Source organism: Symphalangus syndactylus, chromosome 10, assembly GCF_028878055.3.
Source record: "Symphalangus syndactylus isolate Jambi chromosome 10, NHGRI_mSymSyn1-v2.1_pri, whole genome shotgun sequence".
Lineage (NCBI taxonomy): Eukaryota > Metazoa > Chordata > Mammalia > Primates > Hylobatidae > Symphalangus > Symphalangus syndactylus.
The window spans coordinates 93,932,019-94,076,197 of record NC_072432.2 but is presented as its reverse complement, the minus strand read 5'-3'; the positions used below and the strand labels follow the sequence as shown (position 1 = coordinate 94,076,197).

At 35.1% G+C, this 144,179-nt stretch overlaps 1 long non-coding RNA gene across 1 annotated transcript; it reads left to right on the top strand.

Annotated features, from left to right (window-relative positions):
* The first annotated feature begins 70,730 nt into the window (after positions 1-70,730).
* LOC134731594 (uncharacterized) lies at positions 70,731-121,575 on the top strand. Its single transcript, XR_010114009.1, has 3 exons — positions 70,731-70,802; positions 79,899-79,962; positions 121,447-121,575. It is a non-coding gene; the product is annotated as an uncharacterized lncRNA (long non-coding RNA).
* Positions 121,576-144,179: the final 22,604 nt, after the last annotated feature.

Sequence of the window (144,179 nt, the reverse complement as noted above, 5' to 3'; positions counted from 1 at the left end):
CGGCTCACTGCAAGCTCCGCCTCCCGGGTTCACGCCATTCTCCTGCCTCAGCCTCCCGAGTAGCTGGGACTACAGGCGCCTGCCAACACACCAGGCTAATTTTTTTGTATTTTTAGTAGAGACAGGGTTTCATCGTGTTAGCCAGCATGGTCTTGATCTCCTGATCTCATGATCCGCCCGCCTCGGCCTCCCAAAGTGTTGGGATTACAGGCTTGAGCCACCGCGCCCAGCCTCTATTTTGAGTTCTGTGAGAAATTACCAAACTGCTTTCTACAATGGCTGAACTAATTTACATACCTATCAGCAGTGTATAAGCATTCCCTTTTCCCTACAGTCTCACCAGTATCTTATTTTTTGACTTTTTAATAATAGCCATTCTGACTGATGTGAGACGGTATCTCATTGTGGTTTTAATCTGCATTTCTCTAATGATTAGTCCCCTACACTATGGTCCTCCATGCTTTTCTCTTTTGGTTCCCATTTAAAGCAATTACTTTTTATTTATCCACAACCGTTTTCTGCATCTCAACCTCAACCCTGATTCATAATTTGTTTGCTTTTGACTTTTGGATTATTTCTCCTTTTTGGTTTCTGAAATTAAGCATCTTTAATTACTGCTGCAGTCTCATAGCCTCCATCTAATTAATGTTGCAAAATTCTACTCTGTATTCTGAGCAATTTCCCAGGTAAACATTAATAGGTGTATGTTTTACATATTAATCAGGAGAAGTAGAATAAGAAACCTGGTCTAATGTTAAGATAGTTAAGTTTTTCTAGTTCTACTAATTGCTATCTGACCTTATACATGCAGTATTTCTTTTGGCATGCATACTCTCTAAAGTAACTTTTAAGAACTATCCTTCTATAATACTTTATATTGTAGGTCAGTGGTAGACAACTATGATATAAAATACAGTTAATTTGGGGAGAAAAAATGAATAGATTAATATGTAAATTATCCAATTTTTTTTTTTACTAGTTCATGGGAATATTTGGTTCAGATTAAGTCAAGTCAAGTTTACAGATATTTATCTCCAAATTGATAAAAAAAATCCATCTTGACCTGTGGCCTCAAATCATATTTCAGATTCCTGGACTGTGTCACAAACTAGTGACAAATACAAATGGCCAACCCTTACAACTATGTGTGTAAATTAGTGTAAAAATTGACTATTGGAAAATAAATTCTACTAATAAGTCAGTTGCCAAATATTTTTGCAGAAATGCAATAATGTTTGATTTTTTAGATTGATAATCAGATTTTTGAGTGAATGAAATCTGTTGTGTATCTCCTTTATTCTGGGCCTGTGCTGTGCACTATAGGAGGCAGATGCAGGGCATGAGGGAGAAAGATAAGCAGTCCAAAGTCACTGTTTTTAGGGGAAGACTTTGAGGAGATCTCTCTAAAATTTCAAATGCATCTCCCACGCATTTAAAAACTGTTGGAACAAGAGATATGATGTTTCCTATAGATTATTGGCTTGAAAAATGAAAAAATAGGGAAAAGAATGTGGTTTTCTTAAATTCTGTCCAGTAAAATTTTCAGGTGAAGTGAGTATAACTAAGCCAAAAAAAATCAGGAGCAGTATCGTGAGATGCTCAGGGGCAAGTGGCCACCAGTAGTAGACATACATTAAGTTAGAACGACGGAGTAGCAGGAGAGAGGAATTCAGCAGGAATCTCTTGGAAGTTTTCAGAAGTTGCTTAAAGAGAAAAAGAATCAGTTTTGTCTTCTGCTTCAGAGTAAAAAGCTAGCTTCTATCAGTACAATATTACTCATAACTTCTATATTCCCTTATCTCTCCTCTCTCCTGCTTAGAGTCTAATAGTGTCAATACAGCAACTAGCAAAAGTTGAGAAAGAAGAGAAGCCACCATTTCCTCTCCTTCTCACTGGCTACCACCTTGTATTAGAACCTAGTTAGCTGAGGGGAAATTATTTACTGCAAAGAAGAATTCCAATAATTATTACAATGAGACTGTAATTAATAAATCACAACTATGCAGCTTTACATACAGTAAGAATATGTTACCCAGAGAAGCAAAGAAGTTATGGGCCTTCCACAGTTTTTACCTTGGGATGGGACAGATTGCTTCTACTGAAAAAAGTTTAAAAAGTTGGTGGAAATAAAATTAATTTGTTTGTTGTCACAAACCATGCCATGCTTGTTCAACATAATGGACACATATGTTATCTTAATTGTACACATAGAACTTCTAATTTTTAAATTAAATTTCTTGTTGAATGGACTTGACTTTCTTTCTAAAGATTTCCTTCAGGAAATCCTCTGGTTTCTGTACTGATATGGATCAATTGCTTTCTGCTCAGGTAATTTTCTGAGCTCTTTGAAATGAACCACTGGGTTAGGTCCACCATTTCTTTCTTATCTCTGTATTTCTCTTCTGCTTTGTGAAGAAGTCACGTGGGGACACAAAATTTTCCAAGACCTTACCAATTTTTCAATGATTGTTTACCTATTCACATAAGTGACTGTCCAGCTGAATGTAGAATTTAAACTCAAAATTACCTTCTTTCAGAATTTTAAATTATTTTATCTGATGATGCTGTAACAGGGTATACACATGGGTATATATATATATGGGTGTACACATTTGTGTATATACATGCACATGTATACACCAACATATATACATATATTCACGTGTATACTCCCACATACAAATACATATATGTGCGTATGTATGCCTGTGGGTATATGTATATGCTTACATATACATGTGTACACATATATACACACATATATGCATACATATATACACATATATACCCATATATACACACACATATATATGTACAGCTATGTACAACATAATGACATTTTGTTCAACGTTTGACTGCATTTATGATGGGAGCCTCTAAGATTACAACATTATATTTTTACTGTCCCATTTTTATGTTTAAATATGTTCGCATAGACAAATACCATTTGTGTTACTGTTGCCTACATTATTTTGTACAATCACATGCTGTATTAACAGAAGCAATAGGCTATGCCATGTAACTTAGGTGTGTCATAGGATATATTATCTAGGTTTGTGTGAGTACACTCTAAGTGATGTTCACACAGCAATGAAATTGCCTAAGAACAATTTCTCAGAATGTATCCCCATCATAAGGCAAGGGATAAATATAGGTATCTAGTTCCCTTTGAAAGCGGACTTTGAAAGCTCTTTTAACATTTTCCCATGTGAAATTTCAGAAGGATGCTTTCCACATGGGTATTCATTCATTCATCATGCATGGTACTCTAACTACTATTTCACACATTGGTCTTGTTTTCATATCTACGCATATCAAACCTCAGGTATGTCTGGGGTTCTGTGAGCAAGAAGGTTTCCCACATAGAATTCTTCTTTGACTAGGTTTTGTACTGCAACTTTCTTCATTTTAATAGATGCGTCAGTTTAAACACATTTACTTTTCATCTTCAGACATTTGTCTAAACTTTTTGTCACTAATGGCACATCCTCAATTTGCGTCTATGTCTTAGGTTTAGTTCCATCTTTATTTCCTTAATTCGTTTCACTTAGTTCAGGGAAAAATAAGAGAAAAAGTCGTGTACTCATACTCAGTTTGTCATTTTGGTCCAAAAGTCTCAGAGCAGTTTTTTTTATTATTTTTAACTTTTCTCTGAACTTTTTCACAATTTGGACTGAAGAGATCAATATCGCAGTGTATAGAAGATATGCCATGACAATACGTTTTTTTTAAATTGCTGGATCAGTGTGGATCAGTGTTTTTTAATTTTTTTTTAAATAGAAGGATATGTAGTTTTGAAATAGTATTTTTATTCCTTTGTTTCTTGCAGCTTAGTGGTCTTGTGATTTATAATAAAGCTAGACCCTGAAATTTTGGCCTGGTGGAAGTTAACCAAAGGGATGATTACTACCAGCCTGAAAAAATTATTGAAAAGCTTATTTAGTCCAGTTATGAAGAAAGATGAAAAAAAAATAGTTCAAATTTGCCCTCTCTGTTATAAACTAATGGCATGTAATTAAATTTCAGCTCCACTTGAAACTTAACAGTGTCTATTCTTTAGAGTACCATGCCTAAATTGCACATATTGGAAATTTTCTATCAGCCAATCTGCTTCCTAGGATCACATGCAGATAATAATTTTTAAGATATTGAAGCAAATAAAGAAGTGATGCCACTGCTTTCAAAGATTGTGGACATCCAAACAATGATCTATCCTTTTTATAATTTCCAAATAGTTTTCACTGGAGGTTATGATGTTTAAAAACTCCATATATCTTCTTAATGATCAAATCACATTGGGCCAAGTCCCATTCTCTCCCTTGAACTCTACAATTTGATTTTTCCGTTTCATGTTGGACAACACATTTAACAAATCTAAAATTGTGCTTCTGATATTTCATCCCTGTAAATCCTCTTCCTGTGGCCTTCCCTGTTGCAGTAAATGGTAATCCCATTCTTTCTTTTATTTTGCCCCCAAATCTTAGAATGCTTCTTGCCTTATTTTGCCTTACATCTCATGCCCCATTCAGTAACAAATCTCTTTAGTTTCACCTTTAGGTTATACACAGAGTTCAAACATCTTACCACATTCATTGCCAGCTCCCTTATCCAAACCATGGTTTTCTTCTCCCCGGACTATTCCAATAGTTTTCCCAATGGTCTCCCCACTCTGTTTTTTGGCCCATCTCATTCCCTCCTCAACAAGCAGTGAGGGTGATCCTGCTAAACTATAAAAGTCAGGTCATATCACTTCGTGGCTCACAACCCTCCAATGGTGACTATTTCGCTTTACAAAAGGAAAGAGGAAATGACTACAGTGACTTATAAGCCAACATGATCTGGTTGTTCTCACTTATTTCTCTGACTTTATCTCTTATACCTCTGACTTGTTTATTTTGCTCTAGTCATCTGACCTCCGCACTTTGCATTAAGAAAGCCTGGTATGTTCATAGCTTTGGGACTTCACCACTTACTGTTGCACCTCCCCATATACATCTTTTTCAAATACATCTCATTTACTCTCATTCTTCAGGTTCTTACATAAACATTACCTACTGAATAAGACCTTCCATGGGCACTCAGTTAGAAATTCAATTCGCATCTAATGCTTTCTATTTATCTTCTTTGTCCCTCATTTTTTTCCTATTTTACTTATCTTGTTTTTTTTTTTTGTTTGTTTGTTTGTTTCCTCTAGAAGGATTTAATCTTTATCAAGGTAGGAATTTTGTTATGTTTTGGTGATTTTCGAATCTCCAGCATCTAGAAGAATAATTGGGACATAGTGGTACTCAATAAACATTTATAGAAAAAGAAAGAAGTGAAAGGAGGAAAGCAGGGGGAAAAATGTAAGAACTTTATATTGGATTTCATCCTAAACTGAGTATGAAGGGAGGCAATTTAATCTATTTCTTAAAAGCCACCTTTAGTTTACTTCCAAAAGAGAATATCTTTTGTGGGAAATCACAGGTTTTTTAACAGTCTTTATTTTGGATTGGACACAGTAAGAATAGCATATTCTACAATTGTTACATGTGAGTAAAATCTAGAAATCATGTCTACTTGCCTGTACCTAAATTGAATATTGGCAAATCTATGAAAGGAATTTAGCATCTACCAGGCTACTCAGCGTAAGTTGTGAAAAAAAATTATATTTTCAAAGGAAAGAAAAAAAAGTTAAGAATCACTGTGGAACTTTTCAGGACCATAAAAAGGAAAATATATTTGATTTTGAATGCGGCCATGTTTTGATATTGATATATACATTCTCTAAAAATGCCTTCAAAATTTTCCAGTTCCTTCTCAATCCTGTTTTCCTCAGCTCTAACTCTCCTAATTACTTCCAACACATGGTTTATTCCTGACAATGGGCATGAATATCTTTGTTGAGGATAAGGACATTATAGAGAGAAATATTATTTAGACTGCCGCCAACATGTCTTATAACATCAAGTAAATGCCCAGGCTGCAACCCTTGAACAGACTCAGCATATTCTGAGAGGATTTGCCAACCAGATTTGCTAGGTTTCTTATTACTTAATAAGAAAAGGCTGTTCTTGGGAACCTGGCATGCCCACCTGATTACTACCATTGAACAAAACAGCACCATCAGAAGTCATATGTATACTTTGGTTTTAAATGAGAGGCTATACTATCTTAATCTTTATGAAATTAAAAGTAATGAAAATGACGACCAATCTCACACATGCCTATATTCGAACATGAGCAAAGCTTTATCATTTTTCCACCTGATTTATATATATGTATCAGTATATCTCTTAAAAATTTTGTTAGGCATTTTTTTCTTCTTTTCTTAAGTACTGAAAACTAAACAGACTTTGCTTCTTCCACAGTTTCCGTTTGAATCAAAGTCATGGCTGGCATTTCATCACTTGCCTTAGATGCCTCATACCCTCCTCACAGGCATTTGATTGCAAGAGTGCTCAAACCGACGTAAACATTCAGACTTCAGGGAGAAAAGCCTGAGAACTGAGAACAGAAGATTAGATTATTAGTGCTTTCTTTCAACCTTGACAGTGCCACTTTTGATGAAGGTTGGAAAATTCCTGGCTAAACTTCGTGACTCATTTTGATTAAGCCAGAGCATTTTCATAGTGAAATGTTTATACATCAACTAGAGACAGAAAAACTGCTCTTTAAACTGTAAACTTAAATAGAAAATGATAGTAACAAGAATGTTCACTCGCAATTCTAGGAGATAAAGCAAATATTTGAGGGTGTGATTTTCTTGCTCTTACAGTCACCTAAAAAATAAAGAAACTCAAATTCTCGTTGAAATAATAGCAACTCATGTGAGGTTTTTTGCCCTGATGTAGAAAGCTAGAATTAGAGGCAAATGTACTTGTCTCGTAGAAATTTGGAAACCAGAACTGCTTCTGGATTTAATTAGGATATTTCTACTAATTTGAGCCAGAATTATGACAAGTGCTTTTTAATTTAAGTTACTCAGCAGGACTGCTGTATCATACTGACGATGTGAAGGGCTTATGTTCCAGTCATAAAAATTGGCCAAAATCTTTAAGTTGCCAAATAACTCAGCCTCAGAGGGACCATGCTGCTTTGAAGGATAGCAGTGTGGGGATTTTGAAGTGTCAAAAATGAATGAGAAGTAACTTAAAGAAGCTAGCTGGTTTTGTATATGTACCATTTTACCCTTATTTTTATCTAGTTACTAGACAATTTGATTGGCATTCCTAAAGTGCAAAATGCTTTCAATAATGAGATTTTAAAATTAGCTGCTGAGTGTGTTTACAGCCTTTTGATAGTGTCAGCGTATGACAAAGGTGAGTTCTGAGAGGATGAGCCAAGTTTTGAAGCCCAGGGGACTCAGAGCCTGGGCTATTACCCTTTGGCTTTCCTGTTATTTTTCTGCGCGTGAATCCCCCGTTGACCTTGAATGAGACACACCTGAAATGTACTGGGGAGAAAGAGATGAGAACTGGTCAGCTGAATACTAATTTGCTCTCTGCCACTTACTACCTCCGGCTTTTTGGCTATTACCACCAGCGCTCAATTGTGATGCTCTCTTTCTTGAATCAGTGCTCTCCATGTGGAGGCCCTATGAATGAATTCCTTAATTTTTCAACATCAGTGCAAAAGAGATGAAGAGAGGCAGATAATTATTTGAAGCTTCTACAGGGCAATGCACTATGCAGTATGTCTATTAACTAGAGATTGCAATCAGAAGAGTAAATGATACCCATGCTTATATACATAGTTATCATTATTTATGAATATAGACGGGCTGCAGTAGCGGTTTAATGGATTCAGAGACATTTATTAAATTGGTTTCATGTATCTTTCTGGCCATGAGCTTAAATAATTATATTTTTTATAGGATTTTCACAAACTGAAAATGGTTTGCAGTTGCATTTATGGAAAGAAGTAAATTGAAAACATCCAGATGAAGATTTTAGCTTAAGAAAGTGCTTGATGTTTACACTCTAAGAGTTTAGGGTGCAATTGAGTGCACCCTAATGAGTTAAGAGTTAAGTTCTTCGTGTGCTTTTTGTTTGATTTGGCTTCTTACAATTGATTTTTAAATTTTTAAAGGAAATACTACTATGGTAATGTTTTTGTGTTCTTTGCTGATTATTTTAGTAAATACTTTAGTAAAAAACTAAAGTGTACAAATATTCATGCAAGTTAATATCAGACAGCCACGTTAAATAATTGGAAAATTTTGGTTTTATATTTTCACTGCTTTTAAACACTAATGTTTAAGCATGATTATGATGTTTAATTACATCATGATATCAATCACTATTGTACCTATTACTTAAATTATTATACCATTAATGCAGACACCCTCACTTAAATAACTGTAACAGTGTCTAATAAATAGATTGTCTCAAATGGATGTCAGATGATCTGAAAAGACAGAACATGGCTATATAAATCTTAGGTGAAGTAGCATGTGCATTTGTGTGTGTGTGTGTGTGTGTGTGTGTGTATTTATGGGTATCTGTTGGTTTGTGTGTTTTTAAGAAGTAGGAAATTTTGTAAGTTTTGCAAGAAGTTGGAACACTCTATTTTGTCAATTCACTTCGGTAATCCCACAATATCAAGGTGGAAGTCAATAAATCTTATCTCTGAGAGAAGAAATAATAATGGTATTTTACAGCTAGGACACTGGAGCATTCTGGGATGAGCAAAACAAGGAAAGACTGCAGAAAAAGATATTGCAAGGATCTGTCTGTCCCAAGAAATCAAGAAGCTCATCTTGGGGAAGAGAGAATAAAATGCTTGGTGAAGAGGAACATTTTTGAATGCAATCTACATGGAACCATTCAAAGATCCATTATATCTTCGGCTGAAAGAAAGAATGGGATTTATGTCTTTTTTATCATCCCTCTAATCAATAAAATGAGATTTATGTTATTTAATGCAGAAGCTTTCACAATCTGAGAGAGCTAGTCTTTTTCTATGTGGGCAAGAACACAGAGAGAAAAGCAACAAGATTGGTGTGGTGCAAGCTACACAGATGATAGAAGGGATGGAATTGGGAGAATAATAAACGTAGAGTGGACCCGGACTCTTTCAGGAGAAACGAGGATACCTGAGAGCTTTGAAGTTCGGGTGCTGTCACTGGATAGAGTCAATGTGAAATGAATTAATATCTCTAATTTTAATGATCTTTCTCTCTGATGCTTCCTGTTCCTTACCTCCTTAACGAAACATAATTTTAGTTGTAACTTGAGGAGTCAAAGGTTAAAATTATTATTGCTGCTTTTCCAAATTTTCAGTGAACATCTCAAAATTTCCAAGTGAGTATGTAAATATCAATTGACAAAAAGCATTTTTTGCTGCTGAAATGATACAAATATACATATAATTTTAAATTTTTCTTGCTTCATTGCACTGACTTAGAACCTTCACTAAAATGGTTAAAAATAATGAGAATGGGAAACCATGTTTTATTTCATATTTAAGTGAAATTACTTTAACATTTCATTATTATGTATGTTTGCTAATTTTTAAAAATATGCCTTTTATTAAAGTCAAGAAAATTCTCACCTATTCTTAATTTTAGTGGATGTTGGACTTTTTTGCATCTAATATTTCTGCATCGAATGAAATGATGTTACGATTTTTCTCAGTTTTTGTGTTCACGTAGATAAATTCATTGATAGAGTTTTCTAATATTAAGCAATTTCAAATTCCCATAATTCTATTTCTCAGAATTAAATATAAATAAGTACATTGTTTAGGTAATAAATTATACGAAGTTTTTACATTTGTATTCACAAGTAGAGTTGGCTTATAATTTTCCATTCACATGGAAAGCTGTTTTCATACAGTTTGAATCTTTCATACTAGCCATATAAACTGGATTGGGTAGAATTCTTTATTTTTTTCTATATTTGAGAAATATTATATCTAAGCAATGTTTATTTAAAGCATTTAGCTGGATTTTTTTTTAATTTTGAAGATCTTTTTCTTTTAACTGAAATGGTTAAATGTAGGCAATTATCAGAATTAATATTAAATATTTATAACAATTTATTTCTTCTATAGTTTGTGAAAATTTTAAAAATTATCATTCTTTTTGGCTTTATTCTTCCTTTTTTTGTTTTGTATTTTTAATTGATATATCATGGTTATAAATATTTTTGGCATATCTGTGATTATTTTGATGCAAGTATACAATGTGTTACAATGTGTAATGATCAATTCGTGATAATTAGGATATCTATAATTTCAAATATGTATCTTTTCTTTGTATGGGGAACATTGCAATTCTTCTAGCTATTTTCAAATATACAACAAATTATTGTTAACTGTCATTTTCTTTTTTTTTCTTTTTTTAAATTATTATTATTATACTTTGAGTTTTAGGGTACATGTGCACAATGTGCAGGTTTGTTACATATGTATCCATGTGCCATGTTGGTGTGCTGCACCCATTAACTCGTCATTTAGCGTTAGGTATATCTTCCTAAAGCTGTCCCTCCCCTCTCTCCCCACCCCACAACAGTCCCCGGAGTGTGATGTTCCCCTTCCTGTGTCCATGTGTTCTCATTGTTCAATTCCCACCTATGAGTGAGAACATGCGGTGTTTGGTTTTATGTCCTTGCAATAGTTTACTGAGAATGATGGTTTACTGTACTATTGAATACTACAACTTATTCCTTCTAACTGTATTTCCCTGTTTCTTGGCTTCTATTAAATAAATTGGATGTCCTATACTATCTTGTAAATATTCTATCCATTAGGTTGAAAGTTACATATTTTAATCAGTATATTTAATTGTAGATTTTGATTAAAACACAAAAATTAAATACGTAATATAATTGCAAAGAAAGGTGCTAGTATAATAATGCAGACGTTTAAAAGAATTGTCTAAAATATTGTTTCAGAACTTAAAAAAGCAAGCCTATGCTGAGGATTTTCAAGGAAAATGAGAAGAAGATTTATGAAGAAAATGTATTTGGCTAGGGTGCTGTGACTTCCAGAGAGAAGGGATAGGGATGTAGCTCTTAGCTTACACCCAGTGAAAGGGCTTCACCAAGACCATTATATCTTGATCTCTTCCCTCTGCTTTACTAGGCAGAGGTAGGCCTCTGCCTTCTGTTTGGGAAGAGTAGAGCATGAGACAGGTTGGAGAGTCAGAGATCCAGTAGAAGAGGGAAGTCAAGTCCTTGTGGCAGTGAGTTAGGTCTGTGCTTTCAGTGCATTGGGGGAGGAGACATGAGCTTCCTTTGAACGAGATATAGGCTATGTGTGAGTGGACCTGGTGCAAGTGTTGTCGTCAATGCTATCAGGTCTGATGGGAAGCATTAAGTCTCTCAAAAAGTGATTAAAATCAAGTCACTGGGTTCCTAGGGGCTGCCACGTCAAGGGCACTAGAAGTCAACCGTCCCCGAGGACTGGCGTCTCTATGGAAGCCACAGTTTCTTTATTCTCTTATGTTGTTGCTTTTGTACCACATTATTTTTATATTTGACAGTCCCTATTCTCTATTACTTTCCATATTTCTTTGGGAATCTTGGCAGATTCCTTCTCCCACATATAATTCAAAATAATATTAGCAAGCTCAAAAAATCTCACTGAAATGTTGATTGAAGTTTTCTTAGATTGTATATTAGCTTTTGATGTATTTACATTTTTACTTAGTGTTAGCACACAGGCTATCTTTCCATTCATTTAGGTCTTGTTTTATGTGCTTCATACACATTTTTTTTTCTTATGGCTGCCTCACTTTTTTCATTTGTTGCAATTGAATTTATTTCCACATTGTGTTTAGCTACTGTTGTTCTTGCAATAGGATTTTCCACATGCAGCAGTTTGGTAATGCATGCCCCAGGGAGGCAAGTTTTAGAAAAAGTCTCTCAGGAAACTTAAGTTCAGATGTTCTTGGGGCACAGCCAAGAACAGGTGTGAGCCTCCTTTGAACAATAGAATGAGGCATGTGCTAAGCCATTGTAAGACCACAGGGCAACCTGCCATTTATTTCCTTCTCAAAGATTTACTGAATACTTGTTATTATGTGCCAGGGACTTCTCTAGAAACTGAGATATTGTAAGTACCCATGTTATATCTAGATATTGGAATACAGACAACAAGAACTACTAGAAAGAAAATCATGGGTTTATTTAGCCTATATTTTAGCAAAAGAGACCAATAATAGATGGTTTAAGTAAATTATCTACTGTGTCATACGGTGTTGAAGACTAAGGAGATAAAGAAAGCAGGGGAAGGAAATAGGAAGTAGTGGGATGGGCTGAAGTTCCAGGTAGAATGCATCATCTACTGAACAGAAGAGCATCAAGAGGCGGGTAAGAAAGAGAGGTGATAGAGAGTGAGACAGGTCATACAATGAGTTTTAGATCCTGGCAATAATTTTTACTTTAAGTCCAAATAAGATGGAAAGCCACAGGAGAGTTTTCAGCAGAGTAGTGAAATTATATGACCTGGGTTTAACTGCATTCTTTTGGTTCTGGGTTGAGGACAGATAAAAGAATAAGTAGCACTGACTCAGGTAAAATATGAGGGTGGTGGAAAGTGGTAAGTTCTGGATCTTCTTTGAAGGTAGAGTGGGAAAGATTGGCTGACTGGATTAGTGTGGGGTGTAAAAGAAACATAGAAGTCAAGAATGACATCAATGCTTTCAATCTAAACATCTAGAAACACGGAGTTGCCATTAACTTAGGTGGTGAATACTGTGGAAGAAGCCAATTTGGGTCAGGAGCTCAGTTTTGGACATCCTATTTAAGGAATATGGTGTTAGAAATCAAGTAGAGATAGTGCGTTGGTGGTTGTTGAGTGTGAAAGGTAGGGACCACAAAAGACGTCACAAATGTGGGTGCTGTCAGAACACCGATGGTATTCAAAGCCATGAAATTGGAAAAGATCACCTAGCAAGTGAGCACCGATAGCACAGAGAAGAGAATCAAAGACTGAGCCTTGGAGCATTCTAACATTTAGCAGTGAAGAGGAAGAGGATGACTCAGTGAGAAGAGTCAGGTGCAGGGACCAGAAAGGTAGAAAAAAAAAAAAAAGCAAGCCAAATACGTTGTGATTTAAGCTAAGTGAGGTAACTGCATCAAAAGGGGAGTTTTGCTGTAAATAATAAGAGAGAAATGGGACAGTAACTGGAGGAGGAAGAGGATAATGAAAGTCTTTTTGGAGATAGGTGAAATTACAACATGCTTTTGTCTGCTTAAAATAGTGAACCACAGGAGATGAAAAGAATAAGTGGAGTGATGTATTGGAATGACTGAGTAAGAATGAGATGTAATTTACACGTGAAAGGATTGGCCTTTACTAGGAGTGAAGATACACACAAAGAATATGGACATAGTCGCAGGCAGGTGGGCAGATATTACAATAGGAGCTTGTAGAATTATTCTTCCGATTGCTTCAATTTTTTATTGAGAAAATAACCAAGATCATTAACTGAAACCAAAAATGGTGAAAGGTGTGCTGGAGGTTTGCAGATAGAGAAAAATGAATGCAACAGTGACTTAGGAGTAGGACTGTTTCAGCTCCAATCTGTGAATACTGTATGAAATATCACTGATTGTCCACCCTCGAAATTATCCTCTCCTTCTTCCTGTATTATGGTTTTGCAAATTTTAGCTTAACACATTATCTTCTGGAACATCTAGGCCTTCTTTGTAGCTAGGTATGTCTCTTTTTCCAAGTGTAGCCAATGAGAATTAGGAAGAAGTGTTGTTTATAATTTCTGGGAAATTGTCTGACTAAGGAGAAGCTGTATGCTCTCTCTTTTCCTGCTTACTGTTGTACTATTGCTTGGATTACAGATGTAATCCTTGGTTGCCTGATATTTGAGTATACTAATTGGACCATGAACTAAGAGATCTAGGTTTCTTAGAAAGCAGAGGCCTAGACAAACTTAGGTGCTAATTTATTATTCAGGGGAGTGAGAGTAAAAGGGAAAGTGAGGAGGAAAAGCAAATATAAATTTGTTTCTGATTCATCCACAGCTTAAGAAGAAAACACAGCTGGATCTACAATCAGGGGAAAATCCATAACAGGCAAGACAAGAGCAATTTCTCTGCCAGCTTCTTGCTACCTGCTGTCTCTAATTGGCCAAACTTCTCACGGTGGGGTGCTCTCTCCTCCCCAAGTCTAAGTTGTCTTGTCTGGCCCCTCCAGGCAGGCACTGGGAAGCCATAGCCTCAGTATGACAGGTTGAGTCACACATGGGCAGTACAGCTGATGAGTGCCTACTTCTCTGGGTATGATGGACACTCTGCCAATGTGTGGCCCTTATCCCAAGGCAGGCAGAGACAAGCAATAGTGGGAGAAGATAAGAAGATGGTGATGACCAGGGCTCTGCAATTGTGGGGACTTTGTGACTTGTTGCTGAGACCACTCTGTCCAGGAGCTAGGGCACAGAGCTATGGGCTCTTGGTCTTATTCTGGAGCTATCTTCTAGGGAGATCACGAGGAAATTGTGTGTCTCCATTCCTTCATCTGTTTCAAGACAACATTTTACGAGGTTAGTAAAAATGACTGGAAATAATGTTCTGTCATTCTATTAATTCAAAGAAATTTGAGCACCTTCTGTGTTTACTTCCTCTCAGTTATATATTTATCTAATAGTGTATTGCTAAGAAATACTTTGGAACATATTCATGTAATAGATGGATTCTAGATTCTAGATTCTAATTTCTAGATTCTAATTATCATCTAGATTCTAGATTCTAAACATGGAATATTCTTACTGCAATGGCAGTGAGTTGGGCAAATAATAAATGCTGCAAGTTCTTAAAACAAAGTGCTGCAGCACTGACAGAGAGACCATGATAGTCTGTTGATTAAATTGACTTCAGCTTGGTCATCAAATAGGGCAAGAAACTTTTAAAATATTGTTTCGTAATTAGTCAAAAAACATGACATGAAAAGCCTTCCTTTCTTGATCTTTATTCATGTGCTATAGTATTTTGAAAACTAAAAATAAATAGCCAAACCAGTGGATTCTACATGGCTGAAGGTAGAAAAGGAAAGGAGGCAGTCTCACTTCTCCCTATAAAAAATGGTATGTGCCAAATGAGCAGCAAAGAGAATAAGAGGAATGGCTCAGGTCACCCAGGGCTGGGCTGCGAAAAAGAGGAGTAGAGCTTGAATGGGTCTTTCAGAAAGGACACATGTCAGATAAGGTGGTGGGTTGATAGTGTCATTACAGAACTATTTAAGATCCTTTCAGTAGGGGGAAGAAGAAATTAATTAATCTGAGTCATGTGGTTTGGATGTTAAATCCTGATATCCTATCAGTGTTGCTATAGGCTCCCTGGAGAGATATTTTGGCTCTTGGCAAAGCGCTATTGTTGACCTTACTGCCTGTAATATTCAAAGGCTTAGAACAAAAACTGACCAGAAAAAAAGTGAAAGGCTAACCAAGAGATGTGTAGATCAGAACATAGCAAGTGTCTGTTATTCATGTTAATGGAATGGAAATATGACATAGATAATAAATAGTCATTGCTTTAGTTAGGACTAAGTTTGGTCACAAATGACAATAAACTCAAAATAAAAGGTGGTTAGTCACAATAGAAGTCTATTTTCCTCTCACATATATGTCCAGAGGGGAAGCCCAGGGGTGATATGAATATGATGGTCCATGACGTTATGGGAGCAGGCTTCATCTGTCTTGCTGCTTGCCATGTGTGGTCTCCATACCCAAGGATCACATGGTCTCACATGGCTGTTTCAACTCTAGCCATAAAAATTATTTCTGACAATAAGAAAGGGAGCAAGAAAGGGATGGGCCATATCCCTGACCTTTAAAGATATTTCCAAGAAGATGTGACCTATTTATGTGTACATACCATTTTCAGAACTTCATTATCTACAGACACTTAGCTGAATGGTCAGACAGAAAGTGTAATTTTTGCGTGATGCTGCCAGATGGCCAGCTAAGATTTGGGGTTCCTATTACCGAGAAAGAAGGGAACACAACCTTGAAAGGACAACCAGTAGCCTCTGTCCCAATCAGCTGAGCCACTGGCATTTGGTTTTCCAAACAATTTTATAATTTCGAACAATATATTTGCATTGTAATTTTTAAAACAATATCAAATTTTTTTTATTTTGTTGTTCATTTAACCCATTTACTGAGCAGTACAGAATTAAAATTATAATTTCATGTATATATTGACATTTCATTTCTTCTGTGAGCCTAAAAATCATGGATTTTCCATTCTTTCAGCAGTAGTCTCTCATTGTAGTGATGTCTAAGTTATGATTTTGAATGCACAAAAGAAATAAAATTTAGTTACCACTAGAGTCCTGAGTATTTCTAAATTACTGTCTTCCATTTTCTTAAGCATTTGTTTGCTCACTCAGTGAACATCTGTATATGTATGGCAATATAGGCTAGAGAAAGAAGGTAAGTAAGACATACTCCCTGCCTCAAGAATTCCATTTTCTTCAACAAGCATGAGATGCCTACAGTGTGCCAGGCTCTGTGTTCCCAGAGTACACAAGACCCTAATCTTTGAGGAGCTCTCCAGTGATGAGGAAGGCAGCTGCAAACAAATCCATAGAATTCCACAGGATAATCTTGGGTGCAATGGGGTATATATGTATAGGGAGTCAAGAGTAAAATAGAGGAAATAATCTATTATGCAAATAAGCACAGCTTATTAAATACCTTAATAAAGTTATATGCTAAAGAAGAAGTATCCAATATTTTTAAAACATGACTTTTCATTTTAAAAAATGTAGAGTTAGCTTTTACTTTTACTTCTACCTCAGCTAGTTTTACAATTTTGATCTGTGACCATTTTTTTTTCTTGTTGACAATCCTTCATCCCTACTTTCATAAGTACAGCTGAGACCTCATTGCATTTTGAGGAATTGTCCTCCCACTTTCAGACCATGGGGAGGGGTGAGCTTGACCTGCTCCCCGTGCTAATTCTGAATTGGGCATGTGCTGCAGACTTTGATGAATAAAGCCCATCCTCTTGACAAACGAGCCTGGTATGGGAATAGGCCCATCACCAGAGCCAAGCCAATGAGACTTAATTAGGGAACTTCATTGCACAATGTGGAAGGAGCAGCCATCGTTCTGCTAAACTAAGAGGCTCAGAAGAATTAAATCTGACTTTGCTGGGTGGTCACCTTCTGAAAAGAAGCTGACTAAGAGGGATGTGAGCCAGCCCAGGCCGAGGAGAGTCTGAGACTGAATAGAAGCATGATTGAATTCCTGGACCTAGCCATGCTCAAAGCCAGCTCTAGCCCTACATTTTCACTTTTATTTCACAGGAAACTATTTTGGAGGCTTAAGCCAATATAAATTGGGTTTCTGCATTTGCATATAAAAGAGTTCTGAAAAATACATTGAGTTGAAGACAACATAATGAATGAAGTGGCCAATACCTGATATAGTGTTTAAGTGTTTATAATCATTCCTACTTCCACCCTCTACGTAAGGGCTTCCCCAGCAATGTTCCTTGTAAATAGGCTTTCCTACAACACTAATGATTTCATGAGAAATAGCTTGTTGAAGAGCATTGCTAATTATATCAATCTCTTGGGGCTACATTTTATTAAAATCACTGAGAAATCTTTCAGTAAGGAGCCTGGTAATGGTGTTTAAAAACAGTGTCCCTCAATTTTATTTATTCATGGATACCACATTTCCTAATATGCTCCCATTTTGAGGAATATATTAATAGTTTCTAAAATCTTGCTATTCAATATCACCTGGAGGAAGATTCTAGGTCACAGGTTAGTGATAATATTTAAATGCTTTGTGGTCTTTGAGTTTGGTTCCCAGATTGAGAAAATGGAAAAGAAATCCCTCATCATCACCTAGACAACCTCTTTCTTCATAAAGCCTAAGCCTTGTTAATATATTTTGCTGAACTTTTGGAATGAATGTCATAGCTGTTCAGATTTTTGACATATTAAAGATGACTACTATGCTGGATAATGAACATGGGGCTACATAAAGTCAGCTGGAAAGGTGTAGTTCATCACAGAATTGTCAAAGACTCCAGTCAGATTTTGGCTTAATTGTAATATCAGAGTGCCAAGCCACATTTGGAAAAGTAGCATCATTTCTTTTATTATTATTAGAGCAATTCCTATATTTAAAAATAATTTAACTTTTAATTTATTTCAGACAAAGACTGACATAAGGCAGATAGAAAGGTATTTCGGAATTAAAACATTTATTCTCATTTATATTCTTTTTAGCAATTTCCTAAATATATGTAGCATTGAAAAAAGAAAGAAAACATAATACTTGTAATTAACTGTATCAGAAATCATATGATATGTGTTCTTTCATTTGACAGTGAATTATATAGGAGATTTCAAATATGGTACAATATGAGATTTGCAATAAAAATCATCATGATAAAAAGATTCCAATTGATATAGTATTTCCTTATAGCTCAATCATTACCAAATTCCTGGTCAAAGTCCTTTCGAATCAGAGGAGTAACAAGTTATCAATTTTTAACTTCTTTTGGAAGCCATAGGAGCTCTATTATCAGTTTTTGAAATCTGAGTGTGGTACTCATATCCTTTCATTACTTTTCCTCATTATTGATGTCTACCCTGAGCTCTCTAAATAAACCTGAAATATCTTCCACCTGCTACATACTCTGAGCCCTCTATTTCAGCTCTATATTATTCCAGTGGCACTCTCATCATTGTATAATATGCTAAATAGCTTGTTTATTTTTACTTTTATAATTTTTTCCTAGAATACAAGTAATACAATGGCTTGGACATTTGTTTGTTTTGTTCACAGCTATGTTTCCACTGTCTAGAACAGTTCCTGACCCACAAGTGTTAAGGAACACTTGAGGCATGAATGAATGAATGAACAGAAAGCATTATATACATCTCTGTTCAACATTTCTTGTTCTCGCAATTTCTAGAATAATCTGACACAACCATTATCTTGTGCTTCAATGAAATTATGCTTGTGGAATAATTTGAGAGGCCCATGAAGAGCTCCACCTGAAATTTCTTCTTCAGCAATGCTTAAAATTAAACTATTAGTGATCGCCCCCTTCTTCTTTTCTTCTGTCTCTTTCTCCTCCTCCTTCTTCTCTTTGTTTTTAATTAAACAATCATTTTTTCAGGGAGGTGAGGCATTGTCTGGTAAAATTAAAATACACTTTGGAAAGGTAACAAACTCTTGCCTCCCTGGATTACTGGTATAGTGTTCTAAATGGCCTTCCTGCTTCTACTTTTTTCCGTCTATAATCTTAGCCCAAAACCAAAACAATCCTTTTAATATTACAATAGATTGTGGATCTCCTGTGCTCATGAATCTCCCACAGCTCCTCACTTCCCTCATTTTAAAAGTCTGAGTCTGTGCCATGCTCTATGCAGCCCTGTGTGATCTGGCACCTGTTACCTCTGACTTCATCTCCTGCTACATTTCTCCTTGTTCGTTGTGGGCCTCTTGCTGTCATTCAGACACTTTTTAGTATGTTCGTTTTGTCTGTTCTCCCCCTGCTCTTATCCAGGTAGCTTCATGGCTAATTCCTTGCTTTTTCAAGATTTTATTTACATGCTTCATTTTCACTGAGATCTATCCATGCTACTGTTTTTAAACCCCCATATGCTACGATGTAAGGCCCTTACTTTGGTCTACTTTTAAAATATTTTCTAAAGCATATGTCAACTTTGAACATAATATATAATTTACTTGTTTCTGATATTTATCATTTGTTTTTGGTCTCCCCCTACCAAGGTGTGGATTCTGTGAGGGTGGAGATCTTTGTTAGTTGGGGTACAAATGTACTCTAAGTACCTAGAACAGCACTGAATACATAATACCTATTCAAATCACATTTGTAGAATGAAGAGATACATAAAATTTCATCTACAAAGGACAGGAAAATATTAACAAAGCACAGAAGCCTCAGATGCTTTACAAAGATAGGCAAAGGATTAAAAAAAAAAATGTGTAAAGGATCTATATTGTATCTAACCTGTCAGCAGACTCTGAGGCCAATCTGGCTAGAAATTAATTTAGATCCTGAGCTTGTGATATGATCATCTGATCATTTACCAACTTTATTTTACCAAATTCTGAGCTTGTGATATGATCATTTGACCATTTACCAACTTGATTTTACCAAATTCTCTATCAACTAGAAAGACAATACGCTGTAGCAGGCTTTGTCTCAGTCAAACTGCCATACCAAGGCATGTTTAGGATTGTGCCAGAATGAAATATGCTTGTTCCTAATGGGAACTCATTTAACTCCACTGTCTTGAAAACTCTCAAATGTCATTCAGCTACTACTGTGTGCAGATGACCTTCCTTTTAAAGTGCACCCGTTAAGACAATTTAAAGAGTTTATCAGAAGCTTTGCTGTATCAGCACAATGCTATTGACTGCTGATAAGCCTGACAATAATTTGGGTCATGGACAGAGCTGCACCAGGGACTTAGAGAGAAAGGTGAAAGACTTTAATTGACATAATTGAGCCCCACATTCTCACAGAAACTTCTATAGTAGGCAGTATTTTGCTCAGGGTTTTACTGATTAGAGATAACAAAATTAAATTGAAAACATATTTTCTAGAGAAACTTTTGGGAGCTACTAGTGGCAAATGTACTTGGGCCTCTCTAAAAGACCCTCCTGAAACCATTAGAGATATTAATATTTGTTTTGAAGTTATTAAAGGAGTCCCCTGGAAAAGAAACTATTAGCAGTGTTTATTTCTGGAAATAGGGAGGTTTGCAGTTAGAGAAAGACTTTTTATTTTACACCCATATTGTACTGTTGGAATTTTTGGTAGGAAATTGGATTTTTAAAAAGTTGTCAACCTATTTTATAGTGAAGTCAGTATCTGTATGTGCATCTTGAAATCCATGAAAACATTATTAAAATGGTAAAAAAAAAAAAAAAAACAAACAAAAAACCCCACTAGACCAGAAGCTTTTGTATTATGCAATCTTGGGTTATGATCCCTAAGAGGTGGGTTATAATATATCCTGTACTTTGTAGATACAGACAATTCTCATCCTAAAAGTGGCCTTTGTCCCAAAGGTAATTTACCCTTCAGTGGCTTGGAACATGAAATGGGTTTTTCCCCTGTAGAATCAATTTTGCACAGGTGGTCTAATTCCTTTACAAATCTCTATGTAACTCAAGAAAAAACATTCACATGTCTATGAAGAAAAATGCTAATAAATCTGAAGGTCTGAGCACATATTAGCCATGTTTCAGTGGAAGAAAAGTATTTCTAGGTTCTAGTATGGAATGCTAGGACAACACCTCCCTCTCTATATTGCCATCATCAAGATGGGCGAGGGAGGTCATCTCTTTTCTCTTGCTCTCACTGACGGCAATAGGAAGGTTTCCAAGACCTCCAGCTTCCCTGAGGTGATGCTTTCTGACCGGAGCAGATAGCTCAAGAATCAGGGTGGAGAATCCGGAACAGTATGAGAGAATAAGAGGTAGGACTCATTCCTGAGATTTTAAGAGGAAGGAGACCAGAGAGGTAGGCCAGGGACTCAGCATGGAACAATGGCGGGGTGGAGCTAACCTTCCTTGAATCTTCATTTCCTTGATACTCACTACTGCTCAGTGAGCCTTGTGTGTGGCTGGGAGCACCTCTAGAAGTAGGTAGAGAGGGAGAAGCAGCAGTCCTAGCAGCCCTCTGACAAGGAAAACAGGTTTTTCTTGCCCTTTCCTCCCACCTTTCTTACTAAGATGAGATTGATACCAGGATGTTAGGGAAAAGCAAGGATGATAGGAATAAGGGGACTGAGAATAGGAAGCGTGTGGGAGGAAATAGCTGAACAGGTTTCCTTTTTCTTTTTTCTCATTTAATTCTGCCAGTTTCAGCTGCCAGCTTAAAATTTATAAAGAGCTTAACCCAATGCTGGAAAGTGAGAGAAAGGAAGAGAGTGAAAAGCAAGGGCTTGGGACGCTGGTGAAGAGGAGAAACAAGGAAGAGACCCAGCTCCCACTGCTTGAACAAGCGTGGGAGAAAGTCATTTTCTCTTCTTTCATCAGCCATGTCCTCTGCCATAAGACCCCAATGCTAACACCTTTACAGTCTTCCCAGATTTATAAGACAAAAAGCTAGAGAAAAAAACAAAGAAGGATATTAATACTTTTATAATTATTGTAATTCACGTTTATTTAGCACTATTTAGCAGATATTTTTCTAAGCCCTTTATGTGTGTTAACTGATCTAAACATCATAATGACCACGTAGTAGTATAAGTATTTATTATTACTTTCTTTAATGGTTGAGGAAACTGAGGCACAGAGAGATTGCACAATTTGCCCAGAGTTATACAGGTGACTTAGCAGATACAGATGCTCATTTGTATTCACTAATTCAAGAGGGTTAGAGGAAAATCAAGGACTGCTTCTATTCCATGTCAGTGTGTGTGAGTGGTGTTGTCAGAGGTCTAAGACATAAACAAGACAGTTCTATTGTAGAACTTTTTACATGCAAGAAGAATTTTGCCAGAACAGAAGTACCTAATTCTAAGTTGATATGCCGTAACTTTTCTTAGGTATTTTTAAAGGCAGAAAACATCATGAAAAAAACTGAATTGTTCAAAAAATTGTAAGTAGAGTGAACAAATGAGCCTGGGAAAATAGACTCTGGCAAATGTTCCAACAGGCTTTTATCCTTAGCATAGAGCAATAATCTTGGTGGAAATGACGGAAGCCCCATTGCTTGAATGATGTACAACTTGAGAATGATCAGGAGAGATAATGGCTTTTCTCTGTTTCATATTGTTTGAGACTTGGATGAAGCACATTCCCTACATTATAAGAATTGAGTTGTATTGATTCACATTTTACTCGTTTATTTTAGATCATGTTACTCTTAAGTCACTGAGAGAACACCAAATTCTGCTTAAATATTTTCTAATGTATTTTCTATCTTAAGTCACTTAAAAAAATCAGCATTAAAAACTAGAAGAGCAATTTTAACCTTCAGATTACCTCTGCAGTTCACAATTTTAGACTTGGATTGAAATTTACTAGAATAATAGAAAACAGAATTGCGGTTTAATGAGTTTATGTAAATTACATGTGAATGTGAGTTATCACATTAAAAAAAATTACCATCACTTGCTTGATGGAATAAATTAAAAATAAAAACAAAATATTTACAAAGCAAACCACTATACTGGGAATTAGATGATGCCCACTGTGGTATATCTTTCTGGAGCATCTGTTTTCATTGCGAAAATGTTAATACTAACAATAATGATTTTGATAATACCATTTATTGAGCATAAACCTCCCAGGGCAAAACTGTGTGAAATACTGCCATTGTTTTCTTTTCTGCTTTGTCTCAAAGAGAGCTGTGGACAAAACCATCTACTAATTTATCTGCTACTTACTCAAATAGCTGTTATTTCACATTCTAAGATATTAGTTAATATCAGGGAAACAATTTAAGGAAAGTTAGTATTAATAATTATTGTTTATGCTTTTGCTCTATGCAAATTATATTTGAAATATTCACAAAAAGAGGTGAAAATAGTACTGACTCTGTAAATTTCTGACCACAATAGGAATCTGAGCGTGGAGTTGATAATTAGACAATGTAAATTACCTACTAAGCAAAAATGATTCACACCAAACCTATGGGAGTTCTTGGTTCAATCCTTACAACACCCCTAAAAGTTTCCTGTCACCATTTGGTAGAGGCAAAAGAAAAACATATATAGATAGGCAAAAGTAGGAAATTTAAAAATGTAACTACATTGTATCATTGACAGTTTAATTCAGTGCTGGTTACTGGGCATGAGGGAGGCAGCCTTAACTACCTTTCTGGCTCAGAAGAGTATTTGAGTGAAAATAATTCTGAACATAATTGCCCAAAAGCATAGACAAAAAATCTGGGAACATGAAGTCTCAGGACATATCATCAAGGTGAGGCTAAAAACTAAGAAAATCCGAAAAATAAAATTACCTGTTGTTTATGGCCGTCCAAATGAAGTTATTTCAGAGGCACTGGGAAAATTGCCAGATCTACCTTCCCAACCCCTCTGCAAAAGAACTTGCTTGCTCATTGACACCTGAAGCTCTTAGTAAAGCATGAAATCTGTCTTTCATCCAATGCATAGTTATTGATCATCTACGAAGCGACCGGCACATTTTTATTTTCATTTAATCTTTGTACTCATGTGAGAAATTATGATAAAGCAGAATCTCTTTGTTGCTTCCCAGGAAGTAGACTCTGAGAAGATTAGTGTACAAAAAATATATTAGGCTGTATTCTGGAAATAAACACCTAAGGACGGGAAGAACCCTGAACAGACTGAAAAACTGGATATAATTTAATATTAACAAAGGCCTCTCAGAACCCTACATAAAGCTCTCAAACTGGAATGAATGTTGAAAGTTGTTCCTAGTTGTGGCAAAGGAGCTGTGCGTTTATAACCTTGTGTTGACTACTAATTAGAAACAAGCCACCTTGGGAAGGGGCTGAGATATCGGACAACGTGATGCTTTTCAGATAACACAATTTCTGAAGAGGGCTGAAAGCTGAAGCAGCAGGGCATGTGAATTAGTCCATTTTCATGCTATAAAGAAATACCTGAGACTGGGTAATTTATAAAGGAAAGGGGTTTAATTGATCCCCAGTTCCGCATGGCTGGAAGGCCTCAAGGAACTTACAATCATAGCGCAAGGGGAAGCAAACACGTTTTTCTTCACTAGGCGGCAGGAGAGAGAAGTGTGAACGGTGAAGGGAGAAGAGTTTTTACTAGATAATGCTCACTGTGGTGTATCTTTGTGGAGCATCTGTTTTCATTGGGAAAATGTTAATACTATATGTTAATACTTATAAAATCATCAGATCTCCTTAGAACTCATTCACTATCACAAGAACAGCATAGGGGAAACCACCCCATGTTCTAATCACCTCCCACTGGATTCCTCCCTCAACACGTGGGGATTATAGGGATTACAATTTGAGATAAGTTTTGTGTAGGGTCACAGAGCAAACCATATCAGTATATAAGTTTTCACCTGTGAAAGAAGAATCAAGACAGCACTGAGCCTTGTCAGACACATTCACTATTGGAGGTTGTGCCTAAGTTGCCAAAGTCTTGGGAAAGTTTACCTGTGAACTCAAATTGGTATCAAATATAAACAAGTGGTGTCAGACACAATTAACAGGTTTATTTGGAGAAGAAAGAAAGAGCAAAATGACTCTGTCAGTAGAAGGAGGGAACATTGGCTAATGTGTGAGTGAAAGAAGGAAAGCAGAAAAGAAAGGAAGAAAGAAACCTAAAATGGGTTATTTTGTTATTCACCATGAGAATGGTCTTTTTTATGTTAGATGAAAGCATTTTCCCCTGGTCCAGGAAAATTTTAGGTGGTTCCAAACTTCCTGAAGATTGGCCTTGTAGTATTGAGAACACCAAATATGGAATGCCATAGAACCACGTTCGCTCTTTCTGATGAGTTACAGGACACCCTACAAGTTGTCCAGGCTTCTGACTTATAACTTGGATGCACAGATTGGGGTATACCTTAAGGCCAAGTGGATTTCCGCCAGGGTTCTACCCTTCCAAAGGGTGAAAAGAAGTTTTTTGAGAAAGCACTCTTTGTGAAGACTTTTAAAGTCTCGTATTTCTTAAAATTAGAGTTTGACATGAGAAGTATATAACCCAAAGATAAGTGTGATGTTATCACACTTCTCCATATTTGTGACTGGCAAACCTTCTGGAGACTGGCAGTATTTAACAACTCTATTTTTATTAATTCTCATAGTTCCAGAAAAATCTTCATTACAAGCTCTCTCCAAGTAATATTGAAATTTCATGTTAATTACCTATTTGTAGATTATAAAAATTGGAGAGTATTTAAATTCAGAACATCAAGAAATGCCTTTATAGTCTTGAATAAAGACATGTTATTTACAGATGTAAACCATGACATTAATTCTCTTAATTGAAAAAAAAAAAACATTCCCAAGACTATTTTTTTCAGGCTGAAAAAGGAATTGCAAATTTGCAAAACCAATGTTCCTGCCTGTAAAGATAAAACCTCAAAATAATGATATGGTGATAACTTTCTCATCATTTGGTGAGTTCAGTTGGAGTCAGAAGCAGAATGTTTATACCTTCAGAATTTACAAAGAAGCTGTAAGTGCTAACTCATGCTCACATACAACTACTTAACAAATTCTTCTGTGATAAACCCAGTAAGGGCAAAAAAAGAAAAAAAGAATGTGGAGACAACACTAAATGTCTTTGTTTCACGCTTAGCAAATTTAACTGTCCTTTCCAAATTAGCACCAGATTTTTCCTCGGCAACACCAAAGAAGGTATTCTGCCCTACATTTTAGCACATACAGTAGGAAGGAAAAAATGACAAATACTTCAAAAATGCTAAAATGATTCCATTTTATTTATGGCATTTCTTGTCCTTTGAAAAGGAGATATATACATATATATATATATATATACACACACACACATATATATATGAATTCCTTATATATTCTTCTAATTTATTTAATTTTTTTCTGATAGAGGATAAAATAATGAGCTTACTCCCAGTGTTAACAAAAGTGGCATTGGATTATTGTTTGTACGTGATACTGAATAGTGTATACAGGGCATTCTTCATGTTGACAGTTCCTCTGCTCATTGGTTGGAATCATGTTAACTCTCTTGGTTTATTGGTAGTCCAAATACCAGCAGTTTAAATCCATTTTATATGTAGACTAGTTTACAGTGGTTTAAATTAATCGAGGCTGAAAATTCTTAAAACTGTGGCTAAAATTCCATTTTGATTCCATTTGACCCAGAAATCTGTCTCATCAAAAAACTAGGCAATGACCTCTGGTGCCTCAGCCCATTCCACCCATAGCAAATAGGCTGGGTCACCTCCTCATGGGAACCAGTGTTAAACCAGATCATGTAGTAAAAATAGACCATGACTGTTTCTTTCCAGTGTTCTTCTAGCCACAATAAGCTGCTACTATTTCATATGAAAACAGAAAAATCCCTTGCTCAATTGGATAGGACTTACAAACATAGTCAAAGGACCACAGCTCATTGCTCTGAGAGACACTCCTCTACCCACCAAAAAAATGACTGCACTTGCAGGTCAGCTGAGTCCACTCAAGCATCCTTAGTTCCTTGATCACTGACAAGTTGCAGGACTCATGTACCTTCTCTTCTACACCTATCCTTATATTTTTGGGCTTATTATTTTGCATTTCAATATTCATAATAATCCTGGGTGCATTGTAACCTGTAAAATGAACCATATAAAACTCTGTATTCTTAGTTCTCCTGCAACCACATTGATCTGCACCTTTATGCCATTTCTCCAATCTGCTCTAATAGTTAGATCTTGCACTTGGCCATCACCTACACATAACATCCTGCCTTTCACCTTTCTCACTCAGTTTTTCCAACTCTCTTGTTCTTCATTATTTTGGGACCCCCTGGTTCCTTTCCCTTATATAATTTCTTTCTCTCCCTTAAACCCTTCCAATATTGACATCACTCCTTGTACTTCACTATGTGCCAGTATAATCAACTAACAGCTGATAGGATTCCCTCAGTCTCTTGCCACTAAAGCCTCATGTTTACCTACTCCTGTACTCGTTCATTTCACCTCTATCTTATTACAGCTGAAGAGTCCTAAGCTAGTCCCTTCATCTGATCTATGGCTTCTGTTCCATTCTGCTTTTGGAGGAACACTGATCTATTGTTTATGTCCCCTCTCTCGGGACAAATTTTCCATCTCTGTTGCTCATTTTCTATCAGATTTAAACAACCTCAGGTGACTTCTATCTGAAAAAGATAGCCTTTCTAGCTCATATTCTTTTTAATCTACACTTGATTTTTATCTCCTATCTTCACAGGATAATTTAATAAAAGAGATGCTACACTTACTGGCTTATTTTATTATCCTGCACCTTTTCCCTGAAACTTTTCCCATCCTAGTCACTGACACATCCCTTCAGTAAATATAATGTGCTGTTTTCATAGCTTGGACCCACTAATGACATTTAACAGACCTCATCACTTCCTTTTATAACATTCCTCTTTTGCGGCACTTAGGGCAATATACTTGCCTTTTTGGTCTGTTGTTCTGGCTCTTCCTTCTCAGTCTCTGCGCAGGTGCCAACAATGTTACTTGTATCTTAAATGTGCTAGGCCCTCTTGTCATCTCATTTTTCCTTAAAAAGTGAGCTTTGTGACTGTCATGGCTTCAAAAGCAAAATGAGTTGTGATATCTCCCAAATCTATACATGTGTTGGAGATTTACCTCCTTAGCTCCAGACCTGTGTAGTCATCTACTTTTTGGGCATTTCTAATTGCGTATAATATTGGTAGTTTCAAATTAATTCATTCAAAACTGAACTCACTTTGTACTGTGCAAAACCTGATCTTCTGGCATATGTATTTATGACAGAGGATTGCCATCCACCCAGATGCCCAAGCCAGAAATTTGAGAATTGTCCAAGTCTCTTAGCACTCCTTGACCATCCTTCTCAGAACAAATCAGTTAGGAAGATATGCTGATTCTACTTCCCAAATATCTATCAAGCCTGTTCACTAGCCCTAATTCAATATGAAATTGCTGTCTCATGAGAACATAACAGGGATCGTTTGTGCCTTCAGTCAATTTCCCACACTATAAATGTATCTTTCCAAAATCTAAATGTGTGATTGTGTCACTACCTTGCTTAAAACATTGAGAGTGTTCAAACTCTTGTTCATGGTGTCCTATGCCTTGTTCCACTCACATCGCACCTATCTCCCCAGCCCCATCCTCCATACTTCAACCATATTGAACCGTTTCCTTTACCTAAATTTGTTTATTCTCTCTAAGATGCAGTTCTTTGCCTGCTGTTCTCACTTTCTCTTCCTTTACTTCTTCTCCAACTTCTTCACCTAGCTAACTTCTATTTGATGATTCAAATCTAACTTTCTCTAGGACGGCTTTCCTGGTCCTGTTAACGTCTTCCCCCCACCTCCTGTTTGATTCTCTTTCCCACTATTTTTGTGAGAGTTGAAAGCTGTACTTTCCCACGTACACCACACTACATTATAATTTCACCTCATCTTCAACTTCTTTATATTGAAAATCACTCAAAACCATACAATTATATGGAAATTAAAGTACCTGCACCTGAATGACTTCTGGGTAAATAATGAAATTAAGACAGATATCAAGAAATGTTTTGAAACTAATGAGAACAAATATACCACATACTAGATTCTCTAGGACAAACCAACAGCAGTGTTAAAACAAAAGTTGATAGCACTCAATGCCCACATTAAAAAATTAGAAAGATCTCAAATTCACAACCTAACATCACAATTAGTGGAGCTAGAAAAACAAGAGAAAATCAACCCCAAGGGTAGCAGAAGACAATAAATAACCAAAATAAGAGCTTTACTGAAGGAAATTGAGACTTGAAAAATCATACAAAAGATCAATGAATCTAGGAGCTGTTTCTCTGAAAGAATTAATAAGGCAGATATACTGCCAGCTAGGCTAATAAAGAGAAAAGAGACGAGATCCAAATAAACACAATCAAAAATGACAAAGGGGACATTATCAATGACCCACAGAAATACGAAAATGCCCCAGAAACTATTATGAACACCTCTATGCACACACATCAGAAAACTCAGAAGAAATTCATAAATTCCTGGAAATATACACCATCCCAAGATTGAACCAGAAAGAGACTGAATCCCTGAATGAATCAATAATGAGTCCCAAAATTGAGTCAGTAATAAGTAGTCTACCAACCAGAAAGGGCCCCAAACCAGAAAGATTCACAGTCAAATTCTACCATATGTATAAGAAAGAGCTAGTACCATTTTTACTGAAACTATTCTGAAAAATCAGGGAGGAGAGACTCCTCCATAACTCATTCTATGAGGCCAACATCATCCTGATACCAAAATCTGGCAGAAATACAACAAAAAAAGAAAACCTCAGGCCAATATCCTTGATGAACATAGATGCAAAAATTCTCAACAAAATATGAGCAAACTGAATCCAGTGGCACAACAAAAAGCAAATCCACCACAATCAAGTAGACTATCCCTAGGATATAAGGTTGGTTCAAAATGTCCAAACCAATACAGTGATTCACTATACACACAGAACTAAAAACAAAAGCCACATGCTCATCTCAATAGATGCAGAAAAGGCTTTTGATAACATTCAGCATCGCTTCATGTTAAAAACCTTCAACAAACTAGGCATTGAAGGAAGACACCTCAAAATAATAAGAACCATCTATGTAAAGCCTACAACCAACATCATACTAAATGGGCACAAGCTAGAAGCATTCTCCTTGAAAACCAGAACAAGACAAGGATGACTTCACTAACCAATCATATTCAACATAGTAGTGAAAGTCCTAGCCAGGGCAACAAGTCAAAAGAGGGAAATAAAATATATCAAAATAGGAAGAGAGGATGTCAAACCATCCCTGTTTACAGGTAATATAATTCTATATCTAAAAATACCCCATAACCTCTGCCCCAAAGCTCCTTGACCTGATACAGAACTTCTGCAATGTTTCAGCATACAAAATCAATGTACAAAAATTAGTAGCATTTTTATACAACAATAACATTCAATTTGAGAGTTAATTCAATCTCATTCACAATATCCACAAAAAGAATAAAATACCCAGGAATACAGCTAACCATGGAGGTGAAGTATATTTACAATGAGAATTACAAAGCACTGCTCAAAGAAATCAGAGATGCCACAAACAAATGGAAAAACAGTCCATGCTGATGGACAGGAAGAATAAATATTATTAAAATGGCCATAATGCTCAAAGCAATTTAAAGTTTCAATGCTATTTATATCAAACAACCAATGACATTTTTGACAGAATTTTTAAAAGCTATCTTAAAATGCATATAAAACCAAAAAAGAGCCCTAATAACCAAGGCAGTCTTAAGTAAAAGGAACAAGTCTAGATTATAACACTACCTGATTTCAAACTATACTATAAGGCTACAGTAATCAAAACAGCATGGTACTGATGTTTGTACTGGTACTGGTACAAAAACAGACAACTAGACCAATGGAACAGAATGAAGAGCTCAGAAGTAATGCCACACATCTACACCCATCTTACCTTTAACAAAATTGACAAAATAAGCAATGGGGAAAGGACTCGTTTAATAAATGGTGCTGGGATAACTGGCTAATTATATGCAGAAGATTGAAATCAAACTCCTTCTTTACATCATATACAAAAACCAACTGCAGATAGAGTAAAGATTTAAATGTAAAACCTAAAATTATAAAAACCCTGGAAGATAACCTAGGAAATGCCTTTCTAGACATAGGACCTGGCAAAGATTTTATGAGAGAGATGCCAAAAGGAATTGCAACAAAAATGAAAACTGACTATTGGGATCTAATTAAACTACAGTGGTGGCTCATGACTGTAATCCAAGCACTTTGGGAGGCAGAGATGGGCAGATCACCTGAGGTCAGGAGTTCAAGACCAGCCTGGCCAACATGGTGAAACTCCATCTCTACTAAAAATACAGACATCAGCCCAGTGAGGTAGCACATGCCTGTAATTCCAGCTACCTGGAAGTCTGAGGCTGGAGAATTGCTTGAACCTGTGAGGTGAAGATTACAGTTAGCCAAGATCACACCACTTCACTCCAGCCTGGGCAACAGAGTGAGAATCTATCTCAAAAAAAAAAAAAAAAAAAAAGAATAAAATAAAGTGTTTCTGCAGAGCAAAATAAACTATCAACAGAATAAAGAGACAACCTACAGATTGGGAGAAAAGATTTGCAAACTATGCATCCAACAAAGGTCTAATATCCAGAATCTATAAGGAACTCACACAAATTAAGAAGCAAAATAAACCAACCCCATTAAAAAGTGGACAAAGGACATGAACAGACACTTTTCAAAAGAAGACATACACAAGGCCAACAAACATGAAAAAATGCTCGACCTCACTAATCATTAGAGAATTGCAAATCAAAACCACAGTGAGATGCCATCTCACACCAGTAGTCAGAATGGCTATTATTAAAAAGTCAAAATATAACACACTGGTAAGGTTGCAGAGAAAAGGGAATGTTATACACTGCTGGTGGAAATGTAAGTTGGTTTAGCCATTGTAGAAAGTAGTTTGATGATTTCACAAAGAACTTAAAACAGAATTATCATTCAATCCAGCAATACCATTATTGAGTATACACCCAAAGGAATATAAATAATTTTACCATAAAGACACATGCATGTGTATGTTCATCACAGCACTATTCACAATACCAAAGACATGGAGTCAATCTAAATGCCCATTAATGCTAGACTGGATTTAAAAAAAGTATTACATATACATAATGGAATACTATGTAGCCATAAAAAAGAATGAGATCATGTCCTTTGAAGCAGCATGGATGGAGCTGGAGGCCATTATCCTAAAAAAACTAACACAGGAACAGAAAACCAAATACTGCATGTTCTCACTTACTAGTGCATGCTAAACTTTGAGTACCTATGGACACAAAGAAGGAAATAGCCACTAGGGTCTACTTGAGAGTGAAGGGTTGGAGGAGGATGAGGATCAAAAACTATCTATTGGGTACTATGCTTATTACCTGGGTGACAAAATAATGTGTTCCTCAAATCTCTACAACACATAATTTGTTTATATAACAAACCTGCCAGTATTCAAACGAGGGGTACTTACATAACATATACCCCTGAACCTAAAATAAACGTTAAAAAAAAAGACAACTCCACTAGGGCAGTGATTTTTGCCCAACTTGATCACCATTATTTTTCTAATCATAGCATCAGACTATGTAATAAAATTTCTGTTGCATAAGTACATAATTGAATATGTAAAAATTACTGAATAGTATATTTTAGGTTATAATATAGAAATCTTTAAAGCTAAGTGCATGTAGCAGCTCTCTAGGATCTTACAGTTGAAATGGGGAGAGGAAACCATACTCTCCACCTATCCCAATAAGAAAAATTTGAGGAAAGTTCAAGAATGGAGGGGATTTGAAATCAAGACTTATTTAAGGCTTTGAAGCCAAGTTAATGAGGTTGAGTTTGAAGTAGCAGGGTATTCTTCAGGAAACTCTAGATATGTAATGAATCAACTTGAAAAAAGAGTAACTAAATCAAATGAACTTGTTTTGGAAAAATTATAGGCCAGCATCATTCCTTTTCCATCTCTCAAAATTATTTATTTTATTTTTCTTTCATTTATAGTATCCACTTTTGTTGACAATCAACTATAAATCTTAGGATATATAATTACATCTCTATGGAGGAATCAACATATTGGGTAGGTTATGGTCACTCTGATTTCAATAATACGAAGGACTTAATGGGACGTTAAATAAGTCAACAACTCTAACCCTTTGAAAATGGTGGTCATATAATATTTATATTACTCAGCTTAACAAATATTGGTGAAGGCTTAACTGTCTCTGTGCTTTAAAAATGTTTTGATATTGATATAATATATCTATTTTTAAAGGTAATTCATGTGATAATTTTATTTTACCTTCTTTCAAAATGCTATCATGTAAGTTATCTTTCCAAAGTACATCACTTAACCCTATATTAATACATTCTTCAGTTTCAAGCTGTATGTTTATAAAATGCAATACTAATAATACCTACCTGGTAAGGATATTATAATAATTAAATGAATTAAGCAGTGCTTTTCATCCTTATTTTACTTCCTTTTATTGTATGAAGAACACCCTTCACAATTCCTATACCCTACTAAGGTAAAATGATGAGGTAACTCATGATAGTTCTAGTCTAAGGGTTTCAGCCTGGGGTCTCTGATTGTCCCAGGACACTCCTGGCTATCATGAGGTAGTACTGGAATTATTCACTTTAGAACCTGAAACCCACTGGAGATACACATTTGGGAAGGTTTGAGATACTGCATGTAAAACTTTTAAAATTAAGTAATGAGTGTTCAAGTTATTATGAGGACTTTACAATAACCTTGTGAATGCAAAGCAGGGCACATACTATCACCATTTTGCATATGAGGGTCGCAAGGCTTTGGCAGATGTGTGACACAGAAAGAAGGTTCTTTTCAGGACATGGACTATTTTAAGCAGGACTAAGTCTCCGAACTTCCCCTCCCCAGCCTTTACCCAAAGCAAGCCAAGAGAGACATATAAGAATTACGTGGGAGGAGCAAATGAAAGTTTATACATGAAATTTCAATATACATTCCCAGTTGAGAGTTACTTCTGCCATTTAGAATGTCTCCTGTCCCTTCTGATGGTTGTAGACACTGTGTTACAAAATGTAGAGATGCAAAGGACCTTGATTCTATAGGAATGTTTGTCAATGACATTTATTCTTGGTATAGTGATATACTGGAAACTGTGAATAATGTTAAATGTGTTAAACGCATAGACTGAAATTGTTAGTGATAAAATATGATCATATGATTTCCAGAAGCATTTACTTATAATTTGGTCATGTTGTTTTATTCTCTTTCTCCTCTGGAGAAAAATATTTTAAAGTTGATCCAGCATTTTTCTTCAGAAGGTGATACGAATTGTATCACATCAATTTCTTAGGTTTCTTGAACTAAAGCATAACAAAGTACACAAAATCCAACATGATTTGCTCCAAGGACAATAATTCACCTGTGTTCATATACACATATCCCAAAAGAAAACACAAAAGAAAACAGCATGGTAAACATTCAGTAAATTATAAATTACTAAGACATTTAGCAAAAATTGAGAAGACTTACAAAAATTAGTTGAATTATGACTTAGCTACCATACACTCAGGTTTAAAAATTGTACAGGTTTTTAAAAAAATACTCCCAGGCCTTCATTTTTAAAAATATTTCATGGTATTACATAAAACATGATCATTTTATGAAGGTATTAGTCGAATAGTTCTTTCTGTTGACTGTGTATTTTTCATATTTCCATTAAGGTAATCAGAATTACATAAATAATAAATCATTATTTTGCTAAATAAAATTAGATACTGCCAAACAGTCAATGAAAGACTGAAAAACAACAAACAAAACAAGAATAAAATGGATAAATAAATTAATAAGATATATTAAGGTGACATACATTTATGGAAATGAAATAAAATGCCTTTCTCAAATAGTAATTTACCAAAATATTCCTTCTGCTTATTTTAAAAACTGTAACATTAGAAGAAAGTTGTAATATGATTTGCTTTTAATAAAAGACTTTAAATGTATAAAATGCTCAAATAGATATTTCTGATTTATACAGAAGAGGGAATAAACGTGGGGTTTGGCGCTTGGTGTATTTCTGGATTCCTTCATTGCCTTTACATTTAAGCAGCTAAACAGTTGTTTGGTGATAAAGAACAAGTCTTGATAGTGAATATGAATGCTTACTAAAATGAAATGCACAGTGATTACAATAAAATTAGGCTCCCCAAAGAGATAATCACATAAAGCTCAGATGCAGAAAACCTTTAACACTATTTATAACGGAAACAGCTAGCGGTCCCCAGATGTTCCACAACTTCCCTCTAGAAGAGAATACCAGGCATAACTCAGTGGACCATTATTAGGAAACACGATTTGATTATTTTTCTCCTTGAATGGCTATTGATTGGAATAAGGCAGAAATATATTCTACAGAGTTTAACTCAATTAAAAACTCTCTTGTGTACCAAATATGTGCACAATTCTGTGTTTTATAATGGGGGAAATGTAAAAATGAATAAGACATTATGTTGAAACTGATTTTTTTGTTGTTGAATTTGCAAAGTACTCAAGCAGGCTGTGTATAAGTAGTAGAGAAAAAAGAAAGACCAATTATTGTCTGTTTTTGAGAAGTTTAAATAAAACCACATGCCCTGGTTGATTATCTCATCATAACCAATGGCTGATTTAGTTTAGATTCCTGATATAAAATGAAATATATGTAAATATTAAACACCCCAGGAATATTTAATATTTTATTTACTTCCAAGCAAAAATTACCTTTTATGGTTTTGTCCTTTAAATAAACTACTTTCATTCATATAGTACCTCAAACTTGGTTATATTGATAAGAAATATTAATAACATGATAGTTTTAAAAGTATTGATTTATTTTCTGAATAATTCTAAGTACTTTGCAGTAGAATTGAATAAATATATTATAATTTTTTTAAATATTCTAATTCAAGATCATTTTCTAAGTTTTAGTCTTCATCTGTTAGTCATGTATAGTGCCAGTAGTGTGCATGTTAGCTAATACTTACACATTATTAGGCCTGAAAAGATGAAAAAGATGGATAATCCTCAACATTTTTCTACTAGTTTTCAGGTAGGGACTTCTTATCAAAATATCTGTGTAGGTATTGATCACGATTAAGGGAAGTTTTTCCATGAAAATACTTATTGTCAGAGCTCCCACTCATTAAGTTTCTATAATAAAACTGTAATTACTCACCGGTGGATTATGAATTATATAATGTGACATTTATTTAAGAATAAACTTTGGTCAGTATATTTACAAGTATATATCTGTCTATATCTGCATCTGATTCTAAGTCTATAATAATAACCTCTCCAACTGCCTAAGATGATGTCAAAGGAGAGGGAGAACTGAAAATATTATGTGTGAGGTGGAACTTAGAGAATGCTCAAAGGCAAATTACTCTACTACTGTGCAAACTCATTTTCAAGGCAGTGGCCCAAAATACTTAAAAGCTGGAAGTCATCTGTATCAGCAAATGAGGAGAATATAAACTCTATCTGGGGTGGAGAGTTTGATTGCTGGTTCTGAGAGCTCTAGTTAAAAAAAAACAAAAAAACAAAATAAAACAAGCCACTCCAAGATGAAGCAGTTCCATCATGAACGCTAAGTCTAAGACATGCACCTACAACTTCTTTATCTGCTTACCTGTCCACGAATCTAGCTTCCAGACTGTCCTCACCATCTGTGGAAGTTTCCTAATTTCACCAACGCTAAGCAAGTCAATGGACACGGAAGGGATCAAGCCCCTTTTATAAAAAGGAAGGTAATAAACCCCTTGTAAGATGTTGCAGTCTCCAGCTCTTATTTCTCCCAACTAATTTTTCTTTTGTTTGGGTAAAACAACCTGCAAGCCAGAATGTGGAGAAACCTAAATTTGGGTTTCAAAAGTCAAATTCGAGACATGGTTAAAGATAGAAAAGATTAGAGATAGAAAAGTGTACAGCTTCTTCTGCCCTGACACAGCTGTCCAGAAAGTTCCTGAAAGCTCCTCATTCTTTCATTCTACATATTTGAGAACTCTAAGCCATCAGGGGACAGAAAGGAGATGAGGCATGGCCAGTGAGCTTTAGGACTTCCCAGTCTAGCTTAGAACTGAGAGCTGGAGGAAAAAGCTACAGATATTTATCCCAAAGGAGAAGATTCACAGTCCCTGTCTATAGTCTCAGATTGACAATAGCATGCACATATAAAAACATGTCTCTTTTTTATATTATATATATTATACATAACATAATAATATATATTATGTATGTAAATATATATCTTTGTGGTCATAGGTCTGTCTATTAGCACTTTCCTAAGAAACTTGAGTACACACATACACACAATCATATTGAATTTTCTCTTTATCTGATTTCTGATTAATATTTATAGTACACAGAGACTCGAGGTGTATACTTTTGTACTCATATCTTCTTGCTTCTGAAAACTTAAAGACAGGAGTATTCAGAGAACTGATGTCACTGTGGGCTCTACAGAAAAATGTTTTCTATTTCAAGAGGTAAAAGTATCTTACTTAACTACAAATAAGCTGAGAAAAGCATTTCATAAGCTGTTTTTTTCTATATATACTTCCTAAAGTTTGTTTTAGTGAATCAAATTCATTGCTTCAGACTTGCAGTAATGTGGGGACACTGTTTCTTTTGTAAATACTAACTAGCCTAACTTCATGTGTTTTATAAGGAAAGCTAATTCTTATTTTAAAATTAAAGTGATGATACAATGAACCCAAAAGAAAACAAAAGAAAGGTTTCACAAAACCTCAGATGTACCATATACACAGAAAATTTTAGTGTTACATTACCATGATCTGCATTTAAAGCCTCATAGACCCTATCTTTATTCGTAGACTCATTGCCAATTCATAAAGGTACATCGGAAAGTACATAGAAAAAGATGTTTGAGAAGAAAAAAATCACTCATAGGTGAATTGTAATTACTATTCTGACTTTTGGGCAGTGAAGTCTTTTTCCAGGCACTGGAGCAGATCACCAGTGTGAACTCACTGTCCTTGTGAATTGGAGAGGACGGTGTTATTTGGGTGAGTTACTGAAGGGAAGTTTGTGAGAGGACAGATACCTGGTGCCTGGGTCGTGCTGGCTGGGTAAGCTCACATTTTGTTTATAAAGCAGCCTACCCGAAAAAAAAAACTTCCTTTTTCAGTTGTCTGGCAGAGGCTAAAGTCATACTTCTCTTTAAGTAGTACATGATTTATGTATTAACCTAAGTAATTTCCCTCTTTTCTATTTATTGCAAAAGTGATTCCAATAGGCACTTCATGGACTAGCTCTCCTTTCTTCAGTTTTGTTTACTTACTTCAAATAAAGTGTGTAACAATGCGAATTCTTTTTTTTTTTTTTTTTTTTTTGAGATAAGGTCTCACTCTGTTGCCCAGACTGGAGTGCAGTGGTGCGATCTCGGGTCAACGCAACCTCCTCCTCCCAGGCTCAAGCGATTCTCCTGCCTCAGCCTCCCGAGTAGCTGGGAACACTGTGGATTCTTTAAAGGCAAGTTCTCAGCAAGATGAGGAGAGTTTAGATCCTAAATACATTTGCAGTATCTGAGACATTTGTTCTCCCTTTTATTGCTGAAATTCAGACTAGACCCGAGGCCTTGTTTCTATGGATGCAGCAGTTGTTGTCAGAGTTATTTCAACTGCAAACAGACTTTTCAATTCTCATGCCTTTGTGCAAGCTTCATAGTTTTACGCCTTATCTTGGGCTTTTCTTCTTTTTTCTTTGATCGTATGCCAGGAAAATCTTAAAAGGCAAAGTGAGTTTGTGGCGTTTGCTCATTTTTAACTTTGCAATTCCAAGACAGAAATATCAGAAGCCTCAAAAACCTTTACCCTGGCTAAAGTGGCAGTCACCAACTGCAGAAGCACATGCAATATGAACTTACTTTCCACATGATTGCATATGTGTGTGTGCATTTCTGATTTCATGTCTATATTTCTACTGGTGGAAACTTTAAAACTGGAAGATAACGTGGAGGAAGAGAAGGAAATATTATACAAGTTAGAAACTACTTTTAAAAGACAAGAGTTGCAAATTTTAGCTCGTGCAAATTTTTGAAGGAGGCAAGTGCTGATGATGCCTTTTTTGGTGTGAAGTTTCTATAGAAGTGGACAAAATATATTTTATATAAAGGAAACCCTTCTGCAACTTCTTTTGATAATGTTTTAAAATTATTACTGAGGGTGTTAAGAATAACAAAGGATATCAGTTGGATGTATCATACCCAATTTAACGTGACAAGTGTAGCTGGGAATGAGGTAAGTTGGAAGTAGCACTGTTTTTTTGTTTGTTTATTTTTGTTTTGTTTTTGTACATGCCATTTGGATTTTTCTCCTTTTCTGCCTTTCAGAGATGGTAAAGGGGTTAGGTAGTATACTTAGTCATAAAAAGATTTTGTAAGTTGAAAAATAAATTTAGTGCTTTCAGTCTTTTTGAAGAATAAGTCAAACCTGAGTTCTGAGTTGGCCAAAGAAAAAGAGCAGGATCCTGTCAGGCATGGTATCAGATTTCACATTCTTAATTTGTGGCTTGCCCGGCCTGAGACCAGGCAGACACCTGCTTCTGTGAGAATCTGTAGGAGTCTAAGAAACTTCTCATTGGCCTCATACTTGTCAATTCTCACTGGGGAATAGTCCAATTCTGGCCTTCACTTCTTTAGCGATCTTATTCAGAGAAGAAAAATAAAATAAGGATTATAAAATGCAGTCTCTTAAGGAAGAAGAAAAATAAGAGGATGTTTTAGTTTCAAGAAAAGTAATTTGAATAGAGACTTGATTGAGTTATTTCTACAGAGCTCAGTAAGCAGATATTCTTAGGTACAAGACAACAGGAACTGGTTTTAAAGTGCAGCACAGGAGCTTTGAATGAGAATGATCTAAAAGCAAGGATAACACACAGGCAGAAACCAAGCTTTGGAATAATTGCCCCAGTAGAGGAGATAATGTGATATTCATTTATTTAAAAAGGTCACTTGCTGACTCTTTTAGATCTTTTGAACCTGTCTCTCTATTAGAGCTTGGGGCTATCTCTGGACATTTTTCGTTTGTTGATTTTCTTCTGTAGAATACAGAAGTTCAGTTAGCCACTTGCGCTATAATCCAAGTCATGATGTTAAAGGCTAAAAAGGCTAAATTAACTATATTTTAGTGTATTTCCTTACACTTAAAACAAGAAACTAGCAACCTCAATTCTATCTGTAAGCTTAATTCTCCCTTGCCATGTAATCATATATGATATCTGGTCGTGGATTTGAATATGGACATTTTTGGAGGCCATTATTCATTCTGTCTACCACAGATAGCTTCCTGGGCAGTGTATCTGGAAGCTACCATTGCATCAAGACAATTTTTTCACCTTATTACTGGTCTTATTAATTTAACAATCTTTCATTCATTTAATATTGAATTGCTACCATGTGCGTTGCTGGACTAACGAATCCACTTCTCAAGGCCATCCTTCCTTAGCTTCCACACAAAACCAGAATGCTTATAGCCTTATTGTGGCCTTTTCACTCATACTCCAGGTGATCACAGAGGTATAGGTGGAAAATTAAACTCCCATATTAATTGGAGTTATTTACTCAAAACACAAATGATTAACTGTCCTGGTTTGCCTGTGACTGAGAGGTTTCTCATAATGACCTTCAGTTACTAAAACCAAGACAGTCCTGAGTAAACTGGGGCATCAAATCTCTCTTTACCCTTCCTGACCATCCATCCAGTGGCTGCTATCAGCTCCTGGAATTAGAGACAATTTTACTCTTGTTGTCAGTGTTGGTCAATAAATCAGAAAAACACAGCTCAGAGGCTTAAATATTTATGGGCCTGTGAGCATATCATGTAGTCTTTAGCTGTTCCCATATTTGCTAAGAAGAAAAATGTGTTTGAACAGATTACTACAAAATTTTCATGTCATTCTAAAACAATATGATGTTTTTATTTTTGGTGAAATTATTACTAAGCACTGAAGTAAGTTACAAAGTTTAATGTTAGGACTGTTGTTCTCCTGTTAACATATTTCTGACTAGCCATGGACAGAGTAGCCATATAAGGGCCCCCTTTGGGTTTTGACTATTTACACAGAAAGTACTTTGGCTTTTTATGGAGTCTTTCCAGATCCAAGCAAATATTTAAAATTTGGTGCATGTAAAGCTTTTAAAAAGAGTGAGCAAGCATATAATTAGGCTTGAGTTTTTTTCATGGCCCAAGGCAAGGCTTATTCCAAGATGTTCCAAAGTTCTGTAAGTAATTATAATGTGTTTGCATGTGCATTTATGGCAACATGGCTGTTTTCTAAACACTTCTTTTTTTGCTATATCACAAATGGAAATACAAATCCCTGATTCAACAGAATATTCTAGAAAGCAGATATATTTAGATATAACAAAAAGATAGTAAACCTACATTCTTTAGCTGTACATGGATAAAGAAGGGGTTTGAACAAAACAATTGATCATTAATGTTTGCACAGTGTGAAATCATACTATGTAGAGTTTGAGATGGAGGTGAAAAAGAGTATTTAAATACAGCTGAGGGGAGTCCTATTACATCCTTTGGGAATGCACATCCTTCAGTAAGGGAGTTCGAGAAATTAAGTAAAACTTTGTGGCTACTTATAGTTGTTAGGAAGAATAGCCCTTTGTTTGTGTTACCTGTTTAACTCCTGCCTACTGTGTACATCCTAATTTCTGGGTCTCCCCACCCCCAGCCCCCCAGCCAAAACCATGTATCCCAAACAGCTCCCAGAGGAGACACAGAAGTCTGCTTTCTTTTAGGATATCCCATTATCAGCTAACTTAAATTCCTGTGGCAAGGAATTCACAAAGGTGGCTTATCACTAAACAATGTATATGTACTCCTTAAGCTTGCCTACCAGGCTGTGTATGTGTGAGAGTCCCTGACCATCCCTGTAAACAGAGGCAGGAAGTCTGGGCTAAGAGCCAAAAGGTTATTTGTTTTCTTCACCTATTCCCCACATAATACCAATAGGAGAACAGGCAAAAATGAATATGGAAAGACCCACGAAGCACTCGAGTTTGGTTTGTAAGAAGGGATTCACTATTCTAGCCCTGTTGCCTAGGGCTCATCTCTCTTGCCTATAGTGGGGAGAGTTGGAAAATATAAATGGAACTTTCTGCCGTTTGTTCCCCTGTTGCTTATTCATTTCTTCTGAACTTCAGTAATTATGAGCTGGCCTTCACAGTGACTTGCTTTATATTTACTTACTTATTTTAAACCTTGTTCTTTGTTTTTGATAGTCTCCTCCTTATGGTGTGGCAACATGTGGGAAAATGGGCCTTTAGAAGTCTGACAAAATTGCCATATCAAAAAAGGAAATGGATAGATGTTTCCAGATAAGACTGGGACCTTCACAACACACAGCATAATCAAATAGATGCAGGAACAAGCACACTTGATCCACAGATAAAAATTGCCAATAGGCCGGGCGCGGTGGCTCACACCTGTAATCCCAGCACTTTGGGAGGCCAAGGCGGGTGGATCACGAGGTCAGGAGATCGAGACCATCCTGGCTAACACTGTGAAACCCCATCTCTACTAAAAATACAAAAAATTAGCCAGGCGTGGTGGCGGGCACCTGTAGTCCCAGCTACTCGGGAGGCTGAGGCAGGAGAAAGGCATGAACCCAGGAGGCGGAGGTTGCAGTGAGCAGAGATCACACCACTGCACTCCAGCTTGGGCGACAGAGCGAGACTCCGTCTCAAAAAAAAAAAAAAAAAAAATTGCCAATAAGCCTGGGGTTTTGACATGTGTGGTCAGAATGAGTTTCACCAACGGGTGTAAAATTTAAGACCCCTTGAGGACTGAGCGCCTCATATGTCTGCTGTATACTTACTTCGTCCCCACGTTGGGCCCTCTATCTTTAGCACTCAGATATTCTGCTTTACTTTATCTATGTTGGCCTTGTCCTATCATCTTATTTTGTTTTTGCTTAAGACATGTTTGAGATTTATCCATTCCATTTGTTTTGTGTTATATAGAATTGAATATTTGCAACTAATATAGCAAATGCACATTATGCTTCACTAGAAAATATGTATGAAGTACATCATCATTTTTTTCTATAATGTAAATGTGTGGAGGATACTTCCATGTCTTTATTAATGATCTTATTTTACAAGTTTTCTCTGATTTTGTTAAAGTAGTAGTTGGATTATATAAATATTTATAGTATTGTTAAACAAAAAGTTTTAAAATTATGAAAAGAACATGTATTTTACTATCTTTTTTTTTAATGTTTAGATGAGTAATGGCAGTCCATTCTCATTCCTTCAACACATATTTTTTGAGGGCCTAAAATCACAAACTACTGATAAAGACAGTAAATGGTAACAAAGACATGTATAACCACAAAATGTAGTACACATTGTAACACAAGTGGGAAGATTCCAATTTTAGAAAAATGTGCTGGTTATGGTGAAGGGGTCGAGAGGTACACTGCGGAAGGCCTTCTAAGAAGGTAGCATTTGGCTTGAAAAGAAGAGTCAGCCACACAAAGAGATGGGAAAAGAACATTTTAATTTTAAATTCAAACAGCTGGAAGCATAAATATTTAAGTCTATGTGGTCTAATAACTGTCATGGCTAAATAAGATGTGGAATATTTGCATCTAATGTTCTCTGTATCCTTCACTAACCCAAACATCATTTGGAGTTTGTCTAGACAGAGTTTAGATTTAGTCTTGTTGTCAGATGAGACTTAGCAAGTTGCCTTCTAAATCAGATGACTACCTTCAAATCTGGATCCTGCCTATTGATTGTCTCTTGAACAGGTAAATCATGTGAGAACATTTCACTGGTAGTGTTGCCAAGGAAACAAGCCTATCTTCACTTTTAAGAAATGTGTTTGTAACAGGGACAATTGTCCAACCCACATGACTGTGGTGCTCATTTATGGTGACGGAGTGAGGGTAAGAAAAGTGGGATGAGAGAATGGTATGGGGAGGAAGAAACAATCACCTCTTTTCATACAGAATATGAAGTCTATTATATTTTATTTAGAGATTCAAAAAGGAAATCCATCATCAAAATCTAGTGCCAAAATATGCCTGATTATGTGGCCATCCCCAGGCAAAATTTAAAATAGAAATGAGGGAGTTTAGTTCAGAAGGCTTAATTGATTAATTAATTAATTTTCAACGAACTATAGATTTCTCATTGTGAGCAAATAACGGTGTCATATTTTGTTCATATTTGATTGACAAACCATATTAAAATTTGCCTGAGTAAAAATCTTAATACACCAGGCTTTATACCATTAAAGTCTGGAAGGCTAAAGATGACACTTTTGGCCTTTATTTCAATTACTCTAACTTTAATTTCATCAAATAGAACTATATATAGCTTAGAATGGCAAATGCAATTACTTCTATTTGAACATAGGTTTCTGACACTCTATATGCTTACAGAGGGTGGCCAGCCTTGACAACACTGACCCTGTAGTCAGTGGTCTTGTGGTCTCATGTTGTTTCCTTGGCAACCAGGAATAATTGAACTTTGTGTTTTGCAGAGAAGTTTGCAAAGGAATCTGAATCTGATATCTGGAGATTAAATTCTATTACAAGGCTCTGTCAATAAAATTTTTATCTGCTGAGAACTGGTATAGAACTAACACTGTTATGGGTACAATGGGAGAACCAAAGAATTACAAATGGGAGATCCAAAGAATTACACAAAGTCTTTCTGGGCTGGAAAGAACAGATACAAAAATCAGAAATTTATTTTTAAGAGTATGTGTCTAAAGCCTAAAGATCTCAAAATCTCACATTCTCAGTCTCAAATAACCAAATGTTTACTTACCTTATTTTTTCTTTCAAATTCCATAATTTCTCCACTAATATAGGAACAGGGGTAATAAATGATAGCCATTTTAAGGTTACGTATGAGGAAAACGTGTGTAGGGAGCATCTAGCTTTAAAAGTGGACTTTAGAACTCTGAAATCACATAGAAGGAAAATTCATGGAGGCTACTGTAACCAGGCTGTATGAACTGAGGGCATTTTGAGATCTACTGAGTAATCCCATGTTATGAAGTACTTATGGTTCTCCCACAGAACTACCACTAACGTTAAAAATAAAGCAAGCATTGGTGTCACCACAATGAGAAAGCTAGGGTGACTCATTTCTAACATAGCTATCTAAAGACTGGGTTCTTGTTGATGTCCGACTAAGGGAAGTCATTTAAATATGGGCAGCAGCAAATCCCAGCCACAGAATTTTGCAATAGTTCTGAGCTATGAAACTTACAATTTGGTTTGGGGTCTGGGAGGAGAAACTCATGGAACTGTTACAGAGTAATACAATTTAAGGAGCGGGGAGGGATAGCATTAGGAGATACATCTAATGCTAAATGACGAGTTAATGGGTGCAGCACACCAACACGGCACATGGATACATATGTAACAAACCTGCACATTGTGCACATGTACCCTAAAACTTAGAGTACAATAATAAAAAAAAGAAAAAAAAACCATCAACTTTAATATAATTGCGTCAAAATGTATTTTCCAGAATAAAGATTTTAGAAGCATATTTCAAATACCTTGCTTTTCAAATTAATATCTGGTTGCATTGAATATCTACTGAAATATGCATGTACTTGCTAAAGGTTATTTTTTACATAGAAATTTATATTTATCCAGTTAGTTCTGTAACCCAAATATCTGTGGATTAGATAGCCACTATCAACTAAATGATGAGATCTCACTTTCTTTTCTTAGCCCCTACCTGACCCTTCCTTGACAAAGGCTGCTTTCCTGTAGAATATTTGGTTTAAATGGAGTCTGTCTCCCTCCTGATCTGGAGCAGGGTGTGCTGCAATCTGTTCTCCCCTGACACCAGGTTCCTCCTGATCACTCCATGGTTTCTGCCTAGAACCACAGAATTAGCGTTGTCCCTTCAACAATACTTTTGCCATTACATAAACTTCTAATACTGGGTTTTAATGCATAATATGATTAATGGAAGTTTTAAGCATAACCACAGGGAATTACAACAATGTGGGGAGAATAGACCTGGAAATGAGATGTTAAGATGATATATTTGGATTCTAAGAATAGAAGATGAAAGAAGCTCAAACCCCATCTTTTGTTTCCCTCTAGGGAATACCCCAGTTCCTGAATTTGATTTCTTTTCTTGTAGTCATCCTAAGAGAGCCCACTTTCTTCTATTCACAGTGAAAATGTGTGCCTCTTTAGGAAAATCCCACCGGCTATACACTTCCCCAGGACATTCCTGCCAGGGCATTGTCCTTCCACCGGGATAATACTTCATGGCTGTCTATTTGCAATATCTGAGTTATGTAACGGGAATAATAGCATGCAGGTTTTAGTAATAGTTTGAGGAAAAGAGGGGGAGTTGGATGAGTTGCTTCACAGCAAACAGGCGTTTAAATGGGTGTCAGGGCCAGGCGTGGTGGCTCATGCCTGTAATCCCAGCAATTTGGGTGGCCTAGGCAGGCCCCTACTTGAATTCAGGAGTTCGAGACCAACCCAGGCAACATGCCTAAACCCCGCCTCTAGAAAAAATACAGAAAATTAGATGGGAGTGGCGGTCAGTGGCTGTAGTCCTAGCTAAGCAGGAGGCTGAAGTGGTAGAATTGCCTGAGCCCAGGGAGATCGAGGTTCCAGTGAGCAGTGATGGCACCACTGTACTCCAGCCTAGGCAAGAGAAAGATACCCTGTTTCAAAAAAACAAAATTAAATTAAATGGGTTTCAGGGCCCCTGGATTCCTCTCCCACTCCCATCCACGTTTGGTATTCGGTTATTCTCTCCTGCTAGTAAATTACTCTTAGACAAAAAAAACACACTTATATGTACACAAACACTCAAACACACGCATTCTTAAAAAATATGTATCTCAAGGAAAAAATGGTACTAGTTTAAGATCAAATCAGTTTAAGATCAGTTATAACTTTCACTCTGGGAGCAGACAGTGTTAAAAGTTGTATTGCCTTAGGTCGATGGCCCTTAGCACTGTTGGTTCTTTGTCCTCTTTTCTCTCATTTTTAGCTTCCAGACTCTGTCCGTGGAGAAAATTTCTTATAAGGCACAAGCAAATTCGTAATTTAAGAAACAAAATAGCAACCTTTCTCTCTTTATCATAAATTTAATGTGGAGACCCTTCCTTATGTTCCCAATGCTGATTATGGGAAACATTGTTTATTCCTGACGAGGTAGTTTGATGTTATTTAATCCCATCAGAGAGACAGCAGGCACCTTTCAGAGCCCTAGGGTCTGGATTTGCAGGACATGGGAAAATTTTATCTGACTGATATTGACTTTGCTCCCTCCCTCTCTGAGACTATCTCAGGAATTTATGAACAAGTATTGACTTATTTTACGATCCCAGTTTGGTGTTTGAAACCAGATGGTTCCTGGCTATCTTCCTCGGAGTACCTGGTATTTTCCATATGAAGTCATTTGCAGGACTTCAAATTGATCTAAACCATAAAGAAACTCCCCAAAGGGAAAATTCTCCAGAGCCATAAATAAAATATACACAATATTTGGAGCACTTTTGGCTTCTCTTTGAAATATATACATATATATATTTTTTAATTTAATTAAATTAATTAATTAATTTTTTTTAGATGGAGTCTCACTCTGTCTCTCAGGCTGGAGTGCAGTGGTGCGATCTTGGCTCACTGCAACCTCTGTCTCCTGGGTTCAGGCAATTCTCCTGCCTCAGCATCCTGAGTAGCTGGGACTACAGGCACATGCCACCATGCCTGGCTAATTTTGTAGCCTGTGGCTACAAATAGGACGTATATAAATTTATACCACATTACAATGGCTCCATACTCAACATTCCTCAGGCAAGATATTTCGTCCTTCAGAATAAACCCTACTTACATCAGGAAATTCCCCTGCCCCAGCAAAAAAAAAAAAAAAAAAAAAAAAAAAAAAAGTGTCCCTTATGCCAGTGAGTCAGATGTAATTATCACACAAATACCTACCAAGTCTATCTTTTCTTATCTGGCTGCTCCTTCTAAGTAAGCTCAGTTACCTGCAAAGCTGTTAGAAGGAAACTTATTGCACTCCCTATTGAAGGTGACCCACCATACACATCTTTGTTTCTGCCATGGGCTGCCATCTCCAGTTCTTCGTGTAGAAAGGAGGTGTTGAGATCAGTGCAATGGAGGGAGAATGTCTTATTTCGCCACATCGCGGCAGTGACTCACAATGACCCTCCTGGAAACAATTTCTTAAAATTTTGTCAGTGTCCTAGAATTTCATGATATTTTATAAATATATCCCTATTAGGGCCAGACGCGGTGGCTCACACCTGTAATCCGAGCACTTTGGAGGCTGAGGCGGGCGGATCACGACGTCAGGAGATAGAGACCATGCTGGCTAACACTGTGAAACCCTATCACTACTAAAAACACAAAAAATTAGCCAGGAGTGGTGACGGGCGCCTGTAGTCCCAGATGCTGGGGAGGCTGAGGCAGGAGAATAGCGTGAACCTGGGAGGCGGAGCTTGCAGTGAGCCAAGATCGCGCCACTGCACTCCAGACTGGGAGACAGAGCAAGACTCCGTCTCTAAATCAATCTATCTATCTATCTATCTTCTATCATCTATCTATCTATCTATCTATCTATCTATCTATCTATCTATCTATCATCTATCTATCTATCATCTATCTATCTATCTATCATCTATCTATCATCTATCTATCATCTATCTATCATCTATCTATCTATCATCTATCTATCTATCTATCATCTATCTATCATCTATCTATCTATCATCTATCTATCATCTATCTATCTATCTATCATCTATCATCTATCTATCTATCTATCATCTATCTATTATCTATCTATCTATCTATCTATCATCTATCTATCATCTATCTATCTATCTATCTATCTATCTATCTATCTATCTATCTTCTGTCTATCTAACTATCTATCTATAGTTTCTGGATTTAACCTCTCTAACCTAATGGTTCACAGGAATAAACACTGTCATCAGTTTAATCACTGTTCTTCTCTTCTCTGCTTTTGTTTCCACTTTGTTTCTCCTGAATGTGAAAAAGAAAAGTGACCACACACTTCACAAGCCAGTGGCGTGGGGTGCTGTGTGCATATTTATGTGTGCGTCTGCACTCCTGAGCCAGAACAGCCACACTAGCAGCATCTAAGCACCTCAGCTCAACCAACGGAACTTACTATGCACAGTTTAACCATTATCCTGGGAATTTGCGAGAAGCAGTACTGTGTCTAATAAATACTGGCCATAAACCGAAGTAAGATTGATGGTTCTAATCTGCCTCTTCGCTTGCCTTTTCTTGGCTATGTTTGGTAATTTTGATCTTATCCACTTCTCTCTACTCTTTTCCTTCAGCTTCTTGGTTGTGGGCATTGGAGAACTCTGCCTTTCTTCCTTCCCATAACCTGCTCTAATTTACACTTGCTGAGGTCCCTCACTATTATCCTATCTGTCCTCCTTTCCACAGATTTTAAGATGGCTCAGGTTGGATCATTCTATTTGATCTTTGGATATTTGCTCTATTTCTCTTTAGTCGTCCTGAAATTGTGAAATGTTGCTAACCATGCTCCCAGGATTATGGTCCAGAATGGCTGTCATGTTGCCTCCATAAGGCAACTATATTGAAAGCCACCTCTGGGTTTTTATACTTTCAAGTTCTAGCAAGGGTAAACACTTGCCAATTTTAGCTTTGTGGGTTCATTATCTAGGCATAGGCATGATGAGGACCCTGACTATTGAATTCTACCTGTGAGAGTTGCAGGTACCAGGATGAAATCACTTTTTTCCAGATCCAAACAACCCAGAGCTGGGTGAGCACAAAAGAGGAGGGTTCATGCTTGCATATCTGGAATAAAGACTGCTTCAAGGACTTTCTAAAATAAGCCACAAGAATTTCTTTCTTTAGGACTGCAGCAATTCAGATAAGATGCTCTTGAAAGAACACCTGCCCACTAATGGCATCTCTGCCAATGAACTGATGCCAATTATTGCTTTCAGTCTCTAAAACCAAGAACTCTGTTTCCAAGCAGCTTATGAGAACTTCTCTTTTGCCAATAAATTTTCCCTTTATTCTCCCCTTTTCAGATGTATTTGTGGCTTGCCATAGCTGTGCATATGGGGTTATAATCCACTTTTCTAATTCCTGAATAAATTAAACATATTTGGAGATATTTCTCTCTGATTTTTTTTGATTGGCATACCCTAGAACAAAAATAAGCTATTTCTATATTAGATAAGTAGATTACTGCTTCTGTATTTTTACAACTATGAGCTTGTATTTGCAAAAAAGGTATAATAGTTATGTTTATATAAGATGGATCAAAGATTAAATGAAGCTAAGATGCACTTGAGAGACTGTAGAATCCACTGAGTAGAGAAAAGTCTATTTATATTTTTCTTCTTTAGATAACTCGGAACTACAAAAGGTTTATGCCTCTTTGCTCAAACCCAGTAGTCAGTATCATATGAAAGGATTTTGTTGATGTAATTCATATCCCTGAATTATGACATTAATCCTTTAAGTGCATATAGATTAAGTATAAAATCAAGGGATTAAAAGATCAGCTATACGAGTTTTACACATAAATATAATACAAACTCATAAAGTGTATAAAATCAAAATATTAATTATGTAAACCAAATCTATTTGATACCCAAGAGAATGGAGTAAATAAAAAGATACCTAAAACCACATGATGGTACATAAATTTTATCCCAGATATTTTATTGGGAATGAAAAAGAAAGATATATAGCCTAAAATGTAGATTTTGGTAGCATGATTTGAACAAGTAGAAAGGAAAGAAAAAGATAATTAAAAGCCAGAGCAGATGACCATGCTACTGGGGCAACATTGAAGCCGAGTACCATGCTCGAGCCCTTGAGACAGGCAGAGATGTGGGTGCAGTAAATGGTGAATGCTGAAGGTCTAAGGAATGGTGACTCAGGAAGTGAAAGTCAAGAGGAGAATTGTAGGGTCAAGAAGGTATTTACATAGGACCAGATGTAGATGAAAATACCTTTGTAAGTTGACTCTCAACAACAACAAACTAAAGTATATAAATCTTAATGTATACAATATGCAAGAAAAAAAATCAGATAAATGTTTAAAGATAAAGAATGTTTATTAAGGTTCTTATAATCACAAATGCTATAAATAGATAAATCCTCCATCAGTCTATTGTTTGGTTAAGTAAGTCATGGCACCGTTAAACACTGAAATAACTAGTAGCAATTAAAATGGTATAGGTTCTATCTTCACTAACATGGACACATGTTCACAATATTTATATGCGATGAAGGCAGACACAAAAGGCACAGAAAGCACAACCTAGCAAATATGGTAGAACTAAATTACACATACACACATAGGCACACATGCACACACACACGTAGAAAAACCTGGAGAAATAGATTTTCATAATGGGTCTCTGAGATAGCGGGATGAAAGGTAATTACTTTTTTCTTTTCATTATGTTTTGTAAGTTACTACTTACATTGACGAAGTATTGATTTTATCACCAGAAAATAATTCAACTAAGAGAAAAGGAAGGATGTGTCAATATAAAGCCACTGGTTAGAATGAAAGATGTGAATGTAAGCATATGGTCAGAGCTTTTGAAATTTTCAAAGATACTGCATCATGGGGAGCAAATAATCTGTTCATTTGCTATAATTTTCCCTCCCTTGGGAGCATTAGAGCTATTAAAATAGTTGAGAAGAATGTAAGCCTGAATTGTTAAAAAAAAAAAAAAAAAAAAAAGAAAAGAAAAGAAAAAAGAAGCGCAGGGGCACTTCATGAAACACCATTAAATAGAAGTAATTACAGGTTTCATAGAATTTGTGCTGAAAATGACCTTAGAGGTTCGTTCCTCATTTTACACACAACGAAGCTGAGACCCAAAGAAGGTACTTAATATACTAACAATAATGCAAGTAATAGAATCAGAGACAAGACCAAAACTTGGAATTTATTTATTTTTAAAACTTTCAAATATGAAATCTTCACACAATGTCATGATTATTAAAAGTGGCAAGATGCAGAAATGAAACAAGACAAAAAATTCTAAAAAAATCCAAAAGCCTAGAAAATAATATTTTATATGTATAATGTATAGTTAATAAATCAAATGATGTATTCTGAGTTGGAGGCAGAAATATCTCTATCAATCATAGTCTCTGCTCCATAATAAGACAGCAAACAGGAGGGCTCAAGCCATGCTTCTTGAGAATGCCACGACTGTTGATGTACTATGAAGGACCTTGCTTCCTTTAAAATTATGTGAGAGATTAGTGTCAATTCTAGGCTTTTGGATTAATGCAGCTGGACTATGTCTTTTCTCCAGCTGTGTGACTCTCATTACAGCCTTCTCCAATTCTCCATACATAGAGAGGACATGTGATGGGAAATGACTCCTTTCTAGATCATGTTACTTTTGGATATGATATAAAAATATGAGATCACTGTCAAACAAATAGTTCAAAATAAATAGTTCTCTGTTGTTGCAGAACTGTGTACAGCTTCCTTCTTGCCTTGTGAGTGGAGAATTAAGACTCACAAATCTGACTTCAAAATCTCACTACCTTTGGCTCCCATACACACATACATACATGTACATGTACTTCCCTTCACATAATTAATTTGTTTCAAATATCCGTTTTCCAAACTCCTTGCTAAAGCTATGAAATATTTATTTCACTTTGTTTTTATCAGCTTCCAAAATTATGTCTACATAATCATTGTATGAATGCTATCTCAGCCTTTTGTATGAATCATTGTATGAATGCTATCTCAGCCTCTGGAATATAGGATCCTTTCCCTTCTATCCTTTCTAAAAAATAACCTAAAGCACCAGTGAATTAAAATAAGGGAAAATAAATGAAGACAGACTGTCTTGCTCTGTTTTGGGGGGAAAAACAGAAATGAAGTCTGTAATGTCTTGTTTACCTCTTAATTGTCATCACATTGATCAAATTGAACCCTTTGAGTTTTTTGGAGTTATTATTATATATAATTCCCCAGAAATTCCCATGTAATTTGCACTGATGAAAAACTGGCTTGTTCCAGGAGTAGTATAGACAGTTGCTGAGTAACTTTCTTTACCTTTCAATGCAACTTCTATATCTGAAGCCCTCAGCAGATGCTGTAGATTCCTTAGGCTTCCAACTGTGCCTAGAGAGAATGGTTTTGAGTGTCCACTCAGAGTCCAAACATCAATTGGTTTGTGCACAAATCATTTTCACCTTTTAGATATCATTCCAATCCAAGGAAACCTCAAGTCTGCTGTCTAAGGTGTACAGGAAATATAGTCTTATTTATAATGTCTTAAGCAATTAATAACCAGATAAAATTTTATTTTTACCCTGAATAAGATTTGAGGATGGTGGAATAGTTAAAGTAGATTCAAAAAATCTAATCCTTGTTGCAATTATGGTCTTTAGAATCTCTAATGTTACCTGTTTAGATTTGGTTAAAACACCACTAATTAGTGTGCTTCTTCCTTCAATTAATTTATATAACATTTAAACTAAAATCCCACTTGTATTTATAGCCTGCACTATTCTTTTGAACAGAAATATGTAAGTATGAAGGGCTTACACCTGTATGAAGAAAGTCAAAATACAGTGAAAGTCCCCTGATTATTATGTTACTATTCCTGTTCCATTTTAAGTAATCTCTAAAAATTGGTTAAATTAAGACTGTATTTTATAGTTTATTTTTAGGGATACAGTTAGATTATTTTTAAGACCAGTTTGAAATAAGATATGAGTTTATTAAAATGTATTTTTCTATGTAAAAGCCTGATTATGTAAATGTATATGCATATTCTCAACAGTCGTGTTATGTTGGATAAGATACTCAAGTTACTTATCTTACTTAACTCCTCCCTATTAAAAAATAGGATGATCTTAAACCTATCTTAAAGAGGTTAATGGAATTACATGAGTAGAATACTGTCTGCATATAGTAAGCATTCAACAAATGTTAATTACTATTATTATATTTCCACATGTGGTCATCTGGGTTTTAATCTTTGGAAAATTAATATTATTTATTTATTTCAATAGTTTTGGAGAACAAGTGGTTTTTGGTTACATGGATAAGTTCTCTAGGGGTAATTACTGAGATTGTGATGTATCCATCAAACAGAGCAGTGTACACTGTACCCAGTGTGTAGTCGTTTGTCCCTTGCCCCCATGCCCCCATGCCTCCCACCTTTCCAAAGTCCATTATATTATTCTATGCCTTTCTGTCCTCATACTTTAGCTCCCACTTATAAATGGGAATATGGGATGTTTGGTTTTCCATTCCTAAGTTACTTCACTTAGAATAATGAATCATCCTATGAAGAGAGTATCACCCTAATTCCAAAACCAGTAAGGGACATAGCCAAAAAAAGAAAACTACAGACCAATATCCCTGATGAACACAAATGCAAAATCCTCAACAAAATACTACCTAACTGAATCCAACAGCATAACAAAAAAGATAATACACCATGATCAAGTGGGTTTTATACCAAGGATGCAGGGATGGCTTAACATATTCAAGTCGATAAATGTGATACATCACACAAACAGAATTAAAAGCAAAAATAATGTGGTCATCTCAATAGGTTCAGAAAAAGCTTTTGACAAAATCCAGCATCACTTTATGATTAGAACCTTCAGCAAAATTGGCATAAAAGGGACATGACTCAAGGTAATAAATGGCATGTATGACACACCCACAGCCAACATTATACTGAATAGGGAAAAATTGAAAGCATTCCCCCTGAGAAATGGAACAAGATATGATTGCCCAGTTTCACCTCTTCTATTCAACATAGTACTGGAAGTCCTAGCTGAGCAATCAGACGAGATAAAAAAAAGTCAAGGGTATCTAAATTGGTAAAGAGGAAGTCCAGCTGTCACTGTTTGCTGATGATATGATCGTATACCTAGAAAACTGTAAAGACTCATCCAAAAAGCTCCTAGATCTGTTAAATGAGTTCAGTAAAGTTTCAGGATGCAAAATTAATACATACAAATCACTAGCACTGCTATACATCAACAACGACCAACCTGAGAATCAAATCAAGAACTCAATCACTTTTACAACAGCTGCAAAAAAAAAAAAAACATAAAAATATAGCAAACCAAGGAGATAAAAGATCTCTACGAGAAAAACTACAAAGCACTGCTGAAAGAAATCATAGATGACACAAACCAATGAAAACACATCCCATGCTCATGGATGGGTAGAATGAATATAGCAAAAGTGACAATACTGCCAAAAACAATCTACAGATTGAATGCAATTCCATCAAAGTACCATCATCATTCCTCATAGAAGTAGAAAAAAAATCCTAAAATTCATGCCAAACCCAAAAAGACCCTGCATAGCCAAAGCAAGGCTAGGCAAAAAGAACAAATCTGGAGGCATCACATTACCTGACTTCAAACTATACTACAAGGCGGCTATGGTTACCAAAACAACATGGCACTGGTATAAAAATAAGCCTATAGAACAATGGAACAGAATAGGGAACAAAGAACTAAAGACAATTGCTTATAGCCAATTCATCTTCAACAAAGTAAACAAAAACAGAAAGCAGGGAAAGGGCACCCTATTCAAAAATAATGCTGGGATAACTGGGAAGACACAGGTAGAAGGATGAAACTGGAACTTCATATCTCACCTTATGCAAAAAACAATTCAATATGGATCAAAGACTTAAACCTAAGATCTGAAACCATAAAAATTCTAGAAGATAACATTAGTAAAACTCTTCTAGATGTTGCCTTGGGAAAAGAATTCATGACCAAGAACCCAAAAGCAAATTAAAGAACCCAAAAGCAGTGAAAACAAAAATAAATACATGGGACCTAATTAAACTGAAAAGCTTCCGCACAACAAAATAAATAATCAGTAGAGTAAACAGACAACCCAGAGAATGGGAGAAAATATTCATAAACTATTCATCTGACAAGTAACTAATATCCAGAATCTGCAAGGAACTCAAATCAGCAAGAAAAAAACAAAAAATTCTCATCAAAAAGTGGGTAAAGGACATGAACAGACAATTATCTAAAGAAGACATTCAAATGGCCAACAAACATGAAAAAATGCTCAACATTACTGATTATCAGGGAAATACAAATCAAAACCACAATGAGATACCACCCATATCAATCTGTTCTAACACTGCCATAAATATACTACCTGAGGCCAGGTGAGGTGCAGTGGCTCATGCCTGTAATCCCAACACTTTGGGAGGTGGAGGGGGGTGAATCACTTGGGCTCAGGAGCTCAAGACCAGCCTGACCAACAGGGTGAAACCCCATCCCTACTAAAAAAAAAATACAACAACAACAAAACATAGCCAAGCATGGTGCCACATGCCTCTGTATAGCCAGCTACTTGGGAGGCTGAAGCAGGAGAATTGCTTGAACGAGGAGGTAGAGGTTGCAGTGGGCCAACATCATGCCACTGCACTCCAGCCTGTGCAACAGAGTGAGACTCCCTCTCAAAATTAAAAAAAAAAAAAAAAGATACTACCTGAGACGGGGTGATTCATAAAGAAAAGATGTTTAACTGACTCACAGTTCCACATGGCTGAGGAGGCCTCAGGAAATGTAAGATCACGGTGGAAGGTGAAGAGGAAGCAAGGCATGTCTTCATAAGGTGACAGGACAAAGAGAGGGCACGCAGTAGAAACTGCCACTTTTAAAACCATCAGAGGCCGGGCGCGGTGGCTCATGCCTGTAATCCCAGCACTTTGGGAGGCCGAGGTGGGCGGATCACGAGGTCAGGAGATCGAGACCATCCTAGCTAACACGGTGAAATCCCGTCTCTACTAAAAACACAAAAGAATTAGCCAGGCGTGGTGGCGGGCAACTGTAGTCCCAGCTACTCGGGAGGCTGAGGCAGAAGAATGGCCTGAACCTGGGAAGCGGAGCTTGCAGTGAGCAGAGATCGCGCCACTGCACTCCAGCCTGGGCGACAGAGTGAGACTCTGTCTCAAAAAAAAAAAAAAAATCAGAATTCTCCCTCACTATTATGAGAACTGCATGGAGGACACCGCCCCCACGATTCAACAACCTCCCACTAGGTCTCTGCCTCGACAATTGAGGATTACAGTTTGAGATGAGATTTGGGTGGGGAAACAGAGCCAAACTATATCATCACCTTACTCCTGCAAAATGGCCATAATTAGAAAATCAAAAATTAACAGATGTTGGCATGATGTGATGACAAAGGAATACTTTTATACTGCTGGTGCTAATGTAAACTACTACAACTACTATGGGAAACAGTATGAAGATTCTATAAAGAACTAAATGTGGGACTACCATTTTATCCAGCAATCCCACCACTGGGCATCTACCCAGAAGAAAAGAAGTCATTATATGGAAAAGACACTTGCACATGCATGTTTACAGCAACACAATTCACAATTGTAAAACTATGAAACCACCCTAAATGCCCATTGACTGAGTGGATAAAGAAAATGTGGTATATATGCACCATGGAATACTACTCAGCCAAAAAGAGGAACGAAATAATGTCGTTAGCAGCAGGCTGGTGGAATTGGAGAATGTAATTCTAAGGTAAATTAATATTTTTAAAGTAAAATATATGCACTGTTTATCTTAGAAATGTGCCCAAATATACATATGTAAAAGTTATTGAAAGACAGTACTTCATTTTTAACATCTGAAGAAAGAGTATGCATACAAATTCATTGGTGTAGAAACTCATTTAGTAGAACAGTGACACACAGAGGGCCATTATTACTGAATACAAAATTATAGTTATGTGGACAAAATGTCCATTTAACTCAATTGTAATATATTTTTATAATTTTGAGAAATCAGCAAAATCATGAAGATGACAAAAAAGATGAACTTTATGTGAACTGTGTTAACAGGTTGTTTTCTAAATCCTTGATGAAAAGCCTCTGATTCCATATTTATCCCACTGAGTTTACAGAAAAGGAAGATCATTTAGAAATAATGTGCGGCTTAAATGACAGTTCTGTGATAATAGGAGAGCAACACTTAGGATTAAAAAAAAGAGAAAAATGTTTCTAGATCATTATGTGTTATTTGACCCATGTTGTGAAATCTATTTTAAAATTCCATTTCCTGAGATACTAACATAACATAATCCTTACATAGCAAAGAATGTTTGTGTGTGCAAAAGAAGAAGCTGGTTTTACATTAAACTTTGCCTTAAAAAGGTACCTCTATCCTTGAATTAAGCTGGATTAAGGTCTGATTAAAGATTCTAATTTAGTAAGGTAGAGCTACAGGCAGGTTTTCCTCACCAATATGATTAAGCCTTAACACAGAGAAACTCAAAGGTAAAGATGAAGTATCAACAAACATTATTCCCACTACCTTTCCTTCATAGACCACGTGGGTATAAAAGAAACTGGAGTGTCCTGAGCCAAAGCCAAGAGTAATTATTTCTCACTAATCCAACCAGGGTCCTATACATTCTAATGGCAGAAAGTTGGGGACAGTCATCAGGCCCCTATGTGAACTTTGTTCTTCCTTTTGCAGGCAAAGGAGAAGTGGAAAACAGTATCTTAAACAGGGAGGGTCATCCTGGGGCACGAGGCTGGCTCTGAGAGTTGAAGACAAGGCCTTTGTTGTTACTATGTCAATTGAATTTAATCCTAACATCTATGGAGACCATCCAGGAATCTTGAGGGTGGGCTCCCCAAACAAACCAGCTAAACAAATCTTCTAAAACATAGTTCCAAAAGCCAATTACACCCTTGCATTTAAACCAAAACATTGGCTTCTAACTGAATCTGTTGTACTGCAACCAAGTTGTCACTATTTTTTTAATTATTAAAATGTACAAGTTTCAAATAATTTCCAGAAAAATCTGATGACCAAAGGGAAAAAGTTTTATTTAAAAATGGCATTTGCTCTAATGACCCCAAGTCTCTGGGAATCAACTATCTAGGGAGAACCCTTGACTAGACACTACCCTATAGGCTGATGTGAAGATTGAATAAAACAAAAATTCAGAGTAATGTATACATTACAAAATGATATGAATTTATAATTAATCTTATTATTTATAAAGTTAACATTACTTCATCACCTATTTAGGGCCTTATAATGATTTATTTATTTACTCAGTATAAATAAATATAAAGTATACATATTATGTATTACATTCATTGTATATATAATACAAATAAATAACATAAATGTTTTATTTATTTAAGATATCACATGTATATTCAAGCTCTGGCAGTTGAACAGTGTTTTCTCTATCTCAGATTTTATAAAACTGTAATTGTAAAAGATCAGGTAATTTAAGACATTAACACATTGGATTCCTACTAAAGTGGCTTGTATTTTCTTAAAAATTTGCCTCACGGTATAATCTTTAAATAAGCAATCAATATGCTTAGCATTCTTGTAGGTTCTGTTGTACAAATGAGAATGACATGATGCCTGACTTGAAGGAAAGAGGAGACGAAAACTTCCATTTCCTTACCAACAAGCATTTCCCAAGTACCTGTAATGTATGAAGTCTCTGTATTAGGGTTTTTGAGGTGATAATAAATAATATATTTTTTCACTCTCCAGAGAGAGATTGGATATGATCATGAGGAGGAAAATAATAACTAATTCTTATTTTAGTGGAGGAAAATAATAACTAATTCTCAGAAGAAAGCCTGAAAGGTCCAGTCAAAGTGGAAGGGAAGGAGGATCTGTAAACAGGGAAATCTGAAGACACTTCTTTAGGAGGTGGCATCTGATCTGAGCCTTGAAGCAGGATAAAAATTGTTAAAGAGTAATGTGGAGGAACAAGTCTAGAGACTCAGGTAAGGTTTAAACTATGTAATATGTTATAAGACAGGTGAGAATTTTAAGTTTTATTTCTCTTTCTTTAAGCTAGGGGTAGGGGCATATGGGGTGGGAATACAATATTTTAAAATACAGACAAGACATAACCCAATTTTTGTTTCTAGAAGAGATATCCAGCTTGTAGCATGAATTAAAAGGTATTATGGAGGCTAGAAGAAATAAATAAATTCATGGTATTATGCAGGAAAAGGTAAGAGCTACACTGGAAAAACAAGACAATCAGGCATTTAGATAAGAAAAAGATCCACATGGGTGAAAGTAATAGAGGAAGTCTTCTGGGAAAGGCAGAATTTGCAATGATTCTGGAAGGACTCATTTATTTATTCAAGAAATATTATAATGGTAACATCTTAGAAGCCTTCGAGTAGATTACATTCTTGTAGATGGAAACAGGCAACTAGATAACATGGAATTTAATATAACAAAGACTTTAGTGTTAGAACTAAAGTGTATTGGAGTAATGGGGACATTTATGAGATGCACACAGACCATTCTTAAGAGAAAGGGGTATCTTCTTGGAAGATTAACCTGGAAGATCAATGTGTTATTTAAAGTGGAGAAGAGAGGGGCGAATACTTGCACAGGTGAAGTTTGCGAAAAAGTCTGAGATGAGGATGTTCATGTCTCCCAGAGAATTAGAATAGTTTTCTAGGACTGAAACTTAGAGCAAGCCTAGGACAAAAGGTATTGTGTGGGGAGATAAGTTTGAATAAATAAGGCCCTCACAATTTATGTTAAGGAAAGATGGGTTTTAAGCAGCAAACTAAAAGTAAACATTTAGGTAAATGTAAAAAGTAAACATTTTTGAAAGTTTACTTGAGCAGTGGTGTAGAGAATGGATTGGCTAGAATAAGACCAGACTCAGGAAAACCAGGCATGAGGCTGTTCCCTTATCTCATGGGAGATTGTTCTGGTGTCAAAAAGGACAATTGTACAGGGAATGGAGAAAAGTAAATGGATGTTGAGGATGTGGCTTCAACTGGACTTGGTAATTGCTTGGCTGGAAGAAGCAAGAGGGGGAACAATGCAGGAGTCAGGAATGCCAGCTGAGTTGCTAGCTTGGGCAGATGAGCAGATAGTGCTACTATTTAGTGACACAGAAAACTACAGGGAAGCAATAGGTATTGAGAGAATATTTAGGCATAAAGAATATGTGGGCATATTAAATCTGAAATGTGAGAATATCTAAGCTGACATTAAGCTGTTCAAAAGGAAAATTGAAAATGCAAAGTTTAAATTCAGAAGACAAATGAGATTAAAGAGACAATTCTGAAAATTATCAGTAAACACATACAGCTATCCATAGCCAGAGAGTTTAAAAATTCTCTGAAACATTTTACGCAAAACTTTATATCTGTGATTCCATTCATATATATCTATGGAGAAAATCCACAGCTTTCTCTAGATTCTTGAAAAATGTGGCCAAGAAAAATGTTAATCATAGATTATTTAGAGTAAAGCTGTGACACTGGATCATATGACCCAAAGTTAGCACGCAAATTTAGAGAAAGACCTAATATACTATTTGAAGGAACACAAGCATTTAGGAAGTGAACAAAAGTAAAGGAGTCCCCAAGAGAAAACAAATTGTACTGGAGCAAAGAACAGTGTCTAGAGTTCTAATGATAGATGTGGGACCCCATGAAGACCTTGACCATAAACAGTACATAGGATTAAGTAGGTCGGGGCAGCCGAGTGCACTTTGTGCATCAAGTGTCTTAAACAAATTTCAGGTTGGACGTTTGCCCTGAGACCTCAGTGTTCCAGTGCATAAAAGAAAAGTAACTGATTTTCAGTTTTTAGCTTTTTCTTATGAAGAGAGGAGTGATGATTTTCAAGCTCTACATATCAGACCTAAAACAAGAAGTCCCTGTCAATCTTTTTTTTTTTTTGACAAAGGTACAAAGCAACTCATTACAGAAAGAAAAGCATTTTCAACAAAGTATGTTAAAACAATTGGACATCCTGCAAAAAATAATAAGTAAATAAACCTCTTACTTTACTTTATACCTTATAACAACATTAAATCAAAATATATATTAGAGCTAAATATAAAATATAATGTTAATCTTTTTGAAGAATACACAGGAAAAAATCTTGCAGATATTGATGAGCAGAGTTAGTTATCACACCAAGAGCATGATTCATAAATAAAGAGTAAGAGTAGAACTTGTTAAATTGGACTTCATAAAAATTAAAACTTTTACTCTGGGAAAGACATTATTAAGAGGATGTACAGATGGCCATGGTGTGGTGGCTCACGCTTGTAGTCCCAGCACTTTGGTAGGCTGAGTCATGTGGATTGCTTGGGTTCAGGAGTTTGAGAGCAGCCTGGACAATATGGCAAAACCCCACCTCTACCAAAAATACAAAAATTAGCCGGGAGTGGTGGCGCACCGCACCTGTAGTCCCAGCTACTCAGGCGGCTGAGATGAGAGGATCGTTTGATCCCAGGAGGTGGAGGTTGCAGTGAGTCAAGATCGTGCCACTGAACTCCAGCCTGGGTGACAGAGTGACACACTGCCTCAAAAATAAATAAATAAATAAATATGTACAAAGAAAACTTTCTCCTTTTTTTTTGCAAATCACTTTTATTTATTTGACAAATTTCTTTGGCTGAGAATTAGGAAGATTGGAAGAAGTGATTTTTCTGAGCTACTCCTGAGTTGCACCTTTTGGACAGAAGCTGAGCAATAACCCAGGGGTAGGTAGTAACTTTTTAGGGTTAGAGGTTTCTCTCAGACCCAGAATAAAAGCTCTAAGCATATTTTTATTTTCAATCTATAACTACAAAGCAAGCTATGGCAAACAGAATTTACTTACAATTAAAGCAAACACATATAACAAATATCAAATTCACCATGCGCTAAAGAATGAGCAAATTCTTTATAAATGCCAACAACATGAAAGAGAATTATTGAATTTTAATAAGTAGAATAACCAACACCTTATAGCACTATGCCAATAAAACAAACCAAAGGAAATTTAAAATAAATATATATTTCAGTGAGAATAAAGGAAGTATTACATTTAGAAAATGAGAATAAATTATTTTTAAAAATAAATGTCACTTAAAAGAAAATATAATTGTAGTGAAATAGCATTAATACATGGACTACATAAGAGAATGGTCACAGTTAAAGTAAAAATTTATCAACTGGAAGATTCAGCAAAGGCAAAAAATGATGCAAATTAAAAGCAGAAAATATAAGAGAGTTGGAAGTGATATAAAAAAGTTTTAATGTGAATTAACAGAAGTTATCAATAAAAAAGAGAGAATGGAGCAGAAAAGTAAGAAAAAATAATTGAAGAAACTTTGCTAGGTAAAATGGTAGCCGTGTTTTTGTTCTTTCTGAAGTCTCCAAACTGCTTTCCACAGTGATTGGACTTATTTACATTCCCACCAACAGTGTGCAAGTTGCCCTTTCTCTACAGCCTTGCCAGCATCTGTCATTTTTTGACTTTTTAATAATAGCCATTCTCACTGGTGTGAGATGTGATCTCACTGGGTTTTAACTGGCATTTCTCTGGTGGTTAGTGATGATGAGTATTTTTTCCTATGTTTGCTGGCCACTTGCATGTCTTCTTTTGAGAAGTGTCTATTCATGTCCTTTGCCCATTGTTTAATGGGCTTATTTGCTTTTTGCTTGCTGATTTGTTTAAATTTCTTACAGATTCTGGATATTAGACCTTTGTCAGATGCAGAGTTTGTGAATATTTTCTCCCATTTTGTTGTCTGTTTACTCTGTCGTTACAGTTTCTTTTGCTGTGTAGAAGTTCTTTAGTTTAATCAGATACCACTTATCAATTTTTGTTTTCGTTGCAATTGCTTTTGGGGACTTAGCTAGCCATCCCATTACTGGGAATCCCAAAAGAAAATAAATAATTCTACCCAAAAGACACGCATATGTTCAGTGCAGCACTATTCACAATAGCAAACACATGGAATCAACTTAGATGCCCATCAATGGTGGATTGGATAAAGAAAACATGGTACATACATACTATGAAATACTACATAGCTGTAAAATAGAACAAAATCATGCCTTTTTCAACAGCAAGGATGTAGCTGAAGGCCATTATTCTAAGTGAATTAATGCAGGAAAAGAAAACCAAATATCACATAATATTACTTACTGGGAGCTAAACATTGAGTACACAAAGATGGAAACAAGGACACTGGGAACTACTAAAGGGGGAAGGGGCCGGGTTGGAAAACTGCCTATTAGGTCCTATGCTTACTACCTAGGAGATGAGAGCCATACTCCACACCTTAGCATCATGCAATATACCCATGTAACAAAAACCTACACATGTCCCTCCAAAACCTAAAATAAAAGTGGAAAAGTAAACATTGCCAGAAAAAAAAATTAGTAATCAGATTTAAAGTTCCCATAGACCTAGCACCAAAGACAATTAACAAAAGAATACCAATTTTGTCTGAAATTTCAGGACACCAAATTTCTGGAGAGAAAAACAAAGTTAATTCGTAGAAAAAAAACCACAATTATGTTAGATCAGTTCTTATCAGCCAGTTTTATTTTTTACATTGAATATACTAATACAGTAGTATATTCAAAATTTTGTGACGCTAGTTTGAAACTGACTTAATCTTTAAAATATTTGAGAAAATAGCATTTTATACTTAAGAAATCAGAATCACTGTATTATTTTATCAGATACTTTTATAACATTTTCATATTATTTCTGAAATCGTTTTTTCTCTTTTTATAATCTAATATTTCTAGAAGTTATTGTATACCAAGTATTGTGCCAGTATCTTTATACGTGTGATAACATATAATCCTCAACATTTAAAAAAGAAAGAAAGCAAAACTCAGAAGTATGTCCATTATCATCTCAACTTTAAGGCTAATGTATTATCCATACTTAAAGGATGATATGCAGAGAAGTTAGATATAGTGTTCAGAGGGAGTGGTAGAGGCGGGATTTAAATATAAGTTGTTTGAGCCCAAAACATGCACTCTTACTCATTATGTCAAACTTGAAAAGTTAAAAAAGAATCCTGGCTGGGTGTGATGGCTCACGGCTATAATCCCAGCATTTTGGGAGGCTGAGGCTGAGGTCAGGAGTTCAAGTCCAGCCTGGCCAACGTGGTGAAACCCCGTCTCTACTAAAAATACAAAAATTAGCCAGATGTCGCAGTGCGGGCCTGTAATCCCAGCTACTTGGAAGACTGAGACACGAGAATCACTTAAACCTGGGAGGCGGAGGTTGCAGTGAGCCGAGATCGCACCACTGCACTCCAGCCTGGGTAATAGAGTGAGACTCTGTCTGAAAATAAAAATGAATAAATAAATAAATAAATAAATAAATAAATAAATAAATAAATCATGATGATGCCAGAAAAACTGGATATCCATATGGGTAGAAATAAACTTTAATCTTCATTTCACACCATACACAAAATTTAATTTGAGCTGGATTCAGACCAAAACTATAAAGCTTCTAGCAAAAAGCACAAAATATATTTGTGACTTTGAGTAGGCAAGATTTTTTTGAGACGGCACAACAAACACTATGCTTGAAAGAAAATACATGTTAGAAAAATGTTAAATTGAATTTCATTAAGTTAAGACCTCTGTCCTTCCAAAGTTACCATTCAGACAATGAAAGGGCAAGTTATATTAGATTGGGAGAAATATTTGCATACATGTATGTGGCAAAAAGTTGTTATTTTAAAAATATGTAAGTGACTTTTATAAAGCAGTTAGAAAAAAGACAAACTGCCCAATTAAAAGTGGGCAAAAGACTTGACTGGGCGTTAACAATATGAAAAATATGAATGGCCAAAATTACTCCGAGGTTTCTCACCATCGTCATTAAAATGGCAAACACAAATGAAACTACAGTGTGATAATATTTCATACTCACTTGAGTTTCTAAAATGGAAAAGACTAAAAAAATCAGTGAAGATGCACAGCAGTTGGTATTCTGAAGCATTGCTCAGAGTATAAAATTGTAAGTTATTTTTTAAAAACTAGTTAACAGCCTTTCTTTTTTTACACAATTAAACACATACCCATCCCATAATATGTCAGTATTCTTTCTAAGTATTTATTTAAGAGAAATAAAGACATATACCCTTAGAAAGTTACACATGTATTCTTATAGCAGCTTGATTTATAATAGCCAATAACTGGAAACAACCCAAACGTCCATCAACAGGAAAGTAGATGAAAATATCATGATATATCTATACAATGGAATACTTCTTAGCACAGAAAAAACAAACTACTGATATAAGGAATAATATAGATTAATCTCAGAAATATATGTTGACTTAAATGATGACCAAATAGTAAACACTATAATTTAATTCATATGAAGTTCAACAACAGACAAAACTAATCTACGATGACAGAAACTAAAATAGCGATTGCTTATGCATTGTGTGGGGACTGGAATAGGGTATAAGAAAACTTTCAGCAGTGATAAAAATGCTCTACATTTTGTTTGAGGTGGTGGTGACATAGATGTTTGCATTTCTTAAAACATTAAATGGTAGGTCTAAGATCTTATTTATCTGTTTGTAAATTTTACTTCAACATAAAAAATACCCTTCTACCTCCCTCAAAATAAATCAATTTCACACTAAGATGATTTCACTGTGGAGATAATGGGTAGGGAAAATAGTAGATTAAGTGGTTCATCTTTTATGGAAAAATATAATTCGTTCTGATTAATTCTGGGCGTTGTAAGAAAAAAAATCAAGCGTATATCTGTATAATAAGACCTAAGGGTTTTACAAGATTAGACATCATATATCTAATATACAATTAAAATTTAAAAATTGAAGCAAGAGAATATTTTCAAAACTACTATAAGCAAGAAAGGATCAGATAGAGTTAAGAAAACAAGGTAAGTTAAATACTGTAAATAAACAAGGAAAAAATAAGTTCAAATATATTATAATTTCAATAATATCAATGGGTAATATTTTTCTATTTAAAGATGTAGAATAATAACTCTTTAAGTAATAAAAATTAAAACAGCTGTAAGACATTGTTTTTTAAGCTTATTATTTTAGCAAGAATATATAAATATGGTAGTATTTACTATTGTGTTGGTGGGAAGAAATGCGTTCTCATGCACTCTTAAAGGAAGTGTAAATTGGAACAATCTATTTGAAGCATCAACTTGGCAGGATATATCAAAATAAGAATTATCTGTAGCATTTCACTCACCTTATTATGTTATTAATCTTACACAGAAGCATGCAGACACACACGTGCACAAAGGTTTATCTACAGGGATATTTATTACAAATTTTAAAAATAGTTGTAAATTTGAAATCACTTCAAGCCAAAAAAAACGGATAGGGCAAATGATAAGCCATATACGCTATGGTATACATTTAGCTATTACAGTAAAAAAGGAAATCTATACTTGCATAGAAAGTCATAAACACGTATGTGTGATATCATTGAAGTAAATAGATGTGAATGCACACACACACACACACACTCATATGAAAAAGACAATAAAGATACACACTAAACTATTAACAGTGGCTTCTTCTTCAGAGAGAATGTTTGGAGTTTTGGCTACAAATATTTTCATATTTTACTCTATATGTATCTAGATTTTTTCACTAAAGTGAGAATATATTTACATTCCTTATATAATTATGTTCATGTATTATTTAAAAAAAATTTTTTTTTTTTTTGAGACGGAGTCTTTCTCTGTCCCCCAGGCTGGAGTGCAGTGGCGCAATCTCGGCTCACTGCAAGCTCTGCCTCCCGGGTTCACACCATTCTCCTGCCTCAGCCTCCCGAGCAGCTGGGACTACAGGCGCCTGCCAACACGCCCGGCTAATTTTTCGTATTTTTTGTAGAGACGGGGTTTCACCGTGTTAGCCAGGATGGTCTCGATCCCCTGACCTCGTGATCCGCCCGCCTCAGCCTCCCAAAGTGCTGGGATTACAGGTATTTAAATTAAAAAAAAAAAAATACCAAGATGGGAATGAATGTTTAGCAAGTAGATCACATCTTAGTAGAATATAGCATCAAACTGTGAGATGGGTGTACCCACCTCAGTCTCTAACAAACTTCAGGGATTCCACCTCTATCTTGTGAAATGTTAAAAATAAAACTTACGTAGACTCGTGTGTAAAAGCAATATCTTGGGAAGGAGAAAGCTTTATTTTTTACATGATGACGCCACTTCACTTTGATCAAAGCTGAAATTTAAAGGAAATAGTTTTTTTTTTTTTTTCAGTTGTGGCAGAATGGTCTTGAAGAGTTAGGAAGGATTAGATAAATGGGGAACATTTAAAAGTGGTTCTTAATATTTTCTATACATCCTCAGGATTTGTGCAGGGAATGCTTTGTGCTAGATTTCCAGGACTCATTTTCTAAAATTATACTCCAGGACCTAGTATTTAAAATATATTAGCTGTTTACAAGCATGCTTATTACAAGTAAAAGAACCATCTACTCATATTCTGAATAAAAAAGAGATGGCAAGACCGAGAGATTTTCAAAGGTAAAGAATATGTTTCTAGTTTCTGTGTAAGAAATTACAATGTGTTTTCATCAAATACTACATATATTTAAGTCCTCATTCTCAGATACTAATTCTTGTAATTCATTTAAGTGTGAATAATCATTATGTTTCTAAAATTAACTATGAAACACATGATAAATTAAATTCAATAAATAAGAAAAAATAAAAAGGGATTAGAGAGTAGAGAATTGAAATGCATTTTGGCATTTTTTATTTTTTTTTTACAGTGATATTAATAACAATACACAAAGATGGGTGATAGGCTGCTATAATTGCTACAAAAGAATATTGAACAGTAAAGAGGATCAGAGCATGAAGTGACTGAGAAGGACGATGGATGTATCTTATACAGGCTAGCAGAAACATGAATGAAATTAGTGAGACAGGGCTGTACTGGGGGCATATTATTTTGGGCAGGCAGAAAAAGCAGCAAATACAAGATCCTGAGTTGAGAATGTGCCTGGGGTACTGAAGAAACGTCACAGATTTCAGTGTGGTTGCAGCTCAGTGAGTGAATGGGGGAGTAGTTGAAATTCAGGTCAGAGAAGTTGGTAGATGGCAAATCATATAGAGCGTTTTAGGGACTGATAAAGAGTTTGGATTTTATTCTACTGTGATGTAAAGCCATTGGAGATTTTTTCAGCAGTTGGTGGCATAACCTAACTTGCACTTTTGCTGCTCTGCCAAGAACAGGTCTAGGTCAAGATTGAAGTGGATAGTATAATAGATGGGACCAAGATTAGGTATCCTACATCTGTTTGTGCTGGAAAAGATCCTTGTTTTTCTGTCTGTTGTTACTATAAAATTATTAGTAGTATCCCCATTCACTCTCAGAGAGAGTGCAGTACATTTTATGGTCCTCTATCTAAGAGGGTAATAATGAAGGTTTTGTGAAGTGGTCAGTGGGGAAATTTTAAAGACAGAGTCAGCAGCACTACCAGTAGATGAGATGTAAGATGAAGAGAAAAAAGGAATCAAGAATGATGACAATGTTTGAGGACTGAGAAACATGATGTAATGGTGGTACTATTGAGGAAGAAGTGCCAGAGGAGGAGCCGTTGGGAGATTTAAAAAAGCTTTTTTAAAGTCCAGAACCAATTCCTGAAACTAGAATTTGTTTGCAAATAATTTAATAAGAAAATATTTCCAGGAGAGACTAAGGGAGTGGGGAAGTATAAAAAGGAGGGGAAGAAAGCTGAGCAAGAATGCCGTGATAGATAAAGTCCCAGATTGCACGTGATTCATAAGGAATTCTAGAGCGTAAATTCATCTCAGAGCTTTTCCTCCCTTAAGTCAATTTGGGTATGAGCTAACAATCAGGGAAGCCAATTTAAATTCCTAAGCACTTCAGTTCCTTGTGACTTCTAAGCAGCTCCAGTAGGCCAAGGGCTATCTTCTTTAGAAGATGCCGTGGACTCAATTGTGTTCCTTTCAAAATTCGTATGTTGAACCCCTAACTCCAAGTTTAATGGCATTTGGAGATGGTATTTGGAAAATAATTAGGGTCAGATTAAATAAGGGTTAGAAAATAATTAGGTTAGATCTCATGAGGGTGAGATTTGGGGCCTCATAAGATTAGTGGCCTTACAAGAAGAGGAAGAAAAAATTTTGTCTGTTCACCAGGTGAGGACACAGGAAGAAGCTGGCCATCTACAAGGATGGAGGAAGACCTTTACCATGAACTGAATCAACTGGCCTCTTCATTACAGACTTCTTAGCTTCCACAACTATGAGAAAATAAATATTTGTTGTTTAAACCACTTAGTCTATGGTATTTGTTAACAGCATTCCTAGCTAAGACAGACTATTACAGGTACAAGCTCAAAGAATGTTGAAGCTGAGGAATGGGAATAGGAAACAGTTTGAGGAATCCCAGGGGCTTTGGGTTGGATCACCAACTATAGTGGCCAGAAAACTACAGAAGTAGAAATTAAAGTCAATAATTCACTTGAGCATACACTGAGGCATATTAGATAATCAAACTAAATGAATAGGAAGCTAGATATATAAGATTTAGGAGATAGGAGAGGAATAAAGATAGAAACATTTTAATCAAACTGATGGCATTTACAGATTGGACTGACTGTGTGAATGCAAGTAAAGAAGAGAAGCATAGTACTGTGTGAGGCACCGTGTGAGGCACATGTAAGTATGACATGAGTCTGTACCCTTAATCAATCATAATCTTATTTGAAAAAATCATAGGCAGAGACAATATGGCTTTCAAGAGTTGACATCTGTGGTAGATCTTCTTAGGGCTGTTAATTTAATTTCTTTATATATTATAGATAATGTCTTTACCTATTTCTAGACCTCTGCCCTCCACCCCTTTGTGTGACAAAAGTCAGCATCTTTTCTTCTCAAATGAAGAAGCATCATAAATATCATACCAATTTTCAGGATACATAGTTTTAGGCCAAAGATCTGCAGATATATGATGCTGTGAGATCTCTGAATATCCCATGGGTTTTCAAGTTACTTCAAATTAGTTATAAAATTCTCATAGATAATGAATTTGAAAAATTATGAATAAAACAAAACTCAAACAAGATCTTATGCCTTTGAAGACAGGGTAACATTTACTAAGTCAAACAAATAGTCATAGGCTGTTAATAGTCCAGAAGAGTTGAGATTTGCTGTTAAAAGGATTAACTTTTAAATGGTTCACAATACCCCTCCATTTTTTAAATAGAAATTTTATAACAATTATAACCCTTCGGTTTGAAGGAGACAAAAACTCTTTAGGCCAATCTCCAATGCTCCCATCACCCCTATAAGGAGTCAAGCAATTTTTGGCTGAATCATAATTGTAGGAAACTCAAAATTTCCTGCAGTCACACTTTCCATATCAAAGTGATAGAAAATTCTTTCTTTCAGAGGGATGGTGTGTCCTTTCCTTTCCCTGGCAGATGAGTCTGCACTTCAGAGCCCTTTTCTGCTTTCTATTTTTTCTATTTGCCTTTACTTTCTTTTCATCACAGTCAGTCGGATAGGAATTAAACATGTAGAAGAATAACGGCTGGTAATATAGCTCACTATAACCCTGTCCTAAGCACTTTACATGTATTTACTATATTAATCCTCACCACAACTCTATTAGATTGATATTCATTTACAAATAAAAAATGAGGCACAGATATGCTAAGAAATTTTCCCAAGGTCATTGAGTTAGTAGGTAGTGGATGCAGAATTTAAACCTTAGCAAACTGGCCCTAGAATTCAAGCATACAACACTATGATACACTCCTTTTTTTTTTTTTTTTTGGAGACAGAGTCTCACTCTGTCACCCAGGCTGGAATGCAGTGGCACAATCTGTAAGCTCTGCCTCCCAGGTTCATGTGATTCTCCTGCCTCAGCCTCCCATGTAGCTGGGACTATAGGCGCCCGCCACGACGCCTGGCTAATTTTTTTTTGTATTTTTATTATAGATGGGGGTTCACAGGGTGGATCACGAGGTCAGGAGATCGATGCCATGCTTCTTAAGGTAGAGTACTAGTGCTGTCTTTGAAACTCACTCCCCTACACTAAACTATCTAAAGCCCTGCCTCACAATAGCTAAGGCTACTTGTGGCAGTCATTTATGGGCTAGGCTTCAAAAGCCCTGGAGCGATTGCCTTTCAGGACACAGAAAATATATGATGTGGCTTATAGTCTCCATCCTAGAAACTGATGAAATTCTATTAATCTCCCCTCCACTAATTTGATTTGGTGTGTTCCTTTCATGGAAGACACCAGCTCATCATAAATCTGACAGGCCTTGTGCTCATGCTGCATTCCTTTTATTATTATTGTATTACAGGATTTCAGTAACTCGGATTTAAGATTACAGAGATAACTGCCAGAAAAATTTACAGCAAGCTGCGATCTCCACATTTTTATGGCTTGGCTTCTCGCACAGTTTCTTTTAAAAATCTTAACATTTATCCCTTGACTTCAGTTAAAAATACAATGTGTACTCTTTTTATCTGTAAGAACTGCTTGTTTTCTAGGATAACTAAAGCAATTCTTGTTTTTATTTTTTTTCTTTGTTTTTATACCTTCAGCATGGAATTGGGAAATATTCTTAATAGAAACATTTCCTAGGTTAGTCAATAACAATTAAACATGACTCTTAATTTGTTGGTATTTCAATATGCATCATTAAAAATACACTTTGAGGATATGCAATGTCACCTCAAATAAAATTCAAGTATAATCTGGATCCTTGTAATGTAACTCCTAATTAGTTTTGAGAAAAGGCAAAGCTTGTTCATTATTATGCTAGGAGAACATCTAGTTTTTTAAAAGGACAAAGATAATTATTAATTATATGCTTAGAATTTTATTTTTAGGCAAGAAGTACGAGGTGCAAGGTAATTATCTAAATTAATTAATTTCAAATTATAAATGATAAGAAAAACTAGGCTTTTTTCATATGCCACTCAGAGTATTAAGTGGCTTATTTGTATTACCTCATTAAAATGTCCCAACAGGCTTGTAAGATAATTAAATGTTCTAAAGCAGTACAAAATACAATACATTGTCTTATATTTCTGGAATACAAACAGTTTACACTGTATCATGTGTTAAATTCTTACCTACCATACACTTTGCTTTGAATTTATCTATTTTGATCCTGAACCTATCTTTTCTGCTCATGTAAATGCTTTTACATTTAATTTGCCCAAAGTTTATCTTTTAACAAAGCAGAGATCATCTGTTTTAAGCTTACTATATAGTATAATGCTATTTATTACTGAATTTGTTATATATGTTTATTATACTGTTAGACAGTACCAGATATTTACTTAATTTCTATTATTTCATTTTTAAAAACTCATATAATCCTAATTTTAGATGGCATGGTAATATGTCCAGTTAAAAATTAACATTCCAAAAGCTACTGGTGGCTAAATTGTTATAAAAGCAAATGGGCTCCCTGCCCTCCATACATAGAAGTCAACAGTATGGCACCAGTTTTTGAGAAAAGAACGACTTTGTTGCAAGGCCAACCAGCAAAGATATAGGAAGGATATAAGGTTTTTGCTGCAACCATAAAAGTGTTTAACCTCTATTGGGCCAAATGTTGTTACACAGGCCAAAAATACAGACACACACAGAAAAAAACAAGACCAGACTAGATTGAGCACTCCAGGGGTTACAGCTTTTAAGTATCGATCTTGCCCTTAGTCTTTGGGACACTAACCCAAGGCTGGGACTCGAGTCTGTCCCGGATCTCCCTAGGGTAGGATTTGAACTTGTGGCCCTAGACAAAAATGGGAATCCAACCCACAATCCTAAACGAAAGACAATTTAAGGTGTAAGCACATATTAACAAAGTACTCACCCAAAAGACATCTGATCCAGAAGCAATTCTTTCCTCAAAAGACTAAGTAGTGCTGGAGGAGGACCCCAGTGGAGAAACAGGGACAGCCAACTGAGGCTCTAGACAGACAAACCAATCTTGGTGATGCCACTTGGATGCAAAGAGTCTCAGGACTCCACTGAGGCGCTATAGTGCTTTGGGCAGGCTTTTGTCCCACCTTTGGCACCAGAATTGTTATTCAGCAAATGGGCTCACTTCCCAGTGCACAGAGAAGCCAGTAAAATGGCACTGGCTCTTGACAAAAGAAAGGCTTTATTGCAAAGGCTGCAAGCAAGGCAATAGAAGACGCAGCTCAAATCTGTCTCCCCTATTTGGGATCTAGGTCAAGTTTTAAGAGATCAGCAGAGGGCCAGGGAAAGAATTTAGGAATATTGACTTGAAGGGATCTGATTGGAGGGCTGCAAATTTGACCATTTATTGCAAGGTATGTTGAGGCGGATTTTAACCCTGGATCTTCCTGGCCAATAGACTTCTCACTTCTGAAAGTGTCCCAGTGGTCCGGTTCGGGTTATGTCCCAGTCTTCTTGGTTTTGCAGGGAGAATTGTTGGTTCTGGACGTTGTTGGAGGTCAAAGCTTTTTCTATTGTTCATGCCTGGGCTACATGTCTTGCAGTTTTGGCTCTTTTCTGCCTTCAAGAGAACTTAACATTCTGTTATAAATAAGGAAGGCCCAGTTTGGACTGCTCCTTCAGTTACAATATGACGTTATTTCAACAAGTGAGGTGCAGGAGGTTCTCTTCCGCGTGAGTTTCTGGGAAATTTATTATTTTTCTGGGTGAACAAATGGCTTCTTGTTTGGAGTGTGGATGTCATACCTGGAATTGAAACAACCATTTTGTAACCACGAGGAAGGAAATTGCAAAGTAAAGTGGTGGAGGATAGAATTAGAGGAAACCGATTACCTCACTACTGAATTCCTCCAAACCCAGTGTCAGCCCTGAACTGCCTACCTGCAGAATTCTTGCTATGTGAAAAATAAACCCTAATTAATACAGTATTTTGAGTTTCCATGTATGTTTGAGTTTCTGTAGGCAGAAAAGAGCCAAAACTGCAAGTCATGTAGTCCAGGCTTGCACAATAGAAAAAGCTTTGACCTCTGACAACACCCAGAACCAACAATTCTCCCTGCAAAACCAAAAACACTAGGACAAAATTGTACACTGAATATATAGCAGAAACACATTTATGACACAATTACATTATACAGAGAATGTTGACTAAAAGAAAGACCATTTAAAAATTTGAAGAGTGAAATGCATTTTAATTAATTCAGTAAAAGTACCAGATGTAGAAAATGAACAAATTTATATTAAAATGAATAAAGAAAACATTGTCCTTAAATATAGTAACCAAAAATAGGTGCCATTAAGGTTGTGGTAGCCATAATTTTATACATATTTCACACACACACACACACACACACACACTCTACATGTGTTTATAGGTTGTTATAGAGGTGATCATATTATACACGCTCTTTTAAAAATTTTTGAATACTTTTTTGTTCTCTTCTTCATCACCTCTAAGAAACTAGTGTTAATCATCTTATGTATTCTTCTGATTGTTTCTTTATCCTCATACAGTCACTTATATATTTGTACACATAAATCATTGTTTTGTGAATATGAAATTGTTATATCTATTACTTTATATTTAAAATTTTACACTTGGCAATGGATTATGAAATCTCATCAAATCAGTTTGAAAAATAACAACTCATTCTTTTTACTTCCAGCATAATAATCCGTGGTATAGATAGACATCAATTTATACTATTTCCATCTTTGGAGGACATTCAACTTTTTTTCCCTTAATGATGTTTTTAATAGAAATTTGTATTAAGACAAATATAGATTCATCTGTGGTTATAAAAACTAGTACATAGAAATATCATATCCTCTTTATACAGTTTTCCCAATGAAAATACTTTATAAAACTATAGTCTAGTATTATAGTCAGGATATTAACAAAAAATAACTCATTCAAATTTCCTTTGTTTTACTTGTCCCCATTTATGTGTATACACATGCATGTATGTAGTTATTTCAATAAAATTTTATCGTATATGTAGTTTTGTGCATCCACCACCACCACGATCAAGATACGGAACTGTTCCATCATGACAGGGATCCCTCTTGTCCTTTTATAACCTCATCTACCTCCTCTCATACCTATTCTAGTCTTAAAGCCTTTGAAACTGTGAACCTGTTTCTAGTCTTTTCTAAAATTGTATCTTTTAAAAACTGGTATATAAATGGAATCATATGATGATTCATATGAAACCCTTTAGGATTAGTTGTTTTCATTCAGCATAATTCTCTGGAGATTCATCCAAGTGGTTCCATGTATCAATACTCTGTTTCCTTTAATTGCTGAATAGTATTCAATAGTATTTATGCTCCAGAATTTGTTTAGCCAGTCCCCTGTTTAAAGATATCTTGGCTGAGTCTAGTATTTGGCTATTGAAAGCTTCTATGAATATTCATGTACATGTTTTTGTGTTAACATGAATTTTGGTTTACTTGGAATAAGTGCCCAGGAATGCAATTGCTGGTTCATATGGTAATAACTTGGTTAGTTTTATAAAAGACTGCCAAAATATCTTACAGAGTGGCTGTACCATTTTACACTCTTACCATATTGTAGGCGTGTTCCACTTTTTTGCATAGTCAACAGCATTTGGTATCATCACTAATTTTTATTTTAACCATACTGATAAGTGTGGTTAAGTGATATCTCACTGTGATTTTAATATGCATTTCCCCAATATTGTTGAACATCTTTTCATGTGCTTATTTGCCATCTATGTATCCTCCTCCATGAAATGATCAATGTCTTTGTCCATTTTCTAATTGCATTGTGTTTGTGTTGATCTTTGAAAGTTCCTTAGTTATTCTAGGTACTAGTTCTTTGTCACATATGTGGTATATTAGTCAGTTTGGGTTGTCTTAACAAAATACTACACACTGGGTGGTTTTAATTACAGAAGCTAATTTTATCACAGTTCCTGAGGCTGAGAAATCCAATAGCAAGGTGCAAGCAGCATTAGTGTCTGGCTAGAGCTCTGTCCATGGGCTGTAGACAACCATCTTCTTGTGTTCTCATATAGCACAGATAGAAAAAGCTCTTTTGTGTTTCTTCTTAGGACACTGAACCTACAGGATGAGAACTCATTTAAAAGAGCTTTATGACCTCATTTAATTTTAATTACTTTATTAGAGACCCCCATCTCCAAACACCAAAACCTGATAGTGGGGTTACCATATTCAGTCCGTAACATGTGACTTGTAAATAATTTCCCCCTGTATGAAGGTTGTCTTTATATCCACTTAAAAAAGGCTTTCAGCTGGGCATGGTGCCTCACTCAGGTCATCCCAGGCAGGAGAATCATTTCAACCAGGGAGTCAGAGGTTGCAGTGAGCCAAGATCATGCCAATGTACTACAGCCTGGTGACAGAGTGAGACTCTGTCTCAAAAAAAAAAAAAAAAAAAAAAAAGGCTTTTATAGACCAATTTTTTTTTAACATTTTAATGAGGTATAGTTTATCACATTTTAATGAACTGTGCTTTCTTTGGTTATGTCTAAGAACATTTTGCTTACCTGTAGATTCTGAAAAATTTCCCCTATGTTTTTTTAACAGTTCTATACTTTAAACTTTATGTATGTGTATCATTTTTAATTAAATATTATGTAAGGTATAAGACTTAGATCAAAGTTTATTTTATTTCCCTATGGATAATTGCTTTAACACCATTTATTGAAAATCCTTTTTATATTTTTTTCATATTTGTTAAAAACCAGTTAAGCATATTTTTGTGGGTCTATTTTTGTGTTCTTTTTTTTTTTTCCATAAATGTATGTGTCTATACTTCCACACAATCTTGATTTCTGTATTTATATTATAAGTCTTGAAATTAGGTAAACTGATTCCCCTTTTTTTAATTTTTCTTTTTCAAAATTATTTTGCTATTATAGATCCTTTTTCATTTCATATAAATTTTAGAATAATCTTGTCCATAGCTACAAAAAATTTCTCTTATATTTTGATAGAGTTGTGTTGAAATTATAAATAAATTTGGGAGAACTGATATTTATGTTGCTTTCCAATACATGCCCATGGCATGTCTACTTATTTATATCATTGTTGATTTATTTCATCAGCATTTTGCAATTTTCAGCATAGAGCTCCTGTATGTACCTGATTAACTGTATAACACAGTATCTCATTTCCTTTGGAGCCATTATAAATGGTATTGTGTTTTAATTTTGTTTTCTGTATGAGCATTGTTAGTATTTAGAAACATAATTGATTTTGTGTGTCTTCTGATGATACATTTACTAAAAATAAACCTGGCAGTTTTTTGAGATGATTACTATTTTTAATATAACCTCTGAAAAGTATACACTTTTATTTTTAACAACTTGTTTACAATTAATCTTTTTGAAAGAAGCTTGTCTATATTTAAGGATTAGGAATAAACCTCAGAGTGGTCATGTTGCTTTGGACAAGGTATTTGCAAACCCCAGTCACCTAATAGATGATATTTAGTTAATAAATTTTGCTTTTATTATCATTGCCATTTTAGGTTCATTGATACGTACATGCATTGGGAGGTTCAATTTTCTATAATGTTTTTAAGCAGAAATTTGGTCCTGAATAAAACAAGTCTTTTGAAGAGAAATAGTCACCTTTGTCTACAGACAGTTAAACAAATATCTGGATTTAATTAGCAAAATAGGATTTTGATAAAAACGCATTTTAGCCTTGGTTTTCTAAACTGTATTCTGGATTAGTTAATACTTAATTATTTTTATAATTTTCTGGATCGATATAACCAAAATCTATAAAAGGAAATTAAACATGTCCAACAGATATGTCAACTTGTGATTGGTGGGGTGTTTTGATGCATTGTTCCACTCATTAAAATTTGTTTAGTTGATCAAGTGAGCATCATTTAAAGCTGCTTTTAAATGTGCTTAAATACCTGCACATTTATAGAAAGAAAAACCACAAGACTTAAATATAGAAGCAATTTTACATGAGGTAATTTACAAATGATTAGCAATCTCCCAAAAGGAAATGCATAAAAGTGAGTGCAAACCAACACATGCTAACAAATGAAAATTATCATTTTGGTGATTTTTCTTGGGAGTTAAATTCCAAGCTGTTTTGTGAGTTTTTCCTTTTCTTCCTGAACTAGAAAGATGAAATGAGGGATTGGATTATGTATAGCAGATTTGCAAGAACATTTGTTTTTGGAAATCAAGTTAGGATTTTTCAGAGAGTGTAGAATTGTCATCGAGCAAGGACTCGTAAACTTTGCTTATATTGCTTTCATGGTGTAGCTTTTTTCTGCATCTGAATTTTGCATGTATATGGCATGACTAAGCAAATGTTGGAAATGTTTGAGAATATAGTGAATGTAGGAAATGGAATTGAGTCTCAAAGAATGTGAGCTTCTAGGTCCCTATGACTCACTGAATTTTGTTAAGCAGTTTTCATAAACTGTAAAGTAGCACTTCCATTTTTCTTTCGATTCCAGGCTGACCTCCTTATACTCCATTATTAGTTTCCCTCCAAGGGTGCACGAGTTATTTCCTTCTGCCAGAGGAAAGATTGGCAATGTAAATTTCAACTAAATCTGATAGCCTGCTGTGTAGGTATTATACAAATGCCATAATCATGACATTCCCGAAATTTCTTTCTTATCCTTCTTTTTTATTGAAATACATCAGTTTGCCAGGAACTTCTGCTCACTGGTCTTAAAACATGTTTATTCTTTCTTACCTGTGATAGCATTGCATAGAGATTTACATTGACCTAATAGTCATTCTCAAAACACAGTAATACTTTTATTAATTTTTCCATTACAGAAATAAAAACAACAAAATCAACATGACATTCAGAAGTCTAGGTGGAGACAAAGAAGAAGCAGAGGTTTGCAAAATCATTCTATGTTTCAGTCCATACAATGAAATATGTACATAACTTCTTCTTAGGTGTTAGTCATTTTTTCTAAATTACTTCAGAATTTAGTGATCTTTTAAAATAGGTTCTGCTTGAATGATTCTAGTGACAGGGCTTGCTGCTTAATACCAACCTATTCCACACTATTAGATAAACACCATTACCAGAATTATCCAATTATCTTCTGTTCTTTAGTCCTAGTTCTAACCTTTTTCTGAGAAACAGAACAAGTTTAGTCTTTCTTACATATTAAAGGAATTTACTGTTATGGATATAATTAGTGATTTCTTATCTAGCTTGAACTTCCTCCTTGAAACCTTTTCCATACAGTGTCATCTCTCTTTATTATAGCCATTGTATTACATTTATGCTTGATTTTGCTAGGAGTACCTCTTTTTCATTCAATAATCATTCATTTATCCAATACCTACTATGTGTCAGATACTGGGTTAAACCTTTGGGAAAATTTTTGTTTTACTTTAACAAATATTTATATATTATTTTCTGTGTTCTAGAATTTTTTCAAAGCGACTTACAAATATTAACGCATTTAGATCTCTTATCAAACTCTGTGATTTCAGCATATTATTATACTCATTTTATATATGAGAAAACTAAAATACAAGGAGATTAATTAACCTGCCCTATGGTCACACTATTAGGAAGTGGTGGAAACAGGTTTTTAATACAGAGAGTTTACATTCATAGTTCACCAATGTATGCTATCTTTCATATACTGAGCTTCCTCTCACACAAAGGTCCTTCATGAATGTAGAAGCATATTAGGATCCATAGGAGGCAGCTTACTTGGGAGAAGGCCGAATGAGAGAAGGAAAACCAGTGGGTCCTTGGAAAATTCAGTGATCTCCTAATCAAGCTTCACCTGAAGCACCTGCTCTAGATAAGCCAGTCTGTTACTTTCACCTAAGTTCAATCTTACTAATATAATAAAACTGCAATAATGAAGAACGTATATATATATCACTTTGTTTAGAAATGACTTTAGGAGAACTCCTCATGGTTACAATTCTATACTCCCTGGAATTCTACTTAAGATTGCATTGCCATTTTATCATGCTTAATAGTGTTAATTTTAGCATTTATTAAAGTGCTCAGATTTTTGTGAGGGATGCATTGACAAATGAGACTTTTCCCTTATTCTGTTGCCATATGATTAATTTTTAAAAATCTAGATAATAGTACAAGATTATTTTTGTTAAATTATATATTGGTGTTGGCTATTTAGGATAATGAGTTTATTATATTAGTTATATCTTACAGCTGTGTACCATAAGGTTTTTCACTACCAAATGTTACTTACATGAAATGCTATAATCATGAATATACTTTATTCCAAATATTCATTACTATGAATAAATTTCTTTCTGCATAAACATATATGCAATAGTTTTAAAAATCAAGAGAAAACAATCTCGGCAAAAAATACTTTGGTCAGTCCATTTCATCCGTTTGGAAATATTCTGAATTCTAGACAACTACAGTTGGAGTTACCAGATATAGCAATAGCTTTATAGGTTCGAGAAAGTTGAAGTAGTTCATCAAAATTATGTGAACTTCTTCTGTAATGATATGTGATAATGAGGCTTTGTGCAGATCAATTTTTGATGTGTAAAACACAAATGCCTACCAAGCTTACTTCACAGGATTGAAGTATAATAGAAATCACAGAATGGAGAAGTATTATGTGATTGTACTTTGCAAACAATAAAGTGCTGATTCATGAAAGACAGCATTCTCAAGTTTTAAGTCTTCTACTTCAAAATTAAAGGCACCCTATACAAAATGGATTACTGTTTAATAATATACAATTTAGAAAATTTCAACATAGAAAATTTGATATTAGATTCATACATGTGTATATTTGTAACATGATTATAAAATATTTATCATATATATCTCATATATGTATAAAATAGATGTCTCATACACAAATATAAACTTAAAATATTAATTACGGATACTTTCATTGAATGTTCATGTGCTGTCCCCTGTAGTAAACTCTTTTCATGATGATCTTATTACTTCTCAGGTAAACTCTGAAGGTGATTTTTTTTATCTATCTTCTTTTAATAGATGGAGAATCTAAGAGCCTCAAGAGAATAAGTCAGTTGTTCAAAATCTTAACATTATTAGTTAGTTGACAAACTGAAATCAAGCTCAGGTCTGTTTGACTTCAGCAGCCATTCCTCAACCACTTTGTGCCTCTTCCCTGTTGAAATAAATGCTCTATTATGTAGGAAGCCAGACAGCACTCTGTCTGCTCAGCCATTACTGGAAATCCTGGTAGAGAAAGTCAGTGAGGCCCAGTTTATGATTTATAGAGTAGGGTGGTCTTTTTAATGTCACCTATATAACTGTCTTGAGTAAGAGTTTCCTGAATCAGATATTGAGAGGAGGACTTTAATAGGGCAAAGCCTGCAGCAAAAAGTGGTCAGAAAGTGGAAGAAGTAGAAATAGGAAAACGGAAGTATCTATTACCTAAGCATGGATGCGAATTCAGACAGTACTAGCATTAGCTTAATCTTGCAGAGTGGCCCTGGAATGTGAAACACACATTCAAGTGCATTTCAATTTGAGGCAAGGAAGTAGGATTTTCATATTTGTGCACAAGTAATTTACCATCTAAAGGCTGCCTAGAGACGTAGAGTCAAAGTCACAGGCAAGTGCCAAGCTCAGAAGCAAATCATATAAAAGGGGAGAGGATGGGCTCAAGGAAATATTAAAATTGATTGAAGAGGCAGATCTGGCAAGTAATAAATATCTGCAGTTCTCCAGATGAGCTCATTAGGATGAAGTCTTGTTTTGTAGAGATGAGGCTAGTTTTGAACTTCTGGACTAAAGCAATCCTCCTGCCTCACTGAGGCATAAGCCACCGCCCCTAGCCTATGTCCTCTTAAAATGGACTTGGCTATATTGGTGTCAAAAGTAAAGACATTATATAATCTGCAAATTAAAAAATTGAAAATTTTAGATTTTCTAAACTCTTCCAAACATAATTGAAACTTGAGTTATAAGATTCTCAGAGCTCAAGGAATATTGTTAAACAGATTAAACAGACCATAGCAGAAAAGCATGACATCCCACAACATCACCAGTATCTGGCTTAATGTTTAGACATCAGTACAGTTAAACTTAATATATTACTCAAGGACAGACTTTTCAAAGACTTATATTGGATCTAAAATCGTAGAATAACAGCCAATACCTTTAGACATTTGCCTGTCTCTGGACTGGGTCACATATTTCATTATCTGTCAGGGGAAAAAGTAATCTAAACTTTAAAGCTTTTCTGAGGGTAAAATTCAGACAAATTTCAACTCTTCATGTAATACAGTCACTCATGCATCATCAGTGGATGATGAGATCATTCGGAGAAAGGTTATTGTCAAACAATATTCATGCAGTGCCAAATATAATTTTAAAAAAACATACATGTGTTAAAAGAATTAAATCAAACATGACAAAATATAAACAACTGGTGAATTAAGCTGAAGACAAATAGGTATGTATTGAATTATTCTTTCTGCTGGTTTGATAACTTTTAAAATTAAAAGTTGAGGCAAAAAGCCCTTTCTCTTATACCAGGTAAATTAATTATAAATTTTAAATCTTTGATTTCTTTTAGGTAAAATATTTGCATGACCTGTGACCCTTCATGGACTAAAGGTTATTCAAGTGGTGGCTACAATTTTTTATTATAATAAATTTGCCATAAGCTATTGTCATTTTGACTAGAAAGTATAAATATTTTCATTAGGTAGAAGTTTTTTGTTTGCTTGATTTTTTTTTTTTTTTTTTTTTTTTTTTTTTTTTTTTTTTTTTTTTGAGACGGAGTCTCGCTGTCGCCCAGGCTGGAGTGCAGTGGCGCAATCTGGGCTCACTGCAAGCTCCGCCTCCCGGGTTCACGCCATTCTCCTGCCTCAGCCTCTCCGAGTAGCTGGGACTACAGGCGCCCGCCAACACGCCCGGCTAATTTTTTTTTTTTGTAGTTTTAGTAGAGACGGGGTTTCACCGTGGTCTCGATCTCCGCCCGCCTCGGCCTCCCAAAGTGCTGGGATTACAAGCGTGAGCCACCGCGCCCGGCCGTTTGCTTGATTTTTTAAAGGAAATATTAATCACAATGAAGAATTGGTGCACTGCTTTATACTGTACATTCCTTCTCATTGTTTCTCTTCAGGAAGTTTATGTATTATTAAATTCTGGTATTCTGAGTGACATTCTCCAACTATGCCCCATAGGACTAAAATGCTATGTACGTGATCCTTACACCACTAACCAAGATGTGTTATAACAGGGAAAGTTCTGATACTATGAAAAATTAAATAATAAAATGATTCTACAGCTTTGAACAAATGAAAACACTGTGATTAAGTAAGAATACTGTGTTTTCTGAAAGAAGCATTCTTAGATGTGGCTGATCTTTCAGATACTGCTGTACATTCTTTTTTCTGTGAACTATTTCAAATACAAAATAGCATATAAAAATGAGACAAAATATGCATATCTATTATCTAGCCAATATTTCCATTTGGCATGTTCTTTGCAGATTTAAGGAATAAACTATACAACACAGATACAGTTGAAGCCCCTGTATGAAACTTTTTAGTTCCCCTCCCATTCCTGGTGAATCAGTCCCAAACTATGCAATTACCATTTCTATGTAAATGTTATAATATTTCTGTAATGTTGATAAACAATCTATAGTATTGTTTCATGTATATTTAAATTGTGTTATCAACATGATGTCATAGATATTCTTCCTTTTTCTTTCTCATTATGATATATATTATATGTTAGGTAAATATGTAGAATTGACATATGGCATATGTTATATAAGTGTGTGTATGTATAGATACACATATATATACACACACTTTTCATTGAATCGGCCATACTGTATCGCATCGTGTGATTAGATCAGAAATCATTTATCTATTTTTATTGAAGAATGGTTAGCTAGTTTCTATTTTCTTTATTACAAATCATGTCGCATGTCCATTATTATAGATGTTACCATTTCCACAAATACCTATTTCTTTACAGTATATAGAAAGAAGTCTTGGAATTGCTAGATCAAATGGAATGCAGAGTTTATTTTTATTAAATACCTTAAACTGTTGTCCAAAAGATTGCAATTATTATCTTTCACTATCCAGTCATGAGGTTTTTCCATTTCTTCACCTTACCATTGGTAGAGATGGTCAGATATTTCATTATTTCCACACTGATGAGCACAAAAATGTATCTTATGGAATTTTTTTTGCCTTTCTCTGATTACTATGGAGACTGTTCATTGTTTCTTGGTCACTTGGGCTTTCAATTTAATTAGTTGCCAATGTATAGTCTTTGCCCACATTCTAATGCGTTGCACTATTTTAAACTGATATGTTGGTGTTCTTATAAATTATGCATGCTAATCCTTTGTCACCTTTATGATTTGAATATATATTTACCATCAGCAGTTTGCCATTCTTGTTTTAGTAACTTTTAATTATAGGAATTTATCATTTATGGCATATATATTTATAACAGTTTTAAGAAACCCTTCCTACAATGACATCAAAAAAGGTTTCACATTTCCTTCTAAAATTTAAATATAAGACAAGCATTACCTTTGTTCTTATTCAAATGATCTTAGCCATTCTTAGCCTTTGTATTTTTTATAAGTTATCAAATCAGCTTTTGAGTTTCAATAATAAGACATTTGAGATTTTGATGACTTTTTTAATGTATAAAATAATTTGAGGCAAATGACCTTTAAAAAAACTGTTTTCTGATTCATGAATATATCTTTCTCTTTATTAATTTTTTAATTTTGGCCTTCACTGATGTTTTTAAAATTTCTCAAAAATGTCTGTATTATTGAGTACAATCAGATAATTTATATATTTTATATTTTGTTTCTCCAAATTCAGTGATGATTTATTTTTTATTTTTAGTTGGGTATTGTATTAGTTTGTTCCCATGCTCCTAATAAAGATATACCCAAGATTGGCTAATTTATAAAGGAAAGAGTTTTAATTGACTCATGGTTCAGCATGGTTGGGGAGGCTTCGGAAACTTAGAATCATGGCAGAAGGCACTCTTCAAAGGGCATCAGGAGAGAGAATGAGCACCAAGCAAAGGGGCAAGCCCCTTATAAAACCATCAGATCTCACAAGAACTCACTCACTATTATGAGAACAGCTTGAGGAAAACTGCACCCCATGATTCAATTATCTCCACCTGGTTCTGTCATTGATATGTGGGGATTACTACAATTCTGGGTGAGATTTGGGCTGGGACACAGCCAAACCATATCATTCCTCCCCTGGACCCTCCCAAACCTCACGTCCTCACAGTTCAAAATACAATCATGCCCTTCCAACACTCCCCCAAAGTCTTAACTCATTTCAGCATTAAACCCAAAGTCCAAGTCCAAAGTCTCATCTGAAACAAGGCAAGTCTCTTCGACCTATGAGCCTATAAAATCAAAAGCAAGTTAGTTACTTCCTAGATACAATAGGGGAATGGGCATTTGGTAACTACACCCATTCCAAATAGGACAAATTGGCCAAAACAAAAGGGCTACAGGCCTCATGCAAGTACAAAATCCAATAGGGCAGTCATTAAACCTTAAAGGTCCAAAATGATCTTCTTTGACTTCATGTCTCACATTCTTGTCATGACGATGCAAGAGGTGGGCTCCCACAGCCTTGGCCAGCTCCACCCCTGTGGCTTTGCAGGGTACAGCCCCACTCCTGACTGCGTTCATGGGCTGGCATTGAGTATCGCTGGTGTTTCCAGGTGCATGGTGCAAGCTGTTGGTAGATGTACCATTCTGGGGTCGGGAGGACAGTAGCTCTCTTCTCCCAGCACCACTAAGCACCATTAGCCCCAGTGGGGACCCTTTGTGGGGGCCCCAAGCCCACATTTCCCTTCAGGACTACCCTAGCAGAGATTCTCCACGAGGGCCACACCATTGCAGCAAACTTCTGCCTGGACATCCAGGCGTTTCCATACCTTCTGTGAAATCTAGGCAGAGGTTCTGTAACATCAATTCTTGACTTGTGCACACCTGCAGGCTTAACCCCATGTGGAAGCCGCCAAGGCTTGGGGCTTGCACCCTCTGAAGCAATGGCCTGAGATGTACGTTGGCTCCTTTTAGCCACAGCTGGAGCTGAAGCAGTGGCTGAAGCAGTGGAACACAGGGCACCATGTTCTGAGGTTGCATAGAGCAGTGGGGCACTGGGTCCAGCCCAGGAAACCATTTTTCCCTCCTAGGCCTCTGGACCTGTGATGGAAGGGGCTGACATGAAGGTCTCTGACATGCCCTGGAGTCATTTCTCCCATTGTCTTGGTGATTAACATTTCTGCAGCAGGCTTGAATTTCTCCTCAGAAAATGGGTTTTTCATTTCTGTCACATTGTCAGGCTGCAAATTTTCCAAACTTTATGCTCTGTTTCCTCTTGAATGCTTTGCTGCTTAGAAATTTCTTCCACCAGATACCCTAAGGCATCTCTCTCAAGTTCAAAGTTCTACAGTTCCCTGTGGCAGGGGCAGAATGCTGCCAGTCTCTTTGCTCAAACATAGCAAAAATCACCTTTATTCCAGTTCCCAACAAATTCCTCATCTCCATCTGAGACCAACTCAGCCTGGACCTCATTGTCCATGTCACTATCAGCATTTTGGTCAAAGCCATTTAACAAGTCTCTAAGAACTTCCAAGGTTTCCCATACTTTCCTATCTTCTTCTGAGCCCTCCAAACTGTTCCAACCTCTGCCTGGTACCCAGTTCCAAAGTTGCTTCCACATTTTGGGATATCTTTAAAGCAGTACTCCACTCTCTACGGTAACAATTTACTCATTCTGCTAATAAAGACATGCCCAAATGCCCAAGACTTGTTAATTTATAAAGGAAAGAGGTTTGACTGACTCAATTTAGCATGTCTGGGGAGGCCTGAGAAAACTTACAATCATGGCAGTAGACACTTCTTCACAGGGCATCAGGAGGGAGAATGAGTGTCAAGTGAAGTGGGAAACCCCTTATAAACCACCAGGTCCCATGAGAACTCACTATCATGAGAACAGCATGAGGGAAACTGCCCCCATGATTTAATGATCTCCACCTGGTCCCTCCCTTGCCACATGGGGATTTTTACAATTCAAGGTGAGATTTGGGTGGGGACACAGAGCCAAACCATATTAGTTATTATGGATATGCAGAAATTATGTTGTTTTCTGTGTTCATATTCTAACCAAAATATTTGCTGAAAGTTCAATTGGTGGTATATAAACTTGTGTAATCTTTGAGATTTTCTTTGCACTCAGCCAATAAAAACTAATGAATATGACTTTCCTTCCATTTCTTAGAGCCCACTTTTTTTTATTTATGTATTTATTTATTTTTCACCATACTGCCTTGACTAATCAGTATGAAGCTAGTAAACTTGGAGATAGGAGAATCACTAGTCATTATTGTTACCGTTGAAAGGTGTATGCCTATTGTTTTCCCACTAGAGTGATGTCTGCAACTGGTTGATCAGGCTAAGATAGCTTGTTAGTGCTATTTTGTAATCAGTTGTTATTGTTAAACATGTTTCAGACTCTATTGTGATGATCATATAATTTTCATCTTTAACCTGTCACAGTGGCATATTAAACTGATAACATTTCCTGATACTCCAGTGTATTTGACTTGCTTTCAAGAATACCATTCAGGTTGGGTGCAGTGGCTCACACCTGTAATCCCACCACTTTGGGAGGCCGAGGTGGGTGGATCACTTGAGGTCAGGAGTTCAAGATAAGCCTGGCCAATATGGTGAAATCCCGTCTCTACTAAAAATACAAAAAAAATAGCCAGACGTGGTGGTGTATGCCTGTAATCCTAGCTACTCGGGAGGCTGAGGTAGGAGAATCACTTAAACCTGGGAGGCAGAGGTTGCAGTGAGCCAAGATTGCGCCACTGCACTCCAGCCTGGGTTACAGCCTGGGTGACAGAGACTCCATCCCCCAACAGCTGAAAAAAAAAAAAAGAATCCCATTTAGCCATGGTGTATCTTCTTTTTTGTACTTTTGTAATTAATGTGCTAATTTCCTTTTAATTTTAAAAAGTTTAGGATATTTGTGTGTATTGTTACATGCATTGTTTAGTTTTAGATATAAAACTACTATTAGTTTTATGAAATGATTTAACTGTAAATTATACATTTATTATTTCATATTTTCATCATAAATATATTATTTTTAATTATAATGTTATTGTTATATTATCTTTTATATTATACAGTCTTGCTTTATCTTTATTGCTTTTTTGTTAATTATATTTTGGTTGATATTAATATTGTCATGCTTTTGTGTTATATGTGTTTGTACTATATTTTGAATAATAGATTCATTTTAAATGTATCTTTTTTAATACCATGTATATCTTGATTTAAAATATACAATCTAAATACTTGTGCCACTGGCTGAAATATTGTATTTATTTCTAAAATTGTATTTTGTTTTGTGTTTGTTTACTGGGTACCATTTTTTTTTATCATAGACTCTTTTTCTGGCTTCTGTGAAATTGATCAAGAATTCTACCATTTCTTTCATGTTTTCTTCTTTCTTTCCTATTTTCTTTCCTTCCTCTCTTCTTTTGTCGTCCACTCATTTACAAGCTATAGATTTTGTCTATTATTTTGTAATTCCTCAAATTATACACCATAGAAGTAATGAAACTTTTCCATTAAATCTAAATTTATTTTGCATGCATATTTCAACCTAAACATGACAAGGTTTTTATTGCACTCTAAGCAACCAATTCATGTCCTGTTTTGTATTCTAGCATCTTTTTATCACTGCTTTGAAATTTAGTTTGAGTTTTTTAAAACACATTTTTTTTTGCTTTTCTAGTAAACAAGTGAAGCTTTTAGCAACATATTCAATTAATTTCCATTCTCTTTTGTCTCATACATTCTTTTCAGTTTCTTATTTCATCTGGATGAAATATTTCCATTAAGAATTTTCTTTTTTAGTAAGAATTCTTATGTTACAGCAATACTATCTCTTGCAATGTCAAAATGTATTACTACTTTATCTCCACACTTGAATGATCATTTGGCAGGTTATAATATTGGATGGATTCACTATTCCCAAACAATCAAAAGATGTTACTTCATTGTCTTTTAGCATCATTTAACAGTTTTGTTAATAAACGTATTCCCTCATAATAGTTATTTATTGTAGACTATTTTATTTCTAGTAATTATAAAATAATGCTTTTTTAAAATGATGAATTTATTAAAATAATTTTCTTTTTCATTCCTGATGTTGTGCAGTTTACTCTGCTGTGTCTGGATGTAAGTTTATTTTTTTCCTGCTCAATGCTAGCAACACACTTTCTTTTTTTTATTTTGTTTTAATATTTGGATATTTTATTCCAGCAATCCTACTTTAATCTCAATAATCAGCTAGAGATAATCATGTTAGCAACAGTATCAAAATAGTAGTCTAAATGTGATCTAAAAATAAGAGAATACTATTATAGAAAAAAAGGGTAAAGTTTTACATAATCATTACAGTCTATGATTTTAGACACTATTTAATGCCATAAAATTCTTTTATAAATATTGTTTGAAAAAATAGGCTATAAAATATATAAACCAACATTACTAAAATTTATTTTGTTTATATTATATGCATGTGTGTAGATATGGATAGGTATGTACACAATCTCATTTAGTGTATATAATTTTTTTCTTTTTTCTTTTATTTTTTTTAAATTATACTTTATGTTCTAGGGTACATGTGCACAACGTGCAGGTTTGTTACATATGTATACCTGTGCCATGTTGGTGTGCTGCATCCATTAACTCGTCATTTACATTAGGTATATCTCCTAATGCTATCCCTCCCCCCTCCCCCCACTGCACGACAGGCCCTAGTGTGTGATGTTTCCCTTCCTGTGTCCAAGATAAAAAAGCATGAGTTCATATCCTTTGTAGGGACATGGATGAAGCTGGAAACCATCATTCTCAGCAAACTATTGCAAGAACAAAAAACCAAACACTGCACGTTCTCACTCACAGGTGGGAATTGAACAATGCAACACACTTTCAAACTAAAGACTTAGTTCAACTGACTTCTGCAAATTGTATTTGAAGATGTATGATGGAGACTCTTTAAACTATTGCTGTGTGGTGAATCCTTCCATATCTTCAAGTTCAGTAATGTTTCAAGAAACTGCAGTGTTTCTAGTAATAGTTTCTTAAATTTAACTACCGTTTTTATTTCCAAATTTTTTGTTAGCTATTTTTCATACCACTTGTTCTTGTTTCATTTCTGCTAATTATGTGACCCAATTTTATGAACCAGTTTTTCATTGTTGTTCATGCATTTTACAAATATTGATATAAATTATTTTGTCAACTATTCCATAAAATTAATTGCATATGGAGTAAATATATGTTCAGTATTGTTTGGATATCTTTATTAGATTTCTCTGTGTGATTTGTAATTATGTTGGCTAGCCTGCTGCAGTTGCTTAATCTATTAATTAATTCATTTAGTTTATCTCTGCCTGTTTTGTTTACCCATCTCTTATGAGTTGATTTCATCTGTCTCCACTTAAGGCTTTTGTCCAGGATCAGATAAAATGACTTTTAGATCTATTGTCTCCAAAATCACAGCCCTGATCATTGCTCAGCATTTCTATTCCATTTATGGCCTGTTGGAGATTTTTGTTTTGTTTTTGGGCATGGCAAATTGGTTTTGGGTTTCTATTATTCAGGCTCATCTCTCAATGTGTATTTGTAATACAGATGGTGAGTTAAAACATGGGCTTATTTTGCCATTTTAAATGGAAATATCTATGACTGTTTATGTGCATTTTCAAACATGTTTAAATGTCACCATAGAATGTCCTTGTCTCTTTTGTTGCCAATATTAGGTCTTATTGGATCTTGGCCCATGTACTCATTATTTAGCAATATTTTGGGAAAACTTCAAGTGTCATATGTCTTCTATGTTAAAAGTTTTCAATACAGAAAATGTGTGTATCTTGTATATTTGGAATTATAGTTTCTCCAATTCTTTTAGTATAGAGAGTAAAGTGAAGATATGTGACCTAAAATATGAAATTTAAGATATCACTAAAAGAAATAGTTAACTTAAGTATCATATGTAAATTTATATAAGAAAATGTGGGTATTTGATGTAAAAGAGTGATGGGGTGCAATATGGAATTCTGAGAGGAACACTGGACTCTAGGCTAGAAGATAAGAATCTACTATGGGATTTGTCAGCAAATAGGTGTAAGAGCTTGAAAGGATTTGATAACTTCTCTGAGCCTTGATTTTTTTCATTTGTAAGATTAAAGTTTTGGGATACAAAATTTCTAAGATATTTTCTATCTCTAATATTATATGATCCTGATATTCTAATTGATATTATGTGTCTGAGACTATGTCTAAAGTTTGGAAGTTGCTTTAACAAAAGTATAAACAATTTTTACAGAGACCAGAACTATAAAGAGAATAGATTCCAAATCAGAAATGTAGATGTATAAAAAAACTGGCAATCATGCACAGGTAGAAAATAAATCATAACATAAAAGAAAATAACAGTAGTTTTATAATAGTTTGATTTCTAAGGAGATCAATTTTTTCTGGAAAATAATATTTCATCTGGGCAATTGAAAAGTGCAAAACTGTGTTTTCAATTCTCAAGTTTGAAAATTAATCCATTGCATAGTTCCTATTTTAGCCTTGAACAAAAAAGAGTGTATGGAATTCAAATAAGGAGAGAAACTAAGCCAGCATATATCATGGTATCTTCCACTTAGCAACTTGTTTTTTACAGATATAGAAGGAGTTCGCAAATATGCACTCATTTTGATAAAAAGGCAAAGGACACCATTGCACTAACTAGATTTTCTTATTACCACAGAAATATTAATAGTTTAGAATTTTGTAACATTATTCAATAATAGTTTTTTGTTGACTTAATGCCCAGGTATATACAAAATATTTTATTCTGTAGGTGAAGACTTGAAACAGACACCCTTAAATTACAGTTACCATGTTTTGAAAGGATCAGGAAGACTCAAAGATTTTGGCTTGAGTTTAACTGAAGGCAACGATCAAGTGAAAATTATGTTTTTATCTTTAGTACTTATTATAATATTTGGCTCCTCTTTCTTATATGTGGTTTGCTGTATTGATTTTAAAGAAGTTCAAACTTTGAGAATGCAATGTGGGTTTTGAAATGTTCTTCTATCTAACCAATAAAGCCACATATATCGAAGCTTTGCTAGACTTCTTAAAATTTTGCATAGCATCTAGAATCTCCTAAGTAAAACTTCTGGTTTTGAGAAATCAAACTATTTCCCATATGTTAGATGGATGATTTTTACATATGCTGTATATTGTATGTCACCCAGAGAGACACTTAAAGCAGAGTACCATAATCAAATAAATAATTTATGTAGCAAAAGAAAATCACATTAAGTAGGATAAATAGCTTTATATTAGGTCAGGTTTTTTTCTCAAATGATTTTGTAACTTAACAAAAACTTTTTTTTCGGAGCTTTTTGGTTGTGGAATTGCAGATAAGGGATGGTATATCTACATAATACTAAAAGTACAGAGAACATGAGGGTGGAGCGAGAAGTGCGTTTCAAAAGATATAGTTGTAGTGTGCAGAAATATACTATAATTCAACAACTCCTGAGGATATTAATTGTTTACCTGATATAGTTACACATTTGCCATGCCCTTTAGAGACATAACAACATTGTAAAGATGGCTGGTTGCGTGGAGTTAGTGGGGCAATTTGTATCCAAGAAATAATTTGTGTAATAGGAAGCTAATAAACTAGAAAGAAGCATACACCTAGAGCCTTGACTAATTTAGAGACAGACACTTAGGATAAAAAGCAATAGATCTGAACAAAATAAACAGTTAAAAAAGATTAAAATTGATGAGCTATTAAAACTTTAGAGTACTCTGTGTAGTTTGTGCTGTCATGTTGCCCATATATGAAGTGACATGAGAGAAAATTCGAACAAGAGAAGAGGGAGGTTTGCTCCTTCAAGAGGGAGAGAAGAGACATTTGGTAAGTAAATAAAGTAAAGTAACAAACTAAAAATAAACAAAGGCAACTGACACATAAACATGCTTAATTAACAAAAGAAAGACATTTGTTAAACATATACAAACACAGTGAAAGTTTCTGACATACATTCATTTAGTGGTTTTATGCATACGATTTTAAGTTTTTCATCATGCAGTAGGGTTAATAACAGAAGACTCACCATATTTCACAGTCATCTAATTTTCTGAAGCTTATTTTCTTTTGAAATAATAGCTAACTCACAGACATGCGTGAGAACATTCTGTAATCTGAAATAAAAACCAGTAATAATAATAAAAAGCAGTGTTAGTTAAGTTGCACTATGCAATGCACAGTGATGTAGGGTCTCTTGGTCTGGTTCGAGTTTTAGTTCTTCACCTAAGCAGCTTCTGACCTTAGACAACTGTCTCTAATGACCTCGGTTTCTGGTATGGTACAACAGAGACAATGTCAGTAATAGTGAGTACCTTCCATTCATCAACAGGGAAACAATATATTTAAAATGATCACCCCTGTGACAGGCACAAAGTTCTCAATCATGTAACTTTCCATGGTGACGAGATGGTGACTGTGCTGGTGGAAGTCATGCGGTGTTGTGTGGTGCCATTCAAGTCCTGAGAGCAGTTCAGACTTAGAGTCTCAGGAGCAGATCCTGAGACAAATTTTGAGCAAATGAACTATGTTATATAGAGGAAAAATCCCCACATTTAAAGTGTAAATATTATTCATCTTTTTTTCTGAATTGGTTTTGAGATATTCCATCTATTCCACCTCAACTAGTTTTTGTGCTTGACTTATTACGTAATCATAAGTAGCTGTGTTATATCTACTGTGCAGTTGTCCCATGCTTTTAAAAATATACCAAATTCAGTATTCATCTCTAAAATCAGTAATGAGTAAAGTTTACTGGTAAAAAGTGAGTATGAAATAGTGATTATAACAACGTATTTTACTATCTATTTTGAGTAAGATTTTAAGAAGACTTATTGAAAATAGTTTTTAAAAAATGTTTGAGATGCTATTATTTCTTATATGCAAATTAAGGATTTGGTGCCATTTGGCTGTGTGCAGTATGTTGCCTAATTTTTTTCCTTCTACACAATGTGTTTTCAAGCTCCTCAGAACCTTTTTTTAATATGTGAAGCTGTTTTCATTCACTTAATGAAAGTCACTTTTCAGATGAGTATTTCTGATTTTTACCACCTTGCTTGAAAAGGGTGATTTTCTGAATCCATAGGTTACTCTTTTCTTTCTTATAAAACAATATTTTATAATGTAGAAGTGTTTTACTGTACTAGTTGTCTTCTAGTTTATTTATAGTCATTATTTATATCATATTGTCATATGTTATACTTTAAATATATTTATCTTATTTTCTATAAATGGACACATTGCTCCAGAATTCATGTAAAGTAGATAACTGGCCTCACATAAATCAGAGAAGATTTCATATAAAAATATTTTATGAAAGGTAACAATTATGTTTAGCTCATATTTCAGCACAGCTGTCTAAGCCACTTTTTGTAAGGTACAAGAGTTATAAAAAGAAAAGTTTTTATGACCTTGATTAATAGTAAATAATTTGACTATGAATGTAAGCTTACAAATCTTGAACGAACTCATACTTTTAATTTGAAATCATCTAGTCTCTTTTTTTCATTTGAAGACAATAGTAAATTACAACCTCATTTTCACATTTGAACTGACTCAGATCTACAAAACTGCTGTCTATTTCTCTTAGTAAAATAATATATTTATTTTATTCACATTTTCAATCCTAGAACTATATTGTATAAAAAATTATTTCTACATAAAGGGTATTCTATTGTTCTTAAAGCTATGACACCATTTTAAAAATCAAAAAATTGGCATTTTATTGAAAAGATTTCAGTAGTAATTCAGTAATCTAGTTTGTATGTAAATATTGTAAAGATGTTTAGATGGAAAATGTTTATATGGAATGTTTATGGAACATTTGGATTGTTTAAGATTTACTGGAGTATTATTGTATTATCTAACTTCCTTTTGACAAAAATATACAACACTATGTTGTGAGTAAGGATTTGGGGATGAATTATAATCAAGAGTGGAAAACTGCAGCCCCTAACTAGGCAAAAAACTACTGAAGGGGCGAAGGAACTATCAAGACTGACTGAGTGGATATTCAATAGCAGGTAGATGCACTTCTGGAAGTAGAGATTTATCATTTTCTCAGTTTTGAGACTAGAAAAGAAGCACTGCTAATAAAATTCCCAAGTATACTGAATGAGGACAATCCCACACATGGAGGAAATCGCAGCAAATTTTGGGAATCCCAGTCTACTCATGGTAGAGTGATGCCCCTATTGACTTTGATGGAGAAAACACTTGGAAGGATGACTCCAGAAACAGCTAATAAGAAAACCATAGGGCAGATTCCTTCGCTGGAGTAAATGGAAGTAGCAGCAGTGAGAAGCCTTTAGGAATTTGATGACAAACAGATATGAAGTCCCAGATCTATGGGTTACCCTAATGAAGTGTTACTTATAGAACATTCTTGTAAAAATTAGATAGATCAGGGTCTATCTAATTTAGATCAGGGTCTATCTAGTTTAAGGTATGAACCCATGGAACTGTGACTGAATGATTCCAGTTAAAGATTAGTGAGAAATGTATTGAGTTTTATACAAGTGCATTATTACTTGACAATATAAATGACTTTATTCATGAATCATTGTAATGTAAGTTGTCATAATGAAAATATTTTTGATGTTGATAATTTTCACTAATAATTTTGTGTGTGTCATATGCCAATAGCTCTTCGTTTGTGATACATGGTATATGTGCTTTAAAATTATCAAGCATTTGAAAAATGCATATTGCTGATCCCCAACACAGAAACATTCAATAAAATCTCAGAAGGTTGATGCCCAAGAGTTTGCATTTTTGGGCCTTTCTAGTTTTTTTTTTTTTTTTTTTTTTTTTTACTTTTTTTCTTAATTTTTTTAATAGTGTCAGGGTTTCACTCTGTTACCCAGGCTGGGGTGCAGTGGCATAATCATAGCTCACAGTAGCCTGAAACCAAATTCAAGCAATCTTCCCACTTCAGCCTCTGAAGTATTTAGGACTACAGGTGCACGCCACCACACACAGCTAAATTTCTAATTTTTTTGTAGAGATAGAGTCTCACTATATTTCCCAGGCTGGTCTCTAACTCCTAGCCTCGAGTCATCCAAGGTGTTGGGATTACAGGCATAAGCTGCTGTACCAAGCCTCTAGATTATTTTTATGTACTAATATTTAAGAATTGCTTGTTGCAAATATAGATATAATTATGTATGTATAACTGAGAAAATCAGCAATAGTCTACCAAATCACAGGTTCAAATACTTTAAGTGGTAGAAAATCTTCTTGTAAATTTAATTTATAAATCTAAACCTTTGAAACTATAGGAAACACCACATATGACTATCATAAATAAGGCTCTGCATTAATATTTGTACTTGTCTATTTTACAAGAACTTTTGAAGGATATCACAAATTTTAAGAAACTGGTACACAACCAGAGGGCCTCAAAGTACACAATAAATTTAATTTGTGGTTTAGTGTATTATGTCAAAACAGAAAGCTGAACGATAAAAAATTCCAGCATGCATAATGTTTAATGCATCCCAATAAAGCATGGAGAATCCACAGAAACATATTTCACAAACAAAAAACGGTTTAGTTCTCCATCTAAAAGTAAAACATATGTACATATTTATTGGATAATACTGCATGTTTTTCAATTGTTCTTACTAATTTTTATTTGAAAATCAGCTTCGATAGGGAATTGTAGTAAATCTTTTCTGTATTTTCATTATAGTCACAACTGAAATTTAAGTGCCAAGAGCTTTTTAATTAACAGCAAAATACTTCTTATAGTAAATGAAAATGTCTCTGTGGTGTTAGCAAAGTTTATAAGCCCTGTTTTAAATATAAAGGAAACTAAAGTGAAAAGAAGTTAAATGTTTTTTCAGGGGTCATCTATGAAGTCAGTGGCAGGCAGAATTAAATTCAAGAGGGAATGATACATTATGTTTATTAAATTGAGAAATAAACCCACATACAACTTGTTCCTAGCAGAATATTTGAATTATTATTTCTATTTTAGCTCTACAGTAATGTTTGTATGTATGTGTGTGTCTACAAGTACATACATTCCAATTGTCCACATTTATTGTTACAAGGATTTGTTTTGTTTTTAAGTACAGATTTTTATTGAATGACAATTACACTTAATGAAACAGGAGGAATTTTGTTTAACATAGCAATAGTTCAACTGGACTTATGGGCTCAGAAGAGAGGTTGGTTTTACTGACTTTCTTTTAAAGACCTAGTCCCTGGTTAAAAACATTGGAGGTCTTTGATAAAAGATGGTAATAGTTAAGTAAATTTTTACATTGGAACATTTTGGGGAACAAATTTTGATTATAGATGAATGAATCATCTGATTTATTTGAAAAAATACATTATGTTTAAATTATAGGAAAAAAATTGTAAATGACCTTTTATCCCTATTATATTTTAAACTGATAGAACATTTCAATGATACTTTAAACTATGTGTTTCAGACTTACAGCTCAATTCAGTGAAAGATTATTGAGGCCTATGGAGGAGAAAGTGATAAGGTATGGATCCCTCAGCAAAGAGCTTAGATTCTTTCCTCTCTTTGCTCCTTTTCCTTCCTCCCTCTCTTCCTTTTATTTTTTTCCTTTCTTCTGATATTTTACTGTGTCTCAGATAATATTTTCATTAGAACTTCCAAAGGAATAATCAGAGCACTTACAGGAACCAAATAGAGATCAAAATTTTAGACTGCAGAGTGAGATAGAGAATAATCTATGGTTTTTCCAATTGCCATCTTGTCTTAGTCATTTCAGGGTGCTCTAAAAAATATACCATAGATTGGGTGGCTTAGCAATAGAAATTTATTTCTCATAGTTCTGGAAGGTGTAAAGTCCAAGATCAGGGTGCCAGCATGATCCAGTTCTGATGAGGGCCCTCTTGTTAGTTTGCAGATGGCCACTTTGTATTGGCAATCTGATGGAGAGCAGAGAGCTCTGGTCTCTTCATTTTCTGATAAGAGCACTCATGATATTTATGAGCACTCCAGCGTAATGACATAATTACCTGTAACAAGCCCACCTCCAAATATCATAACATTGGAAATTTAGGCTGCAACATATGAATTTCCAAGGGACACATTTGGTCAATTTCACACCTCCACCACTAAGTCCCATCCTTAGAATGCACTGCAGGGAGAGAAGAGAGACAACATACAGTCTCCATTCAGCTGCAGGGAGATTTCTAGGAAGCTTCAAGCCCTGCCTTGAACCTCAGTATAGAGGCACTGGGACATGTTTGGGAGACTCAGTCCTGTCATGGGCTCTATGTCAAGTATTCTTATCATCTTGACTCAAGAATGAGAGCAGAAGGTGTTCAATTTGTGGGCAATCATCTCTGAAGGAACTCAAAATAGTTTAGGTCACATATAGATAATTAACCAATTCCAAATTTCACAATGAGAAGTCATCCCTTTGTGGTGAGAAGTGAGGAGTGGTTAGGAAGGAGGGGGAAAGCTTTTTCTAAAATTCTGGGAAGGAAGAAAGCAATGGCTACTTTATAACTGTCTGCACTGATTGGTCATTCCATGTCACTTACTTCCCTATGGAACATCCCCTGGTACCTCACATCTTGTCAGCACAGTGCATTTTAAAGAAGTTAAATAATTTTCATATCTAAAACAGTGCTTCTCAGCTCTCTTTTCACTTTAAAATCACCCTGGTATAATTTTGGAAAAATTAAGATTTTAGGGCCACAACTCCTGAAACAATCAGTCTAGGGTAGGACCCATGCATTGACGATTTTGTAAAGCGCCCCAGGTGGTACGACCATACAGGCTGGTTTGAACACTACTGCTCTGATCTGCATGAAGATTATGGACAAAAACATTTAAACTAAACAGTGTATAATCATTGTATAAACAATGTATAGAATATGACATTTAGACTATTTGAGGAAGTAGCTCTGGCATAGGGAAGTGAGACAGAAAGCAAGGAAAGCACGCAAGAAAACAAGAGGCTGGTCAGTAATTGGTGAGAATGAAGATCTGGAGGACGGCTGTTGAAAAAAGCATTAGAAAGGAGATGGGAGATAGTGTTTTATGAAAATTACTAGTGCCACTGCAAGATTTTGAAAACACTTTATCTCAGATAATTTTTATAAAGTGAAAATTAATTAAGTTATCATAAATGAAGGTAGGTTAAAAAATACCTTTCTGAGCTCCTAGGAAATTGCAGAGTTAGTAAAACTTACTCCTTTATTTGAATGAGCCTTTGGAGTCTCTTCATAGGACCTTGGGTATGGTTCAAACAGTTTTGTGAAATATGAGATTAGAGGGGCAGCTTAAGGCTCTTCTTTCCCCACTCAGCTCCCCTCTGACACCTTGCGGACACCATTTCATATAGCTCACAGCTCCCACCACATTTCTTCCTGTGTTAGAGAGCAGTTGTGGGGTCAAATAAAGAACCAAAACATGGTTTAAAGGCTTGGTAGTTATGCAACATTAGATGATGGTTGCCACATAGAAATACAGGTCCAGGGGTGCCAGATCTTCCAATTTTTCCATAAGAACCAGAAATCAGAATGCTTACATGAAAATCATTAATATGTAAAACCATGTGAGGACAAAACCAAAGAAGCCTGTGTGTTAGAACTGGCCTGAAGGCCTCCTTCAGGCTGAGGCCTTTGGGTAAGACAGAGAAGAAAGGTGAGGCTGTGGCTGCAGTATTCTATTACAGTACTTCTTTGCATTTCTCCTGTTTTCCACTTAGCCTTCTCTGCTTTCTCTTATAAACTACTGAGCTATATCTGGATGTGCTATTTCCTTACTACAATATAAGATCCATGATGGCAGGCATTGCCTCCTTCTTTTAGCAGAATTCTCTACACCTGAAGGTCACAAGTAAGTACACGTTGGATATAGATTATCATGTTTAATCTCTAAAATGCCATAATGCTTGGGCTATTATTATTCTTATTCTAAAACAGCAGAACTAAAGGTTAGACATTATTTAATCTCTTCAAATTTAGCCAATGTGTGGTAAAACTGAGAAGCTGTGTGACTTCAGTGGCTGTGCTTTAAGCCACTACAGAAATGCATTCTGCATGTCTTTCCCAGATCAATTCTTCTATATTTAACATCATGGAGAAACATGAAGTAACATACCAGGATAAATATAGTACTCTGAATTTGCTACCTGATTTCTAGTCTTCATGGACTACAGTTGAGTTTAAAAATAAATGTCAAAATCTTTGACATAGTCATTTTATTCATTGCAATATTCTGTATTATCTTTACTAACAAGTAAACTGGTTAAGAAGAGCAATATTTCCAACACCAATATCTTAGGGTGTTAGAATTTGAAGCCTGGTATTTGACTCAAAGTCCAATAATGCATGTTTTTTACCCACTCTGTGCTTAAATCATCTTTAAAATAAGGTATTATGTGGCAACATGGCCTGTCTTTGACTCCAGAGAGATCCTTGCCCCTCCTCACAAAAGGCAGTTAATAAAAAAATAGGGAATATTGTTAAAACAGTATTTCCTTCCTTGTTACTTTTAGGTACAAAATTTTAAACTCAAGAGGATGAGCTCTTGACCATTGTATAAATTTTATGTTTTGAATTAAGAAAAATATAAATATTATTATTGGAAGGACATATTGAAAAATACCTTAATATGCAAGAAAAAGAAAATGCAGAACTAGTTATGATGTAATTCAACAACAATATTTTTTCCTGAAATTTATATCTGATGTCCAAACTTTTATGAATTTAGGAAGAAGCTTCAAAAATACTTTATTCAATAATATATCATTATAATATGTAATTTATTATCATCAACCTTTGCTTGTATTCCAAGTTTATAGTTCCTTTGCTTTCTCTTGAGTAGTTTGACTTTGAAGGCAATTATCCTCTCTAGACAAATATAATAAGGGCATACAATATAGATCTTTCACATACTAAAATGTCTTGTCCTGATTCTCTACAAATTTTTTTAAATCTTTTTCAGAATTTCAACCTTTATTTTAGATTTAGGGGGTATATGTACAGGTTGGTTACATGGGTATATTGGTATACTGGGTGATGCTGAGGTTTGGGATAGAAATGAATCCATCACTCAGGTAGTGAGCATAGTACCCAATAGTTAGTTTTTCAACCCTTCCCCTTTCCCCACTCCTCCTTCTGGTAGTTTCCAGTGTTTATTGCTGCCATCTTTATGTCTATGAGTACCCAATGTTTAGTTCCCACTTATAAATGAGAACAAGTGGTATTTGGTTTTCAGTTTCTGCATTAACTTGCATAGGATAATGGCCTCCAGCTGCATTCATGTTGCTGCAAAGGACATAATGTCATTTTTTTATGGCTGTGTAGTATTCCATGGTGTATATGTACCACAGTTTCTTTATCCAGTCCACCACTGATGGGAATCTAGGTTGATTCCATGTCTTTGCGATTGTGAACAGTGGTGCAATGAACATTATGAGTTCATGTGTCTTTTTGGTAGCAGTATTTACTTTCCTTTGGGTAATGAGATTTCAGGGACCCAGTAATGAGATTGCCAGGTTCAATGGTAGTTCTGTTTTAAATTCTTTGAGAAATCTTTAAACTGCTTTCCACAGTGGGTGAACGAACTTACATTTCCACCAACAGTGTATAAATGTACCCTTTTCACCACAGCCTTGACAGCATCTGTTGATTTTCGACTTTCTTATAATAGCCATCTGGCTGGTGTGAAATGGTATCTCATTGTGGTTTTGATTTGCCTTTCTCTGATGATTAGTGATGATGAGAATTTTTTCATATATTTGTTGGCTACTTGTATGTCTTTTTTTGTGAAGTGTCTGTTCATATCTTTTGCCTATTTTTTAATGGGATTATTTAGTTTTTGTTTGTTGAATTAAGTTCCTTATAGATTCTGGAGATTAGGCCTTTGTCTAATGTATGGCTTGCCAATATTTTCTCCCATTCTGTAGGTTATCTGTTTACTCTGTTAATAGTTTCTTTTGCTGTGCAGAAGCTCTTTAGTTTAATTAGGTCCCACTTGTCAATTTTCATTTTTGTTGCAATTGGTTTTGAGGACTTAGTCATAAATTATTTCACAAGGCAGATGTGCAGAAGGGTGTTTTCTAGGTTTTCTTCTAGCATTTCTATAGTTTGAAGCCTTACATTTAAATTTTTAATCCATCTTGAGTTAATTTTTTTATATGGTAAAAGGAAGGGGTTCAGTTTTTTTTTTTTTTTTAAATATACTTTAAGTTCTAGGATATATGTGCACAACGTGCAGGTTTGTTACATATGTATACATGTGCCATGTTGGTGTGCTGCACCCATTAACTCATCATTTAAATTAGGTATATCTCCTAATGCTATCACTCCCCCCTCCCCCCTCACCCCACAACAGGCCCCGGTGTGTGATGTTCCCCTTCCTGTGTCCAAGTGTTCTCATTGTTCAGTTCCCACCTATGAGTGAGAACATGTGGTGTTTGGTTTTTTGTCCTTGCGATAGTTTACTGAGAATGATGGTTTCCAGTTTCATCCATGTCCCTACAAAGGACATGAACTCATTTTTTTTTATGGCTGCATAGTATTCCATGGTGTATATGTGCCACATTTTCTTAATCCAGTCTATCATTGACGGATATTTGGGTTGGTTCCAAGTCTTTGCTATTGTGAATAGTGCCACAATAAACATAACGTGTGCATGTGTCTTTATAGCAGCATGATTTATAATCCTTTGGGTATATACCCAGTAATGGGATGGCTGGGTCAAATGGTATTTCTAGTTCTAGGTCCTTGAGGAATCGCCACACTGTCTTCCACAATGGTTGAACTGGTTTACAGTCCCACCAACAGTGTAAAAGTGTTCCTATTTCTCCACATCCTCTCCAGCACCTGTTGTTTCCTGACTTTTTAATGATCGCCATTCTAACTGGTGTGAGATGGTATCTCATTGTGGTTTTGATGTGCATTTCTCTGAAGGCCAGTAATGATGAGCATTTTTTCATGTGTCTGTTGGCTGCATAAATATCTTCTTTTGAGAAGTGTCTGTTCATATACTTCACCCACTTTTTGATGGGGTTGTTTGTTTTTTTCTTGTAAATTTGTTTGAGTTCTTTGTAGATTCTGGATATTAGATACTCTTTGATGAGTAGATTGCAAAAATTTTCTTCCATTCTGTAGGTTGTCTGTTCACTCTGATGGTAATTTCTTTTGCTGTGCAGAAGCTCTTTAGTTTAATTAGATCCCATTTGTCAATTTTGGCTTTTGCTGCCATTGCTTTTGGTGTTTTAGACATGAAGCCCTTGCCCATGCCTGTGTCCTGAATGGTATTGCCTAGGTTTTCTTCTAGGATTTTTATGGTTTTAGGTTTAACATTTAAGACTTTAATCCATCTTGAATTAATTTTTGTACAAGGTGTAAGGAAGGCATCCAGTTTCAGCTTTCTACATATGACTAGCCAGTTTTCCCAGCACCATTTATTAAATAGGGAATCCTTTCCCCATTTCTTGTTTTTGTCAGGTTTGTCAAAGATCAGATGGTTGTCAATGTGTGGTATTATTTCTGAGGGCTCTGTTCTGTTCCATTGGTCTATATCTCTGTTTTGGTAACAGTGCCATGCTGTTTTGGTTACTGTAGCCTTGTAGTATAGTTTGAAGTCAGGTAGCATGATGCCTCCCGCTTTGTTCTTTTGACTTAGGATTGTCTTGGCAATGCGGGCTCTTTTTTGGTTCCATATGAACTTTAAAGTAGTTTTTTCCAATTCTGTGAAGAAAGTCATTGGTAGCTTGATGGGGGTGGCATTGAATCTGTAAATTACCTTGGGCAGTATGGCCATTTTCACGATATTGATTCTTCCTATCCATGAGCATGGAATGCTCTTCCATTTGTTTGTGTCCTCTTTTATTTCATAGAGAAGTGGTTTGTAATTCTCCTCAAGGAGGTCCTTCACATCTCTTGTGAGTTGGATTCCCAGGTATTTTATTCTCTTTGAAGCAATTGTGAATGGGAGTTCACTCATGATTTGGCTCTCTGTTTGTCTGTTATTGGTGCATAAGAATGCTTGTGATTTTTGTACATTGATTTTGTATCCTGAGACTTTGCTGAAGTTGCTTATCAGCTTAAGGAGATTTTGGGCTGAGACGATGGGATTTTCTAAATATACCATCATGTCATCTGCAAAGAGGGACAATTTGACTTCCTCTTTACCTAATTGAATACGATTTATTTCTTTCTCCTGCCTGATTGCCTTGGCCAAAACCTCCAACACTATGTTGAATAGGAGTGGTGAGAGAGGGCATCCCTGTCTTGTGCCAGTTTTCAGAGGGAATGCTTCCAGTTTTTGCCCATTTAGTATGATATTGGCCGTGGGTTTGTCATAGATAGCTCTTATTATTTTGAGATACGTCTCATCAATACCTAATTTATTGAGAGTTTTTAGCATGAAGGGCTCTTGGATTCTGTCAAAGGCCTTTTCTGCATCTATTGAGATAAGTATGTGGTTTTTGTCTTTGGTTCTGTTTATATGCTGAATTACATTTATTGATTTGTGTATGTTGAACCAGCCTTGCATCCCAGGGATGAAGCCCACTTGATCATGGTGTATAAGCTTTTTGATGTGCTGCTGGATTCGGTTTGCCAGTATTTTATTGAGGATTTTTGCATCAATGTTCATCAGGGATATTGGCCTAAAATTCTCTTTTTTTGTTGCGTCTCTGCCAGGCTTTGGTATCAGGATGATGCTGGCCTCATAAAATGAGTTAGGGAGGATTCCCTCTTTTTCTATTTATTGGAATAGTTTTAGAAGCAATGGTACCAGGTCCTCCTTGTACCTCTGGTAGAATTCGGCTGTGAATCCATCTGGTCCTGGACTTTTTTTGGTTGGTAAGCTATTAATTATTGCCTCAATTTCAGAGCCTGTTATTGGTCTATTCAGAGATTCAAGTTCTTCCTGGTTTAGTCTTGGGAGGGTGTATGTGTTGAGGAATTTATCCATTTCTTCTGGATTTTCTAGTTTATTTGCGTAGAGGTGTTTATAGTATTCTCTGACGGTAGTTCGTATTTCTGTGGCATCGGTGGTGATATCCCCTTTATCATTTTTTATTGCACCTATTTGATTCTTCTCTCTTTTCTTCTTTATTAGTCTTGCTAGCAGTCTATCAATTTTATTGATCTTTTCAAAAAAACCAGCTCCTGGATTCATTGATTTTTGAAGCATTTTTTGTGTCTCTATCTCCTTCAGCTCTTCTCTGATCTTAGTTATTTCTTGCCTTCTGCTAGCTTTTGAATGTGTTTGCTCTTGCTTCTCTAGTTCTTTTAATTGTGATATTACGGTGTCAGTTTTAGATCTTTCTGGCTTTCTCTTGTGGGCATTTAGTGCTATAAATTTCCCTCTACACATTGCATTAAATGTGTCCCAGAGATTCTGGTATGTTGTGTCTTTGTCTCATTGGTTTCAAAGAACATCTTTATTTCTGCCTTCATTTTGTTATGTACCCAGTTGTCATTCAGGAGCAGGTTGTTCAGTTTCCATGTAGTTGAGTGGTTTTGAGTGAGTTTCTTAATCCTGAGTTCTAGTTTTATTGCACTGTGATCTGAGAGACAGTTTGTTATAATTTCTGCTCTTTTACATTTGCTGAGGAGTGCTTTACTTCCAACTCTGTGGTCAATTTTGGAATAAGTGTGATCTGGTTCTGAGAAGAATGTGTATTCTGTTGATTTGGGGTGGAGAGTTCTGTAGATGTGTATTAGGTCCGCTTGGTGCAGAGCAGAGTTCAATTCCTGGAATCCTTTTTGACTTCCTGTCTCTTTGATCTTTCTAATGTTGACAGTGGGGTGTTGAGTTTTCCCATTCTTATTGTGTGGGAGTCTAAGTCCCTTTGTAGGTCTCTAAGGACTTGCTTTATGAATATGGGTGCTCCCATATTGGGTGCATATATATTTAGGATAGTTAGCTCTTCTTGTTGAATTGATCCCTTTACCATTATGTAATTGCCTTCTTTGTCTCTTTTGATCTTTGTTGGTTTAAAGTCTGTTTTATCAGAGACTAGGATTGCAACTCCTGCCTTTTTTTGTTTTCCGTTTGTTTGGTAGCTCTTCCTCCATCCCTTTATTTTGAGCCTATGTGTGTCTCTGCACGTGAGATGCGTCTCCTGAATACAGCACACTGTATTCAGAGTCAAGGGTCTTGACTCTTTATCCAAGTTGCCAGTCTGTGTCTTAATTGTAGCATTTAGCCCATTTACATTTAGGGTTAATATTTTTATGTGTGAATTTGATCCTGTCATTATAATGTTAGCTGGTTATTTTGCTCATTAGTTAATGCAGTTTCTTCCTATCATCGATGGTTTTTACAGTTTGGCATGTTTTTGCAGTGGCTGGTACCGGTTGTTGCTTTCCATGTTTAGGGCTTCCCTCAGGAGCTCTTGTAGGGCAGGTCTGGTGGTGACAAAATCTCTCAGCATTTGCTTGTCTATAAAGGATTTTATTTCTCCTTCACTTATGAAGGCTAGTTTGGCTGGATATGAAATTCTGGGTTGAAAATTCTTTTCTTTAAGAATGTTGAATATTGGCCCCCACTCTCTTCTGGCTTGTAGAGTTTCTGCTGAGAGATCCGCTGTAAGTCTGATGGGCTTCCCTTTGTGGGTAACCTGACCTTTCTCTCTGGCTGCCCTTAACATTTTTTCCTCCATTTGAACTTTGGTGAATCTGACAATTATGTGTCTTGGAGTTGCTCTTCTTGAGGAGTATCTTTGTGGCATTCTCTGTATTTCCTTAGTTTGAATGTTGGCCTGCCTTGCTAGATTGGGGAAGTTCTCCTGGATAATATCCTGCAGAGTGTTTTCCAACATGGTTCCATTCTCCCCATCACTTTCAGGTACACCAATCAGAGGTAGATTTGGTCTTTTCACATAGTCCCATATTTCTTGGAGTCTTGGTTCGTTTCTTTTTACTCTTTTTTCTCTAAACTTCTCTTCTTGCTTCATTTCATTCATTTGATCTTCAGTCACTGATACCCTTTCTTCCAGTTGATCGAATCAGCTACTGAAGCTTGTGCATGTGTCACTTAGTTCTCGTGCCATGGTTTTCAGCTCCATCAGGTCATTTAAGGACTTCTCTACACTGGTTATTCTAGTCAGCCATTCGTCTAATCTTTTTGCAAGGTTTTTATCTTCTTTGCGATGGGTTCGAACTTCCTCCTTTAGCTTGGAGAAGTTTGATCATCTGAAGCCTTCTTCTCTCAACTCGTCAAAGTCATTCTCCATCCAGCTTTGTTCCATTGCTGGTGAGGAGCTGCATTCCTTTGGAGGGGGAGAGGTGCTCTGATTTTTAGAATTTTCAGTTTTTCTGCTCTGTTTTTTCTCAATCTTTGTGGTTTTATCTACCTTTGGTCTTTGATGATGGTGATGTACAGATGAGATTTTGGTGTGGATGTCTTTTCTGTTTGTTAGTTTTCCTTCTAACCGTCAGGATCCTCAGCTGCAGGCCTGTTGGAGTTTGCTGGAGGTCCGCTCCAGACCCTGTTTGCCTGGGTATCAGCAGCAGAGGCTGCAGAACAGTGAATATTGCTGAACAGCAAATGTTGCTGCCTGATCATTCCTCTGGAAGCTTCGTCTCAGAGGGGTACCCAGCCATGTGAGGTGTCATTCTGCCTCCACTGGGGGGTGCCTCCCAGTTAGGCTACTTGGGGGTCAGGGACCCACTTGAGGAGGCAGTCTGTCCATTCTCAGATCTCAAACTCCGTGCTGGGAGAACCACTACTCTCTTCAAAGCTGTCAGACAGGGACATTTAAGTCTGCAGAGGTTTCTGCTGCCTTTTGTTTGGCTAAGCCCTGCCCCCAGAGTTGGAGTCTACAGAGGCAGGCAGGTTTCCTTGAGCTGCAATGGGCTCAACCCAGTTCGAGCTTTTGGGCCACTTTGTTTACCTACTGAAGCCTCAGCAATGGCAGGAACCCCTCCCCCGGCCTCACTGTTGCCTTGTGGTTCGATCACAGACTGCTGTGCTAGCAACGAGCGAGGCTCTGTGGGCATGGGACTCTCTGAGCCAGGCACAGGATATAATCTCCTGGTGTGCCGTTTGCTAAGACCATTGGTAAAGTGCAGTATTAGGGTGGGAGTGACCTGATTTTCCAGGTGCCATCTGTCACAGCTTGTCTTGGCTAGGAAAGGGAATTCCCTGACCCCTCGTGCTTCCTGGGTGAGGTGATACCTTGCCTTGCTTTAGCTCATGGCTCATGCTCGGTGGGCTACACCCACTGTCCTGCACCCACTGTCTGACAAGCCCCAGTGAGATGAACCTGGTACCTCAGTTGGAAATGCAGAAATCACCTGTCTTCTATGTCGCTGACGCTGGGAGCTGTAAACTGGAGCTGTTCCTATCTGGCCACCTTGGAACCGCCACAAATTTTGTTTTAATGACAGAAATCTTGAAACTAGAAATCAAAGTACTGAATCTCAAAAATGCTGTGTTATTCATTTGATTCTAAAATGATGGACAATTTTATTATTGCACACTTTTTGTGTTTCCTAGTGTATAATCTACATAAAAATGCATTTATATGAATGCCCAAATAAATTTCTAATTTAACGAAATGAAAAGATTGCTTAACATGTATGAAGTCTGTTTTTTGCTAATTCCTTTATCCTGATTCCTTAAACAAATAATGATATTATCAATTTGAATCACAATCTGAAAACAAGGTACTGAACTGTCAGAAAATTAAACAACAACAGAAAAAGGAACAAACTGGGAGAAAATGGCCAGTAGATTCTGTAGTTGTTTTTTGGTAAGAAAGTGTCAGCAAGAAAAAAAAAATGAAGAGTTTAAACAATGTCAATAGAATTGAAAAATGATGTCCAAATGCATGTTTCCTTACAATAACCAATTTTCTACAAAGATGTCACTGATAAGGCTAGTTAATAACATAGCAACTTGCTGAAAGTTTATTTGAATTAATTTAAGAAATATATTCTTAGCTTTACATGATCTGCTGTTTAAAGTCAGCCAAAGAAGGCAGAGATCGAGTACCTAAGAATTATCAATCCTTGACCACAATATGATATTTAGAATTGAAAAATAAGTAATAACCAAACAGTAGACCTGAAGGTTCATACCAAGAGAAAGAAATACATCAGTCAAAAAGATGTAAGGGATTAGAATACCTTTTTTAAAGGGTGCTGTTACCACTGGTCTTGTGGCCACTTATGAATACTGATTTCAATGGTAGGTGAGACTGGATTCTTTATGTAACTGTGACTGTGCTATTATTATTATCCATCAGTGCAAAAAAGCTGAAGAAGCAGGCACTACTTTAAAGTTAGCTTTATGTCAAAGATAACAATATCAGAGATGGATTGAAAATATCTGCTCTGCTTATCTTCCTATTGGTTCCCTGCTACATACAGATATCATTGAAAAATGATGTCCAAATGCATGTTTCCTTACAATAAGCAATTTCCTGCAAATGTGTCATTGATAAGGCTAGTTAATAACATAGCAACTTGCTGAAAGTTTATTTGAATTAATTTAAGAATTGTATTCTAATGCTTTACGTGATCTGCTGTACAGCTATTTGAGGTAGGCATTATTTTGAATAAGAGAAAGGTGTCAAGGTCAATCAGATAAAAAGGTAAAAATAGTCAATTCAGGGAGAGACTCAATAATAAATTTTAAAAAGAGAGGAAAAGAGGAAGAAAGGGAAAAGGAAAGAAAGAAAAAAAGAAAGATGAAAGAAAGATAAGAGAAAAATTTAACAAAGAAAGAAAAAAGAAAAGAAAGAATGAGAAAGAAGAAAGAAAGAAAGAAAGACCACAGGAGAGACAGAAAGAAAGACAGAGAGACACCAGGGCTATATAATACAGTTGACCTTTGATCAGCACAGATTGGAACTGCACAACTCTGCTTATATGAAGATTTTTTTTTTCAACAAAATGTGGATCAAAAATATAATATTCTCACAATGTGAAACCCAGTATAGGGAGACTGACTTTTCATATATATGGGTTCTTCAGGGCTGACTGTGGAATTTGAATATGCGTGGATATTGTTATACGTGGATATTGGTATAGGTGGGTATGTGGCGGTGGGGTGGGGGGTCCTGGAACCAATCCCCTACATATACCGGTGAACCACTGTACTATGTATTATTGGAGTCACAAAAATGGAGTCAAGGACAGCTGAATTGGACTAACAGCTAAACTCCCAGTGTAAATTGCTTGTGTGCCACTCTCCAGTTACCTTGGTAAGAGGGCATTCACCTACTGAGAATGTATTTATAATATGAAAAAGTCTGTGAGGTGATGTAAAAAGTATAACTAGAGGAAAAAAACCAATTTGGTTTAGTTTATGCCACCTTGGGAAAGATTAAAGGAAGAATTGAAGGAAGATTGTGCAGCAGATCAAAGTAGAGATTGAAGAAGAGGGAAGAGAAGGTAACAAGAAGCACATGAGCATACCGGCATCCTGAGGTCTGTGCAGGATTAAGAGAAACCAACAAGATATGGTGAAGCACCCAGAAATAGCAATAAGGGATGCACTCACTGTAGGCCTCACATTGAGAAAAGAGTGGTTATAAGATCTTGTGAAATACAGCCACATAACTACTGAAAACCAAGACTTTGACAGGGAGGGAACTAATGGTGGTAGAGTGGTGGAATAAATATGCTGGCAGCACCCTCTGCTTGCCCTCTAATCTGTAGCCAGAACCTCCCATAGACTGAACACAATAGGAAGCCAGAAGCCTTGTAGCCCACTGGTTAACTTCACAGTAGTCAGCCTCTGGGGGTCAGAGCAAGTTGGAAAAGGGTGGAGAACAGGTTTGGAGGGGCAAATGGAGGCTGTCCAACATAGGTGTAAATCCTCCTTTACCTGAAAGCCATGATATTTACTTTGAAATTTGATTTTTTAAAAAATTCCAGTATTTTTTCAGGGTTTCCTCATGCCTGTGATTCTTAGAGATAAAAATATTTTGTAACATTCCTAAGATATATGTTTTCTTTGAGAATGAGAAAAGCAGGAGTTGCTCAGTAGGATCTGAAATTGAGTCATATGATGAGGAACTCAGTTATATCTCTATTTATTTATTTATTTTAGAAAATATAATCAAATTTAATTAATTCTTGCATTCATTAACTATAAACTTTTTTGTGTGTCCTGGCTATATTGCTTAATTTTAAATGCTGTATCTTAGGTTGAACTTTTGGGTCCATTGTATGTTTAAGTTCATTGAAAGCAACAGAGTGAAAGTGATGGAATGGCAGTTTTTCACTATCTGCAACATCTGCAAACATTTTTTATCTGAAACATCAGATTTATGATTCAATAATTTTTTTATTTTTATAATTTGAAGTGTTTATTTTTAAACTAATCAATTATAGTTTTAACCTTAGATTAAAACTTAAAATATTTTGATATATGTAATGATAGGTAAATTTTAAATTATAGGTTTATTTCGCATGCTTTATGTGCCTGGTTATGGAATGTATATATTTCACTACATTGGCTCTCTGTGTAATAGTTCTAAAATCTCAGTATTAGTTAACATGACCAGGTAAGAAGAAAATATTTGCTCTGTTACTGCTTAAATTTATCATTAGTCCGTAATAAATGTGTGAAACTGCTGAACACACAAAAAGTATTTTCAGAATATAACTGGTGAGTTGTTTATGCATCACTATGTAGGTATATACATATGGCATTGTTGCAATTCTGTAGTTTGGATCCAAGCGCAGAAAAAGAATGTCATATAGTAGAAAGAATATGGAATTGATGTCAGAAAACCTAGATTGTCCCATATTCACTGCTTTCCACTATAGATATGCTGATGCTTCACTCAAACATTTTACATCTCAGTTTCTTATTTTTTGAGATGAGAATAGTAATAATAGCTATCACAACTGGGTTTTCATATTTGCTGAGATGGCATTCATTCTTGTTTTTCATTTAATATGCATGAAAATCAAATTTGAATTATAAAATTATATCTCAATTTTTGATATCTCAATTTTTGATATCTCAATTGTTTTAGACTTGTCTAAATTATTTTATTTGAACTCTTTTTTTGAAATGTGCTTATTAGTTCCTATAGTATGCACTATTTTATACTGGAAGTACTGGTAACAGTCAGTGTTTTGAGTATCATGTAGATAGCCCATAAAATTTGTTCTATATTGTTACAGAAAGTCTTTTAAAATATAGCATATATTAGTACAGGTGTCTTATTCAGTTCAGGCTGCTATAACAAACTGACTGCGTGGCTTATAAATAAAAATTTATTTCTCACAGTTCTGGAGGAGAAAATTCCAAGATCAGGATATCAGCATGGTTGAGTAGTAGTGCTGGTCCTCTTCTGGGTTACAGACTGCCAACTTATTGTTGTATATTCACATGACAGAAAGAAGGTGAGCAAGCCCTCAGGGGTGCCCTTTATAAAGGTACTAATCCTATTAATGAAGGCTCCACTCTCATCATGGTATTACTTCCCAAAGGCTACACCTCCCACCTTTTCTGCCTAATTATTTAATACTACATAGCAAAACTTATACTTGATGCTTTATTATTTATATTCTATATTTATTTTAGCATAATTATATAATTTATATTCAGTAGTTACTTTGATTTCTCCATGGTATTTTGTGGGAAGCAAACAGTTTTGCAGTTTGTCCTTCAAACTTATTTCATTATACAATCTTTTTTTTTGACATCTTTGTGAATTCCTGCCTCATGTATGAAAGAACATCAAGAATAAATGCCTTATTGTGAAGAGAGTAACAGTACAAAGCTTAGTGAAGGAGTCACTCTTGGGAGACACTTCACTGACTTGTAATAATGAACTTAAGTGTCAAAAGGTAGAAACATCCTGGTGCCATTAAGGCCATATCTCAACAGGCATAAAATCAATGGAAGTGTCTCTCATTGTCACTTCTGCTGTAATCATAATGGCTCACAAGGAGAAAATAGAAAGAGAATCAGTATTCATACTTTATCAACTAAGCTTTTAGATTCTAATGTTTTTAATGGAAATAATTTAATGCACAATTATCTAAATGTTTTTGTTTATCATGAAAAATCTAAGATATGCTGAATTTTAAATTTTATGTGCCGATGGGTGCTTCAATGATCCGTATATTTCTTTAGTGTCACGTTCTAGAATAACAGAAGAAAGATAAATGCCATGCCTATGTATAAACAGCTGTCAAGTTCTGTTGACGTTATATTGACAAAATGAGATGTGTCGAAGAATTGTTACTTACATTACTGCCTGCAATGCCCCTGGATTCTGCTTTAGTAAGGTCTCTTGATGTCCTTAATTAATTACATGGCATACTTTCTGTCAAATTTTTTCATGTATAAAATAAACTTTCTATTCAACAAGAAAAAATAATGAGTTTCTTTTTTTGTGAACTGGTAAAAAGTTTATCGACTTCTATTTTAAGATGACGCTAATGGTGTTACTGGTTAAATACTGCAACCATGAAACTGAGGCCCAAATATATTTCTTCAACTGTCATTGTCAAATGACAATGTTAAATCTTGCTGTGTGTATATACCTTCCTCTTTGAAATAGTGTACTTTATATCATCTATGCGTTTGGATATTTTCTAGACTGTATTTTTTGTCTTTATTTTTCCTCCTTCACTATATATAGAACATAATGCTAATGCATTTTTTCATGGATTCTGTAAAAATAATACCTATGTCAGCATTTTAAAATATAAACATTATAAAGTAAAAAGTTATTATTTTTGGTACAAAAACATGCAACATAAAATTTAGTATATAGACATGTTATATATATAAATAATTTTACTAAATATTTTAGCTAATTATGTTAATATAAGGTAGTTCCCGGAGACAGGTGATTTGTAATGGAAATTAGAAAATATTTTGTAAACCTTTGTGAAAATGGATTGGGGCACTTAGACCCATCCCTGGTGATGGAAAGTCAAGTAGATGGTACCAACAGTCCAATTCATTCAATTAGTTGCCAGATTCTAATTTGCAAAACTAAGGTTAAAACCTCAAGCCGGGCCAGGCGCAGTGGCTTATGCTTATAATCCCAGCACTTTGGGAGGCAGAGGAGGGCGGATCACGAGGTCAAGAGATCGAGACCATCCTGGCCAACATGGTGAAACCCCGTCTCTACTAAAAATACAAAAATTAACTAGGCATGGGGGCGCATACCTGTAGTCCCAGCTACTCAGGAGGCTGAGGCAGGAGAATCGCTTGAACCGGGGAGGAGGCAGAGTTTGCAGTGAGCAGAGATTGTGCCACTGCACTCTAGCCTGGCAACACAGCAAGACTCTCTCAAACAACAACAACAACAACAAAACCTCAAGCCAGTCACCTCATGAGGGAACAACATCATAACCTACCTTCTTCTCAATATTATCAGGTTACCTGTCCTGTACTCACCTATTGATGATCTAACTGCCCAGAATGAGATCTATCATAGTCAGGACATCTTCACCTTTGTACAACCTGGAGGAACAAAGTGAGGTGGTGTTTGAGTCTCTCCTTCCCCCTTTATATCCTCTTCCTGTCCTCAGCATGCAGAAGTGTAGGAAAGAGGTGAATAAATCAGATTCCTAGTGCAATTATTCTATTTTTCCTCTTCATTTATTGCTAACATAACTTATGCTAAAATGTTTTCACATCAGAAAAATATAAGTAACCTTGATTAGAGCTTTCTAATTCAAGTCTAAGACACTTCTCCTATCCCAATTCCTCACCAATAGCAATAAATAAAGAATTAAAATGTATGAAGAAGGTTGGATGATGTTTGGGGTTAGCTCACAAGGATATCTTGCCAAACTCTGAATATATAATTCACATATGAATTGTTCTGGCCTTTAAGAAATTTATTGCACAAACGATGACAATTATTCTGAGTGTAATAGGCAGAATAATAGACCTATAATGTCCATGTCTTAGTCTTCATAACTTGTAAATCTGTTACATTCCATGGCAAAGGGGAAATACATTTGAAGACACAATTAAAATTGTAAATCAGCTGATCTTAAAATAGTGAGGTTATCCTGGATTATTCAGATGTGCCCAATATAACTACAAAGGTTTTTAAAAGAAGGAGAAAGAAGACAGCCAGAGAAATGGAAATCTAAGAAGGAAGTGACCCAATATGGTTGGTTTTGAAGAACAAAGGGGACAAAAAGCCAAAAAATGTGAGCAGCCTCTGGAAAATGGGTAAGATAAGGAAGGGTTTTTTCCCGAGAGCTGCCAAAAAGGAATGCAGCTCAGTTAACACTATGACTTTAGCTTAGAGAGATCCATGTCAGTCTTCTGATCAAGGTACAGGCAACCTCAGTGTCTGGTGAGGGCCTGTTCCTCATAGGTGGTGCCTTCTGTGTGTACTCACATGGTACAAGGTGTGTGTACATGATCTGGTTTGGGTGTATCCCCAGCTTGCATTGTGCACCTGGAAAAGCTGCAGACACTCAAGGCCAGACCGTGATAGCAGCTAAGAGTTAGGCTATACCCTGCAAAGCCACAGGGGCAGAGCTACCCAAGACCATGGGAACATACTCTAGCATCAGTGTGACCTGGATGTGAGACCTGGAGTCAAAGGAGATCATTCTGAAGCTTTAAAATTTGACTACCCCACTGTGTTTCAGACTTGCATGGGCCCTGTAACCCCTTTGTTTTGGCCAATCTCTCCCATTTGAATGGCTGTATTTACCCAATGCCTGTACCCCCATTGTATCTAGGAAGTAACTAGCTTGCTTTTGATTTTACAGGCTCATAGGTGGAAGGGACTTGCCTTTTTTCAAATGAGATTTTGGACTGTGGACTTTTGAATTAATGCTGAAATGAGTTAAGACTTCGTGGGACTGTTGGGAAGGCATGATTTGTTTTGAAAAGTGAGGACATGTATTTGGAGGGGCCAGAGGCAGAATTATATGGTTTGGCTGTGTTCCCAGCCAAATGTCAACTTGAATTGTATCTCCCAGAATTCCCCTGTAATGCAGGAGGGACCCAGGGGGAGGTAATTGAATCATGAGAGTTGGTCTCTTCCATGCTATTCTCATGATAATGTATAGGTCTCATGAGATCTGATGGGTTTATCAGGGGTTTCTGCTTTTGCTTCTTCCTCATTCTGTCTTGCTGCCGCAATGTAAGAAGTGCCTTTTGCCACCTTCCATGATTCTGAGGCCTCCCCAGCCATGCGGAACTATATACCAGTTAAACCTCTTTTTCTTCCCAGTCTGAGGTACGTCTTTATGAGCAGCATGAAAACAGACTAATACAGTACCCTGTCTTCAACCTCTTTTATAAAGACACTAATCCCTTTCATGAAGCCTCCATCCTCATGACTTATTCATCTCCTCAAAGGCCCTGTCCCTCAATAACCTCTTGTTGTGTATTAGGTTCTAACATAGAAGTTTCAGGTGGACCACCAACATTCAGACAATAGCAAGCCCCTACTCTCATCATGTATAAATGGAGGCTGAATGCAGAAACTGGGCACCTCATCTGACCTGGCAATAAGGAGATGATAGTTCCCCATGCCCTGCTGGAGCAGTATCAGAGGAAGCTCACTACCAAAGAAGGTTTAAATAAGATTCAGTGTCTCATAATATAATACTCAAAATATCCAGATTTTAATAATAATGAACCATACCAGTCTCTGAGATATTATCAGCATGGATGAATAGACAGTCAATAAATGCCAACACCAAGACAGCAGTGATCTTAGTATTATCCAACAATGAGTTTGAACCAGTCATAATGAAAGTGCTTAAATAAGCAATTATGAACTTATACTTCCAAATATTTTTGAGGCCACTACATAACTGGAAAACAATATTTAAAAAGCGGAAAACTAAACACAAATATTATGAATATAATGTACAAATTCTTATCCAAATACGAGCAAATAGAACTTAGCAGTATATTAAAAGAATTAGACATCAAGATCAAGTGAGATTTATTCCAGAGATGTAAGGCTAATTTAATATTTAAAAATGCATTATAGTAATTCATTATGTTAATAGACTAAGAAGAAAAATCACATGATCATATTAACTGTGCAGAAAAATCACTTGACAAAATTCAACACTCATTTATGAGATCTCTCCACACAGGAGGAATAGAGGGAAATTTCCTAACCTTCATAATGAGCATCTAAAATCTACAGATAATACTTTACTAAATGGTGAATAGTTGAATTCCTTTCTCTTAAGAGAAAAAAAAAAAGACAAAAATGGTCCCTCTTATCATTCTTATTCATATCATTCTTATTCTTATTAATACTGGAAGTTCTAGCCAGTGAGGGCACCAAAAAGAAATATACATTGGAAATGAAGAAATCTGTATTTGCAGAAGACATAATTGTCTACATAAAGAAGCCTAAGAAATTGATGAAATAACTGGAGCTTTATTAGTCAGTGAGTTCAGCAAAGTCACAGGAGACTTGTATGCTGATAATTTACAAAATGTTAGTGAAAGAATGCAAATGTAAAATGTTACAACAAAAACAAGAACAGCAAATGCTGTTGATAAGAGAGAGAAAGTAGATGACACTTGCAGTGCTGGTAGAAACGTAAAATGATACACTCACTCTGGAAGACATTTTGGCAGTTTCTGATGAAACTAAATAAGCAATTACCATACTACCCAGCAATTGCAGTCCTGGAAACTTATCCCAGAGAAATGAAAACTTACATTTATACTACCATCTGGGCACACATGTTCATAACAGTTTTATTTGTAATAACTTGAAACTAGAATTGCCCCAGATGTCCTTCATTAGGTGGATGGAAAAACAAACTGTGGTTCCTGCACACCATGGAATAGCACACTGCAATGAACAGGAAGGGACTGTTAATATACAGTAACCTGGATGAATTGCTAGAGAATAATGCTGAATGAGAAACAGCCAACTCCAAAAGGTTACACTCCACTTATACACCATTCTTGAAGTGATAAAATTATACAAATAAAGAACATATTAATGATTTCTCAGGGATGAGGAAAGATTGGTGGAGGATGGTTAGGAGGGAAGTAGATATAAGTATAAATGGTTGATTTGAGGGCTTTTGTGGTAATCTGTACCAATGTCAACATCTGGGATGTTTTATTTCATCATTGTTTTGCAAGATACTACCACTGGGGGAAACTAGATATTATGAAAAGTATAAGGGGCCACTCTATAGTATTTCTTATAACTCTATGTGAATATGTGATTATCTCACAATAAATTATTTAATTAACACATTCTAAGAAAATCACAAACAATATAGCTAAAAGATTGCTGACTATTTTGAAGTGACGTCAGAATTTTGTATATATATTTTAAGGTAAATTATTTGGAAATCCTTTTTGGCAATTCCTATTTTAGTGTACATTTCCATGAATCATATTTTTCTTGGGTTTTTTTCTTTTGCAATTTTTTATTAGTGATTTCATGTTTCATGTAATCAAGTGTTCATGTTTTGAGCGTATATTTGGTTTTGGAAACAATTTTGAATAATTAAATCTCATGTCTAGTGAATGAAGCAGGCATTCAGCCTAGGGTAATAACTCTTTTGGTTAAAAACAAGATGCAATTATAAAGTAATCTGATTTTATTTGTGATATTCAAACTGTCTCTGGAGTCAATTTCCAACAAGGTGTTATACTTTTAGCTGTGGTAACGTATGGATACATGGAATTTTATTCCTTCTGGAATTTGATTTAAACAATATTTAGTAAAGTGATTTAAATACCTCCTTATCTATTGGATATCAGCAAGGAAATAAACCATGCACCAATGATTAAACAGCTTCTATACACTTGTCACACAGTTCTGCATGCTTTTTTATTCAGTTACTAGCAAGATGCTGCACTGGCACAGCCTTACCCAAGATAAACTCCAAAGGAGTAACTGAGAGAAAACAACAAAATGGAAAAAAACCTTAGAACCCACTGGATGATTTGAAGAATCATTATTATAAATCAGTGAGTGTTAAGCCATTGAGATGAGGATTTGCTTTTGCTGGAAGCAGGGCTATTACATCTGTGGGATAATTAAGTTGGAAAGGAACTTTAAGAGATCTTTTCTTTATCCACTGGCATTGGCTTAGGGGTAATTAGTTGCAATTTAGGGATCTTCAGGAATGAAACCTTTTAAGCAAGAAGTCCTACTCTGAGAAGGAAGCATAGAGCAAAGTACAAATCGTAGGGGCTAATTAATACAGTTTCCTTTCCAGTACTGCTTTTTCCAAATATTTGAGCTTCTTCTATAATCTAAGGAATGCCTTCTCTAAATGCCACTTCTTTAGGGGTTAAATGCTCATATCTGGGAATTAAAAAATAGATGCAAGAGTGTCTAGTCTCAATTTTTGCTCTTAAATAACTCAGTTGTAAATATTTTACCTCTTCCTTAAAAGAAAGGTTATTTTTGCTAGATGACAAAAATATTGTTCCTTAGAACTAAAATTAGAAGTTCCTCTTGCCATTTAATAAGCAGCTATACAAGAAAGCTACTATATTGTCTAGATTAATTGACTCCATACACAATTGAGGGAAGAAAATTAAATTTGAAACCTAGTTCTGCCAATGATTCTTATTCTTCAGCAAAGAAAGTTTGATTCATCTCATTAGGAATCTTGACCAGCTGAGACACCAAATGAGGGAGAAGAAAATGTAGAATGGAGAATCAATATAAAAGTGACAAATAAAAACTATAGCCTTGAGACCAGTTATAGAAACAAGGACTGTAGTAGCTGTGGATCTTTTTTACTTTGTGCATTATGTACATGTTTAATATATTAGGCATTTTGTTATTTTCCTTTTCCTTATTAACTTAAATTGTAAAAGCTGTCCATGGTTAGCTTTATGATTTTGTCTTTATGCTGTAGACTATTTAGATGTCTTGTGACTATGTTAGTGGGGCAATTAACATTTCTAGAAATGAATTCATGGACTTGGTGCAGTTTTGGGAGAGTGCATCTTTGTATGAAGTCTAGTGGCTTTCTGTTATTGAAAAATAAGATATAGTTTAATTGTTATTATATAGAAGATAAGACATTGGTAGGCAGATCTATAAGGATACTATGTGTTCAAGAGTTTGGACTGTGCTGGAAAGCATTAGGTGCCTCTCATTTCCACACTTGCTCTCAGTACTTTGCTCTGTCTTGCCATGTCAGAGGTCTATAAACTACGTTTCCCAGATGTCCTTGCCAGCTGGTTTACTGCTTCGTTCTGTCAATGATCTGCAGGAAAATAACTCCACTTTTCTATGATTCCTACTTTCAGTTTGGCAGTGGTGCTGTAGCAAGAACATGGCAGTGACGTTATTAACAGCAGTAGCAGTAGTGGTGATGGAAACCATGGTGGCAGTAGTGATGATGACAGCACTCTGGTGGCAGGGATGGTGGCAATCAAGAAAGCAGCAGCAGCCAGTGAATGCAGGCTTCTGGATTCTTTCTTAGTCTCCCAAGTCTCCAAGAGAGCTGACTTAGTGTTACAGTGACCTTGGGCTCTGGGTAGCACCATCCTATTGCTCTTTCCAGAAATGTGAAAGCTTCTGCAATAATTAATTTGTATTTAACTTTACCTGGTTCCTTTTTGCCTCCAATCATTTCAAACTTGGTAAAACAAAGAAATAAAAAAATACAGATCACACAACTCAAGCTGTTTCATTTTTTTTTTCTGTTTGTATGCTGTCTTAACTTACATAGCAAAGAGAGGAATTCTCATGCCTGTGTAGCTGAGGATAGACACAAAAATGCTCATTGCAGCCCTGTTAACTCTACCAAAGACCTGTGGATAGCTCAAATGCCTGTTACCAGAAGTGTGATAAAAACTCAATGAGTATTATATAGCTATCAAATAAATAAATATATCCACATGCAGCAATGTGGGTGAATCACAGCAATATGGCTTGTATAATACCTTTATTAAATATAATTCACATTCTAAAATTCACCGTTTTAAAATACACACTTCAGTATTTTAAAATATACACTTCAGTATTTTAAAATATATTCACAGAGATGTATTATGCAATCGTTCCTCCTACTTTAGAACATTGACATCACCTCAAATAAATCCTATATCCTTTAGTAGTTATTCCTGATTCCACATCCCAACTCCAGCCTGGGACAACCACTAACCTACTTTCAGCTTCTATAGATATGCCTATTTTGGACATTTTATATGAATCGCATTATACAACATATGTTCTTTTGTGACTAGCTTCTTTCTGTTAGCATAATGTTTTCAATGTTTATGCATATTGTAGCATGTATCAGCACATTATTCCTTTTTATTGCCATGTAATTTTCTATTGTATGGATATGTCATATTTTGTTTATTTGTTCATCTGTCCTATGAATGATTGGGTTATTTCTACTTTTTTGTCTATAATGAATAATGCTGGTATGAACATTCATGTATATGTTTTAGTGTAGATGTAAGTTTTAATTTATCTTGGATGTAAAATTATTTATGAAATAGCTGATCATCTGTTATCTCTAAATTTAACATTTTGAGGAACTGACAAACTTTTTTCCTCCGTGGTTGCATCTTTCACAATTATCATGCAATGTATAAGATTTTCAATTTCTTTATATCTTACCAAGGCTTGTCTGTCCTTTTGATTTTGGCCATCCTCTTGGGGGTGTGAATGGGTATCTCATTATGGTTTTGATTTGCATAATCCTAATAGCTAATGACGTAAACCATCTTTTAATGCGTTGATTGGCCATTGTTACACTATCTTCGAAAAATGTTTGTTCAAGACTTTTGCTTATTTTAAAATTGTCATTTGGCTTTTCATTGTTGAATTGTGAGAGTTCTTTAAATAATCTAGATACAAGTCCCTTATCAGATATAAGATACATGGCTTGCAATTATTTTTTTCCCATTATGTGGTTGGTCTTTTCACTTTCTTAATGGTGTCATTTGAAGCATAAAAATGTTTAATATTGATGAAGTCCAATTCATCTATTTTGTGTGTGTGCGGTTTTTTCCACTGATGTGGAACATCTCCTATTTAAAGTATCAGAGAGTTACTTTTATGTTTTCTTCTAATAGTTCTATAGTGATATCTCTCACACTTACATCTGTGATTCATATTACATTAATTTTAGTGTATCATGTTGGGGTTGAACTTCATTCATTTTCCCGTGCATGTTTAGTTGTCCCATCACCATTTGTTGAAAAACTGTTCCCTTTTTAATTGTCTTGGTACCCTTGTTGAAAAACAATTGACAATAAATATGAGATTATTTCTGACTGTTAATTCTATATACAGTTAATATATATATAGACATATGTACTGTTGATTCTATATACACTTACTATGTATGTATATGTATTTATCTCAAATTATTTATTAATTTATTTGTTCTTTATCCTTTGACTCATTATTCAGGTGTGTGTTATTTAATATCAATATATTTGTGAATTTGCCAAAGTTCTTCTACAACTAATTTCTAATTTAGTCTAAAAAACTGTTTTTACAAAGTTATGCTTTAAAATGCTTTAAAATTTGTTGAGGCTTGTGTTATAGCCTAAAATGTAACATATAGTGGAAAATATTCCCTTTGGAATTGAAAAGTATATATTCTACAGAAGAGTCCACTCAACACCAGCAGAATATATACTTTTAGGGGGATATATGTCTTTTAGGGGGAGGATGTATACAGTGTTTTTTATGTCTTACACTTTATAAAAATATTTTATCAGATTGTTCTATCCATTCTTAAACTTGGGGATACTGAAGTCTTCCACTGCCGTTTTTATATCCTGCATTTCTCACTTCAATTCTGTCAGTTTTTGCATTTTAATTTCAGACTCTTTTTAATCCTCAAAAAGTACATATATGTCTCAAATTACTACGCTTTCTTTATGGGCCCTCTGAGGCACTGATTATTTTTCAACATTCCTTCTGTTACTGATATTGGATAACCTTGATTGATCTATCTTTACGTTGCTTGATTTCTTTTCTACCAGCTTAAATCTGTTACAGAGCACCTCAAGTGAATTTTTAAATTTCAATTTTTATAATTTTTAACTTCAGAATATTTTGTTTGTTTTTATAATTTCTCTCTCTTTGTTGACAGTCTCTATTTGGTGAGAAATCATCCTCAGTCTTTTCTTCAATTCTTCAGATGTAATTTCCTTTGATTCTTTAAACATATTTGTAATAACTGGTTTAAAAGCTCTGTCTAGCATGTTTAAAATCTGGACTTCCTTAGAAACAGTTTCGATTGATATTTTTTTCTGTGTATGGATAATATTTTTAGTTTCTGTGTTTGTCTTTTAACTTTTTGTTGAAAACTGGACATTTAAAATGTATATATTGGTAATAGTATTGTTCTTCTTAAAGTTTCCCGTTGTTGATGTTGTTTTGCTGGGTTTTTTAGGGACTTCTAAAGATTAATTTTGTAAAGTTGTTGGTTTGTTTTTTGTTTGTGTGTTTGTCTTTTGCAACCACTGGAGTCTCATTGGTTAGCTTAATGGTCAGCTAAGGGTTGGACAGAGATTTTCTTCTATAACTTGAACCTCAAGATTTCTTTCTTGAGGCGTGTGTGTGTGCGTGTTTGTGTGTGTGTGTGTGTATGTGCATGTGTATGTGTGTGTGTGTGTGTGTGTGCTGGGACTTTCATTCAACTGTATGGCAGTTTACAACTCTGCCTTAAGCTTCACTTAGTGCTTTTGCAGAGCCTCAAAATTAGCCAGAGATGAAAGCTTAGGGCCTTCTCAGGATTCTCCTGTGTATGTACACAACTCTGCTTCTATACAGAACCTCGTATAGTCTCAGGAAAATGTTGGAGCTTTTCAAGACTCCTAAAGTATTCTTATTCCTCATATTTATTTTCAAGTTTTCATGCCACCTTCCTATTTAGTTCAATAGGTATTGCCCCTTTAGGTACCTACAATGGTAAACAATTGATGCTGATTGTTTTTGGCAAATGCCCTGGGTGATCTCTGAATCAAATCAAATGAACGCAAGCTCTGTAAATGGGGTTTTTCTAGGGAACACTCATTTCGGGTGTAATAGTAAAAATTCCTTATGGACAAGGTTTTCGAAAGCTCCTAACACAGCCTCCCTCCAGCATCTACCACACTACTGTTTTCCACAGCTACCATGGTTGTAAGACTGCTCTTTTCAAGACTACCAAATTTGTGGAGTGAGGGTATTGTTCAATTCCAATGGTAATTCATATGCCATCGATCTCACCCTTTTTTACCAAGATTTGGGCCTTTTTCTTGAAAAAAAAAATCACTTTGTGGACTGTTCTAAAGTTTTGGTTAATTTCCAGAGTTCTGAAAATATTAATTTTGAAAAATTTGCTAGTATTTCCATTCTTTTATGGAGGCATAGATTTTTAGAGGCCCCCACTTCATCATTATGAGGTGCATATCATCTGGAATACATATGTAAGTTACCAAAGCTAAGTCTTAAAAGTCAATATAAAACATAATACTCTTTTCAAATTAAAGAAGTTAAGATTTCAAAAAACACTGGAATATACACTATGTATAAAGAAATGCAAGAAACAATACAACTAGGATTTGGAGTAATGGCAATCTTGGATGGGAAAGACATTGAGATGAAATGATGCTCATGCATGAATTACAGTGTATCATAAAAAAAGATTGATAGAATTCCCTGAGTTCCAGTTGAGAAATGGAGTAATAAGTACTGTGTTAGCTTAGGACCATTTCAAAATTAATGTTAAATAAAACAAAAATCCAAATGCTAAACTTTAGTTTTCCTAGATTTACAGTTTACTTACATGTATTATCCATATACTCAGGCACAGGGAATGGTGTACACACTCTTCATAAATAGTCTAGAACATTCAGCTCGTATTTTTTTTTTTTTTTTTGAGATGGAGTCTTGCTCTGTCGCCCAGGCTGGAGTGCAGTGGCGTGATCTCGGTCACTGCAAGCTCTGCCTCCTGGGTTCATGCCATTCTCCTGCCTCAGCCTCCTAAGTAGCTGGGACTACAGGTGCCCGCCACTACGCCTGGCTAATTTTTTTGTATTTTTAGTAGAGACGGGGTTTCACCGTGTTAGCCAGGATGTTCCCCATCTCCTGACCTCGTGATCTGCCCATCTAGGCCTCCCAAAGTGCTGGGATTACAGGCATGAGCCATCGCGCCCGGCCTCAGCATCATATTTTATCAACTACTTCTTAATATGTGTTGGATTTGGGGTCATAAATTAAATTGGAAGGGCATATGTGTTTCCTGTTGTCTGGATTTAGCTCTGCACTGGAAATTAAGAAACAATCTGTTAAGATTTTAAAGAAAATTTATCTTCTTCTATTTTTATAAACTTATTTTTTCTTTGAATATTGCTACTCTCTGTAACTGAGATTTTTATGATTACCTCTTCTGGGTTACATGAACTACTTAGGCAACTGTGATGTTAGAAAGGTAGCAAACTAAGAAAGAAAAATGTAATGCTTGCTTTACTGAATCTACAATCTGATTCCAAGTGGTCCTAGTCTTCAATAGGACTGCATTAAAAATACTGCATTAAAAATTTTTACTTTGCTAAAGCAAGCTATTTGACTTTATATTTTGAAGCATCATCATCGTCTATTGAAAACATGCTGTGCTGTAAGTACAGCTTTGCAGCAGATATTTATGCTTTGATTTGCTAAATCTAACCACTTACAGGGCTTCACTTACGGATTTGGCCTAGGAATTTATTACAACATAGCAGTTTTGGAAAGATTAAATTTAGCAGAAAACTTTTAAGTCTTTAAACTCTACTTCCTAAGATTTTTTTATTTTGATATTTTCACTATGGCTTAATTTCTCCTTAACTTGTTGACATTGGGCTGCCTCATTTCTCCTTATTGATTTGATTTGGAGATAAAAGCCTATAGAGCCAACACTCCGTGGAGGCAAAAAAATTTGAAAAGATAAAAAAGTATATAAGAGTTTTTTTTTAATTTTTACTCAGATTTGAAGACTTGAATAAAAGAATGATATGAAAGGAAAATAAATTTCCATAAATCTTCCCAGGTTGGTGATCCAAGAAATCAGTAGGAATTTTATATGCTTTCACTAGCACACTGATAAGTGTTTATACCAAAATTTATTGTGAATATTGTCCAACAAGAATAACAGAAAGAAAGCACTAAAGGAGTTGGGAAATATTACAAGACCCATGTGCTGTTATTTCTTTTAATTTTCCACCTCATTAACATCTTAGATGGTGATATGCTGAATATGCAGAAGTTGTACTCCTTTATTATTAAATACTTCACTGCAAGCTACGTTTTTACATTGGCCTCAGGGTGTGTGTGTGTGTGTGTGTAAATGTTTTACAGTGAACCACATCATTTATTTTTTAGAATAAAATATAACTATATTTCATGGTATATCATACTAGAAAATGTCTGCTTTTAAACTTCATGTGGTATATTGAAAATAAAGAAAAACAAACCCAGGGTATATGAGGAAAGAATTGCTTCCATTCCTAGCTCTCACACTGAATATCTGGAATCATGGAAAAAGCCAGGTAGATTTTATGAGTTTTAGAATCATTAAAAAGGAATTATTAGAAAATATTGTTTCCAAGGTCATGGCTATTTTCTCTGTTTTTTTCTCAACTCCTTATTTTATCATAATTTTTCAAAGTCTTGTGTTGTTTTGTAATAATCTATATGCTTTCTGCTGACTGAGTAGAATGTGAATTCCTGGAGAACAAACTCTTTAACTTGTTTATCTTTCTGTCACATATATTAATAGATTGTAAGGTCATTTTAAGCTTTATACCTACATGATGTTGTAACTTATTATTTTTCTTAATTATTCAAATACGTAATTTATACTTTAACATGTATTTAACAAATTAATATATGTATTAACATGGCAGAATAAGACCATATGTCCTCTGAAATTATAATATGCTCTCTAAATATGTTTTGCTCAATTTGTATATATATGCAGTTACCTTCTTTTACATAAAATTATTCTTGTACACACGTCTTTTTGTTGCTTTTCTCTTTAAAATGTAAGTCAATTATACATACTGAAACTTCAGTAAGCAAAGAATAAATCACTTAATATTAAGTCAAGAGCTTAAAGTTACATGAGGATAACTGAGTATATATACTTATATTTTAATTACAAAATATGAAAGATAATGGCAATTGACTACAAAATACTACATTAAAAATTCTTACTTTGCTAATGCGAGCTATTTGGCTTTGTATTTTGAACTCATAATCATTTTTCCTCCTGTCTCATCATCAGTACATTTAAAAAAATTAATGTTTTTCTTTTTAGCTACATCTCTGTGTATATTAGCTTCTCTGTCTCCTATTTGTTTTAGAATGGTGGCACTAGCAAAATTCAGGCTGAAGAGTGGGCTATATTGATTTGAGATTAGAGATTATGTGCATTCCAGTGTGGGTGTCAGAGCCTTGTGTGATGAAGGAAACAGCCACACTGAAATGCAGCCAACCCATGGTAAGCGAGCCAGAACTGGGTAAGAATGTCCTCTTTGGAAATATAGACAGTGAAAGATATTAGAGGCTAGGGAAGGTAAGAAGATGTCCATGTTGAAAGACATCTGACATGTGATGTCTGAGTCCAAGAAGACTGAAGCAGTGTCTTTACAAAAGAGCAGAACAGTGTGTAGCATCAGCTGCAGCAGTGAGAGGAGAGCTGCCTGTGCATGGGAGAGCTGCCTGGAACAAGGCATTGAAGTCTGAGCGGAAGGAGGGTGTGGTAGGTAGTGAAGGTGACTTGTCATTGAGACTCAGCCCGTGGGATCACTGCCTCTGTGTTTGAGAGGAGGAGAAGAAGTCATAATAGGAATAAAAAATTATTCACATACATGGAAATTGAACACATAAGTAATTCATGAAGAATAATTGGAGCCAATTTTCTTATTGCTAATGAAGGTGGTTATAAACATGGAAAGGAATTAAATTAGCATGAACTCAGTGGTGTTGAACTGGAACTAAAAGTATGTGAAGAAACTCAGGAATTTCAATAGATACAGATGTAGGATGAAATATAAGTTTTGCTCAATTTGTATATATCAATTTGTATATATATGCAATGACCTTCTTTTACATAAATTTGTGGAGTGAAGGGACTGTTCAATTCCAATGCTAAATCAAACACCATTGATCATCTCTCAGATGAAATATAGATACATGTATACTATATATACACATCTAAATATAGATGTATATATGTATATGTGTTTATTTGTATATATGTATATACATCTGCATTTCATCTATATATAAATCCATATATAATAATATATACATATCTATACATAAACTCTATACATATGTATTTAATATACACATATGCATTGATATGTATATAATGTATACATATGCATCTATATGACCTCTATATATGACTATAATTGACTAATAGATAAATAAAATGTCATATATACATAGAATGTAATATTGTTTGGCAATAAAAAGAAATGAAGTACCGAAATATGCTATATACAAGGTTCAACATTTATAAACCTTGAAAACATTTTGCTAAATGAGAAGTAAGAAAAGGGCATGCGAAGTGGCAGGATACTAAATCAACATACAAAATTGATTGTGGTGATGGTTGCACAACCTTGTGAATATCCTAAAAACTATTGAATTGTACTTTAAATTGGGGAGTTGTATGGCAGTGAATTGTATCTCAATAAAGCTGTTATTAGAACCAAACAACAAAAAATAAAGAATAAATAAATATTGATAGTACCAGATCATAACCCATTCAATAAGATAGGAATAAATAAAGTCGGAATGCATATTGAGATAATTAATTCAGAGAAAGTTTGATAAATATATTAATTTTCTATGCTGCGTAACAAATTATCAGAAATGCAGCGTCTTAAAAGAGCATGCATTTATTATCTTACTGCTTCAGGAATACAGTGTGACTGGGATTCTCTGCAAGTCTGCAATCAGGGTGTTAACCAGAGTCCTTTGCAAAGCTGCAAACAAAGAATTGGCTAGGGCTGTGTTCTCATCTGGAGGCTTGAATGGGAAACGTTCTGCTTCTAAATGCACTCATTGTTGGCAGAATTTATTTCCTTATGACTGTAGAACTCAAGCTGGCTTCCCCAAGGTCAGCAATAGAGAGTCTAATTCTAGAGTAAACTGGCTAGCAAGATGGAGTCTTATACATTAACAAAACAAATTATGATTGTGACATCTTATCATCTTTGCCTTATTTTACTAGTTAGAAATAAGCCACAGTTCCATCCCATACTAAAAGAGAGAGGATTGAAAGTGGGAATCAATAGGGATCACCTTAGGGTGAGTTTGATACAGTGAGGAATGGGATATTTAAATAGCACTAAGTTTAATCCCATGAATAACTTATTAATTACAAAAATAAAAAGAGTAACATTGCAGTGAAAAAGGCCGGGGCACACTACATTAATCAAGTCATCAAACTGAATCTAACTTGTAATGCAACAAACTGAAATTTTGTGGCATCCTATAGAATACAACGAAAAGAACACAACATCACTTCTTTTTTTTCTGCCAAATATGTATAACCTGAGTTTAGTCATGAGAAAACATCAGACAAGCCCACACTGTGGGGTATTCTACAAAATATCTGACCTGTAGTCTTCAAAAGTGTCAACATCATTAATATCAAAGTAATCGATACAAACTAAAGATAACAAAAGAAACCTAACTCTAACACATAATTCTGAGCTGAGGCTGAATAATATTCTATTGTATGTTTATAACATATTTTATGCTTTATGCAATCATTGATAGACATTTAGTTTACTTTCATATCTTAGCTATTTTGAATAATGCTGTAATGAACATGAGAATGAATATCTCTCCAAGATTTTAGTTTTTTTGTATGTACACTTAGAACTGTGATTGCTGAATCATAAGATTTTTCCAGTTTCAATTTCTTGAGGAACCTCCATAGAGTTTCCTATAATGACTGCACCAATTTACATTTTGACTGACAGTGTACAAGTGTTCTGTTTCCTCTATATCCTCACAAATACTTGTCTTTTGTAGTTTGTTTATTTGTTTGTTTATTAATAGTCACCTGAAAATGTGGGTGGTGATATCTCACCATGATTTTGATTTGAATTTCTCTGATGATTAGCAATATTGAGCACCTTTTCACATCCTGTTGGCCATTTGTATGTCTTCTTTTGAAAAACGTCTCTTGAGCCCCTTTGCTCATTTTTAAATTGAGTTATTTGGGGTGTTCTGGCTACTGAGTTGTAAGAACTCCTTGTATATTTTGGATGTTAACCCCTTAAACAGATACATGGTTCTACAGTCTAAGGGTTTGTATCCCCTGAAAATTCATTTGTTGAAATCCTAACCCCCAACGTGATGGTACAAAAAGGTAGGGCATTTTGGAAGTAACTATGTGGCAATGACAAATATACATGAATAGGATTAGAGACTTTTTAAAAGAGGCCAAAGTGAGACTCTTCACCTCTTCTGTCACGTAAGGTTATAGTGAAAATATGGCCATGTAAGAACTAGGAAGTATGTCCTCACCAGACACTAAATTTGTCAGTCTCTAAATGGTGGACTTCCCAGTCTTCATAACTGTAAGAAATACATTTCTATTGTTTAAAGTTACCCAGTTTATTGTATTTTGTTATAATGTCCTCAGTGGACTAAGACGTTTGGTTTACAAATATAGTTTTCCCATTCCATAAGTTGCCTTTTCATTGTGTTGATTGTGTCCTTTGCCGCGCATAAGCATTCTAGTTTGATGTCCCAATTGTCTACTTTTGCTTTTGTTGCCTGTGCTTTTGGTATCATTTCCAAAAAATTATTGCCAAGGCCAATGTCAAGTATCTTTTTGTCTGTTTTCTTCTAGGTGTTTTGTGTTTCTGGTTTTAAATTAAGTCTTGAACCCATTTTGAGTTGATTTTTGTTTATGGTGTAAGACAGGGGCCTATTTCATTTTTTATGTAGACATCCAGTTTTCTCAACACTATTTATTAAAGAGAAATCCTGCCATATGCAACAATATGAATAAGCCTTAGAGGACATTGTGTTAAGTGAAATAAGTCAGACACAGAAGGACAAATGTTACAAAATGCCACTTACCTGTGGAATGAAAATAGTGAAACTCATAGAATCAGAGAGTAGAATAGCAGTTGCCAGGAGCTGGGAGGAAGGGAAAACAGGGTGCTATTAGTCAAAGGGTACAAAGTTTTAATTATGCAAGATGAGTATATTTTAGAAATCTTTAGATAAAAAAGCAAAAAAGCAAAAGAAAAGAGAAATCTACTAGACAGCATTGTGCCTGTAAACAATACTATATTGTATACTTAAAATTTTGTGAATAAGTTAGATCTTAATTGTTCTAACATAAAAATAATAATAATAATAAATAGAATTGGAAGAAATTTTTGGAAATGGTGGGTGTGTTGTGACATAGCTATGCTGACGATTTCATTGCTATATATTTAACACCAAACTCATCCAGCTGTAAATGTTAAATATGTACAGATTTTTGTATGCTGATAATACCCCAATATGTTTTATAAATAAAATCTTTCTCTCCTGAAAAAAAACTGAAATGAAACCTGTGGCTACAAAGGGCATTATTAGGATAAGTTGTAAAAATTGAAAAGATAATGAAGATTACACAGAGTATTTTATTCATGTTAATTTACTGATTTGTTAATCCTATTATTGTTATGTAGGGGAATGTTCTTTCTTGAACATAAATAATAATGTTTTCCCGAGTTATCCGGAATGATGAAACGTGAGTCTAAAATTGTTTTTAAAATAATTATTTTATTTGTATTTGCAACTTTTCACTAGGGGCTTTTACTTTAGGAATTTTCCAAAATGAAGCAATTGGAAACTTGGAAAGGTGGAAGGGTAGATGAGGGGTGAGAAATGAGAAATTATCTAATGGGTACAATTTGCACTATTTGGGTGATGGTTACACAAAAACCTCACAACTACACAATATATCCATGCAACAAAACTGCGCTTGTACCCCCAAAATCTACTTAAAAATAAAAAATTAAAACAACTGATTGCTCTGTCTGCTGATATCAGCATTTCCTGAAGTGTGTTCCTCAACATTTTAATTGCAATTAAATCCCCTCCCTCCAGTTACATGTACCTATTTATCATTAATTTTGCATTGTAGAAATATTTCTACTTGATAGAGAGTCCCCCATTCCCCTCCAAACACACATATACACAACTTTCCTCACCATCAATTCCCCCACCACATGGTATGTTTGTTACAATCAGTGAACCAACATTGACACATTATTGTCACTGGAAGAAGTCCATTAGGACTCACTCTTGGTGTTGTACTTTTTATGGGTTTTGACAAATGTATAATGACATTTATTCACCACTATGGTATCTTATAGAATAATTTCACTGCCCTAAAAATCCCCCATACTTTACTTATTCATCTCTTCCTCTTTCTAGTCCTTTGGCAACCATTGATCTTTTTACTGTTTCCAGAGTTTTGCCTTCTCCTGAATAAATGTCATACAGTCAAAAACAAGTCTTTTTTAAGCACATGAGAACTTCGTAAGCAAACTTGTTACCGTGCATACTTTTGAATCCTATATATTAGCATTTAAGAATATTTGACAATGTAATCACCATAGAATGTTATTTTCTTATTTAATTTTAGCCTCACACCTGCTCTCTGTCTTAAGCTAGATCTGGCATGAACTTACTTTCCCACCACCCACTAGTGAATTTGTAATAAAATCCAAAATTTTTATCATGATCTGTGTAGCTTCCCATAGCCTTACCCTGCCCAGTTTTTTATTTTCATATAACTCTTCTGTTTCTGTACTCTCCAGCATCATTTACCATTTCCTTATCTTTTATTTAACCTGCAAATATTGATTGGATACCTACCATGTATCTGCATTTTATTGACAGATAATAATCATACATATTTATGAGGTACATGTGACATTTTGCTACATGCATACTATGTGTAATATTCAAATCAGGGTATGTAAACTATACATCACCTCAAACAATTATCTTTTTTTTCATGCTAGGAACATTTAGAATCATCTCTTCTTGGGATGATTCTAATCATTCTAATCATTGGAGAGGGTGGCGGGTGGTGGCGAAGAAAGGTTGGTTGATGAGTGAAAACCTACAGTTAAATAGAAAGAATACATTTTAAGTGTCCACTAACACAGTAGAGTGACTATAGTTAATAATTTAGTGTTAGGTATTTTTTTATACATCAGGAATATAATGGTAGAACAAAGTTCCTACCTCATGGGTTTAATTTCTATTCCGAAACTGGCCAAGCACATTGCCACTTCTGACCATTATCATTTGGGTTTTTTTTCCCCCTTAAGTGAAATGCTCTTCTCCACTCTTTTATGTCCTTAATTTATCAACTTAAATGTCACTTCCAAATATGTAACTCAGAAAAATATATCTGAGTATGCTTCCTAAAAAGCAATCCCCTCCCTCTAGAGTTACTGTTTATCATCTCCAAGTTTACTTCTTAGCACTTCTTACATGTTTCACGAGTTTACCCAGAAATAAACGGTTTATGTTTCTTGAACCTTGGCCTTCAACTTGCTCTATCAAATTTCCCTTTTCCATCCCCAACTGATGTCCTCGGCAATCTCACATATTTTCTATTACTTTCAGCTATAATACTTTGAGCTATTGTAATGTTCAGTTCAGCTTAACATCAAAACTTCTTTCTCTTGCTCTAAGTGGATCTCCTGTTCTTAGCATTGTGCTTGGCACATAATAAAGGGTTAACAAATATGTCTTGCACAACTGAACGAGAGAATAACTAGATGAGTAGATAATTGGATGAATAAATGAATGAATGAATACTTAAGGATAAGATTCAATAAGATCATAAAAGGAATTATTTTCAACTCATAAGTTGTAGGGACCAGGCAAAGGAAATGTGTCAGAATTGCTTCTTTTAAGCTGTGTCTTGAAAGATGCGAAGTAGTTCACCATGTCTACCTGGAGTAGAAAGCATTCCAGTCAGAGAAAGAAGGGTAGGTAAAGGTCTAGAAACGTGAAAGAACATAGCACATGAAGAAGACTGAGAAGAGCAGACTAACTGGAGAGGAGAAAGTCTAGTAGTCATAACAGCAGATGAATAAAGAGGAATAGAGCTATTCAGAGCCAGCCTCATTAGTAATATCAAATTTTTGGTTTGGCAATAACAACTTAGTCATCATTAACTAAGCAGGCACTGTCTTTTCACATTACTGGAACCCCCACTGTTCCCCTGAAAAATTCCAATTCAAGGTCAAAATCAAAGCTTTCTTGTTATTACCTCTGAAGTCTTTCTCTACCTTAACATGTGAAGCTGATTACAATCTCTTCTATGCTACTTCAGTACAGAATCTGTGTATGTCTGAAATCCAAGGCATCACTTAGCAGCCAGATTGAAGTCTTCCTGGAGCTCTTTGAAGAACCTTGAGTGCTGTAATGTCTGATTTATTTGTGTTCCCCTAGCACTTAGCACAGTTCTCAGTAGTTGACACTTTATAAATGTTAGAGAAGTTTCCTTCTCAATTTTCCTGATGTTACCTTCCAACTTCGACAGCTTACACAGTACTACCTAATGTAATAAATGAGCCATCAAAAGCAAACTTAAATATTGTCACCATATAGCAACAATTTGAGATTCTTTAAAGTTGCATAAAAAAGGAGGGAGTGTTAGCGAATAAAAATATCAAAGAAACATCCTCAGTAATTACCGTTTAATAGTATTTTTTTATGTAGGTCAGACAAAGAAAAGGGAAATGGAGATAAACATTTATTCATTTTCTTCAAGACATAAACACTTCTTCATTTTGTTAGGTTTTATAGTAATGCTTTAATTCTTGCTTATTCCTTCTTATATTTGGGAACCTTAAATACTCACAGTATTTTCCTGAGGGAGAGATTTTCACAAACCAAACCATCATGCTAAATATTTACACATGGTTGCTTATTTTGGGGCTATTTAATCTGACATCTTTTCAACTTACTTGGGTTGAAGCCTTGCTTTCTTTTTGCTACTGATTTCTTTTCTTGTCTTCTCTTTTCTTTTCCTTCCCTTCTTTTCTTTTCTTTTGCTTTGAAGAGTGCAGATTAATCCAGTTCCATCCAGACTGATTAAAGTTTTTAAATAAGTTACCCACACAGTGCTTTGTGAAATAAATCTGGTAATGCAATTCTCAATAGACTGTAAAAATCTGTTATTAGTTAATTATCAAGACACTTCTGAGTGTTATTAAATTTTCCCATTTATCTTCTGATTATCATTCTGGAGTCATGTAAAATTATAAAATGTGTGAAGAATACCCTGTTAAATACCAAATATCCAATGTGAGTGATTTTTACAACCACAATTCAAGTTTTACTCCCCCATTTTTAAGAAGTTTATCTTTGACATTTATGGTTATTATTCTTAACTTGTTGGATAAGTGTCTAATTTGATATTAAAGTAGAATATTTGTTTGAATCATTAGATTCCACTATATTACCATTTAGTTCACTTGACCAATGCACCATTTGTAAACCTGTACATGGAGATTGGACAGCTTGTTCACCCTGCACTAATGCACAGTGATACGCAGTTGTGCTCACCTTACCAGGCAATTTGATTGTACCTGCATTCACAAAGCAAACGGATAATTCATCAACAGACAAATCCTTGGTTTCTTTCATCAGTATCATGTACTTTCTCTGTTGTATGCCTTTTTCACCTATAAAATAGGACTAGAAACTATTTCAGTGGTTGTTTCCAGGACAAAATGAGTTGTTTTGCATTTATATTGTATTTAATGTGTATTAGCATAATATTATAAGACCTTACAGGTAAGTCCTTGGTGGGATTCATCAGATGGGCTTTATCCAAGATGTCAGCTAGAGCAGTGTGTTCCAATAAAATTGAGACACAAAGCTTCTATAGTATTTGCCAATATGAAGGTCTTTAGTCTCAGATATGCTTATACACTTGGGTTCATGCTTCAGGGTTGAACGGTATCCTTTAAAATCATGGACATTAATGAAGTATTTTCTTTTCTATTTATTGTTTGCTGACTAAAAGAATAACTACTTTTCTTGTCTGGTGGCCTTTCTGAAGCTAGTCTTTCAGATACTAACCATTCAGTTAAAGTAATGCTTCCAATATTTTCTGCTTTTAGTGTATTTATTTCTTAAGGGAAAAAAAGAATCCATTAAAAGCATTTTTCTACAAGTAGTCATTAGTGAGTTGCTTCTAAAGGGACTTCTGCACTCAGGGACTCATAATGCTCCTGAAATGATTTCACAATTCAATATTGCAGCAACTCCAAATATTTGTACTTCTCTTTCCTTGACTTGAATACTATGATCTCAGACAAGCCATTCAAGAAAAAAAAGATACTATGTAAACAAAAAGCAAAAGTAATAATAACCATCTGTGCTGTCCAATGAGTTCCAATTAACAATTAAAGAATACTTTGAAACAAGTTTTATCAGAAATTATTTATTTGCTCTGTATTTATTCCCATGTTTGTTATACAGTTCATTGCTCAAATTTAGCAGAAGACTAAATGATTACCCAAATAAATGTTGTTTTAGATAACTTTAACGTTCTTCTGAATGACAAGCCAAAAGCAAAATGACTGAGTAATAATAGTTTAATACTTCTTGAACGAAAAGATATTTTAATGGGTTAATTAGGAAGAGTGTAGAATGATTTGAGAATGCTGTTATTTTTAACAGTAGAAAATCTTAATGGAGAAAAAAGAAGAAAACAACTAAAGAAATGGTTAGGCATCGAACTTGGGAGTTTGTTGAAAAAGCATTTTTTAAAAAATATTAACAAACCTAAGCTGTATTTTATTCTGACTTTCTCACTGATAGCTTTATAAATTCAGAGTATGTCTAAATGTGAGTTATGAGAAAAGAAAAATTTAAATTTAATCAGATAGAGAAGTTTAAGAAGAGCTTATTTCAACTGATGTAATCTAATGAATATTAAAGTATCTTTTCAAAATGAGAATCACATAATGATAAGATTGAACTAAAAGATTTGACTAAATGGGTTTCACACTTATATGAATCATGGAAGGGAATAATTTTTCAACATTTTACTCCTGCGAAGTAAATGATTATATATTTTTTAAATAATTGTCTTTTCTTACTAATCTTGGAAGAGCAAATCTGTAGTGTTCCAATGAATTGATAAATCAGCATTATCAACACATTATTGTTTATGGAAATAACATATTTATAACCATAAACAATTTTCCAAGTAATAATTATTTGAATATTTATAAAAACTATAACGAAGTAATGAAAACGTGATATTTTGGAAAAAAATGTATCTATATATTCTCCATTGAAAGAACAGATTGTACTTCTAGGCCAATAAACATGAGAATGTGTATGTAGATGACTTGGGTATATAAGCACTTAGTAATTGCCAAAAATTTTTGCCTGTATTGTATTATTGAAATATTTAGACAGATGTAAATATTGATATAGATAGCTATACCCCTGTATATCCAAGTTTATGTCTTCAAGATGTTGAAAATGTAATTTGGGATATATAATTTATGCAAAAGAAAATATGGAGCAAAAGCATAAGATATATTAAAATGCTAAGCTATGTTGCTATATCTCTAATTGTTATAAACCATTAGAAAAGGAGGATATCAGTTTTGCTAGATAAAACAATCAGACCATAAAAGCAGGAGGAAGGCTTAGAAATAATTATATTACTCAATATCATCAGAGGGAAAAAAAAGCTAAGACTTAGAATGTGACTTGCTAAGTTGCAAAACTGGCGTCAGAAACAAAGCCTGTACCATGGAGCTCAGTGTTTTTAGATGACCATACATTTTGGTATTTGGGCAAGATGATTGTTTATTTCCTGCTGTCCCACTGATTGCATACATTATGTATCTCTGCTTCCTAATCAATAAAATGCTCCATATTTTTCTAAACACTCCTTGGGGAATATACCAACTTTGAATATAAACTCTTAATAATGAGTTCATTTAGTCACAGGAAATTGAGATTTGTGATAAAACTTTAAGATATGTACTAAACTCTTCAATATCAGGAAAATCATGATGATTTGATTTGCCTGCTGCCATTGCAGTAGGATGCTTACAATAGAAATTTTAAACGGAACATGTTTGCAACCTGTTAAGCTACAGATAGCACTGACAGATTAAGTCTGTTGCACTAGAGAAAATTTTATTTTTTTAAAAAAATTTTCTATATACATGTGCCATGTTGGTGTGCTGCACCCATTAACTCGTCATTTAACATTAGGTATATCTCCTAATGCCATCCCTCTGGGCATGGTGGCGGGCACCTGTAATTCCAGCTACTCAGGAGGTTGAGGCAGGAGAATGGTGTGAAGCAGGGAGGCGGAGCTTGCAGTGAGCCGAGATCATGCCACTGCACTCCAGCCTGGGCATCAGAGCAAGACTCCATATCAAAAAAAAAAAAAATTTATAAACATTGTGTAGGTTGGAAAAAATCTTGTCAGTCAAATATTATCTGTTTATTGACCTGTGTTTCAAACAGTGCAGAATTTTTGAATCTAGGCATAGCCATTAGACATGTTTTTGAAATGGCCCTGGATTATGGCTCCATTAAATGGCATAAATTTCCAGGATTTTTTTTTTTTTTTTTTTTTTTTTAAGACGGAGTCTCACTGTTGACCAGGCTGGAGTGCAGTGGCGCGATCTCGGCTCACTGCAGGCTCCGCCCCCCGGGGTTCATGCCATTCTCCTGCCTCAGCCTCCCGCGTAGCTGAGACTACAGGTGCCCGCCACCTCACCCGGCTAATTTTTTGTATTTTTAGTAGAGACGGGGTTTCACCGTGTTAGCCAGGATCCAGGATTGTTTTATCCTGATGACTGAATGGCGATGGTAGATTGCTTCCTATGATAGTTATTTCTCATACATTTTTGACAAAGTCTAAAGATAATTATGCATTATCATACAAATTAAGTATCAGTAATTAAATAAAATTCTTTCTTTCTAAAAGTATTTATTTTTGGGTCTAACTTCTGAATGAATTCCTGCCCACTCACTGGTTTACAGCTATATATTTCAAGAAATTCTAAATTATCAGGTAAGTTTATTTTATTTTAAAAGGCCACATGCTGGATTTGGCTTTAAAAAATCAGGCTGGAATAATAAAAATTATTAGAATTTACATCATTCTTTGGTCTCTGTAAAATATGTCTAAGTAATATCTTATTTTGATTCTTAACACAGTCCTAAGTTATATATTAGAAAAATACCATTATCTGCATTTTACTGAATAACACAGAAACACTCAGAAAGTGTGGATAAATTCCTAGAGATCATGTAGCTATTTAATTCTGCAGACAGACGTTTTTTTAAACCAATTTTACATTCTTTCCATTAGTGGCAGTGGCTCAAATGTATTATAAAAACATCTTCAATATTTGTTCTATGTATAGACACATTAAAATTTTTTAAAAATGTTTTATATTGAGGTGTTTAAAAGAACTCAAGTGATTTAAAATTTAAACTAATAAAAACTATTGTAAAGCTAAGAGTGATCACATTTAGGTAGCAACTTTTACCTTTGGGGTATATTTGCACAGTTTTAACAGATTATTGTGGATCAAAACCAAAATATGAAGTAAGGATATATGGAGTCACATCTAAACATATAGTTTTCCTTGAAAATTGAAAGTATCAAGTGATACTTGTTGGCTTAAGATTTCAAAACTTATTTTTAATTATTTTTTGTTCACATTAATGTTGGAAACAATATTATATTTATTTATGTATCTCAGTAAACTAAATTTCCATTATCATCTTGTTTTACAGGAAGTTGAAATGTCCCTATTAATCTTAAAGTGTTGCAAGGAAAGTTTTATATATTAAGCTTTAGCAGATAAATACACTTATCAGAGATACAATTATGAAAATCTGCAAAATCTCAAAGCAGATAGAAAAACGCTGTGAATCCCTTAATTCTTCAATTGTGATGACAGCAGGAAATAATACCATGGCTCTCGTACATCAGTTGGGTTTTATAATGTATTAAAACATTTATTTATTAATAGAAGCATAACCTATTAAAAAATCTGCACATAAAAACGGAATGTGTTAGAAAGCGCCAAAAGCAATTGCATCAACATAAAAGTTATAATAAATCATTCCACAAGTTAAGAGACTTACTTACTCCCAGAGTTTATGTAGAATTTAAGAAATTCATCTTTTACTTGATACACTAAATATCACAAATATTATGTTTATGAGAGTAACAAAGGGAAGTAATTTGTAATTACAATTAGCTGCTCATAATAGAGAATGACTTTGTTGAAATGAATTGAGTAGGAAGCACTGGATTATTAATATAGAATGGCATAACCTGTTCCTGTCTCGAAAGCATGAATTACTACTTAAATCATGAATTATTTTAATGTCTTCAAAAACATGATAACCACACAGTCATATTTTGGAATGCTAAAATGTATTTACTGGCTGAAAATTGTTTCTCCACAATCAGATATTATTAGGAAGGAAGAAATTCGTAGAAAGTTATTAAGGATTATTTTAAATTAAACTAACTATATTTTTTATTTCCTACCAATGTCTGTTTTGCAAAGAAAGACAAACAGTAAATTTTCACTAGACCATTGGATGAGATCTGTTTTTAAAATCCCTTTTCTTTAACCCTCAAAATAGTTTCCTCCCAAATTGTTATGTAAGCTGTATCATTTGAGGGCACATATATACGGACATGTACATATAGTCAATTGTGGTTATAATGAATGAATGTTCAATTAAATCACTTCTGCAACTAGAGGAAAACATATAATTAAAACATTTCATATTTCAAGTCAGATTCAGAACTTAGATCCTAGATTACAGAATTGTTATTGATGGAAGAAACATTAACACTCAACTAATTCTTGTGTTTTCATTGAGTAAACTAAGTTCCTGAAAATCTTTCTTTTGAAATCATGTGTGAGCTTTGAATTGCCAACTCCAAGGACCTTTTCTGACTTTCCTCTGCTTGATCTTTCAGCTGAACCTGACCTTCTTGACATTTTCGCATTTGACTTGTGCTGACTGCTTTTTCTGTTTCCTTTCTTAATCTTCCTTTTTCATTTTTCTCTTTCCCTATCAGGGACTTGTATGCTAGTATTTCCCCAAATTTCCACTTTTAACCCTCCGCCTTTTATAGCCACATAATATTGTGGTTAAAGATAGCTGTTTGCATTGCTTTGGTTATAACCAATGCCCATTTATAACAAAGAAAACAAAGTCTCTGTTTTTTTTTTTTTTCTAATTTTATCCTCTTGAAATATAGAACAGTTCATTGACCTTGACTGGCATTTCAGTCTCTATTTTCGCCTTAATCCAATATATTTGTGAATATGCCTTTAATACTTAGTTGTCTTCTAAAATAGATATAGTAATTTCATCCCATTGTCTCTGGCACTTTTCAAAATGCTCACTTTTTGACGACCAAACCTTTCTGCTTCCCTTTCCAAGCCCTATCACATGCAAATATCTTTTGTGTATGGCATCCTTGTAGAACTGTTTTGGTCTTGTCCTGGTATTTTATTTCCTTCTTTCTCTACTTTCACAAGGAGTACAAAGGAGGAAACCAAACTAATCTTTCTTATGGAGATGCAGGTTAACTTTTGCAGGAATCCCTTGATTCCTTCTCCGTATTTCCAAAGGTATTATGCTCATTTAATGAGCAATGACTTTATTAAATTCCAATATGCATAATACATATTATTCTAATATTCCTAACTTCTGGCCATGTCTGGCCAGTTGTAGAGTTGTTTTGTCTTCTTCTTATTAATTTTTTAGAGACCGGGTCTCGCTCTGTCACCCAGGCCAGAGTGCAATGGCGTGATCATTGCTTACTGCTGCCTGGAAATCCTGGGCTCAAGTGATCCTCCCACCTTGGCCTCCCAAAGCACTGGGATTACAGGCATGTGTCACCTCTCCCATCCTGTAGTGCAGAGGCATTCTAAATTAAATTAAATTTTCATTGATATTGAATTTTCCATGTAACATTTTTTAAAACCTATATTTTTCTATCAGATTTATTTAAATTTTTACATTTCATTTTCTATAAAAAGCTGAGCATTTCTCATCCAAATATTTGAAATCCCAAATGTTCCAAAATCTGAGACTTTACTGAAATGTGAAACACTACTATCATACCACAAGTATAAAATTCTACACATAAGTACCTAGCATAAACTTTATCTCACGAAACAAATAATTTGAAATATTGTATAGAATTACCTTCAGGTTATATGTTTAAGGTGTATATGAAACATAAATAAATTTTGTGTTTAGAGTTGGGTCTCATAATCAAACTGTCTCCTTATGTATATACAAATTTTCCAAAATCTTAAAAAAAAAAATCCCAAATCCAAACACTTCTTGTCCCAAGCATTTTGGATAACAGGTATTCAACCTGTATGAGCAATAGCTATTATTTATTTTTTATTAGTTAGTAATAATAACTATTATTATTTATTGTAGAAATGAAAATACTAAATGACCAAATTACTGATTATTTAAACAAGCCCACCTTACAGCATAAATAATTAAACCTCTTTATTTTCATCTTCACTGAACTATTGAAGTCATTCAGTGAGTATGTTTTACTCTGCCTTGATTAAAAATTACAGCAAGTCCCTTTTTTTTTTTGGTCATTCTCAGTTGATAGAAGCTTCTCCAATCAGTAATTAAAATGTCCAGGCCTGTATATTAGGCATAAGTTTTGGTTTAAGATTGTCTTATTCTCTCCATCATGTAGGGTCTGCCACAGACAGGAAGATCGTAATGAGAATAGGGACATATGTAGTTTCTTCTTTTATCGCTACATAGACCTATCATTTTTGCCCATACTCTCCAGCTTTCTATGTGTGGTTTTAGAGCCCTCAGATAAGGTAATAAAATTTGCAGAACATGAAAGGAGAGGAGGTAGAAAATTATTCCATCTGGTCATTCTCCGGAACTGGGATCATACCCTCCTCATCTGGCA